This window comes from Panthera tigris, chromosome D4 (assembly GCF_018350195.1).
Source record: "Panthera tigris isolate Pti1 chromosome D4, P.tigris_Pti1_mat1.1, whole genome shotgun sequence".
In the NCBI taxonomy this organism is placed as follows: domain Eukaryota; kingdom Metazoa; phylum Chordata; class Mammalia; order Carnivora; family Felidae; genus Panthera; species Panthera tigris.
Window position 1 is genome coordinate 80683278 of NC_056672.1, and position 142647 is coordinate 80825924.

General features: G+C 46.3%; 3 protein-coding genes across 12 annotated transcripts; 2 read left to right on the top strand and 1 right to left on the bottom strand.

Annotated features, from left to right (window-relative positions):
* Positions 1 to 5572: 5572 nt before the first annotated feature.
* Positions 5573 to 28456, bottom strand: RBM18 (RNA binding motif protein 18). Of its 2 annotated transcripts, none has more exons than XM_042963575.1 (6): positions 28355 to 28456; positions 25355 to 25473; positions 17718 to 17844; positions 14414 to 14500; positions 12638 to 12723; positions 5573 to 9094 (listed from the first exon to the last, which is right to left on the bottom strand). In XM_042963575.1, the coding sequence occupies exons 2-6, from the start codon at positions 25465 to 25467 to the stop codon at positions 8935 to 8937; spliced, it is 573 nt and encodes a 190-aa protein (XP_042819509.1). In that variant the 5' UTR covers positions 25468 to 25473; positions 28355 to 28456; the 3' UTR covers positions 5573 to 8934. The 2 variants fall into 2 exon arrangements, with proteins under 2 accessions (XP_042819509.1, XP_007094430.1); XM_007094368.3 differs by having other exon boundaries at positions 5574 to 9094; positions 25355 to 25483.
* Positions 28357 to 82306, top strand: MRRF (mitochondrial ribosome recycling factor). 8 transcript variants are annotated; one of them, XM_042963571.1, is made up of 8 exons: positions 28594 to 28891; positions 29280 to 29359; positions 33495 to 33715; positions 41911 to 42066; positions 45376 to 45494; positions 51295 to 51386; positions 71600 to 71759; positions 79507 to 82306. In XM_042963571.1, exons 3-8 carry the CDS (start codon positions 33532 to 33534, stop codon positions 79582 to 79584), a joined length of 789 nt encoding a protein of 262 aa, XP_042819505.1. In that variant the 5' UTR covers positions 28594 to 28891; positions 29280 to 29359; positions 33495 to 33531; the 3' UTR covers positions 79585 to 82306. The 8 variants fall into 8 exon arrangements, with proteins under 8 accessions (XP_007094425.2, XP_042819503.1, XP_042819504.1 ...); XM_007094363.3 differs by lacking the exons at positions 28594 to 28891; positions 29280 to 29359 and adding an exon at positions 28357 to 28578; XM_042963574.1 differs by lacking the exons at positions 28594 to 28891; positions 29280 to 29359 and adding an exon at positions 28550 to 28578 and having other exon boundaries at positions 33593 to 33715.
* A 38576-nt stretch (positions 82307 to 120882) lies between these two features.
* On the top strand, positions 120883 to 141836 carry PTGS1 (prostaglandin-endoperoxide synthase 1). Of its 2 annotated transcripts, XM_042964388.1 has the most exons (11): positions 120883 to 120980; positions 121072 to 121173; positions 127681 to 127797; positions 128180 to 128320; positions 128523 to 128666; positions 130729 to 130910; positions 131023 to 131106; positions 132849 to 133095; positions 135253 to 135539; positions 139130 to 139277; positions 140704 to 141836. In XM_042964388.1, the coding sequence occupies exons 1-11, from the start codon at positions 120974 to 120976 to the stop codon at positions 141057 to 141059; spliced, it is 1815 nt and encodes a 604-aa protein (XP_042820322.1). In that variant the 5' UTR covers positions 120883 to 120973; the 3' UTR covers positions 141060 to 141836. The 2 variants fall into 2 exon arrangements, with proteins under 2 accessions (XP_042820322.1, XP_042820323.1); XM_042964389.1 differs by lacking the exon at positions 128523 to 128666.
* Positions 141837 to 142647: the final 811 nt, after the last annotated feature.

A 142647-nucleotide genomic window follows, 5' to 3' on the forward strand; every position in this document is an offset into this window, starting at 1 on the left:
AGGCATTCAGTCCCTGGTTCAGCCTCAACTTCCTCATCTGCAAAGCGGGGATGACAACAGAGTCCACTTCTCATGCTTGTGAAAATTGAGCAAATGATCCATGTGAAAGGGTTCCTGTCGTTACCGGACGGGCTACCTCTTCCACTCGTCATTCTACCAGATGCCATATCAGTTTTTCTTTTTTATGGAGGATGGCAGGGCATACATCAACCAAATAATCGAATATTCTTCTGAATAACTTACCTAAGGGAGCTTCAGAGCCAATATTCCAACCCAAGTCAAGGCTTGCCTGACTTCAAAAAGGAACACAAGTGAACTTACTTTGGAAAAGAAATCTCTCTTCTAACAACTCCCGACTCCAGCAGGGAAAAGAGTCCATATAGGAGTGACTTCGGCAAAATTAGGATTAGCAAATTCAGTGCATTCCATCGGGATACTGGATTTCTTCCTACAGGAGACTGTGGGCAAGTCACTTGGCTTCTCTGAGCCTCAGTTTCCTTCCTTGCAAAATAGAGATACCAACACTCATCTCTCAGGATCGTAGTGACAATTAACCATCTATTAAAAACTAATATTTTAAAAGTGTTGCCTTGGTTTCTGGCACTGTATAAAATGCCTTACGTGTATAAGGTCATGGGGAGTCTGTATATACGATGTCATCGGCATCGTGCATGCACGTCGTCAGAAGTATCCTGCAGGTACAATGTCATCTAGTCTTCACTTCATTCTTTCTCCTGCTCACTAAACAGGATCTAATCCTCTCATCCTCCGAGGCGAATTTTTCCATCCTTCTCCACCTGATCCAAGGTTTGTGTTTAAAAAGAGGCTTCAATAGCAACTGGGGAATTCATGGGAGGGCCCCCCCGCCACCCCCAGCAGCGGCTCCGCCCCACTGGGGTGTAATTTTAGGAAGGTAATGTGAGCCGGGGCGGGGGGGGGGGGGGGAGCTACAGACCCAGCTTCACATTTATTTACTCTGACAGCTAAATTGGTGAGCAAGGGGGGGGGAGTTAGATGAAAGCCATTGCAGAGTAAATACTAAATACGAGATTTAAACATTCGGGTTTGACACATGGGAAATGAGCAATGGGAAGAGACACAGGCAGTACACCCTTCCCCAGCTCAGGACCCTGTCCTCACCTTGTCACCTTCCTGGGCATTTCCTGCTTGAGTAGAGGAAAGACCACAGAATGGGCTATGGACTGCTTGACCTGGGCAAGCGATTTGCCGCCCCCGGCCTCAGTGTCCTCATTAGCAAATATGTGTGTCATTTGAATCAGCTCATTGGGGAAGTGATGGAACGAGCACTAGCCCTGGAGTCGGATAGACCCAAGGTCAGTCTCAGTCTGGCCACTTCCTGGCTGGGCGAACTTGGAAAAGTCATTTAACTGAACCTCAGTTTTCTCACCTACGGGGATAATATCAATCTCAGAGAAGTAAAGGAAATAATCGCATTTTAGACGTCAAACCAAAGTCACCTGAAGTCCCCTCCCGGTTCTGACATTCATGGCGTGAATTCAGGTCAGCAGGTAATAATAACGCACCTACTCCTTGCCAGGCCAGGCACTGGAGACACAGAGTGAACCATTCTGGTCCCTGCCCACAAGGAACCCAGTCTATCGGGAGAGAAAACAGCTGGCATCTGCAGTGTAACAGGGCAGGCAATACACAGTGGGTGGCACAGAAGGAGGGGCATTTCACCCGGCTTACAGGGTAGGCATGCCAGGAAAGGTGTCCCGGAGGAGGTGACCTTTGAGCGAAGTCCTAAAAGGTGAGGGGTTGTGACGCAGGCACGATCCCCAGCTCTGAGGGGAGCTGGGTCAGGATGGAGAAGGGGTGCCCAGTGAACGGTTTGCTAGATGAGGCTTTGGGGGTACAAGGACCCAGACCATGGAGGGCTCGGTGCTGGGTGAGGACTTTGGGTTCATCTGGAAAGCGAAGCAGCCGCCAGCCAAACCGTGCAGAAAAAAGCATCCTGTCTCTGCAGATGTGGTGAGGCACGGTGGTTAGGGACGCTGGGTTTGGAGTCAGGTAGCCTGACTTGATACCTGACTCTAATATACACTGGTTGCGGGACCCAAGGCAAGTGACAAACTCTATGAGCCTCAGTTGCCTCGCCCATAAACTAGGCATTGACGGAGAACCCAGATGAGCTGTGATGAGCCCACAAGACCAAGATACATCTACAAGTTAAAAGCTTGGCGCTGGCCTGGCATCCAGCAAGCACCCGGTCACCCAGTGCCATCATCATCGCTAAGAAGAGTGTCACGAGGGCACAGAAAGTGCTAGTTAGGTGGGGAGTCCTCAAGGGGCTAGATGTTCCCTCCTCCCGGAATTTTGCCCTGGCCACACTATTTGGAAGTAAATCTCTCCTGTTAAACTTTTTCCAGCAGAGGGTGAATAGGGCTTAAGAACAAGCTAGACGGGGATAAGCCTTGTGCAGCATTTAAAGGACCTCAACTTTAAGATGTAAACCGTGAGGGGCCATCAAAGGCTTTCAAGCGTGGGGGCGCCTGGGTGGCTCAGTCGATCAAGTGCCCGACTTCAGCTCAGGTCATGATCACACGGTTCATGGGTTTGAGCCCCGCATCATCGGGCTCCGTGCCAATGGTGTGGAGCCTGCTTGGGATGCTCTGTTTTCCTCTCTCTCTGCCTCTTCCGTGTGCTCTCTCTCAAGATAAATAAACTTAAAAAAAGAAAAGGCTTTTAAGTATGAAGATGACATGGCCAAATTGGGGGTTTGGAGAGATGACTGAAGCAGGGGCTTGAGGATAGATTTGAAGGGACCGAGTCCTCCACAGAGTCCTTAAGATACTACAGTAACCTAAGGGAGGGCTGAGGAGGGAGCTGCAAAGACAAGAAAGAAAAAAAAAAAATATATATATATATATATAATGAAAAGATAATTGTTTCATATCACTTTAGTATGTTATATATGATCATATGTTATATACATTTATAATTATATATAACACATCCAGTCTCCTAAATATTTATATAGCAAAGCTATATATGATGCTATATAGAAGCATGTTATATATAATACATAATGATACACATACCATTGTATATATGATACATATATATGTACATATGCTACACATATGCAATATGAGTCTATATAATGCCATCTATAACTAATATGTAAAGTTGATCATCTAGGAGATAGGATGGGGTGGGTGGGGAAGTGGAAAATGTCAAAGACAACTCACCATTTCCTAATTTTTTATTTATTATGTTGTTCCCAAAGGCATGGGACACAGGAGTGACTGGAGAGGGGCAAGGGGGAATAACGAACTCAGTCTGGGTTCAATGGTCCCCTGGACCGTGCAGGTTGAAGTGCCCAGGGGTGACCTGGATGTTAGGTCTGTGCTTTAGAAGATGGGCTGGAGCTGCAGAAAGGAACTTCGGAGACGTCAGTGCAGGGATGTCTCTGAAGCCAGGGGAGCTGAGATTTCTACAGCATCGAGGATTAACTCCACCTACAGAAGAGAGTCGATTTGTTTCCTTTTCATGTTCAGGGGAAAGCAACTTGTCCCTGAGGCTAACTTATCTTCAGTGAGAATGATTTTTGAATTATGAAAAAATTAAAAAAAAATTAAAATTATAGAATTATATACATTTTATTATTATTTATGTTTCTGTAAAACATATGGGTGACACAAGCTAAAACAGAATCAGGCATTGAGAAACAGAAAGACAGTTAACGGGCTAGAGGACAGCAAGGATGGGTAGGGGTAGGTAGGCTTGACAAATGGGGTGGAGGTGTGCAGATGGGACTTCCCAAGTAGAAAGTGCATCTCGAACAAGGACATGGAGGTCTGACAGATTGCATGACATTTGGGGTGTCCAAGCAGTTGGGTCTGGTTAGGGGGAGAACGTGTTTGGGAACAGACTGTGGACGGCCTCATACACCTGGCTCATCCTGTGGGTATAGGTGTTCGGAAGTGTCTTAACTCCCCTCATGATTAGCTCTCACTTCAATGGGCTTTGTTCCTCTTCCTCCAACATTTTGCTTAGACCTTCTGCCTGGCTTGCGTTTAAACATCCTGCAGAACTCAGGTCAGGTGTCGCTTCCTCCGGGAAATCGCCTGTGCCCTCACCTCCGTTTCCAGCTTGGTCAGGTGCTCGTTTTCTGCACTCTCCCAGCTCCCAGATCTTGCCTCTATCATGCACGTAATAGTGCCCAGGGGCCGTGCCTGACCATCATTATACCCGCCACGCCTGGAGCATGGCAGAGGTCAGTGCATGTCTGAAGAATGAATAACTTGCCTTTTGATGAGTTCACCCACCAGAAAGCTTCTCAATAGGGAGAGATGTTTTCAGAAGAGGAAAACTTAATTTGTTTCATCTTCTACAACTAAATTTTATATTCTATTTCTAGCTTACAAAGGTCGCAGGACATATTAAAAATAAAATGCCATTGTACGTAATTTGTAATCCTAGCCAAGTACGACCAAACACAGAAGAAAGGTACAGTCCCACATCCTGGGATAAATTCGGACAGATCTGTTTTTCATACCTGGGATTCAAGTCTCTCTCTAGAGACCACTACGGAGAGCCTGCCTGAGAATAAACCAACCCAGATGAAAACACAATCAAGAGATAGATTCCTGACATTATCATTTGAACACCTGGACTTTTCAGTTACGTGAGCCAATAAATTTCTTACCGTAAGGTAGTCTGAGTAGTGTCTGTCACTTGAAAGGTCCGGACTAACCTGCTCACACGGCAGGAGCTACAAGTCTAACTCAGGGCATACCTGATGCCAAAGCTCTTTGGGCCTTGGAATCCTCACGTGTACAATGAAGGGATTCAGGGGTGCCTGATTGGCGCAGTTGGTTAAGCGTCTGACTCTTGATCTCGGCTCGGGTCATGATCTCACAGTTCGTGAGTTTGAGCCCCACATCCGGCTCTGCGCTGATGGTGCAGCGCCTGTTTGGGATCCTGTCTCTCCTCTCTGCCCCTCCCTCACTGTGCTTCCTCTAAGTAAATAAACTTAAAAAAAAAAAAGATACAATTAAAGAAAACAAAAACAATGAAAGGATTTAGCCTGCACCCACACAATTTTTTTCAGCAGTGATGGTACTAGGCATGGATGGCTAGTTCTCTATCCCAAAAGATGTGATGAGTAACTGACAATATTCATGGCACAGCAACTGATCGCTGTAGTGGGAAAACAGCCAGACAATACGTACATGGGAGGACATGGCTATGTTCCAATAAAACTTTTATTTTTGCAGGCACTGAAATTCAAAATTCATATAATATTTATGTGTCACAAACAGTCTTCTTCTTCTTCCTCAATATTTTAATGTAGAAGCCATTCTTAGCTTTGTGGGCTGTACAAAAAAGAAGGGATATGTCAGTTTGCCAGCATAACAAACACCACAGTAGGTGTTTGCAGGCCTGGGTTCTACTTAATGCTTTCCCGATAACCTTGTGATCCTAGCCAAGTCCCTTTGTGCCTCTGGGGTTACTCTTTTTTCCATCTGGACAAGGAAGGGGCCATATGGATGAGCCTCTCAAGCCCCTTGGCTCTCAAGTACCACACATTTGATTTTTCATCAACAGATATTTATTGAGCATGTATTATATATACCAGGCATTGTTTTAAATGTTGGGCAAATAGCAGTAAATAAAAGTTCCTGCTCACATGGAACTTACATTCTAATGAAAAAAAAAAAAAAGCTAAAATAAACATATATTAAACTGGGTAGTGATAAGTACTGTTAAGAAAATGAAGGGGAAGGATTGGGAAATGATGGGGCTGTGATTTTACAAAGAAGTCAGGTGGCCTTTTGATCATTGACGTTTGAACAGACACAGGGCACAAATGAAGGAGTGGGCTCTATGGAACAGCCAATGTAAAGGCCTTGGGGTAGGAACTGCCTTGTATTCAAGAAATAGCAAGGAGACCAGTGTGGCTGGAACACAGTGAACAAAAAAGATAACAGGTCATAAAGACAGACGGGCAGTCAGGGATTTTATTCTAGGTGTGATGCAAAGCTCAGATTTTAAAAAGGATTGCTTTGGCTGTGTGGAGAGTGGACTCTAAGGAGGCACTAGCAGAGGCGGGGAGATCATCAGGAAGGCACTGCGAGAGTCCAGGCAAGAATGACAATGGTTTGAACAAAAATGGTAGTGTTGGGGGTGGGAGGGAAGTGGCTGGATTCAAGATGGGAGTTTGAAGGTAGAGTTGACAGGATTTGTTGAAGGACTGGACGGGAAGAGGAGAAAAAAAGAGAAATCAAGGATAAATGTGATGGGACCAAATCGTACTTTAGGAACACAGTGATTACATATAAGAAATATTTAACATTCAATTTATAAGGCAATAATAAACCCTGTTCCTTTTACACATAGTATTATAAAATTACCAGTCTATTTGCTGATTCAGAAATTAACTGTATCTACCTTAATACACAAGGGACAGGGCTCTAGAATATTTGGTTTTAAAAAACTTTTGCTGTTGATTTTTGACATGCTTTGAAAAACTTGCCGCTGTGTAATCCTCTTTCCCAACACTGAGATACCAATTACAGAAAATCAACTGGCTAGAGTTATGTTTTGCATTTGACAAAACAGGAGCTGAGATTAAGGATATAGCTCACACCTCTTTCCTGAATATTTCCCTCAATTCTTCACTCTTGTAATTTCAAACGCGTCAACCAAGTTAACACCTGTATTTTACAAACCCTTCACCAGACTGCTTTCGGCATATTTAGGACACAGTTCTTCTCTGAAACCTCTACTCTGAAGGAAGGACCAAACACAGTGTGATACTTTCAGGGACTTCCACTTGTGGCTTCTTTTCACATGGGTATGTTTGCTGTGAGAACCACTCTCCTCATCTCTAACAACAGAAGGGAGGCATACGGGTGGAGAGAATGGTCTCTGAGGTTCACCTCTAGCCAGAACCTTCTGCTGGAGAGAAGGCACTTAGAAAACACACCCTACCTGGACACCCTGGCCCAAGGCTCGCAGGGAAACGAGCCTACCAGAAAACTGTAGTCTTTATGCTAGAAAATAAACAAGAGACACAGCCACGCAGACACTGTCTTGCATTTATTCACACAGAGGAATTAAGAATCCGTACAAATAATGAACATTGCTTTAAATACAAATAAATAGCTCTGGTTTCTAAAGGAAACAACTCTAGATAATTCAAAGTTATGTATTTTCTAAGTTCCTATTAAAAATAGACTATTTTGCATTAAGTAAGTCCTTCTCCACCATAACCCTTTGAGGACGTTAAGGATAAAATGGTGAATTCTGTAATCTAAGAAGTCACCAGAAAAATGGGAGATGATGGTCCCACCTCTCTGAACTATCCCCCAAATGGAAGGAGAGTTACTTGCATCGCGGACAGAGCTAATAAATGCAGAAAGTATTTAATATCTAAAGATATCTAAAAAGATTGACCTTGGGGAAGGGGATGAGAGTTTTCTCTGAACCAGTTCTATGAACTTTGAAACCTCACTATGCTCAAGATTTGGTTCAAGTGTCATAAACTCACCTATGCTCACAGGAAGACTTGAATTCCTAGAATGAAAGCTTCCTCTTGCTAGGGCCGAGGATGGTAATGCATCTGTCATCACTAGGGATTAAGACGATTTACCTGGTAAAGATGCAAAGGTGCCGCCCAATGCAACAGTCCCATCAACCCGGCCCCAAGAGGACCAAAACCGCTGACAGAAACACACTCCCAGATCCATTCGTTTATTTTTCTCTCTCCGTTGTTGCATTTAAAATACTCAAACTGGGAAAACCTACCCGAGCCAGAGAGTATGTTTTACAAAGGAAGAATCATTTTAAAGTCATGCGGTCTTTCCAGCCTTTAAGAACGACACAAATCATGAGCTCATTGCAATCTTGGTGCCAGAGCAGGGCCTGCTCTGCGGACTTCCTGCGTCCACCGCGTGTCCCCTCCTCACCCGGCACAAGACAGTTCAATTTCTCCTACTCAGACCCCTACATAATTACTAATAAATAGTATCCTTGACAGAGATCGATATAGCAATGTTTAGGTTTTCAGAGAAAGTTTGCTTTCCTATTTAGATTGACCATGATACAATTCCAAATAGAACATACTCATGCTATAAAAAACAATCTCATGCAATATGCGCAATTGTAAAAGTCCCACGTTAATAACATTTGGCATGTAGAAGGCAGAATTATTTAGATTTTTAAAAAATGATCACTCAAGAGTCAAAGTTGGGTTTCCGAACAGAACTTCGTTGTGGTATCAAATGCTGGATCTGATTCTACGGTTTTGCTGACACGGACAACTTAAAGATGTACACCGTGTTTTCCTAACAAGATTTTGAAACAAGAACCATAATTCTTAAGCAGATTACCACAACTTTTGTTCAAAGAATCGGCTCCCTTTTGCCAAGAACTTTTTCTTTTTTAGTCTACTTGGAGGGATGGATTTCCATAATAAATTCTGGAACAACGGTTCTCAACATGATTCAAAGTTTCTCACTTCCCTCCCTCTCTCTTACTTTTTCTTTATCTTGTAAGGACATTTGAGCATAGAAAAATGCTCCACTTTTTTTTTTTTTCTTCAAAAAGATGGATGTTAATAGATTTAGTTTCCAGATTTAAATGGTATTTTTTATGTCTGCCTTTCTCTCTGGCATACTATATAATGTTTCTGGAGTTACAAATGCAAACACACCAGCCAACTAGAGCATCCCAATGTTCCAATCACAATTTTGGATACAATCCTATTTATTCTGGATGACGCTCAATTCCACACATACTTCAGGGAAGAAACATCCATGAGAACATCCAAAAATGTTACGCTACCAAACATTAACAGTGATTGTGCTCTGTTGGGTAGTACCATTCACATCTACAAAGTACAAAGGCAGAGGATTTCAGGTGTGAAGACCAATTGGCTTTTGCTGCTACAATAATTCATAACCATCATCTTCGAGATTTCCAAGCTGTTCTAGAATAAGGAGTAGTCCTTTTTTTATCTGGAGGCTTAAAGTAGGAATAAACAGGTGCTGCTGGATACTCTGCGTCAGGATTTTCTGCCATCATTTTCAGCTTGGCTTCAATGGCTTTTATCTTAGCAGTGACACTGGAAAAAGGACAGCAGAGGATCAGAGCGGGCCTGAGTGCATTCTGAAAATACTCGCGTACTTCATCTTCCTTGTGTCTTTTTTGGCGGATCAGAGAAGCAACAAGATACTCAAATATGAATATGTGAATATTTCACATAAAACACACACAATAACATTTTAAGAAAAAAATCAGGGCTGCCTCGGTGGCCTAGTCAGTTGAATGTCCAACGATTTTGGCTCAAGTCACGCGTGATCTCGTGGTTTGTGAGTTCAAGCTGTGCGATGGGCTCTACGCTGACAGTGTGGAGCCTGCTTGGGATTCTCTCCCCAATCCCCGCCCCTCCTTCCCTCGCACGCACTCTCTCTCTCAAAATAAAGAAACGTTAAAAAACAAAAACAGAAACAGAAACGATCAAACCTGAACCATCTATTAAATTTTTACCAAAAACCCAGACACTGTTAGGAGTACATCACATAGGCTACATTTAATCTTCAGACACACACACTGTTTGACACTGTAGGGCCTGGCAGATAGTAGGCACTCAAATAATTCATAGAGAAATTGAAAGCAGGGTCTTGTATGAATGAATAAACAAAATGTGGTATTAGATCACATTTTGGAATATTATTCAGCTTTTAAAAGGAAGGGAATTCTGACATAATGCCACAACGTGGATGAACCACGAGGACATTAAGCTAAGTGAAATAAGCTTGTCACAAAAAGACAAATATGGGATGATTACACTTGTATAAGGTACTTAGACTAATCAAAATCAGAGGTAGAAAGTGGCACGGTGGTTTCCAGGAGCTTGGGGGAGGTGGGAATGGGAAGTTATTACTTGATGGATATAGGGTTTCAGTTCTACAAGATGAAAAGAATTATGGGGAATGATGGTGGTAATGGTTGTACAACATTACAAATGTATTTAGAATCACTGAATTGTACACTTCAAATGGTTTAGATGGTGGGGTGCCTGGGTGGTGCAGTCGGTTAAGTGTCTGACTCTTGGTTTTGGCTCAGATTATGATCTCATGGTTTGTGAGTTCGAGCCTTGCAGCTCCGGCCTGGGATTCTCTTTCTCCCTTTCTCCCTCTCTCTCTGTCCCTCCTCTGCTGTCTCTCAAAATAAATAAACTTAAAAAAAAAAAAAAAAAGTAGACCAAGACTAGGTCAAATAGAGTTTAAAAAAAAAAATGGTTAAGATGGTAAGTGCTATTTTATATGCCTTTCACCATGGTTAAAAAAAAAAAAAAATTGGAAAAAAAATTCGTGTAAGATCGAAAACATTATAAGGTGGGTTATACTCATTTTGCAGATGAAAAAACTGAGGCACAGAAAGGTTAACTTGCCCAATATTATTTAGCTAGTAAGCAGTAGAGATCTGAACACAATTGGATCCAAGAGCCCATGCTATTAACTACTACATTGTACCATTTTTTGAATCACTGAGTAATAATGGAAGAAACACCTTGGAAATCCTACAAAATCTCTTTTTACTAATAAATGTGTGTTTATAAATGCAATCATTTATGGAGTTACAATGAGCCAGGCACTGTGCCCAGAGTTTTACTGATATTGTTTCTAATCCTTGTGATAACATCCATGTTTTATAGATAAAGAAATGCAGGGAGGTAGTAACTTGCCCAGGGGTCACACAGCTAACAGACTGCACGGCCAGGATTCAAACCCAGTTTGTTATCACCCAAACCCCTGCTCCTTCCTCTCCATCAGGTTGGGAGCTGCACAGCCCTGTATCAGAGAGAAGGGGTGAGGAGACACTGCCCACGTTGGGAGGAATTCTCTTTGATGGAGGTCATTGCCATCCCTGGACCAGAATGCAAAGCACTCAGGCAGTGGATATTCTATGACCCCTGGTTTCCTTTCCATTTGCAAAGCGGTCAGTGATCTATAGTCAGGGAGACAGAAACCTGGAAGGGGATGTATACAATGGTCTTTCAGAAATCCTCAAAAAGTGTACATCTGCTCCTATATACTCATAACTTTACATGGTCAATGTAAAATTAAAACCCTAGGTTACAATAAAAAAGAACACCAAGGTATTACCAAGATGCATTCCAGCACCTTCTCCTCTCCATTAGTGGGATAGCCAGCTGTTTGTTCAGGAGTCACCAAAAAGCAACCTTCTCTAATTAGGTATAGATGTTAACAGAAAGATGTAAGCTGAGGTTCTCTGGATAACAAAATAAATGGAAAACACTAGGCTATTTAGTATAGACGCAAACACTGAAAGTAAAATTAAAGACATGTTCATTGCAACAGAGAGCAGCAGACATTAATGCAGTGGTCTCCTCCCAACAGGAGTTAGATTTATAAAAACCTCCGTGAAAACTGAGTTGTGATCATGGAGATTCAAACTTTATGGGGAAAATGGCATAGTGGATAGGGTTCCCAGTGAACCTACAATAGTCATCATACTTTTTCTTTTTTTTTTTTTTTTTAATTTCTGGGAGCACAAAATAGTAAAAGAGGACAAAATTAAGAAATATCAATTATATTAACTATTATATTTAATATTTGTCATCGACATATTAAATGTATTATATTAAATGTTATAATATAAAAAATATAACTTACCAAATATTAAGTATTAAATATTTTAAGTGTAGTAATATTGTAAATATATAAAGCAATGACATTAAATTAGTAACTATAAAATTAATTTACTGAATTTTGAAGTCCAGTAGTCCTAGCTTTGACTCTGGAATCTGTTATTTGCTACCTGTGCCATCTTGACCAAGATATTTTACCTTGCTGAGTGTCAGTTTCCTCCGAAATAAAATGAGTGTTACAGTACTTTTACCGGCATTTTTATAATTAAGTGACATATGGCATGTGAAGTGTTCAGCACAGTGCCTGCTTTATAGTAAACTCAATAAATCCTGGCTATTGTTATTGTTAAAATTTCTCCCCAGGCTATAATGCAGGGAAAAAAAAAAAAAACAAAAAAAACCCAAACAACAAAAACCCTCTACTTCTGCTCAACCATCCACTTAACTTCCCCTTTCTCCACCCAACTCTTCATTCCTTCTGTTTTGAATTAACTCCAAAGAAGTAACTGACAGTTTGTGCACACTAGAACCAACACAGCTACAGTCGCTGAAGTGGCCCAGAGAATGAACGAGCTGCACACTAACACTCTGCAGAAAGGAATTCACGGCTGGGGAGGAATTAGCATACGTATAATGACAAAGCCAGCAAGACTCAAGCCCTCATTAAAATGCTTGTTTTCAGCTTAAGGACCGTCTGACCGTGCCTGCGTATTCCTGTGCCAAGCACAATGGCTGGTACACGGCAGGTATATGCAGCTGTTTTTGAGTGAATGAATTCTGTAAGTCCGTGATCTTGGGGGTACGGGAGGAGAGACTATTACACGTTCTAGAGATTAACTGAACACATCTCTCAAAATGTCAGAAGTTGACAGGTTCTGTTACAAACTAAGAGTCTAAAGATCCATTGAAGTACGAATGAAGGCTTGGAACGGAGCAGTGGCTCACGCTCTCGAATTCTCGTTTGTGTCCTTCTATAGCACCCCATCTTACCTCAGGTTAGACTGAGTGGGCTCAGTGCTGGAGGACGGCTCAAGACTGATAGGAAGGATCTTATCATTCTTGTTATGATCATATCTCTGAAAGAAAAAGGGAAATCACTTCACTTGAACAAAAACCAGCCCTTTACTATAGTGCATAAGTTCAAAAACTCCAACCCCATCAGTGTACCGTTGGCATATTTCTAGGCAATCTTCGGACTGCTTTACATTTAGAACCTATGCAAAACTCCACACAGGTTTGGCCTAAAAGCTACAAATTTAGAAAAAGAAGTTTAAAAGAAGCTTCCTATCTAGCCACTAGTCTGCCTTATTTGGTAGGGAAAGAACGTCAACTTTCAAATTCACAGATGGTACAAATACACAATAGGAGTCCCCTCTTACATCCTCTTACAGTATTTATTTTGTTTTATTCAAAACACTTTAAAATTTTGCTAGATTTCTGCCAAGCACCAAGCATAACATTCAACTCTCAACAGGTCTGAGTGGAGAAGAAAAGTAGCAATAAAAGCTCCCAGCCACTGATACAGAGAACATCCTATAGCAAAAGAACAGTTTAATGTGAAGTCAGATAATTATACACCCCTTGTAAAAAGTAAATTAAATATTAAAGAGCAATCAGGCCCTCTGGTCAAAGACTTATAGGAGAAGAGAACTGCAAGGCACAGAGATTCTTAAACGAAAGATGGGAACAGAGGATGATTTCTCTTGCGTGTCTTTTCAATGAGACACAGAATGAGAAAATGACAGCCAGTCTGGCAAATGAGACTTGATTTTCTTTTGAGTAAAAAAGCATTTGGTAATTCTCCCCGTTGTTTCTATGTTTAAGGCAATGTGTCCTAGAAATTGAGAAGGCTCTGTGATTACCTGAGATACTCAGAAGGATACAAAGTGTTGGAGCTCTGTTTTTCAGTCTGGACACCGAGCTCCAAAGTTTAATTTCTGTGACTCTTTACTGGGAAGCTTGATGGGTAGGGGCCTCTGATCAAAAGCCGTGCTCCTATAGCTAAAGACTGAAGCTCTAATTTTAACCGCTACGGATCTTGTTGCAGGCAGGTCTGTCAACACCCCACCACGAAGGAAGCGACTCAACTCTTGGGATTGCTCTGGTCCACATCCTTCTCTACCTTTGTGCCAGGTAACACAGAATGCCATTCTTTTTTTTTTTTTTTTTTTAATGGTAATTATCTTTTCCAGTGCATTTTTCCAAGAGACCAACTATAAAGATGAACAAGGCCATTTGCCACTTCTAGGGCCTTGGAGACAATTCAGACCCTGCAAAGTCCCACAAATAACTCTCAAACTCTCTGGAGTGATGAGATGCCAGGAATTTAAGCACTCATACAAACTACCCATTTCTCAAGCGTTTAGAATAAACATATTCAAACTCTCCACAGAATGGAGAGGCTGGGAACAGTCTAATAATGCCTAAAGCAACTAATTTTAAAAATAAATGCATTTTTTCCTCCAAAGAACAACCCCCACCAAAAACATGATAGAGGTCTGAGTATACACATCAGCCACATGGAAAAATCAATCAAAAACAGAATCTGTGGGTATGTGGAGAGAAACAATGAAGGAACTTAATCCCTCCTGAGATGTTTCTCAAAAGAAAAATCTGGCAACACACATGGTAAATACAAGTAGGAGACCAAAGTATGCCTGCTCCAGATGTGAAGAGGCTGGGATGCAAACGGGTAAGTGGACAACGGTCTTTTGGAAAACTCCTTAGGGTGAGCTTGGTGTGGTCTTTCTAGCCCAGCAGGCTTACCTTGACTTGAGCGTGTGCCCATCGCACCACCAGCTTCTTAGACAGAGCCAGCTTGCCATTGAGACACTGGATGGCTTGTTCTGCCTCCTGTGCAGGAAAGGGACAGATGTTCGTCAAAAATTCATGTGCCTCATAGGGCCTCACCAGCTTTGAAGGCTGTGATTCCAACCGGACTGCTTCTGATAAACAACTGGCAAAGGATTTACAATTTAAATAAATTAAAAAAAAAAAAAAGGCATGATAGCAGAAAGGGTGTGAGTTTTATAAAGTTGGTCAAACAGAAACGCCAATCCTGGCTCTGCCAATTACTGGCAGTGGGATAGCTGGCAGGTCCCTCCCTTAAGCTCTGTGAATATTAGCTTCTTCATCTCTACAACATGGACACTACTCCTTGTCCCTCACTGGTTGGAGGGAGGAGGAAGAGTGCATGTAAAGAAAGCATGGAGCACGTGGTAAGCACTCAACCACTGTTAGCGCATTGTTCTTATCAGGGGATACCTTTCTATACACTTCTGTCTGCGAGGACCCACTGTGCTAGGAAATTTACCGGAACTATACCCCAGACGAGGGCTTACACTCCCTGGATCCAAAGTGAGAAACAGTAATGGCTTCAAAGGATACGGGAGTGAAGGAAACTAGGCCGGAAAAAGCAGGAGTGAGTCAAAGAGCCTGTGAGCAAGGTATTTGTGTGAGCCAATCTATGCACCTGGTTTTGGGAGCCAAAAGTTCCCTGACCCTTTCCCCATCAGATACAGGAGGAACAAGGTTAAAAGGAATTCCTGAAGCTGGATTAAGAGTCACTCTAGGACATTCCCAGGAAGCCTGGTCGTACTTTTCCATCCTGCCAAACCTTCTCTGCTCCATTTGTATCCCTGAGGCACTCAGCCAAGTGTAACCCACATCTACCAGGGGGTGAAGAAGCCCTTAAGGAACCGGAGCAGGAACAAGAGTGGATCTGACACTGCAGTGTAATACCACCAGACATTCCAGTCTGGTTTTACTGGTGATTCTCTTGTTCCTCCAGAGCTCGCCAGCATGACAGTCAACAAACACCTGAGTGTTCACTATGTGTCAGCCATTGGACAGTCAATGACATCCTCGCTTACCAGTTAGAGAGACAGATAAGAGACATTTTATTCTCCTTTTTAGTTTCATCTAGGGAATTAGAATTCACATGGCATTCTCTATTAATTCTGCAGCATCGGCAGTAGTAAGGAGATAAATGTTTTAAAAATGCCAGCAAGGAGATAAATGTTTTAAAAAATTTTTCCTATCTTTGTACGTCATTTCAAAGTTTGTGTATTCAACAATATTAAATGCCAACTGTATTTTCCTATGTACCCTCATCTATTCTCTCAACTTCCTGTAAGCAAAGGAGGGTATTTTTAATCCCCATTTTTATTTTATTATTATTATTATTTTTTTTAACATTAATTATTTTTGAGACAGAGAGAGACAGAGCATGAACGGGGGAGGGTCAGAGAGAGGGAGACACAGAATCTGAAACAGGCTCCAGGTTCTGAGCTGTCAGCACAGAGCCCGACTCGGGGCTCGAACTCACGGACCGCGAAATCATGACCTGAGCCGAAGTCGGCCGCTTAACCGACTGAGCCACCCAGGCACCCCTTAATCCCCATTTTTAAATGAAAACTGAGCCAGAAGAGGTCAAGAGACTTGCCCAAAGTTCATAAATAAAAGAGCCAGCAATAGAAGCTAGGCTTTGTAATTTGTAGTCCAGTGTTTTAAAACCACCATCTATCCCCACCATGACCACTGATTTTAATTGTAAGAATGCTCATCACACTCTATCATTAAGGAAGAATAAAGTATTTAAAAATGCTAACCATACGCAGCATTTTTTTCACTTCCCTCATTTAGAATAGCAATGTATCTCCTAGTGCCTGTCTCATTTGCAAAAGTTAGAGGAGATGGAAAGCACCCCCAGCACCGATAAGGACAAATGACACTCTCATACAGTCTCAGAGCGTACGGATACATCATTGCTTGAAGGCAACTTGCAGTCGTATCAAGAAAAAATATGCGTGGCCTTTGTTGATAGCATTCAGTTTCCATGTATACAGTAAACGTGAAAATAACTAGAGGTATGAAGATATTCACTAGCATACTGTTTACACTTGTGAATCACTGGGGACAACCTAAACAGCTAATAACTGGGGATTAATCAAATAACTTACCATACACTCCTACGATGAGATACTGTGTGGTCATCAAAAATGATGTTGAGTTACATACAACAAAATATATAAACATTAAAGATCTACATCAGTGAATTTTTACATATAAACAGCCACACTGGTGAAACCACAGTATCATGATACAGAATGTTTTCTGGATGTGTAGTAGAGGACAGAAAATTTTTAATAGACTTTGAGCGGTAAATAGGACGATATGACCTTATTTGAGTGCTCTAAGCTCTATACGTGTGTATGCATGTGTGAATGTAACGAAAGAAGAGACTAGAAAGATCTAAATAGTAACAAGAAAACTAAATATTAACAAGACTAAATATTAACAAGAATTATTTCTGGGTACTGGGCTGATAAGGAAGTCACGTCATCTATATTTTCATCTGTAATTAATATGTACTACTTTTATAACAAAAAAAACATCCAAATACAGTATTATTGAAACAATAACCAGGCAATGTCCTTCCATATGACTACTAAAGTTATAGAGAATACTAACCAGTATCTCTATATTTAATAACGTTCAAATTCAATTTCTTTATCAAGCCATGTCCACTTAAAGGATACAATTTTACTGCAAGAAGATACATGCGTATATCATGGTTGAAGCTGAATGCTCTCTTCCTCCATATATATTCAAATCTGTACGCATTTGTTCTGAGACACTGAGAAGAAGGGTACATTTTTAAGAAATCAAAATAAAAGAGTTTGTGGGTGGCTCACCACACAGAGGGAGGGCTTCTGCACCACGGGGCAAAACTATTGAAAGAAAAGGAGGCTTTGTTGGCCTGCCACTAAAGGAACAAACAAACCAGAACAGGGAGGAGGATGTCCATGTGCTTAATGTGGGCACCCCAAAGCATCTGGTCAGAAAAGTAGGTCAGCCGCCTCAGACCGCGAGCCTGGGGAGGGTCGATTTTGAAAGCCGTTCACCCGTTCCTTTACCGAGGGTCTCCTTTAGGACTCAGGGCGAGGCACAGAGGGGTGAGTCCAACACGGCTCTTGCCCACAAGGCACCATGACTTGTGCTCGGGGAGAGAGGACTAAGTAAGGAGGAGAGTACGGGAAGCACCGTGAAAGGGGAGAGGCTTCATTACCTGCTTAGTTTCGAAGTTGACAAAACAGTACCCTCGAGGCTGTCCCTCCAAAGCACCAGACTTGTGAAAGAGGAAGTCAAACTGCTTCACTGTGCCAAACTTCTGGAGGAGCTTGAGGAGGTGGTATCTGTAGAGAAAGGACAGCCCATGAGTACACTAGGAACTTGGATGGCCACTCTGGCCGAAGTGGGAGATAAAAGCAGGAGATGATTTACCCCAGGATAAAATCTTGCCACCCCCCCCCCCCCCGCCCCCCTGCCTTCTCCCAAACTGCTGCGTTAGTTTATTTGGCAAACAGACTTGTTTGCCTCTATTTGGAATGGGAACTAGAATTGTCATGGCTAAGCGTCTGTCCAGCACAAAAATACCGAACAAAAAACCACACCTAACAAACAGCTGTCTGGCCCAGAAGCACCATTTGTTTTTCTTTTGGAGAAAAGCTCAAAAATAGTGTCGATCTATTTATTTTTAATCTCTTGGCAATGAACTAGCATTTGTGAATAACTACAACTCCATCAGGAACACATACCCACACTCCAAAAGCCAAAGCCTACCTTATCTCAAAAATAAATAAAGTAACACACATTCACACAAACAAAAAAACAACTTTGGAAGACTTCTGTAATAGATTCCATAATTAATCATTAGCCCTGAATTGCACTCGTGAGAAACTCTGCCAAAAACCAAACCACAGCTAGCGGCACTCCATACGTGCCTGTGAGTTTCAATCCCTGACGTGACTGAACGTTAGGGACAATGTGGAACCACAGTGTGACCGAGGCTGGTCTCATACAGGGCAGGAGAACCTGGCCAGTTCTATAAATCACCCAGCTGTGGATAACTAATCAACCTCAGTTGTTTTCACACAGTTTATACCTTGGAGCATGGCCGATTAAAGAGTATTGATGGCCCAGGAAGACATTTTTTCCTGGTAGGAGGTTCACCCCAAGCTCTTGCTTGCCATTGTGCCCCTCATCCTCTTCTTAGATTCCTTTCTCTAACACTTATTTGGTTTCTATAGAGCTTTTAAGTTATTCAAACAGATGTGGCCTTAACAGGTTGCTGTGGCCAATCTCAATTCCGACTTCCTGTCATCTGATGTAAGGGTGAGACAAACCAACAGCTCTCCCGTTTCCTTTTCCTTTGGCCTTCCTCCTGGCATCCTCCACACTATTCAAATCGAGTCAAGGCTTTCTCTAAACAATGCTGTCCCTGTGATACTAAAAAGGTATCAGCCCACATGCTAAATCTGTTATTACTGGGAATTCTACCCCACAGGGAGTCAGTAGAGCTGTCGTTACAGCCACATTTATATTCACATTGTTTTCTAGGAGAAACTCATCAAGATTTTACTCTTGAGTAACAATCTCCTTTGGGAGGCAGAAAGATATGAAGGGGATCATAAGCTCTACATACTAAATTTGATACTAACATACATCAACAAGCAAGCCCATTATCCTGGATCAGGTGCCTGACACAATGGAGCAAGAAAGACATAATACAGGTCTTGCACTGGGGCAGGATGCAAGGATCCCAAGGCATACTGTGAACATTAATCCGGTCTTTAGACCTGTTTTGAAAGGGAAAGCAATTGTAACTCCCTAGTTTCCAAATTCTCAGCTCCCATCAGGAGACCTCAACTGCTAGGAAGGATGTAGGTGTGGATTCTCCAGAGGAAAGGGAGACACCTCAAGTACAGATTTCTGGTTTTACTTGATTTTTGAGTAGGGGTACAACAAGGGTGAGCCTCTCAAATGTGCAGACGGATATGGGCTGGAAGAGTCTCCCCTGGGTCTTTTTTTTTTTTTTTTTAACTTAAGTTTTTATTTTTTTAAGTCATCTCTATGCCCAGTGTAGGGCTCAGACTCGCAACCCCAAGATCAAGAGTCTCACGCTCCACCGACTGAGCCAGCCAAGCACCCTTCCCCTGAGTCTTTAACTCACAGCTGCATCTTCCACTTAATATACTCATTCAAACCTCAACACTGTGCCAGTTGCCATGAATGGTGGGTCAAACCCGTTTTTCTAAAAAACAATCTAAGGGCTGCTGTGGGCCGGTCATCTTTTCATCAGCTCCATTCTGCTTAAAAGCAGGAAGGTAAGGCGATCGGCATTTCCTAGGAAATGAATTTTAATTTACTCAGAAAAAAAAAAAAAAGCCAACAGATTACTCTTTGAAAAGCTAACAAATACATTCTGCCCGAGAAGTGCGACCTTAAGATTCCAGGAACATCTGCTTAGGTCTGTGTCTTTCAACTTCTCCAGGATTTCTTTCCTTGTTTGATAATTTCTTGAAATTATCGGAACACCGAAACAAAAGGAATGAAATGTTTACTATTTTGCTTCCTGGAGATGGGGACTGTGAGCTCTGATAGTGAAAAAAAGCCTGAAGAGTCTTGCTTTCACATCTGCAAGCACTTTCACGTGCTGCTGAAGTATGGGAGGGCTCACGACTCATCAGAGCCTTGCTTCACTTCATGAAATGTGGGGCCCTGCAACTTTCAGGAGCTAGTACACCAGTCCCAACATATTTCTGCAACTTAGTGTTTTCCGTAATGGTCTTGAAAATGGCCTTCCTGCCTAGTGGCACAGAAGTAATTAGTCTACACAAATGTTAAAATAGACACCTAGACACCTACTACTTGTCAAAGACCGTAGTAGGCACTTGAACCATCCAGATGAATACAACCAGGTCCTGGCCTTCAAGGACCTCACATTCTGGTTAGAAGATAGAGATATGCAATCAAAAAATTGCAAAATGCTATGATACTTGCACACAGACGTATGTACATGAGCACACAAAGAGGCCCAATTGTGCAGGAACATGGTGGTTACTGAATATTATGTACAAAGAAATAAAGGCGAAAGGGAATCTACTTCATTGGAAGACAGTAAGAGTAGGGCAGTTAAGAGATGAGCTGAAAGGCAGGCAGGGGACAGACTGTGAAGGATGTTGGTGTTCTTAGTGAGGGAATTTTAATTTGATGCTGTAGGCAGTGGGAAGCCAATGAAATGATATTTAAGACTGTTTTAAATGCATAATTTGTTTTAGAGAAAATTTTCTTTAAAACTTATAGAAATTACTATTTGCTGGGTCTTTATGTTCTATGCTATTAAATAGTATCACTGTGTTTCAAATTTAAGTAGCAAACAGTAAAGGCTGATTCGTGCAAACCAAGGCATTAAAAGAAAAGCATGAATCATGAAGGAATAACAAGAATTAGCTGAGAAACACAGGTTTCTTTAGGGTTAAACACACATTCATGCGTTTACTCCCCTCTCACATTCCAGTTCACCTCTGAAAGTCGGCCTCAGAAGGACACTTCCACCTGGATGGCTCTCCGCTGCTTTTAAGTTTACTTAGTATAACCCAGAATGACCCCCCCCTCCAAACCTGATACCCTTTCCAGCTATTCCACCAGTCAGTGTGGACATGATTCTCCATTTCTTAGGCAAGAAACATCAGGGTCATCTTCAACTCCTGTTCCCCTTTCATCCATCACGTTCTTCATCTCTCAGACTCACCTAGTGGCTTCCAAGTTCACGGTCTCTACCTGGGTGATAGATTGGCCTAGTTTCTGGCAGTCTTTCCTAGCTAATCTTCGGCATCAGTCTTTGCTCCTCCAACCCACTCTGCATACTGACGTCTCATTTCTCCACTAAAACATCACTTCCATGTTGACGTCTCATTTCTCCACTAAAACATCACTTTCATGTTGTCAGCATCCTGCTTAACACCCCCAATAAGTCTCTTCTACAACAAATTCATACTTCTTGTCTGAGTCAATTTTAAAGACCCTGTATGCATCTGATAGAACTCCATCTATCCCACTGCTGCTTTCACCCTCATTTAGTATTCAACCTTCCTTTAGTCAAAAAGGTCCTCCTGATAGTGTGCTCACACATTCTTTCTTATTTCCACTTACACCTTCCATTTAGAATGCTCCTTCTTGTACAATTTTTGCTGGCTTTGTTTCTTCTCATATTTCTCCTCATGAATTACGTAGTGGCTATTGATTTGACTTTCTATGCAAAACATTTAATATTTGAAAAAGAAAGCCTGGATTAATCCTTTCAGAGGAAACCACAGTGTGGAAAATAGATAATGTCTAAGGACATTAACTTTTTTGGCTTCTCTGTTGCAGGCACTAGCAACGATATTTGGAAGTACTGTTTTTACTCTATGGTTAGACTCAGTCCCACGACAATTTAAAAGAAGTCCTTATATTTTAAAATTTAGAATAGGACACTTTAGGTTATGCTTGTTCAGTTAAATGGACTATTAGAATATCTGAGCAAGGAGCACTAAATTAGGTGATGGGAAATTAGTCCACGGCTAACTATTTCAGTATACTGAGTCACCTCACTTAACTCTTCCTGTCCTATAAAACAGGGAAAATATTATCTTTCTCCTTGCCTCACAAGGTTGTCATGAGCTTAAATAAGAGGAACTAATACAATATTAGAGCCAGAAAAAATGTTCACCCCATTAGTTGAACATTCTCACTTTGTAGGTGAGAAATATGAGGTGTAATGAAGTCGGGAGGAATCAGAATAATGGAACCTGCTACCTCCACAAATCATAGGTCATCATTCCCTTAAATCTAAATTCTACGACCTATTTAGTCATACAGATATTCTTGGCAGCTAGCATAGCCAAGAATGCTATGGGGAGTACTGCAACCACAAAGTACTGAACACAAACCAATGTGAAGCAGGATATCAGAGTGCTAGACAGTCAGTTAGCAGTACACATTCCTCTGAGAGGAGACTGATGGGCGTCCCATGTAACTTGATCAGGACTCAGATTAGTAATAAGCACATACACATAAGATGACTCGAATTAATTATCAAAAAAACTGAAAAATTGAGTGGAAAAGTCTTTTTTTTTTTAAACTGTCTCTGTTACCATTCATCATAGTAAATATACACTATAAATTGTCTTCTAACAAGAGGTGAGAGGCCATTTGTATAAGAGGGGCATTCAAATCAGTTTATAAGAGATCAGGAAGAGGGATGGTAAAGAGCAGGGGTATGTACAGGAAAGAGATAAGAGTGTGTTGAAAGGGGAAACAGCAGGAACTAGCAGCAATTTGTGGGTGGGGTTTAATTATGAACACTGGAGGATGCTCTGCAAACTTCTCTAAAGAATCATTAGTTTATTTTTTTCCCTTGTTTAATTTTTTATTAAAGTTTAGTTATTTTGAGAGAGGAGAGAGCGAGCGAGCACATGTGCAAGTTGCGGGGTTTGGGGGGGCAGGGAGAGAGAGAATCCTAAGCAGGCTCCTACTGTCAGCGCAGAGCCTGGCGTGGGGCTAAATCCCACTAACTGTGAGATCGTGATCTGAGCCAAGATGGAGTTGGGACGCTCAGCTGACTGAGCCACCCAGTTGCCCCACGAGTCATTAGAAGTTTAAAGATCTAGATTCAAATCCCTTCTGAGATTGAACTATAAGCCAGGCACCCATATTCACGTAACATACAACATGCAATCCTACAATGCCTGGAAATGACTGTATTTTAATAATTCATGTAGGCCCATCATTACCCACCTTGAGAGGAACAGGATCTAGAAGTTTATGTAACTCAAAAACTTGGAAGGAAATCACACATTTCCATAAGACCTACTTTACTAACATGCTAGGTTTCTTTGCTATAATTAAGTAAATTAAATGAGATAATGCTCAGCGTTTCATGCTAACCACAGCTACGACTGTCATATCTTCAAAAAGAAATTTATTATTATTTAGTCAGTGTGTTTGGCAGAGAAAATGTTTTGAGATAAGGAATCCATAGAAGAAAAACAATAGCAGGTGACACAGAAGTGGGGAAGCCACAGGTAGGCCCCGCAAAGCCCTGATCTGCAGCTCAGTCCATGATGTCCACCTTTGGCCTGACATAAAAGGGGCAGAGATACCAGTGGGAAAGTTTTGATTCAATGTTTCTGTTAATGCTCTAACAGAAGAAAACATGGATATACTCTTAACTTCTGACATAAACTGAGGTGGTAGATGCCCATCTGAACTTTCCTATCAAGCAGCAGGACACAATCAGAACAAGAGTCTCATTACGGTGAGTTGCAGCCAAAACAACGAACAGTGTTTCCATGTTCCGATTTCCATTCAGAGAAGCAGAGGTGGGAATGGAAACCACTCTGGGGAGCAACCCCCCATAGCCTGGCTTTTAGATGATGGAAACAGCTTCTCTGATCAACACTCATAATTGAGAGGCTGGGCTGATTCACACATTCATTCATCCTCAAAGCCATAAGCCATAAAGGGAACCAAAATAAATGCACAGTCCACAGTCCAGGGCCCCAGTGACCAAAGTAACATAACATGGGGACAACATATGTTAAATGGCATAATTCCTAGAGGAACCTAAAGTTAATTTCATTCAGCTGACCTGAACTTCAGCAGAATTAAGAACTAAACTTTCTGTTACCATCCTGACCCATTAGTTCACATCCTTTTCCTCTCTCCCAGTCCCAATCCTATATACACCTCCTCTTATCCTAGACTCAAGTAAGCAGGTTCTCTTGTCTCCTCTCACCTTGCCTTTAACACTATTCCACAGGGACTGCCTTTTAGGACTGATGACATATTCCACGCCTGCTTTAAGCACTGATCCCACACAGCTGGATCTATTCACTCCTTACCATCCTGCCACCAACTACAGCCCTGTACCTACTGAACAACTGGGGGAAGGAAACACCTCTTAACTCTCTCCTGCTAAGAAAGTACTTTCCACTATAATGGCCACCATGGAAAGAGTGGGGAGTCAGGACAATTTAATTAGTTTTGTTACCCCGGGCAAGGCACTTCTGTGTTTGGGATCTCAGTTTCCTCTACTGTAGGATAAGAGAACTGGATCCTATCAGAGGTTTTCAAGTGTGCTCCATGGAGTCCCGTAACATGGAGTCCTCTAACTGACTGCCAAAGAAAGGGTGGCAGTTGCCAAAAGGCTTTGGGTGGACCTCTTCCCCACTTTAATCAGCACAGCTCTGAGCTTGTATTTTATAAACAGGTTCTGATTACTTTAAGACAAGGTTCCTCAGATTTACAAAGTTTGAAAACTGCTTAGTGTGGTACTTGGCACAAATAGGCACTTGGCACACATTAGGCACCATACCATTTAGTGAATGAATGAAAACCAAAGGGGCTGACGTGATTTCTAAGATGCCTTCCAGCTCTGACCTTCTATGGTTCCATGGCTGCTTAACATGAATTACAGTCAAGCGGTACCCTCTGCCTGTTGGTGAAGGTACTGAGACGTCTGCTGGTTCCCTCATTTTGAGGAATAAAAGTATGCTGTGGCTTGATTCTAGAAAATAATGTCCTGTAGTCACTGGGTACAAGGATTCAAATTGGTGAAAAAAAAAGAACATCTTCGGCAAGTAAGAAAAATGAAGTATATGTTTTAAAGAATACCCACGTCTGTGTTCTTGCAGAACAGTCCAAATATAAGAAAAATGTCAACATAACAGGTTAATAACAAAAGAATGTACCCTTCAAAGGTAATTAAAACATAAATAAAAGGGCGAAAATATATCCTACATCTCTTGAAAATTCTTCTGAACACCACTACTACAAACATCCCAGTTTTGTAGGCAACAAATTAAGATGACTTAGACTCACTCTGTGATCTTGGGGTCCAGGTTGCCAATCCATAACCGGTGCCCTTCCTGTAGGGAACCCTCTGAAAGGATGGATGCGTTCTCCAGGGGAAGAGTTTTGGTTTCTGCTTCCATCAATCTCTATGAAATACTAAAGAAAACGTGAACATTCAGGCAGGAGAGGAGCAGCACTGTGTGAACAGGAGACTTCAAATTCAATTCAACAAACATTTATTCAAGGAGGGCAAGCCCTGGGCAGTTCTTCAAAGGCCTCAGTTATTCCACAACCAGGGCCCCAGCACCAGTTCCCTTGGGACAGCTCCTCTGGCAGCCAGAGTGCAAGAGCTTCCATTTAAGGTGAAAGGGGTGTGGTTCTGCGTGCAGACACTAAAGTTTTCCTCTTTTGAAGCCAGAGGCCGACTGGGCGGGAGGCCAAAGTCTTTATTACTACATGATACTCCAGTTCAAAAACTGTCACCCAAAATAAGTCTTGGAAACCACCAGAAAGAGAGTCTTAATGGCACTGAGGGAGATGGGTGGGAAAGTGCAGTTATACGTCTCTTCCTCATGGATGAGGCAATACACGAAATTTAAAGCTATAGATTTAGGAATCAGAACTGGGTTTGAAAGCAGGCTGTGTGACTTGGTGAATTGCCAGAACATTCTAGGCCTCTGTTCCCTCATATACACTATGAATGGAAATAACAGTTTTTATCTTACAGGGCTGTCGGGAAGACTAAAGATAATGCATGAAAAATCATTAAACACTGCATCTAACAACAGTAAGCAATCAATCAATGTTTGCTAGTATCGTGTTTAATAGTTTGGAAGAGACTCAGAGAAGAGACTAACTTCCTCCTAAGTCATTCCAGTTGCACCGTTTACTAGCTGCGTAACCTTGTGCAAGTTACTTAGCCACTTGTGCCTCAGTTTCCTCATCTGAAAAGAGAATGACCCCTCACAAAAGTTGTGCAGATTCACTGAGTTAACACACTCAAAGCATTAAGAACAATGTATGGCACCTGAGGAGTTTTCAATGAATGTTAGCTTAAATTATCACTAGTCTTCGATCTGGAAAGGACTCATCTCACAACCAAAAAAGGAGGCTGACGGTTATGATGGAGACAGTAGTGGCAAGAGAAAAAACGCTGGTGTCAGAAGACCTGGTTTCAAATTTTGGCATTTCCATTGGAAGCCACTTCTTTCTAAGCTTGTTTCCTCATCTCTACATATGAAACCTTGCCCTGCTTGTAACTTAAGGGTGCTGAGAAGGCCAAAAATGAGATGACAGATGTAAAGCAAAGCTTTAACAAATATATCATGTGGTAGAGAAAGAAAAAAAGGGCTGGGAAGATGGCAGGCTGTGCCAGACTTTATAACTCCTTGCTCTAGGAAACAGATACTATGTAACCCGAAGTACCTCAGAGGGTAGTGCTTGCAGGAACGGTCTTAAAAACAGCAGGTGACATACACTGATCACTGCCATTACCTCTTATTCATCTCAGCATAGCCCATGAAGTCTGGTACACAGTGGGTGCTAAGTTATTGTTAATAACATGTTTATCCAGCCCCTCACGTGAGGGTATTATTCTACCTTTCCCACTCACGTCTTCAATCTGTTCAACAAAGTGTGACAAGCAACTGCTAACTGCTAAGCCCATGGCTATGTGCTGAAAAAAGAGAAATGAATAAGCTTGTAGTTCTTGCTCTTACCTCCTGAGAGAAAGGTGAAACACACAGAAACAGAATCCCAGGAGTGGAAACAGACCAGGAGAAGCATTCTGTATTCTCTGTGCTTTCCTATCCTCCTATTTTCCTACAGATCATTCATTCATTCATTCCAAAAAGAAAAACTGAGCTTCTATTTCTAGGCATTGTCTAGGACAAAGCAGTAAACAAATAAGCTCTCTGTGCTTGGAATGCTCATGGTTTGGAGGAGGGGCGGGACAACACAAACACAAGATAAATAAACAAGGTATAATTAGCGACAGAGCTGCAAACTCAATTTAGCAAGGTGATCTGACACGGAGACTGGGGTTGGACTACTTCAGCATCAGTGGAGAGGGAAGGCCTCTCTAAAAGAGACAACATTTGCGATGACACTTCAATCACAGGACCTTCTCGGATTTTCTCATGTCTGAAAACAGGAATACCCACTACTACTTAATATGACAAAAGGGTAGCATGTTTTAGTGGCAAGAGTGCGGGATATGGGGCCGAAAGATCTGTATTCAAATCCTGACTTTGGCACCCAGTTATTGTGTGACTTTAGCTAAGTGTCTTTCCAGAAAAGCTTTTCCTAAGAGTAGAGCCATAGCCACCTTTTCTTTCTGTATACTGCTCATTCAACGTTATTTACTATTCTATTTTGTTTCCCTCACCAGAATGTAAGCTCCTGGAGGACCTTCCTATCCTGGACATAGTTCCATTCACAGCATTTAGTACACTGCCTGGTGCTCAATATTAACTGAATGAATGAACGGGGCTCCACTTGGAACCTCATTTCCTTCTTCCTTTCTAGAATGGGCACGATTATCCCTAACTCATGGGTCGTTGAGGGGTTTAAATAAGAGTATCTGTGACAGTTTAGCACTGGGCCTTTTGTAAAAGCGTAATAAGATCGAGACGGCATGCGACCATTAAAATCTTTTAGGTTTGCAATGGCGACAATCCCCTAGATTAACAGAGATCACAAAAAACGCTTGTTACATCTATCCTCGCAGTCAAACTGCAACCGCCTGGAAGGCAAGAATAATCCTACAGGGAATAAAGTCCAGAGAAGCAAAGCCACTTGTTCCTAAAGCTAAGGGTAATGGCAGGGTCAAGCCTGGAACCCCGGCTTCCCGATTCCTGGCCGCGAATTCCCAGATGCAATGGGTCATTTCTCGGATTGTTATTTCCGGGCTAGCGGCGGGACAATCCGGGGCGGGGCCTGAGAAGCCGTCTTGCTAGGGCAGCCTCCTCTACGAGCCCCTCGCGGGGCCGGCGCTCAGGTGCAGGGGCGCCTCGCGGCGGGACTCACCTCGTGGCCTCGGCGTCGTCCCCTCGGCTCATGCCCCAGAAACAGGTCCCGACCCCGCAGCCCGACGGCCCTCCAGGCGCGTCCACCTCAACGTCGCCCGCTGCCAGGCCGTCGGTGACGCGCTACGCCTGCGCCGCCGCGCCGCCCCGTGACGTCATGGCGCCCGCGCCGCCGCCGTCTCCGCGGTCGCGTGGGTCTTTTCCTAGTAGCCTGGGCGATAGCTGGTGAGTGGCCTCTGCAAGGCCTCGAGGCGCGCGCTGGATCCGGGTGCCAGAGACCTCTACTCAAGCATCTCTGGAGAACTGAGGGAGTCTGATCACCGTACCCTGACCGGTTCCATTCGAATCCGGCTTGACCTTTAAGACTGGGGGCGGGACCTGTCGCTTCCGCGAGATTTTCGTGGGGTGGGGGCGGGGCTTGTCCCCTCAGCTACGAACTTCGAGGATGCGGAGGGGAGGGTGCTTATTCAATAGCATCCCCTCCTTTGTAGCCCACTATCTGGCAGGAACATTTAGTGTTCAGAACTATCCCACGGGGGTAGGTATTATTACCCCCCCCATGATGAAGAAATGGAAGCTCAGAGAAATAACTTTATCAGGGTCATGCGGCTAGTGAGGGATGGAGCTTAAATTACAAAGCCTTAACTTTTAACCATTACTCTGTGCCTTCCCTCAGCAAACAGTTGTCATTTCAGTAGCCGTTGTCTAGTTACAAAGTGTTTCTGCAGCCCTTACCTCATTCGATCGTCCTGGTAACCCTGACAAATAGTATTGTCATTTACATTTTACCTAGGAGATTGAGGTCCAGGGAGTGTGATCTATCTGAGTTCACATATCTAGGAAGTGCTAGAACCAGGACTCTTTCCCAGGTCTTCTCTAAGTTTGGTGCCTTTTTTCCTTTCACCGCACTCTACTGCATTTTCCAGAATCTTGGAGAGCTTTTTAGTTCGAAAGAATGAAAACCTGAACTGACCCTTCATTTTGCAGTTGGCGAAACACAATCTAGGTAGGAGAAGTGGTTTGGTACAAGTCACATGTCACTGGAGAGCTGCCACAAATGCTTTTTGTAATACAGGTGGTTATGAATCTAAAGAGGATTGTTGGCAGGGAGTGATGAGAGGAATATTGGGATCTGTACCTTCTAGCTCTTAGGCAAAAGTTGTTTCTCTACCTGTTAAAGTGTGTCATCCTCCTTTGGTTACATCAGGGACATGATTCTATACTATAGTCATGATGCTGTGAATAGTCAGATACTATGTAGTCAGTTGCGGGGCGCCTGGGTGGCGCAGTCGGTTAAGCGTCCGACTTCACCCAGGTCACGATCTCGCGGTCCGTGAGTTCGAGCCCCGCGTCAGGCTCTGGGCTGATGGCTCGGAGCCTGGAGCCTGTTTCCGATTCTGTGTCTCCCTCTCTCTCTGCCCCTCCCCCGTTCATGCTCTGTCTCTCTCTGTCCCAAAAATAAATAAAAAACGTTGAAAAAAAAAAAAACAAAAAACTATGTAGTCAGTTGCTGCAAATACCTGTATGTGGCACTGAATTTAGAGAGCATACCCTACTATCTCTATGTGAAAAATCTGGGAGACTAAGAGATGATTGAAGCACTGTTGGGAAGTAGAGCCCAGGACCTTCAATCTAAGGCTTAGAGTCCAGATCTTGCACTGTAATTGTGATCTTGGGCAAGGACTTAATCTTTCTGGACTTTCATTCATGTATGTATTCATCACTCATATTCAGTGTCTTCTGTATTCAGGGACTGTGCTATGCTGGAGGTACAGCAGTGAACAAGAGAACCAGAGATCAGTCTTTGTGGTGGTTATAGTCTCAGGGAGGGATGTAGGCAGTGATCAAATAACTACACAGCTAGTAACTATTAGCTGATACTGTTTAAGTGCTATGAAAAAAGTATAGGGTGTTGATGAAAGTGGGCTACAGGACATTTGACCGAGTTGGACTGGAGGAGACAGCCAAGAAAGGCATCCTCTGAGAAAGTGATGCTTAAGCTGAAATCTGAAAGAAAAATGAGAGATGGTTCATTAAAGAGGTGGGGGAAGATCATTCCAAGCAGATTCAACTTCAGCATTATGTTTGAAGACCCAGGAGCAGGAGGAATATTCAAGGAAATGAAAAATCATTTTGCTTATTTGTAAAATGTGGGTGGTAATTATGAATTTGGTTATGAGATAATACATGTGAAAGTACTTTATATACAATGAGGACCCACATCCGTGTTTATAAAAATGTACATATTATAAGCTAATATACAGCTGGATTGTGAGAAGTTGCTGGGACAATGGATAAGCTAGGGCTTTGTGTCCCTCATCTAGTTCTTTACAAAATTAAAATGCACCTTCTATAGAAAACACAAAGTCAAGTTTTGAGAACCTTAACTTTGGAAAAACAGTATGTGCCTCAAATAGATTTAAAATATACTCCCAACAGTTTTAATAATAACGTCAATAATTGCTGAGTGTTTCATATATGTAATAGTATACAGTACACTGGATAAGAGCACAGACTCTGGAGCTAGATTGCCTGAAATCTAATCTTGGGCAAGTTATCTGTGCCTTTGTTTCTTCATCCATAGAATGGGTATACTAATAGTCCTTTTTTCATAGTGATATCATGAGGCTCAAATGAGTTAATGTATGCAATACAGCGTTTAGAATAGTTTCTGGCACATAGTTGTAACTCTGTAAATGTTAGCAATTGTTTCATTATTATTGTTACAATTATCTTTTTGAAGGCTCAGTAATATCACGGCAGTAAAAATGGGGTGGAAACTGTAGCTCAGAGAGGCTAAATGATCTATGCAAGGTCACACAGCTCCTAAGTGTGGGATTCCATTTCAAGGCTGTGTCCAAAGCCCAAATACTTTCTCACATTTTTTTCTGAGTTTAGGTTAATTTTGTCGGATAATACCTGGGCTCCTGTGACAGTTCCTTTCCTTGACTAACTCTTCTGTGCTGAACTGTTAATATGCATGTCCTTAAGGTAAAGGGCCCAAGGGACTGCCTTTATTGAACCTCTACTTTGAAATTTCCTGACTTCTGTGCAATTAAAATCTACGCCTAAAACATTTCAGCAATGTGGTTTATTTATAGAGTTGTCTTCCGGTTCACATGTACTGGGTCTGCTTTTGGGTGCTGCGCTTTCTGTCAAAGGTTGTTTATTTCTAACCCATTTTGATTTCCTGTTGCTTTGTGGATTGGTATTATGACCTGCAACAGGAACACCAGGAAACCTGTTTTAAATGGAGCAGCCAGATTGAAACCCTGTAGATTAAAAAAACAACAACAACAAAACGCATTATTATACAGCCATATTTGGATATAAGTGTGGGTAAGGCATTGGCTATATTAGAAAAACCTAGATATAGAAACCTCACTTAGAGCCAAATTTTGTGAACAGTTTTGGCAAAATAGGGCAGAGCCAATAGTTCCGTGCCCTTGGACAGCGATGGTCTCTTTGAGCATCAGTTTCTACATCTGTAAAATGGAGATTATTATACTTTCTCTGTGGCATTATTGGGAGGATTAGACATGGTAAAGCAAGCAGCCCAGGCCTGACTTCAATTAATAGTAGCTATTGAAAATAATTAAAGAAGAGGAAAGATACTTTTTAAAATCTAGATTTGCTTTTACTGATTTCATGTAGTCAATCACAGACATCTAGCATCCCTTGCTATTAAAAATTCCAGCAGGAGAGAAAAAAAAAAAAAAACCTCCATCAGGAGAAATTATTTGCCTTTGATTTACTCGCTTTTCTTTTAAGAAATAATAATAATGGTAGCTAGCATTTATTAAGTAGGTACTATATCCCGGGCACTGTGCTAGGTGTTTTACATGCATTTACTATCTCATTTTAAGATCAGGATTATTTTTCTCATTTTGCAGATGAAGAAAGTGATGCCCAGATAGGTGCAGTGAATTGCCCGAAGTTGGAATTTACATCCAGATCTGACTGGCTAGACTATCTTATACTATCTTAGACTATCATTGGTAAAGACACGCGGGATTCTTTATTGTGTCTGACTGTTGTGTAGAAGTCTTTTTGAAAGGAAAGGTGATAGCTGTCAACAGATACTCTTTGGGGGGCGGGGGGGCTCCTGCTATTAGCTGGGCACTGTGCCAATTATCTTACCTGCATAAACTCATTTATTCTTCCCGAGCCTAAGAAATAACTATAATTATCCCCATTTCACAGTTGAGGAAATGAAGGTGCAGAGGTGTTCAGGGGCATTTAGTCAGTGGTGGAGCTGGGATTAGATTCCAGGTCTTCCTGGCTGCAAAGTGCATGCTTTTATTCAGTTCTGCTGCATTAACATTTAAGGATGGGATTTTTTTTTTTTTTTCTAATGAGGTATAGGACTGATTTTCAAAGATAGTAACTTCCAGGTATTTGATGCTAATTGCTCTTGGTTTTAACTGAGTGATAGCCAGATTCCTGGCAGAAGCTGGCTGTAGACTCCCACATCTTTTCATGGTCAGAGACCTTAGAAGTATAATGTATAACTTGTGTTAACACAGAGGAGGGTGGCATTTTCCAGAGCTTTAGTTCTGTAACATGGAAGACCTCAAACCTCAACCGTGCTTCAGACTCACATTAAAGTAAAGTGCATTCTAATTGGTAATCAGCGCATAAGGAACCAAAGAAAATTTTAATTAAATGCTGTCGTGTGAATTTTCCAGTCATTTTATGCCTGTTGAAATGAGTTTTTTAAATTTAGTTTAAAGTCCTCTTCCAGTGCTCTGCCCTCCCTTTTTAGAGTATAACTTTATCAAGATTTTTTTGCCTTTTCTCATGTAAGGGTTTAATTAGCATCATTAAAGATTTCAGCTGCTGCACATTTACTTAACTCTGTGTTTCCTGTGTACTATAAGGGGCATTTGGTACAGTGGAAAGAGCCTGGCGATTTGGAGTCCTACAGACTGTGGGCAAGTTACTTAAATCTCTGTGAGCTTCAGTATCTTTCTGTAATATGGGGCTAATCATATTTCCTTGTATGGCTGTTGGGAGGAGGTAATATATTTAAATTGCTTAGCATATAGCTTAGTTTGCAGTTGTTGCTTGATAATTGGTACAAATTATTTTCTGAAGTTGTAATACTATCTGTTTTCCTTTTTTTTTTTTTTTGGTTTTAGTCTTTATAGTGAATGTTCACAAGGATTGTCTTCCGGCATGGCCTTGGGATTAAGATGCTTCCGCTTGGTCCACCCTGTCTTTTGTAACTCCTTTGCAGCCTTGACCAGACCTGTTTCAGAAGTGACGCTGAAGACAGTGAGTGGCAGACAAAATGACCATGGACAATACATGGCCTCACCAGCTGTACCAATCCGTTATTTCGCTACCAAGAAAGCCAAAGGTAGAGATATATGACCTCTTCGCCCTTTTCTTGCATTTAGCCCTTGAACTATTGTAGCTGGAAGGGATCTCAGAGATGTACTGAATTTCTCCCCTTGAGGAAGAACGTGGAGATGGTGTCTCAGATAGTTCAGTTCATCAGCTTAAATACCACAGTGACAGAGACAGTGTTAGAACCAAGGGTCTCTTTGCTCATTACCGTGTGGCCTCCCGTGTTACCATTGCTCAGAATATACCTCATTTCCTTCTTTTAGTTTTAGTTTTGGAATTAGAGATGTAAGTGCCAAGCCAACCAGAATATTTGTGGCAGAGATCAACATATTTTCTCCTTATAACAAGCAAGACCTCTGTTGGAAGTGAAATTAAAACCAGAAGTTTGTTGGGTGAGGAGGTATTAGAGCCATGGATTTAGATGGATGATCTTAATGGTTTGTGTCATCCAAGAATGAGACTTTGATATGCCGCAGGTCTCAGCTTAAATGTCGCTTCCTCAGGGAAGTCCTCTCTGACCCCTTAGACTGGGTCAGGTCCCTTGTTACGTGCACTCTTGTGCACTGTTATTTTACCTTTGACGTCCTTAGCACAGCACCCGTTAATTAATCAATTAATTGTGAGATTAATTATTGTTTGTTCTGTGTCTTCTATGCTGGACCCTATGAGAATAGGGTCCGTGCCTTATTTAGTACCTAACAGGTCCTGACACATAGTATGTATCAAAAAATGTTGTTGAATGAATAAGGAGTGCAGAAAGCACTCCTTAGCACACCTCAAAGCACACGTGCTATTTGCAGTGGTGGGTCAGGGAGTCCATTCCCAAGGATGGTGTTGGAAACATGCTGCTGAATATTTTTTCCGCTGACTTTCCTTTTATGGTTTCATATGAACCCTCCCTTTGCTATTAATAGGAAAATTAACAAATTGCTGTAAGAGCATTAATAGTTAGAAGATTTATATTGTTACTAGTGACAATGGTAACAACTTTTCATCTGTATGTTGCACTGATTTTTTTTAAATTTCACAAATTCACGTATTTAATAATTTGACCTTTATAATTATCTATTGAAAGAATTATTATCTAGTGAAGACATTTTTATAATTATCTGGTGAAGCCCAAATCTCACCATTTGCAAACGAGGAAACCGAGGTACCTATGTACGATGTTTGTCCATGGTCACATCTAGATAGTGGCAGAACTGGGAATGGGGGGGGGCCTCCTGATGCACACATTAGCTATAGCGTGTAAGCAGCTTTTCATATTTACTTGACTGCTCAGTTTTTAGCTCGTCTGCCTCTTTAAAAAGTCGGTTGTTTCACTTTTTCTTTGAAATTTGTTGGATTCCTTCTGTATTAGGAATGAGAGTCGTTTGTTGATTGTGCTATAGCTGTCTGCTTTGCCTTTTACTTAATGGTGTCTTTTGTTGACCATAAGTTTTAATGTGGTCCTATTTTTTTCGTCCTTTCCTTTATCATTTGTACTTTTTGTGTCTTCTGTAACAAATCCTTACCTACCCAGAGTCATATTCTTCTATATTTTCTTCTAAATATTTTAAAGTTTTTTACTTTTCGTGGGTTTTGAGTCCATATGGAATTTATTTTTGAAGGTGTTGTGAGGCTGGGAATCTAGTTTTAAGTTTCTTTTTTGAAATGGGTCATATGTTGTGTCAACATCACTTATTGATTAGCCCCTTCTTTTCTCCCAGATTTGTAATGCCTCCTCTGTCGCATGTCAAGTTTTTTGTTGATTTTAGTTGATTTTGTTGAATCACTTATCTCTTCCTCTTCTAAATTTCTTGCTACCTGAATCACTGTCAGAAAGCCTTGAACCTAGTGGTAAAAATCTTTCCCCTTACTATACATACACACTTTTCTGGCCTTTCACTCCTGTATGTGAAATTTATAATCATATTGTTAGTTTTTCTCCATAAAGATTTTATACATTTCTTTGATCAGGTTTATTTCTGGGTATTGTCGTTTTGGTCACATACATATTTTTTATTAAATAAATTTTGGGGTTATAACATATATGCAGAATAGTACATACATTCATTGTAAGTGGTTACAGTTCAGAGAATTCTCACAAAGTGAACACAGCCTTGTACCCATCACCCACATCAAGATATAGAACATCACTCGTACTCTGGAAGCTTCCTGCCCGTCCCTTTCGGTTGTCACCCTTTGAAAGATAACCCATTTTGGGACTTTAGCACTATGGATTAGGTTTTCTCTTTTTGAGCTCACTGTAGCTTCTTTTGTGCCTGGCTTCCTCCGGTAACAATCTGTTTGTGAGATTTGTCTATGTTGTTGCATGTAGTAGTTGTCTCTGCGTTTTTATTTATGGTATCCTAGTGAATGCTTATACCACAACTTGTGTATGCTTGTCCAGTTGATGGGCATTTGGGCTGCTTCCAGTTTTGAACTGGAAGTAAATAGTGCTACTGTGAATGTGCATGTACATGGATTTTGGTGCCCATATATATATACCTTCCTGTTGGTGTACATATACCAAGAGGTGGGATGGTCGAGTCTTTCGAGGATGTGTATATTCCCTTTCAGTACATACAGTTTTCCAGAATGGTTGTGCCAGTTTACACTCCTACCAAAGAGGTTTTAGCTTTCTCTTTGTTCCACGTACTCACGAGTCCTCAGTACACTTTTTATTTCCAGCCATTCTGACGGGTGTGTGGTTTTATCTCATTGTGGTTTTAATTTGTCATTTCTTGATGGGTGATGATGGCGAGCACCTTTACATCTGTTTTTTGGCTCTTTGTATATCCTCTTTCCAGTCTTTTGCCCATTAAAAAAAAGTCAATTGGTAGGAGTTTCAGTATATTCTAAAGATAAGACTTATGTCATATGTACGTATTGCTGATGTGCTTGCCACTTCAGTCTGTTAGTGGTGTTTTGTTTCAAGTTTTTATTTAAATTCGAGTTACTTAACATATAGTGTAATGTTGGTGTCAGGAGTAGAATTCAGTGATTCATCACTTACATTTAATTGTGTCTTTTGATGAATAGAAGTTCTTAATTTTAAGGTAGTCAATTTATTAATCTTTTCCTTTGTGGATAATGCTTTTTTTATTTTTCAGTTTAAGAAAAATGACCCTACCTTAAGGTCATGAGTGGATCTATTGTGTTATTTTATGGAAGATCTGTTTTTTTAAATTCATATCTTTTTTAAAGATCATTCGTGCTGTTTGGTTGCTGGTGAATAGGAACACTTTTGGTTATTATACACTGATGTGATATCTTGCAACTTAGAACTCTTTTATTAGATCTATTATTTGTATATTCTTTTGAATTTTCCAGGTAATTGTGATACCCGTAAATGATGGTAGCTCTGTTTTTCCCTTTCTAATCCATATACCTTTTCTTCCTCCCCTCTCTTCCTTTCTTCCTCCCTCCCTTCTCTCTTTCTAACTGCATTGGCTAGGAACTCTAATATAGTTTGAATAAACGTGACTGATGATAGTAGGCATCCTTGTTATATTTCTAACTTGTTAAGGAACACTTCTCATATGTTAACATCAAGAATTATGTTTGCTTTATTTTTCAGTAGTCTCTCTTTTAAGCAAATATCTTCTGTCCCTATTTTGTTAAGAATTTTTGTTTTGAATGGGTGTTAAGTTTTTATCAAATGCTCTTAGTGCATTTATTGAGACGATCGTCTTTTTTTTTTTTTTTTTTTTACTTTTTTAATCTATTAATGGGGTGACTCAACATCAGTAGCTTTTTCTGATGTTAAACCACTTTTGCATTTTTGGTATGAGCCCTGCTTGCTCCTTTTGATATATAATTTGTGTGTACACTGCTTGATACATAATTTGTATGTATGTTGTTGGATTTGGTTTGCTAATATTAATTTAGGATTTTTGAGTCTCTACCTTTATGTGAGGTTAGCCTTAATGTAAGTCTCTGATATTGATGGGTATAACTTTCTAGCATTTGCTTGTCCGGTTTTGGTATCAAGACTATATTAGTCTCATGATGTGAGCTGGGAGTACATCTTTGTCTTTCTGTCTCTCTCTCAGTGGGATGGTCTGTGTAAGACCAGGATTAATCAGTTTCTTACATGATTGTTAGAACATGCCTATGAAATCACCTGAACCTGGTATTGTGTGTGGGCAGGCTTTAAATCATAGATTCAGTTTCTTTAATGATTATGATGCTATTTAGATGTTCTCTTTTTTCTTCAGTTAATTTTAGTAAATTATGTATTTTTAGGAAATTTTTTATTATTTCTACTTTTTCAAAGTTGTTGGCATAAAGTTGTCCATAATAGTCTGTCAAAATTATTAAAATCTCTAATGTTTTGGTAACTGTCTTCTCCTTTTCTTTCTTAATATTAATTGACTTGTCTACTTCCTTTTTTTCCTCAGTTATTCTTGAAAGAAGTGTTTTCGTTTCATAAGCCTTTTAAGAAAGAGATTTTAATTTTGTTGATTTGTCATTTTTGGTTTTATTGATTTCTGCCCTTTATTGTTTATTTTCTCCCCTGTCTTTCTTTTTCTATCCTTTGAACTGGAGAGTTCATTAATTTTCAACCTTTGTTCTTTTTCCTATAAGTGTATAAAGCTATAAACTTCTATGTAAATATGTCAGGTGGCTCAAAGAAGTTTTAGATATACAGTATTATTATTATTTTAAAACACTTAAAATTTTCATTATGTGTTTTCCATTAGTTCATGACTTATTTTGAAGTGTTTAAAAATTTTCAAACATGTTTTTTGGAGAGTTAGCTTGATCCCACTGTGATCAGAGACTATGTCCTATATGATGAAGATTCTTTGATATTTATTGAGATTTGTTTTGAGGGATAGAACAAGGTCATTTTGTATACAAGTCCAAATATGCTTGAGAAGAATGTGTATTCTCTTACTGCTGGATGCAAGATTGTGTATATGACCATTAGATTGAGTTGGCTAATTGTATTGATCAAATTTTCTATTTTTTTTTATTTGCTCAATTTATCAGTTATGAAGGAAGGTATTTTGAATGTCTTTGTATGATTGTAGATTCATCAGTTTCTCCTTTTAATTCCATTGATCTTGACGCTACATTATGTGGTGTATTTAAGCTCAGAAGGGGAGTATCTTTCTGGTGAATTGTTTCTATTGTCATTATGAAGTGGCCTTCATTTTTTCTAAAAATGCATTTTGTCTTAAAATCTATTTTTAGATGTTGATATAGCTATCAGCCTTCTTTTGTTTAATATTTTCCAGGGTTATTTTTCCATTCATGTACATTAAACTTTCTGTAATCTTATGTTTTTGTAAAACCTCTTACGTGTTGTATATGACTAGATTTAAAAATATCTTACTGAGAATCTGTAACTTTTGTTTTTGAAATAGATGGAGTTTTTTAATGTTTATTTATTTTCGATAGAGAGAGAGAAAGCACGTACAAGGTGGGGAGGAGCAGAGAGAGAAGAGGGAGAGAGAGAATCCCAAGCAGTCTCCACACTCAGTGAGAAGCCTGACATGGGAGCTCGATCTCATGACTGTGAGATCGTGACTTGAGCTGAAATCAGGAGTTGGATGCTTAACTGACTGAGCCACTCAGGCATCCTGAGAGTCTCCAACTTTTAAGTCAAATTCTTGGTCTGTGTATATTTATTGTGATTACTGAGTATTTGTATATCTACCATTTTATTTTTTACTTTATCATAGTTTTCTTTGTTTTTTTCCTCCTTTCTATTGAATTAGCCAAATTTTTTTTTATTTCTGTTTTCTCATCTCTGCTAATTTGGAAGTTATACATTTTATTTCTTATTGTTTTGGTAGTTACCCTTAATTTCTTTTTTTTTAACTTTTTATAGAAATTAAAAGGCACCTATAGAAAAGTGCAGTTATCATAAGAAACAGCTTGGTCATTTTCACAAACTGAAAACACTTGTGTAATCAGCACATAGATCAAAAACCAGAAATTCCCAGCATGTCAGAAGTCCCCTTTATGCTCCCTTCTAGTAATTTACCTCCTCCTACTCCTTGTAGGTAACTGTATCCTGACTTCTTTTTTTTTTTTTTTTATTTTTTTAATGTTTATTTTTGAGATAGAGACAGAGTGTGAGTGGGGGAGGAGCAGAGAGAGAAGGAGACACAGAATCCAAAGCAGGCTCCAGGCTCCGAGCTGTCAGTACAGAGCCCGACGTGGGGCTCGAACACACAGACTGCCAGATCATGACCTGAGCCGAAATTGGACGCTTACCGACTGAGCGCCCCTGTATTCTGACTTCTAATGGCAGGATTATGTTTGTCTCTATATTCTTATATCTGGCTTCTGTGCTGCACACTCTGTATTCTAGTGTCTAGCCTCTTTGCTCAACGTTATGATTGTGAGATTTATTCTGTGTAGTTGTAGATCTTTCTTTCTCATGACTGTATACTATTTTATTCATATTATCTATCCTCATATTGATGGGCATAACTTAATTTTTTTCTTTTTGTTTTGAGAGAGAGAGAGAGTGTGAGCAGGGGAAGGGCAGAGAGAGAGAGAGGAAGACACAGAATCCGAAGTAGGCTCCAGGCTCTGAGCTGTCAGCACAGAGCCTGACTCGGGGCTCAAACTTAGGAACTATGAGATCATGCCCTGAGCCAAAATCAGACGCTTAACAGACTGAGCCACCCAGGCTCCCACTTAAAAATTTTAACATACATTCTTAGTTTAGAAAATCTAAAATTGAAGATACTGTTTCCATCATTTATAGCTCCTGTTGTGGCTCTTGGAAAGTATACTGTTACTGTAAATTTTGATCCTTTTTAGATAATTTTTCTTTTATCTTGGGCTCTTTTCAAGATCTCTTTGTCCTTAATTTTCTGCATTCACAGGATGTCTAGGTATGAATTTACTTTTAGTATCCTGTTTGGAACTTGTGTTTCTGAATCTGAAGATTGTCATCTTTCATTAGTTCCAAAAATACTAAGCCATTATTCTGTTAACTTAAGGGCAATAAGGTTTCAAGAACGGTGGTGACACAAGCCAATAAATATTTTTTTAAAAATCACTCTGCTGCTTACTGGTTGGTACTTTGGGGAACACATTTAAATGACTTGTGCTATAGATTTCTCATCTCATCTCATCTCCCTCTACAATGGGAACAGTAATAATATCTGTTCTTCCTACTTCCAAGAGCTGCTTTGATTATCTAATAGAAGAATGTACTTTAAATTGCATTGCAAATTATAATATGCTATACAAATACCACAGGAGTTAGCTCTCTGTAGATGTTTAATAAAATTTGTTGTGAATGAATCTCAATAAATACTTGAATTGTTAGCAAATAAGTGTAGGATAGTAGTAGTACTTAATATTTTTATTCTTTTTTTCCCTTGACCCACCTCCCACGAAGAAATGCAGGAATATTTGTATACTTGTGGGAGTGATCTATATACATAGAATGTAAATGAAAAATCACCATGGTGGCTTAGGCATAAAATAGAATTTTATTCAGCTCCCATTGCTGTTGATTTTTCTGAAATATGAGTCATTATTATCACCACTGGTGGTATTTAATGTCTGTAACTACTGTTGTTCCTTTTGTCTCTACCAGCTATCAGATACTTTGCATATCCTTGTCTTAGCATTCGTTTTAAAATGAATTAATGTATTTCCTGTGTCTCCAATTAGATTGTATAGAGACAATCTAATGGAAAGTTTGTAGGTTAAAATTAGGCAGATCTGAGACCAAATCTTGGCTATACTATTTCATGATCTGGTGACATTAGGCAAGTCACTTTACCTTTCTCATCTTCTGTTTATTTTTCTAAAAAATAAGGAATTAATTTATTTATGGAGTGCATGCCATGTGGATAGTGCTCTTATAGGTGTTTGAATTACTTAATTTGTATCATAGCAACCTGGCAGTATAGATATTATCCCTGTTTTATAGGGAAGGAACCTGATACTCAGAAGAGCAGAGTAATTGCTCAAAGTCATAAAACTCGTATGCGTGATAGCCAGGATTTTCACCTGGGGTGTTTCATTATAAAGCCTGTACCTTCACTAGTACCTCAGAAAATGATTAGCATTTTCTGGGAATCCAGTGGGTAATAAACGTAGGCTATTTTGTAGGACACTGATGATGTACAGTTTTTTAGCACTTGGCATTTTTCCCTGCATTTCGTAGGCACTCCTTCCCTAATTGTTTATTGTCTCTGTTTCTGCTGCTGTTCTTGTATTCACTGATTGTTGACTTTCTAGCCAAAGGGAAAGGACAGTTCCAAACCAGAGTGAATCTTAATGCTGCCTTGGTTGAGGATATAATCAGCTTGGAAGAGGTGGATGAAGAAATGAAGTCTGTGATAGAAGCGCTCAAAGATAATTTCAATAAGACTGTCAATATAAGGACCTCACCAGGTTAGTGACTGAACCAATGTTTTGGAGAAGGGCATAGTGGAAAGATCATGGCTTTGGCAGGGCTGGGTTTCAGTCCTAGCTTTGTTACTTACTAACTGGTGACCATGGGCAGTTAACTTTACTTTTCTGGTCCTCAGTTTCCTTGTCTGATTCCCACCTTATAGCTTTGGGGTGAGTATTAAAGTCAGTGAGGTGACACATGTAATGGTTCGAGCACAGTGCCTGGCTCGTAGTTAATACTATGTTTATTTGTCCGTTCAACGATGAACTAAGTATTGTGCTGGTCCACAAGTGGTGAACAAAAGTAGGCATGGTCTTTGCTCCCATGGAATTGCACTCTCAAAAAATGGGATTTTTATTATGATTATACTATATAAGCACTTCTAGGTATTTGGTCTTACAGTAACTGACATTTTTGGTCTGATTTTGCCAATTTGTCCTATTTGGCCATTCTTATCCCTTACTGGGAACCAAGTGGCTGCAGACCTATCCATCTGAGGCATTTCTGTACCTCTGAGCTTGACCAGGAAGATTCCGTTTGGGTTAATAACTTCCTGAAAGTGGCTTTTCTAAGTGGGAAATGTCAGAACTGTCTAAGAGAACTGTTTGCAGATGTGATGGAAGAAGTGAGTTGTCAGCTAATGGTGCAGGCAGGCAGGAAAAATCCAATTGCTGTTAAATTGGCCTTTTGGAAATTGTCATCATCCTAGAGTCAAGCCTGGGACCCCCTCTGAAGGTATCTATAGGAGCTTGGGCTGCTCCCACTCACATCTTGGCTGGGATAGTTCCTAAGGAAACTAGGAAATACTTCATGAACTTGTTCTTAAGAAAACCAAATGGAAAATATACAGCTCCATTTATAAACACCAGCAGAAACATACTGAGTTTAGAGACGAGATCCTGTGTGAAATCAGAAGACCATTCCGTCATTTGTCAACCTTTGGACTGGGGCATTTCTGCCTTTGCTGACAGTAGAGCGTGCCATTCAATCTCTCCCAACTGTTTATTTTAAACTTGCTTATTATTTTAGGTATGAAACTGATAAAGTGCTTTGTCTCCCCTGTGCTTTCTGGCCTGTTAACATTCTGCAGCCGAAACCAGAGAGCAGTTTGAGAGGAGCTCAGGGAGAAATGTGATACTTAAAATTAGCCAGCAAGCTCCACTCTTGTTGAACTTAAAAAGATGATGGGCCTGGAAAGGGGTTGGGAGTGTAATTTGTTAAATGTTAACCTCTGTGAAAATGAGGGGCAGGAATGAGGCTGAGGGAGATTCTCGCTGGGGACAGATTGAGGGAAAAGGATTTGATGCATTATGTCGATATGGATTTAGGGAATGGGAACCACCACAATTGCATACTGAAAAGCCCATGTTGCGACTTCTGTGGCAAAGGATCTTATGGCAAATCAGGAAGGCTGAGTTAAGATCCATTTTCAAAAGGCCTCCCGTTGGTATTTCCTTTTTGCCTCCTTCTCTTCAGGGTTATGTTTGTGTAACGTTCTCTCTAGAACTTGGGGCCATGAAGAGACTGGGTGAAACTGAACTTAGCCAGTCTTTTCTGTGCCATATTCTTCCATATCCTCTTTCACTACTATCTGAGCCAGCAGGCACTTTTCCTTTCACACCTCTGTCTGTCTACCAGTAATTTCTATCTCCAAGGTAGTTGATTGCTTTTTTAAAAAATTATTTTTGTAATATGAAATTTATTGTCAGATTGGTTTCCATACAACACCCAGTGCTCATCCCAACAGGTGCCCTCCTCAATGCCCATCACCCCCCCCCTCCCTCCCACTCCCCACCAACCCTCAGTTTGTTCTCAGTTTTTAAGAGTTTCTTATGGTTTGGCTCCCTCCCTCTCTTAACTTTTTTTTTTTTCCTTCCCCTCCCCCATGGTCTTCTGTTGATTGCTTTTAATAGTTGTCTAAGATACAAATTTATCCATGTATTTGTTCTTGCCCTCTTCCATTCATCCATCCATCTGTACACTGATGTATTCACCAAAACATTATTGAGCACTTATTCCGTGCTGATTGAGTAGGTGCTGTAGATACAGAGAGAAAGGACGTTGTTCCCAGCTTCCAAGAGCCTGGAGCCTAATGTGAAGAGATCAACAAGTAAACCAACATGGATAAAACCAGATAGCAAAGCAGAGTGGTGAAGAACTTGGCTGTAGAGTTGTCCAGACCTTGGTTTGGATTTAGGCTCCATTATTAAGAACTGTTGTGACCTTGGGCAAGTTACTGTCTGGTCCTCCGTTTCCTCATCTGTAAAATAGTGGAACTATCTCATAGAGTTGTGATAACGAAAGCAAAAGAAATTATAGAGAGCATTTAGCATGGTGTCTTGTGCATAGGAAGTGTTCAGCAAATCTGGTTATCATCATTATAGAAGGGTGCATGGGGTCCTAGGGAGCTCATAAGGGGGTTTGTTATCCAGCCTAGAAGGTCAGATAAGATTTCTGAGATTGGAGGCTATTATAGCTGAGTGTTAAAGAATGAGCTGGAGTTATCTGAGCAGAGAAGGACATTCTCAATGGAAAGAACAATATATGCTCAGAATCCTGAGGCAAGAAAGAGCAGACTGTATTAGAGAAATTGTAAGTAGTTTAGCTTGGTTAAAATACAGGATAAAGTCAAGAAGTAGTAACGGTTAACATTTACTGGGCACTCGTATATGCCAGTTACAAGTGCCTTCCAGAGACTTTCATAACAACCCGATGAGGTAGGTACAATTTGTATGCCCCATTTACAGAGATCAGGAAACAGGTGTCTAAAGGTTTAGGGGATTTGCCTAGGGTCACATAATCAGGAGGGGGCAGAGCTGGTATTTGAACCCAGGTCATTGGTCTTCAGAATTGTGGAGATTTTTACCATTATACCTCCTGGACTTTTCCAGATTGAAGCCAGTGTTGTCAACAACCTCCTCTCCTGTGATGACATTGAATCTGGTTGAATACTTCACATCAGATCTTGGGGTCTTAATAAAGTACTGCACTGCATTATTCTTACAATGGTATGCTGGGACAATTCCCAGTTTGCCTAAGAGGACCCCTCCCCCACTTTTTCTTTGTGTCTCAGAATGAGCCATTTATGATTGGCTACCCTGGTTGACGGTAGGGAAGTCCTAGTTCTGACAACACTTCAGAGCCCTTTCCGGCATGTGACACTGCTGCTCCTGTGACAGCCCCTTGAACAGTCTTGCCACATTGATAAGGGATCACTGAATATTAGTTGAATCTGAATTAGGTAGGGACTTAGATGTGGGGCTGTTAAGGTCTTTCTGAGTTCTAAGACTCTGTGACTTTTCTTTTAGGATCCCTTGATCATATCACTGTGGTAACTGCTGATGGGAAGCTTGCTTTAAACCAGATTGGCCAGATCTCCATGAAGTCTCCACAGCTGATTTTGGTGAATATGGCCAGCTTCCCAGAGGTAAGGTGGCTTTTGCCAAAGGGACCTCTTCGTGATCTCTTTTGGAATGGAGGAGGCTAGGTCAAGTCAGGAAGAAGTAGTCCCTCCAGCTTGGGATGGAACAAGAGAGAAGGCACAATAAAGGGAACTTAATGATAAGGAAAAACTCTCTTCTTGTTTCAAAATTCCTTTTTTGTTAAACTCAAGCACTAAAAGGCCAGGCAAGTAACTTGAATACTGAAACTGGCTCCATCTAAGGAACATAATAGTGGCGATACAGTGATTGGCGCTTAGCCAAATGGAAGGGGCTGGGGTAAGCGGGAGAGCCTGCACCCGGTCTGAAGGGAGCAGCCTCTGCCCAGCTCCTGCTGATCATTGCCAGGCAGAAGTTAAACCTGGTAATCAGTGTTATCAGACGCTAAGGTTTTTATTTCTAGAATAAGCCAGTAACTCACATTTTTATATAAGATCTTTCCTAAATGTTGGTAACAAATTCACTTTTTTTTTTTTTTTAAAGACTGTGAGACAAAGTGTATTAATGGGCCAGATTTGGGCTATGGGCCCCCAGTTTGTGACCTTTGCATTAGTATTGGGAGCAGACCTTCAGGAATTCATATTCCTTTCAAACTGGTCCATTGCAGAATTGGACAGAGCACAGAGCCTCCAGGGCTGGAAGGTGGATTGCATTAGATCATCACAGCCTTGAGGCTATGATTTTAAGTCTAGTTGAGGAAGACAAATGGGCTTTTCCTTATTGTTCCAGTGGATTGGGAATTGACCTGGACTGGGAGTCCTGGGGAACCTGGGACCCGGTCCCATCTCTACTGTTTGACCTCCATTTTATCATCTGTTAACATGGGGTAGAGGAATCTGAAGTCTCTTCCTGTTCCGATGGTCTCTATCAATACTTCTCTCCCAAAGACCAAAGTGGAACCTGTTGGATTTGACAAACTGGGTTAGAGACATGAGGAGGGAAATCCCTTGCTGTGAACAAACTGTTTCAAATCAGAAGGCTGCTGTAGCTAATGTGCCAGGCACACTTGTGTGGGGCTGTTCTGTTTTCCATACTGCAGCCAGAGTGGAGTTTTAAAAATATGTATTGGATTATATCATTCCCATGCTTTAAATTTATCAGTGGCTCCGTAGTCTTTTGGAAAAAAGTTATTTTGGCCTAGAAGGCTTTGCCTTATGGGGGCACCTGGGTGGCTCGGTCGGTTAAGTGTCCAACTTCAGCTCAGGTCATGATCTCACAGTCCGTGAGTTCAAGCCCCACGTCGGGCTCTGGGCTGACAGCTCAGAGCCTGGAACGTGCTTCGGATTCTGTGTCTTCCTCTCTCTCTGCCCCTACCCCGCTCGTGCTCTGTCTCTCTTTCTCTCTCTCAAAAATAAATAACATTAAAAAAAAAAAAAAAAGGCTTTGCCTTCTGATATGGCCCTAGTCTGCCTCTAATCTCTACAGTCTAATGCCACTGTCATCCCTGTACACCGGTCTAGGCACACTGGCCTTTCAGTTCCTCAAATGCGCCATACCTTTGCATCCCCAGGAGTTACGCATATGCTGTTGCCTTTGCTTGGAACACTCTTGCATGTCTAATTGTTACTCCTACTTTGGATCATAGCCTAAATGTCACTTTTTCAGGGACACCTTCCCTAATCTGCTCAATCTCAATTATTCATCCACACTGGCCTCTCTTACATAGCACGTTCTTTTTCTTCATCACACTTCTCATTAACAGTTACACATTTATTTCCATCTTTATTTTCCATCTCCTTTCCATTAGATTGTAAGCTTGGAAGGTAGAAATTGTATCTAACTTGTTCCTTGCGTCCAGCACCCCTCACGCTGCCTGGCACACGGAAGCACTCAGTAGATTTTCCTCAAGTGGATGAATACTTGTCGTTAGATTGATGGAAGGAAGGCACTCTTTCCTGGTGTCACTGAGAAGCAGAGAAATGGATGAAAAGAGAATTGTCAACTCTTTCCCATGCTGGCTCCCTCTAAATGGCTGAGGCCTTCTGCCTTGTTCATCTGATCCCATAGGCACCGTGGGCCAATTTAGGGAATAGCCTCCTAATTACACAGCTTGAAGACCTCATCAGGCAGATTGCTTTTCAGAGCCAGCCACTTCTGTTATTAAATAGCAAATGGCATTCACAGAAGAAGCACCTGATTGGCCACCAGAGCATCTTATGAGGCAGGAGGAGGTATTAACAGCTTAATTTTTTCTTAGGAAGTTGGAGTATATCTTCATTTTTTTACCAAAGTATCTCTGCCATCTTCCTAAGTTGAAATTCTGTGAGTTTTGAAAAGAAAAATCTTCATAATCATCTCAGTAGAGAGGTTCTTTGCAAGGACAGAGTGAGGAAGTGTGACTTACATTGTCTTTTGAATTCCTTTATCTCATCTGGTGCATATATTAAACAAATAGCTCTAACTAAACATTTCCTTCCTCTAGTTTAGAAACTGTCCATAGACTACCCAGGTTCATAGCTTCAAAATGCTGAGCTAATCCCCTCTGTGTTTATGTAATTCCTTTATGTCTCACATGCGGTTGGCTTTCTTTCCAAACCTGAGCATTTCTGTGTCGTGGCGTAGTGACACGATGCAGATTTACATGCATAATCTTTTCAAACGCACTGCAGACAGAACACTGTGTTGCATTTGTTTAACACGTGTCCTGCTTGATGAATGATACACACAGTTGCTGCCTTCCATAAACTTGCCTGCAGCTAGAGTTAATGATGGGAAAGAAAAGAAGGGAGTAAAAAACCACAGCTTGATTTGAACAAGGCAAATGAAAAAAAAAAAAAATTCCACAGCCTCCACGATTGCTCTTGTGGAAGGAAGAAAGCTAATGTGTACTGAGTGTCTGCTGTGTTGCCAGGCTTTGCTTTTTCATATTTTGTTTAGTGATCAACACAGGTACTTTCTAAAATGAAGCAGTATTTATTCCATTTTATAGATGAGGCTCAGAGAAGTAAAATATCTTCCCCAGGTTCACACTGTTAGGATAGAGTCAAGATTTGAGCACAGGTCTGACACTAAAGCCTGTGCTTTTGCCATTCCTGCATTAATTCAACAAACTAGGAAACAAAAATAAAACCCCCCACAAATATTTACTGAGTTTCTGTGAGTTATTAGGTTCTCTTTGAGGTGTTGGGAATTTGTCGATGATTAAGACAGACAGGGTTCCTGCCTTCATAGACCTTACATTCTAGGGACTCATTGGGATATAAAGAAAATGGAGGGCCACTAATTAAAATGGCCCCAGCAAAGTTGACTTGAACCCAGATTGTCAAAGTGCTTGTTTGCCTGTCCAAGAAAATTTTGTCATTTTTATCCTTTAACATAGATTAGCTTAAGAATCACAATAGCAGACATTGCTAATTGGTTATGGCACTCTTTCTTGCCTGACCCTAGATGGAGTCTATGAGCTTTCTTGACACAGTACTCCAAGCAGCTCCAACTAGTTGGTCAGTGTTGCTGTTTGAGAATAGCCTATTTGTCCTGAGGTGCTGATTAGCATCCCTTCAGTAAGGGGATACAGCCTGAGATGGAAATGCAATAGAAATACGTGCCTTTTTGTCTGAACAATGAGTTTCAGAAGTCGTTTTGGGAAAATAACTGTAATTCCCTGAGTTTCTGTATCCTACCATATCAAATGAAAATATACATGTTGAGAATATTTTAGAAGAACTGACCTAGAAGCCAGTTCATTAATCCACTGATTCAACATGCATTTACTGAGCACTTTCCATGTACCCAGCACTGTAATTCTACTGGAAGGATATACATATTGAGGGATAGTTCTGCCCAGCTTGGAAGCCGCAGTGGGTGTTCCCATGCCTCTGGGGGAAAGTTGTCTGGAAAGACTGGGGCAGACGGTGAAGGGAGTTGGTGGCGGTGAGATGCTACAGTTGAGTTCTCTGTCATTCAGAAGCTTCAGGAGAGGAGGATTTAGAGACTTGAGATCAGGCCACTTCTTCAAAGTGGAGGTTCTCCCTTTATTGCTAACTTTAGAAATGATTCATTTTATTAAGGAAAATGGCAGCCCTCTTGGCGGAGGAAAATTTCATTTCTTTATCCATCTCTTTTACTTACCTTCACCATTCCCTTTATATACCAGACCAATTCCACATTATTTTTGTCTATTTAAAAAAAGTTAAACTCCACATGCTATGATTACTGAATACATTGGAAGGAAATACAAGGTAACGTCATTGGATGGAGGGTTGAGGCACCTGAGGTCTCCTCCCGACTCTGCCGGTAACCAGAAGTATGGTGGGCAAGATCCTCATTCCACCGCCCTTGGCTCTCAGGGAAGACCGGATATGTGTGTAGGGTCACTGTGTACATAGGAAGGGACTGAACTACATTACGTCAGAGATCCCCGCTAGCTCCAACAGTCTGTGGTGGTCCGGAGTACCGTTTGAAGAATTTACTGTTGGAAGCAATGGTCACACTGTGTTCCATTCTGTGGCAGCCTCCCAAAGGGATGATTCTTCTGCATGTGGACTTGCAGTTTGTCTTTTTTGACCTTATGGCAGTACCTTAGGTCCTTGTAGAATTAAGGTCATGTCAAGATGAAATGGATAAGCTTTTTAGGCACTCCCTCAAAAACCAAAACAAAACAGGAGTGCAACAAACCCCATTCATTAAACCACAAAGTCTAGGGAGGAACTCAGGGCCAACAATTGTCCCTGTGAATCCAAGTGAAGTACACCAGCTGTGGCCAAACCTAAAAGTCTTTGAAAATGTCGGAGGCCTTCTTTTCTTGAATTCCACATTGCCGTGCCAATGAAAGTGTCTTCCATCCACACTGCTTTATCTTGTCCTTTAGAATTTCGTAGCAGGTATAGTTACATTGCTTGAGGTGAAGTGAAGCACGTTGGGAAATCCATATACCTTGTGCCGCCTGGCACAGTAGAGAGCAAGGCTGTATCAGAGAAGACCCTGAAGGATGTCACACGGGACAACAGTGCGTCAGCTGACTGATGACATCAGCTCAGCCTTGTTTGCAGGATTTGCGCATTCTTACCTTTATAGAATAAGTTTAGATGATAACGCCCCTTGCCTGGGTGTTACTGTGTGCCAGGCACAGAACAAGATGCATCGTTCGTGTTACCTCATTTACTCCTCCGGGAGATACAGGTACCGTGTGCTCTCAGATTACAACGTGGAGACCTCAGGTCGAGATTGTTGCCCAGGGTCACATGGTTGGCAGAGCAAGGATTTGGGCTGAGATCTTTCTGGCTCCAAAGCCCAGGCTTTTGACTGGTGTACCATACTGCCTTTCCTGGAGCACAGACCAGCAGAGACTCACTGCTCAAGCCAAAACACGAGTGAGGTCGGTGTGAGTGTAGATGCGAAGGAGTTAAATTTATTTACTCATTCCAAATCGGCACTGGTATATTTTGAGTGTAAAATGTCAACTGGAATTTTTAATGTATAAAATCTTTCATCTGTCCTTACACCAATCTTTGTACAGACCAGCCCCCCTCCCTTGAGGATTTATTGTGGTTTTGATCTGTGTTGCCTCAAACCGTTGAAATCTTTTCAAAGAAGCAGAGCTGTTTTCTTTTTATTTTTTCCTCCTCTTTGCTTTTCTTCCCTCCCGCAGTACACTGGTACCAGGAGTGGACGTAGTTTGCTATTCAGCTTGATCAAAGCACTCTACACCAATGTAACTTCCTGATCTTACTGGTAACAGAACTAAATGTTTCCATGTTCTGCCAAGATGGGTTGCCAGTTATCGACAGAGGGCTTGCATCTGGTAATAATTATTTACTAATTCTGTTTACCTTTTGATCTGGTTTTCAGTGTACAGCTGCAGCTATCAAGGCTATAAGAGAAAGTGGAATGAATCTGAACCCAGAAGTGGAAGGGACGCTAATTCGGGTGCCCATTCCTAAGTAAGTTTGGTTCAAATTCACATCTTCTGATGCAGTGGGGCAGTTGTCCTCGGAAGGAAACCAACAGGCCAAGATACTGTTAGGCCCGTAGCATTTTTTTTTTTTTTTAATTTTTTTTTTTAACGTTTATTTATTTTTGAGACAGAGAGAGACAGAGCATGAATGGGGGAGGGTCAGAGAGAGAGGGAGACACAGAATCCGAAACAGGCTCCAGGCTCTGAGCAGTCAGCACAGAGCCTGACGTGGGGCTTGAACTCACGGACCACGAGATCACGACCTGAGCCGAAGTCGGACGCTTAACCGACTGAGCCACCCAGGCGCCCCAGGCCCGTAGCATATTTTACCTGTACTCTTACCCTGGCAAACTCCAGCATCCTTTGGGATCCAGTTTACCGATTCAGAAATATTTACTGCATGCCTACTACATGCTAGGGGCTGAAGATGCAGCAGTGAACCTGGCAAAGTCCTTGTCTCCGTTCCAGGCTGGGAACATTCCAGGCTGGGAAGGTGGGACACATAAATAGTAAAGTCATCCCAGATAGTGAAATGCTGTGGGGAAAGTAATGGCGGTGGGACCCCATAGAGCGACTTGATGAAGGTGATGGTAGAGGGACAACTTAGCCTGGGAGAGCTCCTTAAGGAGGTAACGTTTTTGCTGAACCGAATGGGGAGGAAGAGCCAGGCCGGGGGAGGGGCTTTCCAGGCAGACTGAGCAGCCAGCACAAAAGACCTCGACACTCGTGTCCATTGAAGAGTTATTTTTTACATTAGTCCTTGCTTGCTGAAAAATTTAGGCATTAGAACAGAATATTGTTGATTATATAAATAGAACTTAGGGTTTTGAATGAACAAAAATGTATGTTTATTTTTAAATTAAAAAAGAAATAACAAGACTTTGGCATGTTTGAGAGGCAGAAAGCCAGTGTGCCTGAAAGTCAAGGAGGGAGGGAGAGGGAATGGAAGGTAGGCTTCTCAGGCCATGGTAAGGAGTTTGGGCTTTACTCTAATCGGAATGGGAAGCCACTAGAGGGTCTTAAGCAGAGAAATCTGATCCAATGTTGACTTTTTGGGGGTCTTTTTGGCTGCTGATTAACAAATGGAACATAGGGGGGCAGAGTAGACACAAAGAATAGTCAGGAGGCAACTGTGAGGGTCCAGGTGAGTTCGAAATCTTTGCAGATTCCAGAGCAGGCACGGTAGTTTCTCCTATAATCTCATTTCTTACTTATCTGTAAGTCCTTCTTCCTACGTGATGCCTCTTGGACAGCAGGTCCCAAGTGAGTGTTGAATTAATTCATTTAGTCATTCAACAAATATTTATTAAACACTAACTGCATGTCAGGCACTTTCCTGGTGGTTGAGATACAGCAGTAAACAAAATAAACAAGAAGAAGCTGCTGTCCTCCTGGGCTTACCTTATAGTCCAGTAGGTACAGTAAACAGAAAGGCTGACAAACCCATGATGTAATATCAAGTGAGGATGAGGACTATGAAAAAGAATAGCAGGGTAAGGGGATAGAGGATTGAGGTTTTTATTGTAGATTGGAAGGTTCAGAAGGAAGTGACGTTTGAGCAGAGACCTAGGTGAAGTGAATGAATGAAGCCTCCAAGTAACTAGAAGGGAAATAGCGTCTTTTTGTGCCACACATCACGTTGTATTTCTTCACATATATTGCCTCACTTCTCACACAGTCCTGTGAAGTACGTTTATTCTGGGTATGGAAATTTAGGCTCAGAGAGGTAAAGTAATATGTCTGAGATCACTCAGCTTATGCTAAAGCTGGGACCCAAGCCTAGCCTTAATTGATTCTAAAGCCTCATGATGTGCTTTAAGAACCAATAAGCACAATAAGCTTATTGTAGCAATAAGAACCAATCCCAACACTGAGAGTCCAGGAACTTTCCCCACTGAACTTTTTTTCTGCTTTAGGACCAGAAAATGGCTGTTTTATTTCATTGTGTTCTCATATTCTGTAAGTCAGAATTAACACTGTGCTTTGAAATCATGTGAATTGGGAGCAATATGACCTAGTGTTTAAGAACCAAGTAGACCTGGGTTCAAGTCCAGAACCTGTTTGCTTGGTTAGTTCATTAATTTTGCTCAGCCAGTTTTTACAAACGTAAAGGCTCTGTGCTGGAGGCTAGGGATGTACAAACCTGGTGTTTGTCTTCATGGAGCTCACAGGCTGTGGCCAGGCCCCTTCTTTATATCATCTGCAGCTTATCCATGGAATATACTACTACCCACAGTTTATGGATGAAAAATTGAAATTCAAAGAAATTAAGGGACTTGCCAAGATCATATGGTCAGTAAGTGGCAGTCAGGATTCGAATCCTATTTCTCTGTTACTAGAGTACGTGCTCTTTATCCTGCACTGTCTTTATAGGTGGGTTATTCTGGAAAGTGCTATGTGTACTCATGGACAGCAGATGTAAGTAAGACTTGCAAGTGGAATAGATAACAGTCAGCAGGTTTATTTTTTAGTTCTTTTAAAAAATTTTTTTTAATGTTTATTTTTGAGACCGAAAAAGAGACAGAGTGCAAGCAGGGGAGGGGCAGAGAGAGAGGGAGACACAGAATCTAAGGCTCCAGGGTCTGAGCCACCCAGGTGCCCCTATTTTTTAGTTCTTGTTCTTTTGTCTGCAAAATCTTGGAAAAGCCACGTAACCTCCATAAGCCTCAGTTTCCTCATATACCAGATGAAGAGATTGTTCTCAGTGGCCTGCCAGGTCCCTCTGAACTTTAAAATTCTGTGATACTGTGAATTTCTGCTGCTGAATGCTCATTGCTCACTTAGATTCTCCTTGGACTGGCCTGGTTGTGTATCATATTCTTCTTTCAAAGACCTAGTTTACATAATGTGTACTTCTGCAGCCCCTCAGGAGTTAACGGTTGCCCTTGTGCATTGTATGTAAGTTTGAAGGATCAGTGAGTTTTACTTAAATTTCCAAAGACTTGGGGATCTGTTACATTATATTTTACATTATTTTATGTTGGTTAATGGGAGTAATCTAAGAGAAAGTTGACGGACCAAAACCGTCTGCTCCTGCAAACCTCATTTTTTATACACTTACTTCCCTTTGACAAGGTGGTAAGGTCATGAGGCCCCTTACTGAATTATACGTTTGGTAGTTTTCCAGATAAAAAATGAATGATCTGTTCTTCATTATGGAGCCTGTGTCACATGAGAGGATAAAGGTTGATTTAGACGTGAAGAGGACCAAGGTTTTTATTTGGTTTTGGCAGTGACTTCCACATGACTGTGGGCACGTCACCCTAGCAGCTTGCTGCCTGCTAGTTCCTTACTTGGAAAATAAGTGAAATAATACATAATGATAGGTAGAGATTTGGTGGGATTAGTAGAGAAAATAGATTAGGTCGTATGATCTCCTTAGAGGAAAGAAACTATGTAAATATAAGATACTGATATTATTTCAGTAAACTTAATTTTCTAGATATATATAATTCTAGTTGAGAAGGGAAGAAATGAGGAAGGGAACTAATATATTGAGTACCTACTATGTCCCAGGGCCTGTTAGGTGCTTGACATAGATGGAGAAAGTGGGAGAGTCTGCTTTTTAAGTGGGAGAGACACTTTTTAAAGTCTGCCTTGGTATCACAGAAGCATGCAGTTGAGTTCATCCACTTTTGTAGCTGTGTGACAATGGCACCTGTCCCCACCTCTCTGAATCTCTGGGAGATTACTTGTAGAGTATTTACAGGGCTGGCGTGTGGTTATTGGGAGATTTCAGTGAGTTAACATACACAAAGATTTTGCTGTTTGGCCGGCACCCAGTGAATGAATGCTAGCAAATGTTCCTCTCCTCCCTTTCATAGGTAGGTCAGAACATAATTCCCTTTTAAGGACGAGGAAACAGATTCAGAGAAGTGAGGCATCGGTTCCGGGTCAGATAGCTGGTAATTGGCAAAGCTGTGAGGAGGAAAATAATACACTAAGCTTACATGAGGTGATTGGGAGGTGAGATTGAACCAGAGGCATACATCCCTAGGATCAGTTTCTGATTACAAGATTTCAAGTTTAGTTCTAGGAAAACGTGCCCTTCCTGATGATCTTGACTCTTCCTCTGCCTAATGATCCGTCTGCAAGTTTTCTGGTCTTAACTCTGGCTGCCCACCGCTAAGTTTTATTTGCAGTTGCAGCAGATCTCAGCTAGTACCTCGCCTTCATTATATTTCTCTGATTCTTTTATTCTTATTTAAATGAGTCTACTGAGTATGTTGACTCTTACTAGAATCTGCCTCTGATCCTTTTGGGAATTAGGGGGAAGATAAATCCTAAATCGACAACATGTCAGACCTGGAGCCGTCTTTCACAGCCTCTGGGAACCCAGCCCCGTGTGGTTGCGTGTGGTTCTTCTCAGTTCGGTACCGCGGAACCTGAGGCTGGGCTGTGTCTGCCCCCACTGGCAGTGCGTATAGTTTTTGTTTTCTTCTCTGGCCAGCATTCTTTGATTTAGAGAAGCCAGCCTACTGGATAGATTCTTTGGCCATTCCTGTTAATCAGGTGTACTGAAATCATTTCTTCTACTTTCCTTTCCTATCTATGTAGTCAAACTTTGGGTGCTGTTTATCAACCACCTGCTCTGCAGGTGCAGCACCTGAGGGTGCCGTGCTGAATGCTCTGTAGTTTCGTCTTGTTCTCATTACACTCCCATGAGGCCAGGAGACTATTCTTAACACCCATTTGACTGGGAAGACAACGGAAGCTCATGGAAGGTGAACGCCTGCCGTCATAAAGCTAAGTGGCAGAAGCATGGTTAGAACTCAGGCCTCACTATTGTAACTGCCGTTGCCTGTTCTCGTCTCCTGGTGGCACATCTCTCTGGAATATCACTCTTTCACTTCTTAATCAGGGACTCTGAAAAGTTTTGAGCAGCAGATCTTTTTGCACCAGGCCAGATTTCTGCCCCTACCCCATTCATATCTTTACTATGCCCCCACACAAACAAGCAAACACACACACACTCCCTTGCTCATTGTTCTATCAAATCTCAGGGAGAAAACCACACACAGTAGAACGAAGCTGCTTGGTGGAGAGCACTGACTGCATGTCTGCCTTGAAAGAAACCTGTAAGGAATCATGAACTCACTGAAGAGATAAAAGCACGTGTGATTGACTCACTCCCTGCTGAGGCTGCGTTCTTCCTTGATTGTCCTCCTCTTTTGTTATTTTTCATCAATGTCCGCATCGATTTAATTTTAAGTGGAATTAAAGAAAAAATTAAAATACCTCCATCCTGTTCTCCATGGGGAACCACTCTTAGCACCTTGATTTTCTAGATTTTTTTTTCCCGTGCAGATTCAAACACATGTCTATATCTCCTCCTTTTTCTTGTAATGATAAGGTATTAAATTATACATAATGTTCTGCCCTTGTTTTTTTAACTTAACGATGTGTCATTACTCTCTGATGAGTAAGAGTGAGAATTCTTCCTCACTCTTTAAAGGATGCATAGTGGTTACATTTTACATACAGCATTAACTAGTTCCCAGTTGTTGAATGTCTTTGTTGTTGAAAGTTTTTCTCTTTGACTAACAGTGTCCTAATGATCTTCAAGGTGTACTTCCTGTTCTACTGGGAGTGGGAAGGGAGGGGCGCTGGAATTGGGAAACAAGTGAACAGAACGTGGGGAGCCTTAGTGTTGCTACTGCTGCTTGATTGCCTGAGTGCTTGTTTGCAACAGTGTGCTGCATATTGCTGAGCTTCTTAGAGACGGGGACATTTCAGGGCCAGACAGCAGTCTGCAGCTCCCCCAAGTGACCCCTCCAGGGGTCCTCAGACCCAAACTGCTTTCCTCAGTCTATTGATTTAAATGTTAAACTCATCCCAAAACACCCTTGTAGAAACATCCAGAATAATGTGTGACCAAATATCTGGGCAGCCTGTGGCCTAGTTAAATTGACACATAAAATTAACCATTGTAGTTTTATAGATCATTTCAAGGATTTTAGCTTTTGCTTGGAAGGGAACGGGAAGTCAGTCAATGGAGGGTTTTGAGCTAGGAGTGACATGATCTGAATTAGGTTTTCAAAGGATCGTAATGGTGGCTATTTTGAGAATTCTGCTGTAGGAAGGCAAGGGTGAAGGCAGGGTTCATTTAGGGGCTATTGCAGTAATCCAGGCATGATGATGGCCTGGACTAGCTTAGTAATGTGGACTTGGTAAGAAGTGGTCTGCCTTTGGATACATTTTAAAGAAAAAGCTGCCAGGATTTGCTAACAGATTAGTTGTAGATTTAGAAAGAAAGGACTAAATATAAATATGCCTCCAAGAGTTTTGGCCTGAGTACCTGGAAGGATGGGATTACTCCTCACTGACAGGGCAGACTGTGGGAGGGCAAATTGGGTGCGAGGGAAGAGCAGGTTTTGTCTGTGTTTATCTTGGGATACTATTAGATACCTACGTGGGGAGGTCAAGTAGGCTGTTTGATCTGTGAGTTTAGAGCTCAGAGGACAGGTATGTGGACCAGGGAGAGAAATCTGGGAAGTATGACCCTGTAGAGGAGGCCGTGAAATTAGGTGACTTTTTTTTTTTAGGTTTATTTATTTATTTTGAGAAAGACAGAGAGTGCACCCAAGCACGGGAGGGGCACAGAGAGAGAGAGAGAGAGAGAGAGAGAGAGAGAATCCCAAGCAGGCTCTGTGCTATCAGAGCCTGATGCGGAGCTCGATCCACGAACCGTGACATTATGACCTGAGCTGAAATCAAGATTTGGACACTTAACTGACTGAGCTACCCAGGTGCCCTGAGGTGGGATTATTTTAGACAGGAATGTAGATCATGAAGAGAAGGGGTTTGGTGGCTATGGCCTTGATGCTTGACTTTCAAGATTTATGGGTCAAGGCAGTGAGGAGAAACCAGCAAAGGAGACTGAGACTAAGTGGCCAGAAAACCAGGAGGGCGTGGAGTCCAGGAAACCGAGCAAAGTGTTTAAAAAAAAATTTTTTTAATGCTTACTTATTTTTGAGACAGAGAGAGAGACAGAGTGTGAACTGGGGAGGGGCAGAGAGAAAGGGAGACGCAGAATCTGAAGCAGGCTCCAGGCTCTGAGCTGTTAGCACAGAGCCCGACGTGGGACTAGAACTCACGAACCAAGAGATCATGACCTGAGCTGAAGTCAGATGCTTAACCAACTGAGCCACCCAGGTGCCCCAACAGAGCGAAGTATTTTAAAGAGGAGGGAGTCATCGGCTATGCTGAACATGGCTGGTAAGTCCAGGGAGAGAAGGTCTGAGAATATTCACTGCATTTAAGGACCTGATTTATCCATCACTTAATGTCTTCGTAGAAAGGAAAGCACAAAGGCTTTGGGGTTCAAATCCCTGTTGCGTCACTCTAGCTTTGTCAGCTTGGGTCCTCTGAGAAGCAGACGCCAGGACAGAATCAGATGTGCAAGAGGTTTATGGGAGGAAATGCCTGCGAGAGAGACCGAGCACAGGTCTACCGCCAGTGAAGAAAGGAAGAGAGGGGGATTGGGTGGGAGAAGACTCACACAGCATCCCTGAGAAAGTCACCTAGGCTGAAGGGGCATTCCTGAGCAGGTTGCCTATTAAAGGAGTCCCTCTGTCACGTGGTCATTGCCTAGCTGCAGTCTGGTGAATGTGCCCATTGCTCAATTGTTGGAAGCTTCAGCCTCCTTATCTGTAAAATGGGAATGATTTTTATGGTTGTGAGGAGTAATGGCATATTATGTGGGTTGCTCTTAGTGTGGGGCTTGGCATGTCATAGGTACTTAATCAGTTTAAATTGCTGTATCTTACACTATTTGACTTTATCAAATTCTCTTGGTTAAGAGTTCTTGGAAGCCGTCTTTTTCTGATTATTTGGAAGTAAAACCAGTGATACTTGACTTCTGTTTACTGACTGCTCTTTTAGTCCTTAACTCTCACCCTCTTCCTCACCAACTTCTACCCCCAATGCCATGTTCATTTTTTTCTATCCTCCATTTTTAGGGATGGGAGGAGTGGAGTCATTATGTTGTAATTATCTTGGAATTTCAGTTACTCGGGAACACTGTAGTTTGATTGTTAACGAGCATTCAGTTTGTTCTTTGAATGTGAATTGTGGCGAATACAACCTCCTAGGACGTCTATTCCAAATAAGAAAGTCTGATGACCAGTCCTGCCTATGGTGTGGGATATGCTTTGTGTTTCTGGTGAGCAGAGGGACCTTGGCTCTTGTCACCCTCAGCCCACTGAGCTGCTCCACAGGGCCTCCCAACAGCCAGACAGTTGCCATTGTTGGCTTCTGCTTTCCCTTCGGGCATTGTCAGGGGTGATAGACCTTATGCCCAGGCTAGGCCCCTTCCCCCAGATTTGTTCTGAGGTGACAGCACGGAGGAGAAGTCTACTCAGGATCAGACCTGGCTATTTTACCAGATACCAGTAAAAAGCCCTGAGTTACAGTTCTCCTAGCCCGAATTCCCTTTCCCAAGTAGTTTTCCCCCACCATATCCTGACATATGGTTTCTCATGAACGATGGCCAGGTTTTTCCAGGGAAAGCAAGCCAGGTAAGGCAGGGTGGTCCCCAGGCTGAGTTAACCATGGGCGGTGAGCTGTAGTGCAGCCTGGGAGAGCCAGCATTGAAAGCTGGGGGAACCAAGCTTATAGTCAGAAGAACTGTGAAAAGAAAACCAATAAAAAGAGTTCTGTGAGCTTATGCTAGTTATTTCAGTTCCCTGAGTCTCAGTGTCCTCATCTGTAGAATAGGATAATAGCCGTATTTACTTTTATGAACATTTATTGGGAGAAACTGCTGAGATGGATAAAGGGGAGGGGGAGCAGCACTAGAGGGGAGAGCCTTTGGACCATGGATGCAGGCCTGACACCCGTGAAGAGAGGAAAGAAAGTCAGCGAGGGTGAATGTTAGTTTTTAAGTTGTCGCTGTCAAGGTAGCTGCTGTTAAGGAACCTTCCGTGTTACCTGTTACAGGGAGCCCTATCATCACTGCCATTCCCCAGGTGAAGAAACATGTGCCACCGTCATTACGTTTTCCATCCAGGAGACAAGCCCTGTTCAGTGACAAAAACCAAGTAGGCACGTGACCTTGCTTAACTGCTTTATTGAGATATAATTCACCCATTGAAAGTGTACAATTCAGTGGTTTTTGGTATATTCAGAGAGTTGTACAACATTCACCACAATCAATTTTAGGACATTTTACATCAAAAAGAGACTTTGTACCCGCTAGCAGTCACTCCCAGCTTTACCCAATCCCCTCGCCCCACTTGGGATTGCTGTAGGCAACCATTAATCTGCTTTCTGTCTATAGATTTCCCTGTTCTGAGCATTTCATAAAAATGGAATTACACATTATGTGGTGTTTGGTGACTGGCTCTTTTCACTTAGCATAATGTTTTCAGGGTTCATCCATGTTCTAGCATGTATAAGTACTTCATTCTTTTTAGTGCCAAATAATATTCCATTGTATGGACATTTTATTTATCCATTCGTAAGTTGATGAACTTTTGAGCTGTTATGAATAATGTGCTGCGTGAGCATCATTGCACAAACTTTTGTATAAACATACTTTCAGTTCTCGTGAGTGTATACGTAAGAGTGGAGTTGCTGGGTCATATGACAGCTCTGTTTAACTTTTTGAGGATCTGCCAAACTTCTCCACAGGGGCTGCACATGTTACATTCCCACCAGTAATGTGTGAGGGCTCCGGTTTCTCCATCTCCTTGCCAACACTTGTTGTTTTAGTTCATTTTTATTATTATTACCACCACCCCGATGGGTATGAAGTGGTATCTCATTGTAGTTTTGATTTGTATTTCCGTAATGACTGCTGGTGTTGAGTGTCTTTTCATGTGTTTGTTTGACATTTCTGTATCTTTAGAAAAATGTCTGCTGAAGTTCTCTACCTGTCTTTAAGTTGAGTGGTTTGTCCTTTTATTGGGTTGTAAGAGTTCTTCATATATTCTGGATACTAGACTTTTAGGTGTATGATTTTCATCTCCCTTTGTTTCTTTTTTTTTAGAAAGAGAGTGAGCATGAGTGGGGGAAAGGGTGAGAGGGAGAGAGAGAGAGAGAGAGAGAGAGAGTCATAAGCAGGCTCTACACTCAGCGTGGAGCCCAATGCGGGGCTTGATCCCACGATCCTGGCATCATGGCTTGAGCTGATATCAAGAGTTGGATGTTCAACTGACTGAGCCACCCAGGCACCCCTCATCTCTCTTAATCGCAAAAATGGTACCCATTTATTATAAAAACTCAAATCCTACAGAAAAATAAAACGTTCTCTTGTGGTCCCCCAAATGTTCTTCCATAAAGTAACTATTGGTAAGTTTAATGTATATCCTTCCAAATTATAAAAGAGGTGTGTACCCACCTACGCACATACACACATACACACACACGTATTTAAGTTAACATAAATGAAATTGAGTATTTGCTTTTTTCACGGTGATCTCACTGTTGCAGAGAAATACCCTTTTGAGATGGGTGTGATACAGATGTAATCCTGGGGCATCAGAAAGTTTAATTCATTTGGGGTCACAGATTAGTAAGTGGAGGAGTCATTATTCAGATCGAATCTGTCTGCTTCCAAAGCCCATGTTCTCGCCACACTGTCGTCTTGCTTGTCAGGCTGCCAGCGTGGAACCTGTCTTCCTGCTCTGTGGCCTCCTTGTCTAGCTGCCGTATCGCCTAGTGGCTCTTGTACCGGAGAAGTGTGTATGATGTATACATTCCAGGAAATACCCTTTTCTTACACAACCCACACACGTACGGACCTTTAGCAGTCTTGAAAGGGAAAAAAAGGTGAGCGAAGAATGCCTAATGACCTCATTTGGGCTGGGGCGGCCACAGACTGCGTTTGAGCAACTACAGCTGCTTTTCCTTCCCCTTTCTTCCCACCGCCTGCTTGCCATCGCTGCTTTCTCAGGGCCACTCATTGTGCTGGATGAGTTCCATCCGGCACATTGTTTCTCTGTGCCTTCCAGTCCTGCAGGGCCCTCCGTGCGGTGTTAGGGTGCCCGCCTTCTCCTCTATGGCGTTGCTTCCTACCCGGCCTGCAGCTTGTTAGGCTCGCCTCCTGCTATTTCGGGATCCACGTGTGTGAAACGGGCCTCGCTCCCAGCACATAAGTTCTGGTTGAAACACATAAGAAAGTGCAATCCGGAATTGAGTGGAGCATGGACTGAGGAGAAAGTGCCACCGACACCTGTGTAAAAGCTGCACCCCAAAGGACGGGCTCCTCTTCTCCCTGCCCCTCCTCTGGCCTCTCCCCTTCATGTCCTGCCCCTGTTACAGAACATGGCAATTGACTGCTGAGGTCCGATCACTTTTCCATCGCGGTCCTCTCTGGATTCCCTTTCTCCTTTCTTCCCGCTGCACTTGGACTTATAGGGGAGCTGGAGCAATAGTAATGAACTGTATATCTAAGCAGGCCTTAACGTGAGAGCAGTGCTGTTCCCATCACTTCCACCAGTAAGAATAGCTGCTTCGATTTGTCTGGCACCAGCAAAGAATGCAAGGGCCATCTGCACTGGGCTCGGATCCCGGGTCTACCAGGAACTTGCTGAGTGGCCTTGGGCAGGTTACTTGATCTGGCTGAGCCTCCCTTTTCTTATCTGTGAAATGCAGGTAGTAGTGCCAGTGTGTCATAAGAGCGTTGTGAGGATTTATGGAGCTAATGCGTGGAGAGTGTATCAGCTCAGAGGCTGGCACAGGGAAAGAGCTCTGCAAATGTTAGTTATCATTATTTTTACTGAAGGGGAGCAGGTACCATCCGAGTCATGTGTAGGCGAACGCAAGTGTGATAATAATAAGGTTCTTCCTTATCTCACTATCGTGCTTTATTTTCGTTATAGCTCTTCTGTTTCATTTTATGGATTTATTATTTCTCTCTCTCCTTCACTAGAATGTGGACAGGAAGAGCTCTGTCAGCTGTATCCCTAGCCCCGAAACAGGGCTTAGTGTGTAGTAAGTATGCAAAAATGCCATCAGTGTTTATGGAATAAGGGGATTAAATGAATATGAGCACTTGCTGTATGCCCGCTGCTATTCCAGATGCTACTCGTATCAGCTAATATATTCCTAACAGTCTTTTGAGGTAGGTATATTATTATCCCTCTTGTACAGATGAAGAACCTGAGTCATAGGGGAATGGAGCTCTTTGGGGCCAGTGTCACACAGTAAGTGGAAAAGCAGGCAGTCTTTCTCTGAGCCAGGGCTTGACCCCCTGTGCTGTGCACTCGCTCAGTAGGAGCCATCACCATTATTTTTATCACTGATATTATCAATAGCTTTTAAGTAGTTAATACCTACACAGTCAGCATTCTTTAACCATCCTCTCTCATTTGCTCCTAACACTCACTGTGGAAGAAAGGTAACATTTTTATTACTCCCCCTTCATTTGACAGTTGAGGAAATATGAACAGATAGTGTTTATTGAGCACGTCGCCGTGTACCAGCATGTTTATGAGCTCTTCTAATCCTCACAACAATCTCATTAAGTTAATGGTATTACACGCATTTGACAGATGGGAAAACTGAGGCAAAGAGGTAGAATGACTTGCCCAGGGCCGTGCAGCTAAGATGTGATGGATCTGAGCCTCCAACCCCAGCAGTCGGGCTTTAGGGACTGCTCTCCTGTGTGCCCACTGGGCATCTTCTCAGTTCAGAGAGGACAAGTTACGTGTACACAGTTACCCAGCTTGTAAGTGGCGGGGCTGGGATTGGAAATCAAGTCTGCCTTTACCACCAGACCCGTGTTCTTTCTCTACCTGCATGTAACTTGGGTTTCCATCCTGCTGGGGTGACAGGAAGAAGTCAGCGGACTTAATCACGGTCACTCTGCTGAGAATGTGGAGACGTGGCCCCCGACCTCACCTCCTTTCTCTTTCCATCCTGCTGGGCTGTATCTCAGCACAGTATGTCTGGGTCAGCCAGGCCTTTAAGAGGCACGGGACGGTCGTCTGAAAGCAGGTGGCCAGTTGTGTCCCCAGAGAGAACTGAAGTTACCGCTGGTGGTAGAAGTCCCTCCAAAGTGCGCGTACGATTTCCTTTGGGCTGAAAGGACACCTGATGTCCTTAGGAGACATCAGTGTATGTGAAACAGGCTGGCGAGCTGGCAGTGGTGGGGGTGAGGCAAGAGGGGATGGGGAAGTTGTATACCTAGAAGCATAGGAAGTCTGGCTGGGCTACACAAACAAAAACATTTCCTTCAGGGCCGGTGGCCCCAAGGCATCGGGCAGCGCCCACCGGCAAACAATAAAGTCGGGCGTGTGTCCGCAGCTGATTGCGGGCTGATGCCCCTACTGGGGGGGAGGGGGCTCCCAGAAGCCGGTGAGGCGGTGGTGAGGTTTCTCTCGGTGGAGCTGTCAGAGATGTGTTTTGATGGGCTGTTCCTTGGATGTGCAGCTTCCTTCCCCCTCAGCCCGACCCCCACAGCTGCTGGAGCCCAACTCCCACCTCCCACCGCCTGCTCTCCTCTGTTCCCATTCTTTCCCTCTCCGCTTAAGCTGCTAAATCCTTTTGACGGTTTTCTCCCTCACGATTCATGTCCTGTTAGTATCCCCAAGCCCTGGAGAGCCTGTGGTAAGAGTAAGAATGCAGCCACCCCGCAGTGAGTGCCTATGGTGCACCCGCTGGCCGTGCGCCAGGCCCTTGCCACCACCATTTCATTTAATCCTTGCTTCTGCCCCCGTAGTAACATTCTTCCTCCCGCTTCACACGCGGAGAGCGTTTGGAGATGTTGAACAGCATGCTGACAGTTCTGAGGCTGACAAGCAGCAGAGTGAGGATTCCAATTCGAGGTCTTCTTGGCTTTAAAGCATGTTTTCCCCACCTTTTAAAGACCCCTGTAAGTAACCAGTGAGCCTTGCGAAGTCTAGTGTCTGACATATCATAACTGGGTTTTACTGTAACTGCCCACGCTGAGCACAGCTTCCTCTAATACACACCTGGTGGATAGCTTTGTACATGTGTCCAGTTCTCGCTGAAACAATAGGAAGTATCATTTCAATCCGGGTGATTCTCTGCTGTGTGAGTTACCATCAGGGCATGCCCTGTGCTTATTGTTCATGCTCAAGGAATTTTGCAGGAAGGCCCCCATCCAGGATGTTACTGGAAGACCTGCCTGGTGGAGTATGTACAAACAAAGTGTGACCCTGCCAGCTCGGCCAAAACCCCTGCCTTATGTGGGGAGGCTCTCTGACCCTAGCGGAAAAGGCTGCTGTCTTCATCATCCAGCCAAGAAGCTGTTCCAGGGTGGGTCCACCGCTTTCCATCTGCCTGCCTACAGACTCCTGGGTAGACTTCTGCCGTGTGCTTAGATCTTGTTTGTACATCACTATCTACACAAAATACAAATCTGGTCACGTTTCCTGGGCCTCACTCAGGCTCCTGGAACTCCACATTGTTCTTAGAATAATCTGCTAGGACTCTTTTAAACTTTTTTATTGTAGTAAGATATACATCCAAATTTACCATTACTGGGGTGCCTGGGTAGCTCAGTAGTCAAGTGTCCGACTTCGGCTCAGGCTGTGATCTCACCGTTCATGAGTTTGAGCCCCGCGTCAGGCTCTGTGCTGACAGCTCGGAGCCTGGAGCCTGCTTCAGATTCTGTGTCTCCCTCCCTCTGCCCCTCCCCCTCTCACACTCTGTCTCTCTGTCTCTGTCTCTCTCTCTCAAAAATAAACATTAAAAAAATTATTTTTAATTTACCATTATTTAAAAATGTATAGTTCAGTGGTATTAAGTACATTTACATTGTTGTCCAGTCTCCAGAACTCTTTATCATTTGGCAAAACTAAAAGTCTATACCCATTAAACAGTAACTTCCCATTTCCCGATCTCCCGGTTAGCCCCCGGTAACGGCTCTTCTCCTTTGTGTTTCTATAAATTTGACAATCTCGGTACCTCGTATTAAGTGGAATCATGCAGTATTTGTCCTTCTGAGTCTGGGTTATCTCACTCAGGGTAATGTTTTCAGGGTTTATGCACGCTATCCCATGTGTCACAATTTCCTTTTTGAGGCTGAATGCAATTGCACCGTGTGCATGTACCATTTGTGTGTCTCTTTACTTGTTGGTGGACCTACCGGGCTTCCATGTGACATTGAAGGGCCTGTATGCATACTCTTGGGCTTGCCAGGCTCGCCAGCCTCCTTTGGAACAGTCTTCTCTTCTTTCTGTTCTCAGCCTCACGGCCGTTTTCAGCCCCTCAGAGAGCAGTACCCACCTTCCTACCTGGAAAGCTGCCTTAACTTTACACCGACCATTCCCTCTGGTGGGAATGATCTCCCCCAGCCCCTCCACTCTTGCACCTCTTAATTTAAATGTCACTCCTCTTGAATGTCCCCACATTTTGCTCCTGGAATCCCACAAGAGACCTCGGTCAGACTCCCCCCACTAATTATTTTCATAGAACTCTACATGTCTTTATTGTGCTTATTACAACTGTAACGTATTGATTAATTGTGCGTGTATGTGTGTGTAATGACTGCCTTCCTTGCCAGACAGTAAACTCGTGTGTTTAATGCTGTATCCCTCGGGGCTGGCATTGGGGCTGGCACACAATACGTGCCCAGTAAATAGCTGTAGAATGAAACCATAAACTAAATGAATTAGTACTGAAAAGAGAAAAGTTCAGGGCTACATGCTGGGAGCATGTGGATTTTAAAATGTATGTGAGATGTTAAATTACTAATAGAATCTCAAAAAGCCATCTTGCTGAAGCATAGATTGTTTGCCCTGTCATTTCTCCGTTGATAAAAACTCCCAAAAACAAACGCATCATTATTCGAAGATGCCTCAGTGAATGCCAACACATAAACCACAGCAGCAAAGGCAGCTGACATTCTCTGAGTGTTTATTCTCTACCAGGCTTTGTACTGTGTGCTTTCCACGTATTCTCTCATAGAATCCTCACAAAGGTAGATGCTTGGGTTTTTTGTTTGCTTGATTTTAATTTCTGTTTCCAGATGAGAAGACCAAGGTCCAGAGAGTTTAAATAACTTGCATGAGGTCCCTCAGCCAGTTAGTGGCAGGCCCAAAGTGGAGGGGAGGCAGGGCAGACTCAGTCCTGGGCCTGGCACAGAGCGCCACCCCTCCCCGACGGCCCTTCCCCTCATTAACTGGAATAGCTCTCTTGTTATCTGTTTTATAAATTTATAAGTGGAGCCTCTGCCTTGGTTTTTTCTGAAGCCAGAGTTTTGTGGCTAAAGAGGAATGTGAAAACTCTAGGCCTGCAGGACAGATTTGACCTTTGCAGCCTCCTGCCTTCCTGCCATTAGACTCCCACCATGCTTCTGCCTGAAATGCAGTGGACCGAAATGCTTCTAAGGCATTTTCCAAGTCTCGAGGCAGAGTTGTACTTTTTTGCCTGGTGCTCCTGCGGAAGGTCCACCCCTGTGTCCTAGCGCCACTCACTCCCTTTCTAAGTAGTGGCTGACGAGTTTGTCTCCGCCACTGGACTGAGCCTCTGGGGAAGTTGGACCAGGCCTGCCTTCTCTCTGGAGCTCCTCGGCCTGGCCCGGGATCTGGCACAGGACTCAGGGGCCTCAGCCAGTGCTTGATGAATGAATGCATGCCAAGTGCAGAGCGGGTGCTCAGAACCAACCGGCTGAGTGCAGAAGCCTGGAGGACAAACCAGCGTGTGCCGGGAGAACCCCCTGAATGCGAGATGGAGATGATCAGATGTATTAATCACTGGTTTGGAAAGGAGTTAAAATATTTCCATAATATGGTATGTTTCTTTTCTAAAACAGATGTGCCCTCGTTGTTTCATGAGGAAGTAATTAAGTGTATTTGATTAAAACATTCATAAACGCTATCATTTATTCAAAGCTACTATGTGCTGCTGTCTTTATTGGTACTTTATATATGTATTATGTCTGGTTCTTCCCATCACCCTGTAAGGTGTTTTTATTATCTTCATTTTAGAGGTGAGGAATCTGAGGCTCTGAGAGATTAAGTAGCTTGCCCAAGGATACTTAGCTTCTGAGTGATAGGCATGGGAATGAAACACGTCTGGCTGACTTCAAAACCAGTGGGTTTCCATCACCCCAGCTGCTTCTGAACTTGTATTTGAGGTACCTTTCGAGCCAACACCCCGAACCAGCATGCATATTCCCTTCTTCCTCTCCACCCTCCCTGTGCCCGCCACCACCCCCACTTCTTAACCCTCTCACAGCACCCCCTCTCCATTTCTTTAGATTATTGCCTCTGTGCTTGCATCCTGAAACTGAAACATTTTTGTCATTGTCAGTAATTGGGCACTATTATGTATGGAAACTGCTGTTAACAGTCTACTGTGGTCACATTTACATTAATACAAAATAGTATGTTTGTATTAAGGCCAAATTACACTTACTACAATTGTGTTTTCTTTATATAGCCTTTTACTCCTAAGACATCTTTGAGTCCCAATTTATATTTTCTAAAAATACATATGGTTTTTTTCTTCACATAAAATGTAAATGTAACAATGTGGTGAAAAGAAGTTGGTTAGATAAATTTTTTATTAAAGATTGTCTAAGCAGTGGGATACTTATTTCAAATTATATATGAAATAGAAGATTGAAATACCTCTGCTCAGAGCTCTAAGTTTAAGAGGTTTCTTACAGACTCAGATTCATTTATTTTCTGCCCCTCCTAGTATTTCAGCGGGATTAAGTTTTTTGAATCACTGGATCAAGTTTTAATTTTCCTTTTCCTTCCTTATACTGACATATGCTTTGGCAGAACAAAAAAGAGACCTAAACATGTCAGCATGATTTTTGTTCAATGAATTAAAAACCATAAAAGTAACAAGATCTGATCCAAATCCCTAAACTCCTGACATGGTGGTTTTGTCCTTTTCAGTCCCAAGATTCGTATTACTGACTTTGAAAAGCTTTCTGCCTGGAAGCAGAAGTGATGGCAGCAATGCATAATTTATCTGAAATAGATTACAAGGGGTAGGCAGCACGGAGTAGTGGAAAGCATACAGGGCAGAGAGATCTGGATTTGAATCCCAGTCCCGTCACTCAGGCTCGTGGGTAAGTCACTCCACACCTGTGCGCCTCAATTTCCTCATTGGAAGATGGGGGGAGTCTAGCTGGAAGAGTTGTTGCGAGGGTCTTTGAGGTAATGTACTTAAAGTACTCACCTGGCATAGATGGGCTTAATAATGGCAGTAATCAGGATCATTTCTACTTTGAGAATACCTTCAAATAGCTGAATCCAGAAGAATTGATTTATAATGCATCTGTCCGCTTTGTCTTCAGAGCTCATCTTTTCTCAAAATTCTTTAATTTTTTTTTTTTTCCCTCATCCTGTCAGGGAAAAAAAAATAGCAGGTAGATGCCACCAAATCTTTAACACCTGCTTGTCAGTGTTTCACATGGAACATAGACCCAGAACTTGGGATCGTCCTCACCAAGCAAGAACCACACTGATGGGAGGGTCAGGAACCGTATGCCAGTGATGTCCGTTTCAGAACCCAGGGGGGCAGAGGAACTTTGTCATATTGAGACTATTGGCTTTTGAGACAGGTCAGCCTGGGTTTGGCCCAAACTTCTTGGGCCTCATTCTCTTCATCTGTAAAGTGGCGCTCATGACCTTGCAAGACCCTCCATGGTATGGGTTTCCAGCCTCTTGTCACTCTTTTGTTGTCTGTCCAGTAATTCCTCAAATGACACCTGGTCTCTGCAGCTGAAAGCCTTTGTATGTGCTCTTTTCTTCCTCCTGGAAATCCATCCCTTGCCACGCCAGCATGGACAACCGGCACTCATTCTTCAGAACCTAGTTGTGTATTAGGACAGGACGGGCTATGCTGTAGTAACAGACAATCTCCAAATCTCCGTGGCTTATCACAGAAATCTGTTTCTTGCTCATGCTGCCTGGTGGGTGCTGGTTATCATAGTCACTCTGGGACCCAAGCTGATGGAAGCTCCGTCTCCACTTGTATTGCAGCCAACAGACACAAATATGGTGGAGCACACACCGGCTCTTAAAGCTTCTGCCCTGAGGTGCGTCATTTCTGCTCATGTTTCATTGACCAGAGCAGTTGTGGAGCCACACCAGACTTTAGAGATACGGGAAAAATGCTTTCCTACTGGAAGGAATAAGAAGCAGAACACTAGTGAGCAGACCCAAAGACTGCCGCATTTAGGTATTATTTCTTCAGGAGAGTCTTCCCTCGCTTGCTGCCTGCCCCAACTTGGACAGTTCCTGGCGAGTTAGCTGAGCTGCTTTTGTGCTCCTGTGGCACCTTGTACTTCTCCGCTTCCCTTACCACAGCACTTCCCACACTCCCATGGTAAATGTCTGGCTGAGGTCCCTACTAACAGAACAAAGGTCTGTTAGTGTTGACCACAAGTCTGTTACTGTTCACATGCCCGGAACTGCTTTTGTAGGTAAGTAGGCACTCAACTGTATGCGTGACCAAGAAACAAAGGCAGAGCAAACGTGTTGGGTTACTTTGCTGGGTTGTTGTGATGAGTCCATGTAACATAAGAATAATAATAAGTGCCTCATATAGTTGTAAGGTTCAGCCTTTCCCAGGGGTTTGTGGTAGGCCTTCAATGTGCTCACTGGCGTTGTTAGGAGGAGGAAGGGAATAGTGAAAATAAGTGGCATTGAGCACTTACATGTGTCAGACACTCTCATGACGTCTTTGTGGAAGTTTCCTGGTGTGGTGGTTGGGACTCATGTTCTGTCTTGGTCAGTTTTGAAGTGACACACAAGTAATTTGCTAAAATAATAAGATTCTGAAGATTGCTACTTGTTTCAGGTGATTTAGAGATTTGACGATGGCACGTTTCTATAGCATCATCACTCATTTGTGTTGCATCTTTAGTGGGTGAGAAAGGGGCAGAGGTAGAGCTAATAGTGACGTCCTTTTATTGAGTACTTAAAATGGGCCAGGGCCAGTGCTAAACAGTTTATGTGCACGATCTCATATAATCTTCACAGCATCCCCATTATACAGGTGGGAACTCTGAGGAGAGGAAGTCAGTTATGCATGGTCAGGTGGCATGGTTAGGACACCCTGGCTTGAGCTTTTAAGCAGTATTCTTCGTAGCTCTCCTCACCTGACTCACCAGGAATGCACGTTTCAGGAACGTAAAGGTCATCACCAAAGGAGAGCAAAGCTACAAACCGTGGACCTAGTGGACAGAGTAATGTTAAATTCTTGGCTAACAGATACTGTAGAGGATGATCTTGCTGAAATGTTCTTCTTTTTTTTTTTAATCAGAGTGACCAGGGAGCACAGGGAAATGCTGGTGAAACTGGCGAAACAGAACACCAACAAGGCCAAGGATTCTTTACGGAAAGTTCGTAGCAACGCAATGAATAAGCTAAAGAAATCAAAAGACAAGGTCTCCGAGGACACCATTAGGCTCATAGAGAAACAGGTAACTACTGCCAACAGATGTAGTAGTTACGTCTCTGACGCAGGGAACCACTTGTTTGTGTCTGAAGAGAGAAAAACTAAAACAGTACCCCTGGTTCTTTCATTGACGTGATCAGGACTGATGGAGTCTCTGTTCTGGGCTTAGCCCTGGGGATATGGAGGAAGGGAGGGTGCTGTTGATGCTTTGCTAGGTCCCAGGCTCCACGCCGAACCCTTCATTTCTCCCTGTTGCTACAGAGCTGTGAAGTGGGTCGTGGGGAAACTGAGGTTCGGAGAAGCTAAATAACTCGCTCAAAGCCACAGTGCTGGTAAGTGGTCCCAGTGGATCCCAACACAGGCAGTTTGCTAATACTCTCATGTGGTTGGTTGGGTGCTGACACAGAAGGACTTAACGGTGTTCATAACAACGCAAAGGTATGCTGTGTAAAAGAACATTGTGCGGGTGGGTGACTGGTGTGAACAGTGGCTGGGGCTTCGGAATGGGTAGAAAGGACACAGTGGCCAGTTCATGGAAGGGCTTGGAGGCCACGCTGAGCAGGTTGAACTTTAGCATGTCCAGAGACTCCCACATGGGCTGTGCCACTTTATCAGTTGTCTGATAAATGCTGCCTAACACGCCACCTCAAAACTCGGCGATTTACAATATCGGGCATTATTTCTTAGTCTCGTATCTGCTCAGCTGGGGGGTCGTGGTTCTAGGCTGGGCTTAGTGGGCTTGGTTCCAGATGTTGGATTGGGTTCAACTCTGCTTTATGTGTCTCTCAGTCTTCTGGAGTCAACAATCTTCTCAGGGCATCTCTGCAACAGCAGATGCCAAGAGCGTAAGCCCAACCACTCAAGTACATTTTAAGCACCTGTTCTTGGTACATCCCATTGGCCAAGTGAATCACATGGGCCAAGCCCAGTATCACTGAGACAGGAAAACATACATATTCATGGAACTCCAGGGGAGGGAGTGAATATTTATAGAATAGTAGTCTAATCCACCACAGCATCATAACCACTTGAGGAGCTTATAAAAATACAGGTTTCTGGGACCCTGCTCTCAGAGATTGAGTCAGTGAATCTGGGGTGGGGCCTAGGGATCTGCATTAAAAAAAATTTTTTTAATGTTTATTTTTGAGACAGAGTGAGTGGGGGAGGGGCAGAGAGAGAGGGAGACACAGAATCCGAAGCAGCCTCCAGGCTCTGACCTGTCAGCACAGAGCCCGACGCAGGGCTCAAACTCACAGACTGTGAGATCATGACTTGAGCCGGAGTCAGATGCTTAACTGACTGAGCCACCCAGACGCCCCATGGGATCTGCATTTTTAAATGCTCCTCCCGTGATTCTGATATAGTAACTCCCTGGCAAGATTTTTTCTTTTTTGTAGACCGTGGGGAGGTCATATCTGTGCTTATGAAAGATGACTATGGTGGCTGTGTAGAAGACAGATTGTAGGGGGCACGACTGGAGGCAGGGAGGCCAGGGGGGCTGTTACAGAAATCCAGCCAGGAAATGGTGGTCTGAACCTGAACCTGAACCGGTGGAATTAAGATAGGAAGATGAATTTACTAGTATTTAGGAGATAGAATAATGTTTAGCATAGTATAATGGGCTTGCTTAAAGCCTCTGCATCCACCATAGAATCATTATTTTAGGAAGATTGAATGTGAGTGTGGGCAGGATGGGGAGTAAGGAGAGAAGAGGTTGGAAGCAAGGAACGCTGTTAAGGGGCATCTGGAGGAGGCCATAAATTAACCAATTGCTCTCCTCCTGGACCAGCAGTTAGAATGCCAGTTGTAGGCCGGCCTTAACCACCACCAAAGAAAAAGCTGGGCCTGGGCTCTGCTCCTGCATTTTCTGATATTCAGTATGTTTACCTAGGAATGTATATTTTTAAAAAGCTGCCCAGATAATTCTGCAAAAGCAGACACAGAAGGTAATTAATGACCTAGAAGCCTTACGGTGTACCCCTGTGATGATACCAGAGTTAGATCAAGGGAGTTCTGCACTTGATGTCCTGTGACCCTGGGGACATTTCTTGACTCCTTGTAGTCCGTTTGTTCTGTAAAAAGGGATTTGTAATTCCTGCCTTAAAGGGTCGCCCTGGAGATGTTAGAAGCACCTTTAGAATATCCAACTCCTGGACTCTCAGAGCTCCCTTCTCACCTTCTTTGTGCCCTCTTCTTCTCTTTTTTCCCTGTACCAGCTAAAAGAGGCTCCTGGGTTAGGCTGGCCTTTCTGAGCACCCATCCTGCCTTGCAGGAGTCTGTCCCTGGCCCCACCTGGGCCAGCTCCTTGTCCATCCCCAGGAGTCTGTCTCTACAGTCAACACTAGACCTTTTCACTGCTTCTTAGTGGTAGGCCCGTGGACCTCAGGAACCTGCCAGGCACTCCTCACTCAACAAGACTGGCCCTGTGCCTCGGAGACCAGAGCCTGTGTTCCCTGCAATGGGAAGAATGATCAGATAAGCAATACTCTTGATAAAACCCACTTGACAAAGTGGCTAGAAGCCTTCACACTAGCACCTGGCTTTTCACCTTCCTATTTAGACTAGATTTTTTTCTTCAATACTTACAACTGTTTACTATTCTTATTTTTCAAAATGAAGATAACTTTATTAGTTTTCTGATGCTAAGCTTATACATGCTTAATGTAATTTTTTTTTAGAAAATAAGAAGATAGTAGTTGGAATCTCATCCCCCAGAGATGACCATTGTTAACATTCTAGTGCAGACCTTCAAGTTATCTCTGGAAAGGTGTAACGTCATATTACAAGAGAAAGGATCACCGTGTATATACATAATATATCCAGTGCAAGAACCTTTATTATTTAAGATATTATCATTTAAATGTGAGTTCTTATCATTAGATTAATAGTTTATTGTCATATGGTTAAAAGTTTGAGTAAGAAAATCTTCAGGAGACAGCCTGGTGCACACTTTGTTTTATTCTTTTTCTCTGACAGAAGGCACTAATCTGGAGTTTTGGGTGTGTGTTTTTTGTTTTGGTTTTTTGAATAAGTGAGACAAGCTGATTGTTGTTTTATCAAAGTTTGTAAAAATGTATTTGTTTACTTTGTTCTTGATTATTAAAGTGTAATGTATGCTCACTGTAGAAAATGTAGAGTTCAGAAGACTGTTTTAAAACATGGGGGAAAAATCCACACCATAAACCCACATTGCAGAGACAACTGCTCTTAACATTTTGGAGTATTTCTGCTTTCCCTCTTTTTTGTTTTTTTTTTTTTTTTTAACTACACAGTTTTTAACACGTTTGAGAATGTAGTATTCATACAGTTTTGTACTCAGCTTTTTATATTTTCTGTTTAGCATTAAAACCATTAGCATTTTCTCGTGTCTTAAGCAGCCATTTCTGATGGTTACAAAACAGTCTGTCTTGTGGTTTATACCATAATTCACTTTCATAAGCCTCTTGTTGGACATTTAGTTTGTTTAAACTTTTTTGTTATAAATAAGGTTGCAGTGAATATTTTTATACATAAATCTTTGTAGAGATGATTTCCCTAGGATAGAGTCCCAAGTGTGGAATTATTGCACAACGGGAATGCATATTTTTAAGATTCTTACTGCCTAAATCACTCGCAAGGTTTTTAGAATATGTATATTTTTAAAAATTGGTTGCCTTTTCTAATGCCTAACATCTGAACCCAGAATTTTTAGTGTGAGCTTGAAATGCTGCTTATCTTGGAAGTATTGCTTTTGTTTCTACACTCCGCAGAAAAGATTAAGTTATTCTTTGTATAAATCTATACAACCTTTCTAAAATAATATAGCAATATATACCAAAATCCATACATTTCTGATTCAGTGGCTTAGGAATTTACCCAAAATAAAATTGTTGAGAATCTTACCTACAGAGGTATCTGTTGGAAATTGGAAACTGTCTAAATTTCTGACAGTGGGAAAATAAATTGTGTTACATCCACTTACTGGAATCTCTGTATAGAGACAGTTATAAAAAATATTTTGCAGATATGGTAAGTTTCTTTTGGAATTTATTTATTTAATGTTTATTTTTGAGAGAGAGAAAGAGGGAGAGTGTGTCAGAGTGCGAGCCGGGAGGGGCAGAGAGAGAGGGAGACACAGAATCCGAAGCAGGCTTCAGGCTCTGAGCTGTCAGCCCAGAACCCGACACGGGGCTCGAACTCACAAACTGCGAGATCATGACCTGAGCCAAAGTCGGGCGCTTAACCAATTGAGTCACCCAGGAGCCCTGGAATTTATTCTTTTAAGGTAGGTTACATAACAATATTATAATATGACTCCATTTTTATAACAGAACCTTTCATGTACATAAAAGGATTGGCAGCTTAGGGGTGCCTGGCTGGTTCAGTCAGTAGGGCATGTGGCTCTTGATCTTGGGCTTGTGAGTTTGAGCCCCACATTGGGTGTAGAGATCACTTAAAAATAAAATCTTAAAAAAAAAGGGTGGCATCTTATCCACTAGAGAATGTTGTGCATCATTTCAGGCAATGGGATTATGAGCAATTTCAATATTATTCTTTGTGGGACATTTTTTTGTATGTTCCAAAATTCTTTTGAGGTCAGATTTTTAAAAACTATGTCATAAAACTCTTCCTTCTTTGGTGTATAAAAATGGAAGGATTTGGTTGTGGGTTCTATCCCTAGAGTCACTTCTGACCCCCACCCCCACCCCCACCCCCACCCTCCCAGTCCTCAGCCCAGGCCAGCTCTGCTGAAGAAGGACAGGGGCCTGCCCTCCCGGGACTCTGACATCCGCCAGCCTGTTCTTTCACCTTTGCGTCAGTAAATGGGCCTGCCGAGCATGAAAGCACTTGGCAGAAACCACCAGTACATCTGGCCAAGATCTTTCACTGCCGTCTTTTTCTGAGGAGCTTGCTGCTCTGAGTGAGGCTGGGTGCTGGTGGCTGAAGGAGGGCAGGGCTCCTAGCGGACAGGACAGGCACGCAGGCAGGGGGCTGGACCAGGTGAGGCCCTGGGTGTTCTGACAAGCCTCGGGAAGGCTGACTTTACCCAGCCCGCCCCGGTGCGCCTTGTGCTCCCGCCATCCCCTTTCCTGTCTCTGCCTTCCCCTCTCCTGCACTAGAAGGGAGCAGATGTGGTGGCGGTAGGGTGATGGTGATGTGATCTCTATGAGGCAGTGTATTAAAACGGAAAGGACTCTTGCTCTGCCGGCAGACAGGCCTGACTGACCCCCATCCCAGCTCTTTTACTTCCCAGCTGCTCAGGTTAGCGAACGGCTTACCTTTCTGAGCTTCTATAAAGTGGGAGTAGTGGGTCTTATCTCCCAGGACTGGCGAGGAGACCAAAGGACATATATTAAAAGCGGCTGGTGGGGTTGCTGGTCCTCGCTAAGTGTCCGCTATATTTGCCCGTCCCTTTCCTTTCCCTACCCTTTGAATGTAGAACTGGGATCGGCTGTTGGAGTGACCCTCACCCAGTTCCACTGGTGCCGGAGGGGTGGGGGGACTCCCCAGGGGAGTCGCGGCACCAAACTGGCAGTTGGGGTGGGTGAGTTCCTCACTCAGTCTCACCACTGACTTTCTGATGTGACCTTGGGCAGGAGAGTTAACATTTTGTGCCTTGGTTTACTCCTCTGTACAGTGGGGATAATACCTGACCCACTTGCCTTACAGAGGTTATGTGTGGTTGTTGGATTTGAATGAAATAACAGAGGACAAAACCCCTTTGCATACTAATGAACTGCTGTGCAACTGGCAGGTGAACTAATGAAATATTCACAATGTTTTAAAGGGAGATAATAACAGCATTTCATATGTTTTGAGGATCATGTGAAATAGTGCACAGGAAGTTTTTAGCCCAGTGTCTGGCATGTAGTGATACTCAGTAAGAGGGAGCTGCTGGTGGCAGTGGGGTCGTTGTTGGTGATCATTATCTTAAGAAGTCTGACGAAGACAGACAAGATGAACTTGCAGCCTGACTGTCCCCAGGGGCACTTTGTGCCTACAATTTGGTAGAAAGTTAGTAAATATTTCCATGAATCGATTAACTTGAAGTCAGGAAATGATAAACTCAGAGTAACACAAGCCGATTTGCATAGCAAATAAGCCGTTTACGCTGTGCCTGCATATCGATGAACGCACTTAGCCCTTCACAACCACTCTGAGGAAGGGCCCAGCGTCCCCATTTGAGAGATGAGGGAAGCGAGGCTCAGTGACTTGCACATCGTTATCCCACCGAGAATGTAATCCAGCACCCACATTATCGCACTGTTACCCTATATATTCTTCCTCCCCCCGGTCCCCACTCTTGAACCCAGACTGCCCTCCACGCCATTTTCCCAGAGGAGCGTTGCGGTGCTGGCTCCTGCCGTCCCAGGCTGCCGGCCTCCAGGCGCTGGAGTGAGTGCTGCGGGCACCATGCCACACGCCGTGCAAGGTGGCCGCCCCAGGGGCGGGGGGGCGGGCAGAGCATCTAAAGAGTACGTGGCTGAGTGAGGAGGGCCCAAGCGGCCGTTTGGAGCCCAGCCGTGTGCCCAGCAGCCCCTGAAGCGGTGCTTTCCCAGCTACAAACAAGCAGCTGTTGCTATGGTGAGAGCCTGGTTGTCTCCCTGCCCGGGGCCAGTTGCTCCAAATCCTTTTTAGTTTCTTCCCTTTCCACAGTGCATTTAGTTCCCAGTTCCTGGCCAAGGCCTGTGGTCTGCAAATAAAGATGTCAAACAGCTGCTGTGCCACTGAGCACACAGATCCTGGGCCCCATGCTGCCCCCTTCAAGGCTTCCTGCCTCGGGTCCCTTTTAGACGTGGGAGGGAAGCTGCCGCACTTACTAAGTTGTTTTGTGTTTCTCGTACTTATACCCTCACCGCGAGAAATAGACAGTCTTTGCCATTTTTAATGGCTGTATGTACTCACATGCTTCCCTGTTCTATCACTTTAGATTTTCTGACTTTTCGTTATTAAAAATAAAGCCTATATATATACATATATATATATATGTATGTGTGTGTGTATATATATATATATATATATATATATATATATATATAATATGTATTTGCATACAGAACGTTAGAAATTTTTTTCAGATTCCATTCATGTGGTAATTTCCCAGTGGAGAGATTTGGGGGGTGAAAAAATGTTATGGACATTTGCATCCACTCGAATTCTTTTCACTGATGTACGAGCTTATCCATTTTACCATAGCTTTCTGGAGTCAAATATTGTAAATTAAAAACGACAACATCAGATTTTGTTAACTACGATAACTGAATTATATCTTGTTTCCATTTGCATTTCTTCAGTGTCTGATGGATTTCCCAGGTTTGTTAACCAGATTTACTTCATCTTTTCTCAGGACTTCTTTTTTCTGCTTAAACTATTGGGATCTTAATTTTCTTATCAATTAATATGGGATTTAGATAGCAGAGTGTCTGAGGTGTAGGAAATTCTAGAGGGTCCTTAAGTGGCAGAGAAAGCTGGCTTCTCTGTATTCTATAATAATATTTAAGAATTTTGGGCTGTGAAATCAGACTACCCAGGATTGAATTTTGTCATTGCTACCTTCAGCTGTGTATCCTGAACAAGTGATTCACTGCCCCAGTTTCCTCATCTGTGAAATGGGGATAATGATTGTATCTATTTCATGCGCTGCTGTTAGGAATCAGCATGGTGCCTGAATAGTGTGAGGCTTTTGTCACCATTACCGTTTCCCAGATCACTTCCTCATAGCTTTGGAATGTCTGTCCCCCTCTCCTTCGCCAGCCTCAGTTATCGGGCCGTCTCATTTTGTGTCCCTGCAGATCAGCCAAATGGCCGATGATACGGTAGCAGAGCTGGACAGGCATCTGGCAGCGAAGACCAAAGAACTCCTCGGATGAAAGCCCACCAGGGGCAGCGGTACTCCAGAGCCTGGTTTCTGGTGGAGCCCATGGGTGGCACATTGGCACCCCTCTTCCCCGTCTACACCGAAGGCTGCCGTCTTGCAGTTGTCAGTGTTTGTGAGGCTCAGCCTTCCAGGCCTTCTGGTGGGGCACCCAGACTTGTTCCTTCTCTTCTTCCTGCTCCCTGTCCACCCCATTCTGCCCTGGCCCTCTGCCATGGGTGGCCCTCAGAGAGTATCTGTTGCTGACAGATGGCCTCTACTTCAGGCATTTGCCCTGATCGTGACATTGCCAAGCAACTAGGACTATTGGCAGGCTTAGCCCGTCTGTTTCTCATCTTGGGAGCCTCCTTTTCAATTAGTCAGGCCCTGTCCCCAACTTTGAACTCTGGGCTGGTGTGGGCCTTCACCTGTGACTGGATCCCTTCGCCAGAGGCCCGTTCTTACATAACAATAAAATCAAAATAAATTGTAAAGAATAACAACCACAAAGGAACGGGTAGAGTCAATCCGGATTAATGTTCCCTAAGGACCTTTACGGAAAGCCACCAGAACAATACTTTTGCCTCTGAGTCATCTTCACACATGCTTTTTTCTCTGCCTCAACCGTTCCTCCGCTGCTGACCTACCTGGCCAGTCCTGTTCATCCTTCACGTCCCTGCTTGGGTACCACTTGCTCCGGGAAGTCCTCCTCATTCCCCCAACCTAGGGCTCCTATTATTGGCTCTCAGGACTGTCTACTGCTTTGAATTGAACCTTTTTGGTACTTAGTCTCTAGATCTTCATTTTCCTCAGATCTTGGCGTAATGTCTGGAACATAGTAGGCATCGAGATGTGTTGTGAATGAATTGCACAGAGTAGCCGCTCAACAAGTACTGGCTTCTTTTCCCGTCCTTCCAATCATAACACCATCATTCTGTCATTTTCCACTCTTGCCTCGCCTTTGTCCTCAGCATTTACTTGGTGATGAGATACCTTTCCCCCAGGGCCCGCCTGTTGTTGACAGACAAGTGGTTTGTTGTGGCTCATCTTTGGGTGCTGGGTTGTTAGGTTTTCTCTCCAGTAAACAATCGATTGATTCTCCAATAATAATTAATCTTCCTTCCTTCCTTCTTTTTCCCTTTCCCTTCCCTTCCTTTCCTTTCTTGCTTTCCTTTCTCTCATTCATAATATAGCCGTCATGAGCTACATGCAGTTCTAGGCAATATGTTTAATCTTCATGGTACAATTGCAAGATGTGTATTCTCTCCACTTTACAAATAGAAAAACTGAGAATGGGGACTTGAGAGTATTGGGTAACTTGCCCAAAGTAACAAGCCTAGCAAGTGATAGAAGGTTCCATTCTTCACTGTCAGTCTCATTTTACCAAGAGGGAGGAGCTCAAAAGAGGTCAAGTTTCTTGCCGGGGGTCACACAGCTAGCAAGTGGCAGAGCTGGGATTCAAACTGAGGCCTGATGTAAAGCTTGTGCTCTGCCCACGCATCCTGCAGGCTTCATAAACATTGATTGAACACACCGTGTGTCAGGTGCTGTGCTACATGCTGGGAATGCAAAAATGGGTAAGGTGTGACCTCTGTCTTTGAGGGGTGCACGGCACACTGGACTGTCTCAGGTGGAAGGTAGGAAGTCCATTCCAGTTTTGTCTGCCTTTCGAGTGGCCCCCCTTGGGCAGCAGCCAGGCCTGGCCGCACTCTTTCGAAGCAGCACCCAGCTTCCCTTGCTGTCTGACTCCTCTCATATTCTATCCCTTGCGGGAAGTCTGCTCTTCTCCCGCTGCTTGTACTAGTGGCGCACACTGTGCACAGCCAGTGGGGGTTCAAGGTCAGAATCAGGTCAAAAATGAAAGAAGCTAACAGTCTCCTGCCCCGCTTACCTGTCCTCGGTCCAACCCCTCTCGCCAGCCCTGAGTGGCCATCACACGATCGGAAGTCAGCTGAGGGAAGAACAGGGATGGAAATAGCAATCGAGGAGCCTTTTTTGGGGTAAGCCACATGGCGGGGGCATTGCAGCAGCCTTTCGTGAGTGGCCGAAAGCCCCCACTCCTAGCAAATGTGCTTCTCAAAGATGCAGGATTTTTTAATAAACAGAGGAAATGATAAATTATGTTGTAACTCCACTCCAAAGGCATTTGGTTCTTAACAGCCAAATCCTCTGTAGTCTTTAAATAAACAAAAACTTATTTGGTGAACAGACAGGGTTGGGGGGGGGGGAGGTTGGAAAATGAAAGATTTTCTGTACTTGGGTCCCACATGTCAACAATTTCTCTCCTGTGTGTATGTTGGCCAAAGCTGTATATCATGATAAATGAATAAAGGAAAACCTCCAGCCCAGGGCAGTCAGACGGCTCAGCAAATGGCTTTCAGCTGATTGCTCTATTTTAGCTGACATTTATCAAAGAGTTTCTCTGTTCCTCTGTGTCAGGGCTGTAATGGTGGCAGGGACGAGAACGGGACTACCTGTTTGGATCCGCTGAGTAATGAGGAATGCTGGAGCAGTGCTTTCTCCCTCTCCCCTTCCTTGAGCCTCTTTCTCTCAAAAGGAAAAGCTGGGTATGGAAATCCCTTCCCTTGCCAGAAGAATTAACCACCTCCTCTGTTCAGTTAAACTGCTTCCCAAGCCCATGAAAATGACAGGCCAAAGAGAAATTGAGAACTTTTGTCCTATTTATTTATTTTTTTCTTTTTTCCGTGTGCGTGTGTGTGTGCGTGCGTGCATGTGTGTGTGTGTGTGTGTGTGTGTGTGTGTGTGTGTTGGAAATTACAAAAGAAACTGGGATGTAAAAAGTTAAAAAAGAAACTTCTTGTAAGTTCCTAATCTCACTCCCCTTTGACAATTAGATGTATATCCTTCCGGATCTTTCTCTATACGTACATTATTTTTTAACTTATTTTGAGAGAGAGAGAGCGCATGCACAAGCTGGGGAGGGGCAGAGAGGGAGAGAGAGAGCATCCTAAGCAGGCTCTGTGCTGTCAGCACAGCATCCAACACAGGGCTCAATCCCCTGAACCATGAGACCATGACCTGAGCTGAAATGAAGAGTTGGACGCTTAAACAACTGAGCCACCCAGGCACCCCCATACATAATTTTTAAAAAGCAGGAAAGGGAACTATTCTGTTCAGACTCTGAAGCTTGCCTTTTTTTTTTTTTAGACCCAGCAACACATCATGGCCATCTTTTCATAGGTGAACATAGAGATAGAGTTCACTCCTTTTTCATTGCAATGCAGTATTCCATAATACAGGTATACCTGAACTGACTTCACTGTTACCCCCATGATATTAAAAAAAAAACATTTCAAATGCATTGGAGGGTGTTTCTATTTAAAGGTGATTTGGGGGGGTGGTGCCTGGGTGGCTCAGTCGGTAAAGCATCCAACTTCAGCTCAGCTCATGATCTCGCAGTCTGTGAGTTCGAGCCCCACGTCGGGCTCTGTGCTGACAGCTCAGAGCCTGGAGCCTGTTTCAGATTCTGTGTCTCCCTCTCTCTCTGACCCTCCCCCGTTCATGCTCTGTCTCTCTCTGTCTCAAAAATAAATAAACGTTAAAAAAAAATTAAGATGATTTTTATTTGTTTTTTGAGGAAAAACAACCCCCATTCTAAGTTTATCTGTTTTGGTGAGTTTTACCTACCCTTCCTCAACCTCAGACTAACATTTATTGAATGCCTATTGTAGATGAGGTACCATGCTGGACACTTTACGTGTGTTACTACATTTAAACTTCTGAACAATGCTAGCTGGTGTATTATCTCTGTTTACATAGGAGAAAACTAAGGTTCAGAATGGGCATTTAATTTGTCCAGGGTCACACAGCTAGCAAGTGCCAGAGTGAAGTCTGAAACTCAGATCTGACTTTGAAGTAGGTCCTTAATCCGTGCACTTCAGTCCATAAGTCTTCACCAAACACTTAATTCGAAATTCACTCAGCACTGCTCTAGGCCCCAGAGGTGATAGAAGAGAAGCAGAAAACTCACTTTCATGAAAACAATTAGCTATTTCTAAGAAAGGCCCACGTTGAAAGCTGCACAGGACGTGGCACGTGGTAAACACTGAAGGGGTGGTAGCGCTAAGGGCGACAGTAAAGATTTATATTTACATTAATTCTACCTCACCTGTTTGGCAGAGTCCTCTAGAACTTGGAAGAGAAGCAGTGAATGAGCGGAAAGACCACCAGCAGTGAATAATGGTAATAATGACGGTCATAGTGTTGGTGGCACCAGTAACTGATACTGGCTGATACTTTTAGTTTTCTTTTTTTTTTTTATTAAAAAATTTTTTTTACATTTATTTATTTTTAAGAAACAGAGTGAGACAAAGCATGAGCGGGGGAGGGGCAGAGAGAGAAGGAGACACAGAATCCAAAGCAGACTCCAGGCTCTGAGCAAGCGGTCAGCACAGAGCCTGATGCAGGGCTCAAACCCACGAACCGTGAGACTGTGACCTGAGCCAAAGTCAGACGCTCAACCGACTGAGCCACCCAGGCGCCCCGATACTTTTAGTTTTCAAAGTGCTTCTATATCCTTTAATCCCACTGAAACCACTGAGTGAAGCTTTGCAGTTTCTTTTGCTCTAATACGTGGTCAGTTTCCGCGATGTGCATTAAAAGGAAGTGTCTCTGGGGGGTACAAAGTTTGATACGGACACAAGAAATGCAGTTCATAGATTATACTGTTTAGGTTTTCTGTATTAGTTTTTTGGCCTTTTGATGCATCTGGGACTGAAAGTCGTGTGTTTCAGTCTCCCGTTATTAGCATTTGTATTTCTTCTTGCAGTTCCCATAATTTCTGTGCTGTCTGAATGCCCAGATGGCCTGGCTCTTCTGTCATCTTCATATATCATTCATTCAGTGCTTGGGAGTCTGAGTTCTGTCTTGTCCTCTATCAAGATCACAGCCCCTGCTTGCTTTTCGTTTATGTTTGCTTGCTGTGTCTTTCCTATTCCTTTATTTGTAGTCTTTCCAAATCACTGTTTTAGATTTAGATTTCTTAGAGTTGGGTTTTGTTCTATGAAGCATTCTGAAACTGCTTTTAAAAATTATCCTCATTTTTAATTGATAAGATACCCATAACGTAAAATTTGCCCCCTTAACCATTTTCGAGTATACAGTTCAGTAGTAGCATGTACATTCACATCGTTGTGCGGTATGGAGATCTCCAGAACCCTCTTCAACTTGCAGGACTGAAGCTCTCTACCCATTAAACAACTCGCTCTCCAGCCCCTGACAACCACTGTTCTACTTTCTGTCTCTATGAATTTTACTACTCTGAGTACCTGATAAAGTGAAATCCTACAGTATTTGACCTTTTGTGTCTGGCTTATTTCACTCAGCACAATGTCCTCAAGGTTCATCCACATTGTAGCAGCTGTCAGAATTTCCTTTCTTTTTCAGGCTGAATAGCGTTCCATTGTATATATAGTAAAAACCTGGGATTGTGAGCAACCTGTTCTGTGAGTGTTCCACAAGACGAGCAAACATTTCTAATAAATTTTAACTTGATAAACGAGCGATGTCTTGTAATACGAGTAGTACGCGATGCTGAATGTCACATGAGCACAACTGAGCCAAGGGTTCTTGAAATTCGCTTTTCTCTACAAGTGCTTTGGAATATAAGCATGTTTCTGGAACAAATTATGCTTGCAGACCAAGGCTTTATATACAGTAAACCCTTGATCTACAAGCATAAAAGAAACTCCTTTTCTTTCAGTAGGGGACCTTAACTCATTCACACTTACTGATAATACTGAAATGTTCAGTAGAACCCTACGCTTACCCTTTGTTTGCATGCAGTATTAACACTGGGTGATTTGGTGTCTAAACCCTTGGCAGATTAGGGTCTGGGTGTTAGGTTGGGGAGAAGGGTTGCTTCTGCAGAGAGGAGGCTCACTGCTTGTCGAATGAACAAATAAATGACGATCCCTGTCTCCTATATTCTTTGTTCTGGTCTTTGTTTTAATTCATCACGTGCTGTTGGGTTAACTCACCCTGAGACGTAGCCTTCATTACACCACACCTCTGCTCCACACCCGTCAACGGCGCCCTGTTGCCTGCTGAATTGTGTACAGACTTCACCCGGGCAAGCAGTAACTTCTGCCGTCTAAACCTCTGTATCTCTGCAGTTGTGATGCACCTCTCACAGCCACCCTAAGGCAACTCGTGCTTAAGCTCAGTGGAATTATTACCTTTTCTTAATTTTTGTGCCTCTTTCTTCCTCCGCCATGTCTTGTCTTAGGCTGTTTGCCTGCTATGCGCACCCTTAGGTCACTGCCCCACCCAACAGGCACATTTTGTCCAGCCTTCACAGCTCTTGGTCCCACATCCTTGCACCAACTCATTCATTTCTCTATCTTGACGTTTCTCCTGATCCCTAAATGTGTGTATGCCTGTTGACCTGCGTATGCCTCAAGCACCACACACTCAACCGGCCCCATCTGGAATACGTGTCCCCGCCAGACCCACTCACTGTCCTGTGTTGTCTCTCGGAAATGCCTTCGCTATCCCCTCACGTGCCAAGCCAAGACATTGGGAGCCACCTGTGCCTCCCTCTCCCTCACACTCTCATCCAAGAAGTCACCAAGTCCCATCAGTTCTGTCTTCAAAGTGCACATCGCCGAGTGGTGCATACCGGGAACAGAAGTGTCAAATGTTTCAGGCTGGCCTCGCCTGTGTCTCTGGCCTTCCTCAGAGGCAGAACACCACCAGCCCTAGATAAGCCTTGTGTGAATCCCTGGGAAGAAAGTTCCTTTTCTTTTAACTCTTTGCATTCCCTGACTAGCACAGAGCTTGGCTCAGAGCAGCTGTTAAGGAAATGTTTGTCCAATTGTAATGGGCCTGCCTGGCCTTGAATACAAATGAAGTCAATTTCCATCAATAACCCAAAGTTTCTCTAATTACTCTCACCTGCTTGCTCAGACCTCCAACCTCATCTGCTGAGTCAGCCTCCAGAGTTTCTGGGCATCTAGAGGCTGCCTCCCATGGTGTCCACGGTCACTGGGGTCCACCCTGTGCCTCTCCTGCCCAGGCTCCCCCTCGCCAGCCTCTGCAGCCATCAAAGCCACTTGGAGCTTCACCTTTGCTCCTGTTGGCAGTGTGGGTGTCCGGGACCAGAGTGCCGGTTCCTGGGCTTGGGGTGCCTGAGCCAGCTAGGTGGGGTCCTCTTCAGAGGCAGGGGAAGGTCTTCCCAGTCCCAGCCCCACCCCCCCCCCCCCACCATGGCCCCTGCAAAGCAGCCTTGCTGGGGTTTAAAGCCCTCAGGCCTCCCACCACTGTGGCTCCTTCTCAGGCTGGTAGAACCCCTGACGTGTGGCTCACAGCTGGTGGCTGGGTGCACGTGCCTTCTCTCCCTAACAGGTTCTAGCCTCAGCCCATGTTGCCCCCTCATTGCAATAACAATAATAGTGGCTAACAAGTCCTGAGCCTCTGCTATGTGTGAGGCGACCCTAGAAGGCTAGTTATTTTTTTGCTCATTTTACAAATGAGGAAAGCGAAGCACAGAGGAGGTGAAATTGTTCAGAGGCCCCCAAGACCAAAGGAAGGCATGAAGTGCAGGGGGCCTGGTGTCTGACCCCCAGCCGGGCAGCTTCAGTAACTTATTTCAGGGAAGAGACCAGAGGGGCTAGAGTGGCCAACGAGTCCTGTCCCAGCTTTCCCCTTTGTGCCCGTGGTAAGGGTGTCTCCACTTCCCCAGGGGGCGCAGGGAGGGGCTTGCTCAAGCAAGATCCGTGGTTTCCAACGGGGCTGGGCCCCCAAAATATCTTCACCCATTTGAGGCAGAATAAGTAAAATAAAGGCAATGTTGCAAATGTTTACGTAAAATTAATTGCATATTGTTAGATCTTGCTCTTCCTACTGCTGCTTTCGGTGTTAAAATGTTCTATTATGGAAGGATAAGAAGTTGGTGAGTCTTTAAAAAAAAATTCCCATTTAGAAAGAATAACAGTCACCTTCTGCTGATACCCTCCATTTTTTTTTATTATTATTTTTAACTTTACAGATGCATGAATCCCAAAGTCTGGTAGCTGTGGGACCTCACGCCTACTGCCAGCACTGACCTCCTGAGGCTGTCATCCAAGGGAAGCTGGAGCTGTAACCAGGGAGTGAGGCAACAGAGGGAAGCGGTTTGACCTGTGTGGGTGTCAGGGACCCAGTGGGTGAGCAAGCGATGGGGCAGGGGTTAGAAACAGGACAATAGTCAATCAGGAGGGTTCAGAGACCCACAAGGAGGAGGGACGGATAGGGAGAGGTGAGTCAGAGAGAGGAGAGGGAGACAGAGACAGAGGCAATGAAGAGACAGAGACACGACATGAAGGCCAGAGGGAGGGAGAAAGAGGCAGAATCAGAGAGACAAAGACACACACACACACACACACACACACACACACGCATGTGCGCACACACGTGCACATACACGTACAGGCAGAGTCCGCAGGTAGTGACAGAGAGATGGAGATAGTCAGAAAGAAACAGAGAGTGAGAGTGAGACTGTCATCCCAAAGAGATATTCTGAGACACCTAGAAGGAGAGACACTGAGATAGAGACAGAGACACAGAGGGAGATAAATACACGCGAAGAGAGAATACGACAGAAATCCAGGGGGAGAAACACAGAGGCAGTTAAGACAGGAAGAAAGGAAGGAAAGAGAGAAAAGAAAGAGAAAGAACAGAACAGAAAACCAGGAGGAGACACATGTAGCCAGAGCTGGAGACTGAGTGAGGCAGAGGGAGGCGTGGGGGGAGAGCGAGCTATTGAGCTGGTGGCCGCACAGCCCCCGACGGCCGGCCAGCCCCGTGTGTGCAGGGTGTGGGTGGAGGAAGAGACTGCACCAGCCCGGGCCAGGGCTGCAGGGACCAGATAAGGACGCCTGCCAAAGGAAAGCGGGGAAGGAAAGACGTTTACAAATCCCCCCCGGGGGGAGAAAGCCAGGGAGGCTGCCCCAGGCCTAGAGAACAATGGGTACTTGACTTCAGTGGGTCATTAATGAGACAATTAATGGAAAGAGTAACAGAGGCCTCCCCAGGGAGGACTCAGAGGGTGGATGAGTGGAATTATTGTGGAGGGCGGTCCTAAGGTCGGGGTGGGGGGGGGGGTGGGGGGTCTGTCCCCACACTCCCAGATGTCCAGCATGCCAGCGGCAGATTCCTGGTCTGGGGCTTGGGGCCTCCCTCAGCTCTCCACGCATGCCCTGTGCTCCCTCCACCCTGGACCCTTGCCAGCCCCCCCTTTCCTATTCCCGTGCCTTTGCTGCTGCCGCTTCCTCTACCTGGAATGTCATCCCTTGATTATCTCCATCTATGGAAACCCTGCCCACTCCAGAGGTAAATAAGCGTGGCACATCCATAGATGCCCTGCTGAGGCAGAGCCACATGTTTGAATAAGAAGAGAGCCCCAGAAACATAATGGGCCGTGGAAAAAGCAGGCAGAGTCAGAGATACGGTGTGACGCCCCTTACGTAAACTAGGAGGACACAAAATAATTTTTAAAAATTATTCCTGATTCCATTTTGCATTATACATTCACTTTTTAAAGGGAGGGTTGTGAAGAGATTCTTAACCAAATTCATAATGGTGATTGCCACTGGGGATTGGGGGAAAAGCTTAAAGGTACCCGAAAGACATCTCATATATGTGGATAGAAATGAAAACTTGACCAAGTGTTAAAGTTTGGGGTTGTGAAAATAGGAGTGGTTGTTCCTTTGTTCTCTGGTTTTGTTTTAAAATTTTTTTCCAGAGAGAGACATCTTAGCTCTCCCCTAGACCCAGCTGAAGGCCATTCCTGCAGGAAGCCTTCCAGGAATCCATCCACCAATCAGATGTGGTCTCCCTTTTCCCCCCTGGCATCAGTCTCTGAAGGCTCAAAGCGCTTTCCTTCTTGTGTTTCCCTTTGTGATGTTCATAGACTGTCTTCCCCACTGGACAGGAGCCCCTGGAGGACAGGGGCTTCCAGCACCAGGCCGGCACAGAGCCAGTGCCCAGGGGTGTCTGTGAGACTGAACCTAGCTCTCCCATCCACCACCGTGGGAGGCAAACCACCAAGGCTCTGATGACATCTTAGATCCAATACCCACAAATCAATTTTGGGGAGAGAGGGGTGGGCTCCTGAAATTCAAAGCATTCCTTCTAGAATGGGGATCTGGGGAGGGGGCAGCTGCTACCCAGAAATGTTTAGGAGGTCTTGTTTGCTGTGACCAGAAAATAACCTGGTCCTAGTTAACTAGTGTCTGTAGCACCATGGCTAAGAAAACCCAACGTAGTCCCAGCTAGTTCCCCCTCCCTAGTGAGGTAGAGAGGCATTTAGCTCCTCCCACTCAAATCTACCTGTTAAAAGAATCCCTATTCCACTGGCCCCCAGTGAATGCCAGTTGCTGGTAAAATGGAGCCGTTGTAGAGGCGGAAGGAGGGAGAAGGACCAAGTGCTTGCCCACCCATCCAGGCAGGCGTGGCTCGACCCTAACAGCAGAGCCCATCTCCTGAGCACTTCAGACTCCAGGCTCTGCCCTGAGATACAGTATCTAATTTGATTCTCACAGAGCGCCTGCTCTACCAAGTTGGACTCAGAAAGTCTAAAGGACTTTCTCGATGGCCCTTAAATGGTGAAACTGGGACTCTAGTCTGACCTGGTTGGTAGGTGGAGGGGATGTCTCTGGTGTGGGCGGTGGGGCTGCATAGCTCTCCTTACTTCTAGGCCACTCCCCCCGCCCCGCCCTTTCTGTTTGTTTTTGAAGGTAGTTTCCTGGAATCCGTTGTACAGGGGTCTAGGGTGGCCAGAAGCCCTGGAGGACACTAGTGTGCCAGTGCCCTTACCCCCACAGGAAGGAGTCAATAGCTGGGAGGAGACTGAGGCACAGAGAAGGAAGAATGCATCTCTTAACCGCAGAACACATGAGTGGTAGCGCTGGGACTTGAACTCAGATTTCCTGACTGCCTCTGGCTCCCCTGGCTGTCCGTATAGCAGGGCAGACCTCTCCACAGGATTTTCAGTCTGCTGGGCTTTGTGGTATCATAATGTCGTCGTGGGACATAAGACTACAGAGTTTGGGGAACAGGGAGAGAACTTAGAGATTGTCTCCTTCGGCTCCCTGTTTGCAGTGATGGGGAATTTAAGCCCCAAAGAAGGCAAATGACTCACAAGGCCTTTTTGATGTCAGGAAGTCCAGGCCAAAAAAAGCAGCCTCATGATCCACAGAATCCCTTGGATTCTCAGAAGCTATTGACTCCAACTTTAGAACGCATTTTAATAATAGGTGACTTGGGGGACGCCTGGGTGACTCAGTCAGTTAAGCGTCCGACTTCAGCTCAGGTCGTGATCTCACGGTTCATGTGTTCAAGCCCTGCATCAGGCTCTGTACTGACAGCTCGAAGCTTGGAGCCTGCTTTGGATTCTGTGTCTCCCTCTCTCTCTGCCTCTCCCCTGCTCACGTGCTGTCTCTCTCTCTCAAAAATAAATAAACGTTAAAAAAAATATAAAAGCAAATAGTAGGTAACTTGGTAGGAAAACCCAGAGCAGATTGGAAATTATAAATTAGAATGTGGGGAAAGGCAGCTTACACTCAGATGTCTGCTGAGTGAAAGCCTGCCTGCATGGATGAATGAAGGAATGAATGAATGAATGGCTGCCCCTCACCTGGTTTCCCTTCCTCTGCTCCATCTCTTGCTGTCAGATGAATCATCTTAAAATAGCCTTTGTCATGACTTGGCCTTGCTCAAAAGCCCCTAAGATCTCTTCATTCCCTCCCTGAAGAGCATCCCAACCGGTCTCTATTCCTCCATAACGGCCCCTCTGACCTGCCCTCCATATGGTGACAAAATGCAAATCAGGCTGCTCCTCTTCAGAGGCTCCAGGTCACCTCCAGGAAAAAGCCCCACATTCTTACCACAACGTCTTAACTGCAAGGTTTGACTTGGACCGTCCTTTCAACCGCATCTCACGCAAGGCTGTCCCTTGCTCTGGCTCCAGGAGGCTCTGGCTCTGACTTCTCTCAGGTCCCCATAGATGCGGTCATTTCAGGGACTGTACGTGCCATTCCCTCCTCCTGGGGCACTCCAGACCACCCCCACCCCCACCCCCCCCCACCCCCCCCCCCACCCCCCGCCTGGCTGGCTTCTATCCACCCTTTAGCTCTCGACCTAATCTCACTGCTTTTTGGCAGCATTCCCTGACCTCCCCAGTTTGGGTCCATACCCTCCGCCTGCTGTTCCTGCAGTCACTGGACTGAATGGGATACCACAGTATCCCATTTGGTTATATGTAAATGTCTTCAGTGTCTGCCTCCTGCCCAGACTGTGAGCCCCGAGGGGGCAGGGACTGTGTTGTTCATCAAGGTACTATGCACCCAACAAGTATTTGCTGAATGATTGAGTCAATATGTTTGGCTGCCCACTGAAATTGATTTATTCATGCCACATTTATTGAGCATCTACTAAGTGTCAAGCCTGGTTCTCCACACTCCACAGTGGTAAACAAACTACCGTAGAGTCCCTGCCCTCATGGAGCTCACAGTCTGCTTGGAAGAGGCAGACATTAAAACGATGAAGAAATAACACAATGCCAGGCATAGCTAACTGCTATGAAGGAAAACAAAGCAGGGGTAAGGGTGGAGCACTGTGTGTGTGTGTGTGTGTGTGTGTGTGTGTGTGTGTGTGTGTGTGTTTGGTGGGAGTTGCCAGTGTAGACGGAGCAGTCAGGGAATGCCTCTTGGAGGAGGTGGCATTTCAGAGATGAACCAGGGCTCCTGAGAAATACAGCCTCTCTCCCCTACTTGGGCTGGCTGGACCCCAGGTGTGTCCAGGTGTGACAGTCCCAGATATGCAAACCCTCCGTGCCTCCCAGGGCAGGAGCCAGGAACCCAGATGGGGCCTTTGGTGAGGCTTCTGAAGCGGGTGTGAAAGCCCAAAGCCGCTCTCCACAACAGCCGTGATTGGGCTCTTTCTGCGTGGCGATTGCTTTGTGCACGGAGGACTCGGCTGATTGTGGCCGGTCGATTGGCACCCACAGACCACGGCCGCCAGGGTTTACCTCGCACCCCCAGCGCCGCGGCGGGCCGTGTGCAGCGCGCCAGCCCAATCTCGCCTCCTATATTCAGAGTTGATTAGACGCTATTTCTGCCTGGATTTTCAGAAGGCTCAAGAGCTTTTTTAATCACTACAGTGGCTCATTACGGTTTTGCAGTGACACTCATGTCCTTCAGTTCTCTTCTCAGATTAGATTCTATAGTCAGATGAATATTGGATGATTTCATTACATACAAATGCAATCAACAGTTTTGCATAAATTTCTTCTCTTTTCTTGAGTTTCAATTGACCCCAGCACCCGTGGTGGCAGGCACGATCCACATGCAAATGAGCTGGGTTTGCAGCCGGAGAGGGGCCGGGAGGAGGCGGGCACTTGCACCAGCCCGGGGAGGGAGCAGGCCTTGATTGCTCAGGCTTTGGGAGAGGGGCCCTGGCAGAGGGGGGTGCCGCCCAGGGGGCAGCTTCTATGGCTGAGGCAGGGCATCTCCGTTCAGGATGGTGTTCCTGCAGGTGAACTAGACGCAGGGATGCTCAGGGTCAGGCAGGCAGGGAATGGAATGTGGAGTGACAACCCCCACAGCTAGGCCCAGAGCAGTGTCTTGGGACCGTGGCTCCTTAACAACTGGTGTGGATGTATTTCAAGATTTTAACAACTGGAAGGGCCTTAGCGGAGCATTTGTGCTGAATGTTAGCTCTGACCCAGCAAATGCTATTGTTTTATTGTTATTATTATTATTATTGCCCTCATAGTCATCATCGTGGGCTTGAACTATGTATGGCCAGCAGGACTCAAAAGCCAGCCAAGGCAGGTAGGAAAGTTGGGAGGCTGGGCAGCTGCCCTTCACCATTTTCTCTATTTCTTGCCTTCTTTTTTGGGTGGAGAGGCAGTATGTTCTCAGAATTGGGCCTCAGAAAGCTCCTGATCCTTCCTTTATATGGTGACAGAATCCTTTCTACCACATTCCTGTGAACAGGTATAGAAGCTCTTGCTTGTTCTCCCCTGGGGATGAGGAGCTCCCTCCCTGAAGAGAGCCTCTTCCTGCTTTCTCAGCTCCTTGCTGACCAGGTGCTGTCCATGAGCATGAGCCTTCCCATCCCTGACCCTGTGCTCTGGGCCCAGAGCCCACCTCTGCTCCCTTGTGTCACTCCCTGAGGCCAGCATTTGGGACTGTGTTATGCTGAGTCACCTTTCCTAGGGCTGGTCTTCTCAATTCCTGCAGCTTTTCCCAGGAGGTAGCCTCCAGCCTCACATCTGGGTCTGTCTTCAATACCAGGCACGAGGCTGGAGGGTATGGGGGAAGTAAGCTGTGTGTGGTCAGGGGACCCAGGGCTGACAGCTATGCACCTCACGGTGGGGGGCGGTGTGGGGGGGTGGAAAGGATCCCGATGGAGACATTAGACCTGAGGGGCTGTAAGACAGGGGTCTGTGCAGCCCACCTCATTTCCTTCAAGCGGTTCTTTACTAAAGCTCCCCATGTAAACAGAGAGTGGAGATCAGGGACCCAGAGAGAGACACATGGATGCACAAGTAGTCAGGGACCCATCGGGGATGTGACCCAAGCTCCAGTCATCATCATGGACACAGCCGAAGCCCGAGGTGAACAGAGCCACAGCCATGGGTTTGAAGAGACACAGCTGTGCTGCCGCCACCCCAGGCTCAGGCCCCTGCCCATCACTGACCTCAGCTCCCTAGACTGGGCTCATAGACGTCTGGGAATCTGAACTGAAGCAGGGGTACCTGGTATTGCTCCCATGCTGCTGGTGGGACCACTGAGGTCCAGAGAGGGAAAGGTGGGACTGAGAGCCACGCAGCATGGATGCTGGGGCCTCCTGGTGCAGGCCCTGAGGACCATTCTGCTTTCTGCCTCCTCGCAGCCTCCCCAGGGTCCTCTCCCTGCTTGCATCTCTGTGCTTTTCTGTCCCCGGTCTCTCCCGCCTCTATCCCTGAGTCTGTCTGTCTCTGTCCCTTCCTCTCCTTTCTCTCTCTCTCTCTCTCTCTGCACCTTGCTCTCCCCCTTCCCTCTCCCCATCTCTCCGTGACTGACTGCCAGTTCTCTCTGCCAGCTCACTTTTACCCCCAGCTGCCTGAGGTACCAGAGCTGGCCTCTGTCTGGGACTGGTAGATCTGAGACCACAGGGCTGCCTCACTTAGAGCTGTGGCCCCTGGAAGGAGGAGCTGGGGCTGGGGGTGGGCTTCTGAGCTTTCTGGAGCCTTCCTGCCGTGGCCATTCCTCTTCCTGTTCTGCTCAAGGAGAGCAGGAAAGCAGCCACCACAGACCTATTCTCACTCTGGCCTGGAAAAGCGGGGCTGGGAGGTGGGCGGGGTGGAAGAGGATTCCCACTGACTCCTCATTCGGACTGGGATGATCCCCACAAGGTCTGCTCGTGGAGCTGGGTCCAGACCTGCTGCCGTGTGTGGCAGGCTCCCCACACGGAAGCTCCCCTCCTGCTCATCTCCCTGTAGAAGCTGTTCCCTGAAACCCAATCAAAATCTGGCCCCCACCCCCTTCCCACCTCCTCTCCTTTCCCTACTCAGCTCTCACTCACCCCAGCACATGCAGGCCAGAGAGGAAAGAGCTGGGCTTCAGAGGCTGGCAGGTCTTTGCCACGTGCTAGCTGGGTCATCTCAGGAAAGTGACAGAACCTCTCTGAGCCCAGTTCCCTCCTCTGCAAAATGCAGTTAACACTCCTTCCCTTGCAAGGCTGGCATGGGCACCGAGTAAGTTACATGAAAGTACCCGGTGCAGACTGGGCATGAAGTAGACATCCAGTAAAGCATTTGTTGTGAATGAATGAATGCGTGAATAGCAAATGAACAGTAGAATTTAGACATGCACAAGTGGGGCACGGAGAAGGATCGCCCGGTGTCAGGAATGGCACAAGCAAGGGCGTGGAGAGGAAAGAGGGAGCCATGAGTGCTTAGTACAAAGACGAGATCCAGAATCCCAAAGGGAAGTCTTAGCAAATGAGGTGAGAGAGCCTGGCAGGCTCAGGGCTGGGTATTTTGTTGTTGTTGTTGTTTTGTTTTAATTGAATATCCCTTGTAGCAGGGAAAGTAGTGATCAAAGGACAGGAACTTACTGAGTGTCAACCATGCACAGGCAGCTAAGGAGTAGTTGTAGCAGCAGGTCCCAGGAGGAGAGGCCCCCGACTGAAGCATTTACAAGCATGATCTCATTTCACCTTACAACGACCCTGTAAGAGAGGTGCCATTATTATTATTATTCCCACATTGCAGATGAGAAAATGGAGATCTGGAGAAGTGAAATGAGTGTCCGAAGTCAGATTCAGCCAAGACTTGAGCCCTGGTCTAGTCTGGCTCCAAAGCTGATTGTCAGTCCTCTTCCAAAGGGAGGACCCGTCCCCGCTCCCCCCATCTCTGGGCAGGTGAGTCCCTGTGAATAAATAACTTAAATTACTTGGTTAGTGAAGGAGAGTAGAGAGGGCATGGTCGGAAGGCCCAAATATCAAGAATATAGAGGCTTTGCTCAGATGGATCAGGGAAGGCTTCCTGGAGGGGGCTGGACACAGAGGCAGAGAGCAGGCAGAGGAGGCAGAAGTGAGCCCTGTGGGGGATGGTGGTGGGGTGGGGGCTGCCACCCAGAATGACACTGGGGCACCGTGGCTTTGCTGCCAGACAGCCTGGGCTAGGGCTCTTGACCTGGATCAGCTTTTTATTGGGGTCCCTCTCCTCGGTCCTACCTGGCCCACCTGTGCTTCCTTCTTGCCTTCTAAGAGTGGGAAGGGCAGGTTTCTGGTGACTGCAGACCTGAGCCCCATTCCCACCTGTTATTCTTTTGCTGTGGGACTTTGGCCAAGATGATTTCCTCTTCCCATCCTTACCTTCCCCACCTGCAAAATGGGACTGATAATGCTTACAAGCTGGCTGAGCGGAAAGTCAGAGGCCAGCAGAACTAGCACAGGGTGACGGTCAGAGCAAGTGGTGAGCAGTGTTGGCTCCCTCTCCCTTCCTGGGACCCCTTTATCTCTCAAGACAGGCTCAGACCCCTGTTTCAGAGCACAAACAACCGACAAACAGGATGTTTGCTGCTGCGGTCAGACTGCAAAACCAGGCTGCCTGACTCCATCTTGCTGTGTGATCTCGAGCAAATCATTTAGCCTAACTCTACGGTTTTCTCACCTGCGAAATGAGGATTCAGAGTCCCTTATCTAAAAGCTGTGAAGTCAGATGGTTTCAGAGCTTGTCTGAGTTTAAAGTCTAATAGAGAACGTGGGGTCTGGGGCATGTCTTATAATCAGACTCATTCATTTTTTTTTTTTTCCAACAAAACATGAATGTTCACACCAGGCAGTGAAATGAAGAACAAAAATAGCTTCTGCTTGGTTCAAGTCACTTTTGGCACAAACCTACATGACAGCTTCTGGCCATTGAAGCTTTGAGGATTCCAGTATTGTGGAGACGGGATGGTAGGCCTGGGGCGTCTACCTCATCATGGGACTGCCATGTGGATAAAATGGGTTCCTACACACAGGTCACTCAGAACCACACAGCGAGTACTTAAAGCGTTCGCACGTGCTATTCGAGAGGTCCCTCTGAAGCCCTCCCACGGCTCCCACGGCTCCAGGGTGAAGCACCAGCAATTCCAAGCAAGACCCTTTATGACTGGAGCCCCGGTGACCTGCATCCTCGGTCTTACCTCTGCCCTGCACACCTGAAACTTAAACTTCATTGTCTTTTTCCAGTTTCTGAGACACGCCAGGTGCTTTCTCTGCAGGCTCTTGCACTCGCTGTCTTTCTGCTTGAAATGCCTCCATCCCTAACTACCTCCCTCCTTTTTTTTAAAGTTTATTTGTTTAAGTAATCTCTACACCCAACGTGGGGCATGAACCTGTGACCCTCAGATCGAGAGTCTCGTGCTCTTTTGACTGAGCCAGCCAGCTCCCCCTAAACTTTTATTTAAGTTTTATTTATTTATCTTTTAGTAAATCTCTACACCCAACATGGGGCTCGAACTCATGACCCCAAGGTCAAGAGTCTCATGCTCCTCGCCCCAGTCCAACCCCCTTTCTTAACTCCCGTTTCCTCCTGTAGGTCTCCAGCCCTCTTCTGAGCATAAACCAAGCACTAGGAAAACTGCTGGGCTTCCCCTCTAGACTGTGATGTCTGAGAAAGCCGTGGCCACATGCACATTCTTTTCTGGCGTACTGTCATTATTGGAATGAATGAACATCCTCACCTGTCAATGGCTTTGCCATTAGCGCAGGGATTGAACACGTTTGTTGAATGAATAAATGAAACAAGGAAGATCACTCTCCCATTTGCACCCCAGGAAAAGATCCTTAGACTGCCCTCCCCTCCCTCTTTCTTCAAATTCCTTAAGTGAGTTTTTGAAAAGGGACCTAGTCCAGGCAGGGAGCCAGTAGGGGGACTTCTGGGATTGGGATAGCAGGGCCTGGGGGAGGTGGCTTCAGTCTATTAGGCAGAAACTACTTGTCCTGAGTTGGTAGAAGCCTCTGGAGTCTGGGGAACAGAGGGTGGAGGGAAGGAGGCCTCCAGCACTCCGGAGCAATTGCTATAAAATAAACTCCATAATCAGGTAAATGCATTCGTGCGGGGGGATGGTTCCCGTGCAGCTGCGGACGTCCAGGCCGGAGGGGACCTGTCTAATCTCAAAGTAATGAAAACGTGGGTCCAATTACGATGGAGGGCCGAGGCTTGGGCCATGGCCGGAGTTTGGGAGCTGGGCCTCTGGCAGCGGAATTAGAACATTTAAGCTGTCAGGCTGAATCCGGGAGAGGCCTGATTACCTGGTCCGCGAAGGGGCCGCTTTGGTTTGGTGTCGACTATAATTTCCTGGCCGCCAGCCGTGAAGCCACGGGCCACCTTCTCTCCCCTGCTATGGGGGTCCAGGCCTTGTCTTTCTGACCTCCACCCACCCCCAGACTGGCCCAGAGGGGTTGACCTGGGCCTCCCAAGCTGCACACGTGGGGCAGAAAGGGAAACAGGTACCTGAGTGACACAGTCTGGTTATGTGTAACACGGGTTAAGGAAAGTGTGTACAGCGGCCGTATGTGAATGACACATACAAAGGTACACGTGGTACGGATACACTGAGTGTCTGTAGATGATGTAAGACATGTCTGCGTGGATTGTATGCAGCTGGTTTAGCGATGAGGTGTGCGAGTAAGTCATGTACTTGGGCTGTATGTACAGGATATGGGCATGTGAGCGTGTACACAGGTTGTATGCGGTGTGTGTTCACACCGGTGCATGCCGGTCTGTAAGTGCCATGAGAGCAGGGAGCAAGTCTGTCATGCTAACTGCTATACCCCCAGCACCTAGATGGGTGCCTGGCTTGGTGGGTAGATATTGATTATATGAATGTTGAATCAAGTCATATCTACACAGTGGATGCATGTATTAAAGGAAGGAGCATGTGGAGTCTGCATGGATATGGTGTGCGTGTGTGCGTGCGTGTGTGTGTGTGTGTTACCTGTCTGTCTTGTATAACATGGAAGCATGAGCAGTGGAATTGCGTCAAAGGCCTGAACTGTGTGGTCACACAGACCTGTGCTCGAGTCTTGCCTCCTCCACTTGTAGATTGTGTGACCTCGGGCAAGTCATTTAACTTCTCTCAGCCTGACTGTACTCATCTATAAGATGGATAATAGTAGTCACAGGTAACATTTGTTGAGCACTTACTATGTGCCTGGTATTGTGCTCTATATGCTTCTCAACAATTATTATCTTACTGACTTTTCACAGTAACCCTTGAAGTAAGGACGACTGTTGCCTGCCCCCCATTTTCAGATGGGGAAACTGAAGCTCACAGAGGTTAGTGGGGAAGCCAGGACTCAACCCAGGCATTCTGATCGCAGTGTGAGCTTTTAACTGCTAGGCTAAACGGATAGTACCTGTTGCAGAGAGTTGCCTTAAGGATTGAATAAGATAATCTGAGCGCCTATGCCTATGTCTGGCACATAGTAAGTACTCTGTAAATGTTATTGTTATTATTTGCACATGGTACATGTAGATGGGATGTATCAAGTAGGTACAAGGGAATATGCAGGAGGTGTGCACGTAGTATAGCTGTACGAGAGAGGCATGTGTAGGTGTGTTTGTGGGTGTGTAGAGTGTAGGAACACATTTACTCAAGATTTATGGTACATATACTTGGGTATATGCACATAATGAACACAAGACATGTAAATAAATGTATTATGATGCACGATATTGACAAGTGTTTTATGAAATTAGAAAAAACATATACTCGAGATATGTGATCGGTATGACCCTACATAGGGTATGACCCTATGTATGACCCTCTGTATGTGATATGTATGACCCTACATATGTACGACCCTATGTATGACCCTACATAGGGCTCTTCACATTGGGACGCTCTGTGAATTGAAAAATATATGTAAATGAGGGTGATGACAGGTATCCGAGGTGCAGGCCTGGCCATACATGGGCACATGTGCACACAGCATAGCACATTCGTGTCTGTATAGATGTGGTACATATACTAGATATAGATATACATGCAGTGGATATATATACGGTACATGCACAACACATTGCATGTGGTCTGGCAGGTGCACATGTATGTGAAGGGCTTATGCATGGGGTGTATACAGGCACATTGATGTAAACAGTGTATATGTTTGTGTAATGCATATATTTGTGTAATGCATACACATCCTTTTGAGATATATATGTTTATGATTTATGTCCTGTGTGTCTTTGCTCAAATGTCACTTCAGTTAAAATATCCATAACCACTTTATTTGAATTTTTATTTAAATACTAGTGAACATACAGCGCAATATTGGTTTCAAGAGTAGAATTCAGTGGTTCATCACTTACATACAAACCCCCAGTGCTTATCATCACTAGGGCCCTCCTTAATACCTGTCACCTTTCTAGCCCATCCCCACCCACCTCCCTCCATCAACCCTCAGTTTGTTCTCTACTGTTAAGAGTCTCTTAAGGCTTGTTTCCCTCCCTCTCTTCTCCCCCTCCTGTATGTTCATCTGTTTTGTTTCTTAAATTCCACAGGTGAGTGGAATCATATGGTGTTTGTCTTTCTCTGACTTTTCTCGCTTAGCATAATACATTCTAGCTCCATCCACATCATTGCAAATGGCCAGATTTCATTCTTTTTGATGGCTGAGTAATATTCCATTCCATATTCCATTCCATCTTTATTCATAATTTATTATTCATTTATTGTTTGATGGACATTTGGGCTCTTTCCACAGTTTGGCTGTTGTTGATAATGCTGCTGTAAACATTGGGGCACATATACCCCTTTGAATCTGTATTTTTGTATCCTTTGGGTAAATACCTAGTAGTGCAATTGCTAGATCTAGGGTAGTTCTTCTATTTTTAACTTTCTGAGGAATCTCCATACTGTTTTCCAGAGTGGCTGCACCAGTTTGCATTCCCACCAACAGTGCAGGACGGTTGCCCTTTCTCAGCATCCTCCCCAACGCAGTTGTTTCCTGTGTTGTTAATTTTAGCCATTCTGGCAGGTGTGAGGTGGTAGCTCATCGTCATAACCGCCTTATTTAAAATAGACCTAATTTCCCATACCAGTCAGTACCTTCTTTATTTTGTCTAAAAAAGTATCACTTTTAAATATAGTGTGTGATTCGGGAATTTATGGTGTTTTCTCCCTCACTAGACCATAAGCGTCAGGAGACCAAGGGCTTTTTTTTCAGTTCTGTTGACTGCTGAATCCCCAGTGCCTCGCGCAGGGCGCGGCAGGTTGGAGATGGCCAACCACGAATGAATCAACAACTGGACGTCTGCGCGCCTGCAGTGCGGCCCGGGTGGGAGCCGGTGGGGCCGTGCGCGGGGCGGAGCTGAGACCCAGGCGCAGAGCACAGCCTGGCGATCGCGACCTAGGGGAGGGCCACCAACCTCAGGCCTGCGTGCGCACGCACACGCCGGCTTGTAGCTGTGCGCTCGCGCTCGGTGCACGTGGTGCACGTGTAATTGACGGACGCACACCAGCTGCCGCTGGGCCAGCGCCCGCTCACCTCCGGCCCTGCCCGTGGCTCTGCCCGTCCCCTGCCGTCTCCTGGGGCGCGACCCCGTGTACCGGCGCGGTGGGCCCAGGCTCCGGCCCATTTCCCGGCGGCCGCAGGGCGGGGAGCGGGAGCTGGGCTGCGGCGGGGCCGGGCGGCAGGAAGCGGCGCATTGTTCGCGGGCCGCAGCCCCGGGCAGGGAGTTCCCGGCCCCGCACGGACATAAAAGGAGAGAGCAGCGCCCGCGGAACGGCCGGCCGGCCAGCGGCCCCGCGCTCCGCTGACCCCGGCATCCGCTCCGGGCCCTCAGCCCGAGAGAGAGGAACGCGCCCCGCCCTTGCGGCTGGCCAGCCCGGGTTCGAATCCCGGCTCGCCGCCTCCCGAGCCTGCCTTTCCTCCGGGTACATTAAACGGAGCCGCTGGAAGCCCACCTCCGTCCCCGCCTCATTCAGTTTGCTTGCCCCGCTAAAAACCCAACCTTGTGCCGCAGTCCCTCGAGAAGAAAAGGTACATTAGTGAAACCCAGGTTGCAGGGGGGAATGCTTTACCTAATAAAGGAAACTTGCCGGTGTAGCTTGGGCCGACACCCCTTTGTGCACATGGGGCTGCCCAGGCTTGGAGCCCCAAGGAGACCCTCTTCCGGGTGGAACTTTGCAGGCACCAGTGTGGATGGGGGAAACTGAGGGAAGAGGAAAGGCGTGCTCAGGGTCATCAACCACCAAAACCGTATCAAGCAGACTACAAATCCAGAGTCTTTCTCTCTGTGCTTAGAAGTATGGCCATTTTTGTGGTTGTTCCCTATAAAAGTGATCCAGTGAACACCGCTCCTGGGTGTATCTTTTTGAACCAGCTTTATGCTTGTTATTCATTTGACCCTCACATCCCCTCTGAAGGCGGGGGGGGGGGGGGGGCATGAGTTAACTGAGGCCCAGAGGTACAAGTACCTTGCCCAAGCAAGTTGGGGAAGGTTGGAGATGGGGGTGGGGTGCCCCTGGTCTGTTTTATCTGTTAATCCCAGCAACTCTGGCACCATAATTTTGGGTGGGGATGTATTTGCAGGAGGGTTAAGATCTAATCAGGGCAGGAAAAAGTAAGGGATTAGCAACCCCACCCCATTCCAGCCCACCCCAGCCCAGCCCACAGCCCTGAGCTTTGCCCTCCAGACTTGGACTGTGCTCTTGCCTCATTGGGAAGGAAAAGGTGGAATTGTCACCATTTCCATAGGAGCCCAGAGAGGTTAAGTGACTTGCACCAGGTCACACAGCGAATGGCTAGGAAGCCGAGGCCGTCCACCACAGCCAGACCTCTCCTTCCAGGGAGAACCCCCTCCCTGAATCCTGACATTTTGGGGACCTGTCTTGGGGTGCACCACTGGGCCAGGAGATTCTGATTACCGAGAAACGGCCTTCCCTCCACCCCTGCCCCCGCCCAGCCCTGGAACCCTACACCAGGGGTAATTGACATCAGATGCGGCTGTGACCCAAGGAATGCTCCCTAGGAACCTGGAAGCATTTATTGTCTGGAAGAGAATCCAGGGCCCTCTCTAGGCTGCCCTCCCTCTCTGGCTGTCTCCTCCCCAGGCGGCCAAAGGTGGATAGGGGCTCTGAGGAGCCTCTGGTGCTGCCCCGGGGTGAGTGCAGCCGGCCTTGATGAATACAACTGCTGAAAGCACCTTCCTGGCTTTCTCCTTCCTGGGGATACAGTTACAGGGGGCCAGACTTCCTGCCCAGCCCGCCCAGCTTCACCATGCGCGGATCTGCAGGCTCTCCGGACAGGCAGCTCCGCCCCCCACCCCCAGCTGGGATGCTGGCGGGCCCCCTCTCATTCAGAGTGCAGCTCAAATGTCACCTCCTCAGGGAGGCCCTCCCTGACCACCCTATATGAGCCAGCCCACCTACTGGCAGATTCTCCCTCCCACTCTGTTTAATTTTCTTTGTATCATTTAATCTCTAGCTGGTTGCTTCATCTGTTTTCTTATAATAATGATTATGTCCTGCACACAGACCCCTGCCTCTCAGAATGAACTGTGTGAGGGCAGGGACTTTGTATTGTCCACTGCTGTATCCCAGGGCCTGGAACCATGCTCGGCACATAGTAAATGTTCAGTAAATACCTACTGAATGAACAAAGCAAGAATAAACCCCTGCCTTAAGCCTCTGAATTTATAACTTGACCTTGAATCTCTGCTCTGAGCTGAGATTTATCATCCCTGATCTCCACCCTCTGGTTTGTCTGGGATTCTCCACACTGGTTCCACTCTGGTATAAAACTCCAGTTTCTGGGGCACCTGGGTGGCTCAGTCAGTTAAGCGTCTGACTCTTGACTTCAGCTCAGGTCATGATCTCGCTGTTCAAGACCTGCATTGGGCTCTGCACTGACAGTGTGGAGCCTGCTTGGGATTCTCTCTTTCCCTCTCTCTCTGGCCCTGCCCTGGGCGCTCTCTCTCTCTCTCTCTCTCTCTCTCTCTCTCTCTCTCGATAGATAAACTTAAAACATTTTTTTTTAACTCCAATTTCTGATGCTCACTCTCCTGCCTGGATTTTATTGTTTCAGGCTCTCATCTGGGAGCTCAGGACTGACCTCTGAGCTCACTTCTTTGATCTTCTCCCCTGGCTCTGTGATGTGACTTTGGGCAGGTCCCTTGCCCTTCCTGAGCCAGCAAACGTCATTAAACCGAAGCTTATATGGGAAGCCCAGTATATGAGACCGAGAAAAAGTTCACAAGGCAGGAAGGGGGCTTGAGCCCTGAGTACCTTGTCTTTCCATGTCCCCAACACACCTTTGCAGATCCCTAGAGCTTTGGAGAACATGGTTTGAAAACCCCAGATTCGATGATTTCTCAGTCTCTCTTGGGTCTGTAATTCTACAGTGCAATTACTTACATGTCTAGTCTTAAGCGCTCGCTTGGTCGTTCATGTACTGGTCCATCAAACATTAATGGGCCACAGTTGTGTGCTAACCTGCCCTAATCCCTGTTCTCCAATGTCTTGTGTCCAGTTTCTGGTCTCCTTTCCTCATTCAGTAAGCAGTCCGGGAGCACAGCTCACGTGCCAGGGTCGTGAAATCTCAGAGAACTTGGGCAGGGCTGCCGCTGACTGGTATTACACCGTTGTGTGACTGAAGGAAAAGGCACCCCCTTTTGGGCAGATGCGGCCTTACTGGACGCAAGTTGACCAGCAGACAGCGCCCTTGAATGAAGAAAAAGGTGACTATGTTTCTGGCAGACGGAACCCCACATTTGGGTGCAGGCTGATTAGGTCCCAGGCCGCTTGCGTAGTGCATAAACTTCACGGGTGGCTCCACGGGTGTGCGATCTGTGTTTGGTTTAATGATCTAGTAACATCGTCTTTAAATTTTAAGTAATTTTTGAACGGGGTGGGGGCTGCACATTCTCATTTTGCAGTGGACCCCGCAAATTACGTAGCTAGTCCCGACTCGATACAAAGTCCTGGTTAGATAATAGCAGCCCCCATTACACCGGGGGAAAGCAAAGCCCCAGTAAAGAGGAACTGCCTGCCAGTGTGGCCTGGTGCAGCTTGGCAGGGCTTGGGTGCCCAGAGGCTAGTCCGCCCGCTCCCAGCTGGGTGAGGCTGGACATACTCTGCGGTGGGGAAACCGGGCATGGTCCCCACCCAGAGGTGGTCAGGAGCAGGGGGAGAGATGTGCATGAGCGTACTTAGAGCACGAGATCTTCAGAGCAAGAGGAAGCTCTCGGCTTGTTGGAAGTGCCTCGCCATAGCAAGGGCTTGGCGACTGAGGTGTGGGCAGTGTAGAGGACGGAGTGACTTTTTCCAGGGGGGGCTTTGGAGAAGCCTTCTCAGAGGAGGTGACAAGGGACCTGACAGTGAGGGATAAGAGGGCTTGAATTAGGAGGCGAGGGGAGGGGCATTCCCAAGGGCAAGTCCAGCCTGGGCTGAAAGAGTGGAAGGGTGTGGTCTGGGTAGGAGAAGACACAGGAGAGGTAGGGGGTGAAAGGCCTTGAACGTCAGGGTGAGGGTCTGGACTGCATCCTCTGTGTGGGCTTGGGAGGGTCCTGCACCCCAACTAGAGCAGATCAGTATGAATCTGTTCTCTATGTCATACATGGGCACTTGGGATTTTGTAAAAAAAAAATAAACAAAGATGCCGCCTGTAAGAATATGTTTGAAAGTCATAGTAATGGGGGGTGGAAAGCCAGAGAAGCAGTTCAAAGTCCCTCTGCCAGCTTCTGGCTCCCATGCAGGGCTGTACTCTTTACAGGAGAGAAGCTGAGAGGGGCAGTGCTGGCTCTGGATCACAGGCAGTATGTAGAACCCAGGACTCCTTCCTCCTAGATTGGGGGTCTTTGGATGCTGCGCCTGCAGGAACTCATATTTACAGGCCCCTGGGTGAAGCCGTTGGTCCACTTTCCCAGGTCTCCCCTCTGTCTGCAGCTCCAGCGCAGAGATGCTCCTTTTTCTTCCTCCTTCGGGGACTTTTCTCGGAAAAGGAGGCCTATGCTGCCACCTGGTGGCAACTGTGAGGTAGGTGAGGCGCAGCTTCCCTGCTCTGAAGCTTGCGGACCGTCCTGGTCTAGACAAAGGGCCCTGTGCCCTGGGGTGGGGCAGCCCCGACTTTCAGGACTCTGGGACCATTAATGGTGGTATAGCCCACCCCGTATCTGTTCTTTGTCTGTCTCACCCCATCTCAACGACTTGGCACCCTAACTGATCTTGAAGCCTGGGTGTTACCCTTGGCTCCGCCCACTCGCTTATTCCCTAAATCCAGTCTGTCTCCAAGTCCTGTCAAATCTGCCTTTGAGGGCACCTGGGTGGCTCAGTTGGGTTAAGCATCTGATTTCGACTTAGGTCATGATCTCGCTGTTTGTGAGTTTGAGCCCTGGCTCGGGCTCTCTGCTGTCAGCATGGAGCCTGCTTCAGATCCTCTGTTCCCCTCTTTCTCTGTCCCTCCCCTGCTCATGTGTGCACACTTTCTCTCTCTCTCTCTCAAAAATAAATAAACATTACCAAAAGTCTGCCTTTTAGGTAGACCTGGAACGTGTCCATTGCTCTCTATCCCTAAGACCAAGGCTCGGGTCCAGCCACCATTGTCCCTCTGCCCCACCCCACCCGGTCTGCTGCAGTAACCACATTTGGTCTCCCCACCTGTTCTCTGTGCTGCATCCAGAGGGACCTTCCCGAAACCCGCAGCCACTCATGTCACTCCCTGCTCAAAACCACCAATCGCTTCCCATTCGTCCCAGTACAAAACTCAGCTTCTCCACCGGGAAACCCATCTGGGAACCCTCCCCTGCAAACACCCCAGCCCCACCTCTCACGGACACCCTTCGGCCTCTCCTAGTCGGACAGTATGGGACAGTGGTTGCAGGCTTAGACTCCGGTGCCTGACTGCCTGCTTTTGTCATTTGCCCACCGTGCAGGCTCAATCAGGTTACTTGCCTCAGTTTCCCAATCTGTAAACCAGGACTGATGGTAACAGTACCTACTTCGGGGTACTGAATGATCATGGGATCACGTGGGGCCAATGACAAGGTTGGAGAGTACAGTCTGTGCATGAGACTGCCCTCACTTCTGACACTACCTGCGAGTTTGGGGGGCCCCCTAACCCACCCTCAGGTCCAGCCACTTGCTAAAAGGCTCACAGAACCCCCTGAAACTCTTATACCTGTTGTGAAACGATACAGATGAGGATCTGCCCAAGGGGGAGATGCGGTAGGGCAGAGTCACGTAGGTCACATGGTCAGTGGTGGTGGCTGAGGCAAGATGACCCCGGAGAGACTCGCACTTGCAGCCATGTTGTCAGGGAATGTGTGCAGCCTGCCCAGCCCTGAGGGGACACCGGGCAGAGGAGGGTCCTGGAGGCAGCAGCAGAGATGCCAGGGAGGCAGATTTCAGTGCCACGTGTCCAAGGACCTTCCAAGAATGAAGGCTGCCTGGAGGGGGCAGTGATCTGCTGCGGGGACGGGGACCCAGCCTGTTGGGAGGCCCAGGCGGGGCTGAGGGGGGGCGGGAAGCAGGGGCAGGTCCCCCTCCCTGCCTACCCCAGCTCTGCAGGGCCCAGATGGCAGCGGGGAGAGAGGGGCCGGGGAAGGAAAGCGGAAGGAAAAGCCAGCCTAGGCGGAGTTCAAGCCTAGGAGGAGTGAAGGAGGGCCCTGCCTTCTAGAAGCCTCTGCAGGGAGCTTGGATTCAAGCCTAGCTGTGTGTTCTGAGGAACAGGGCAGTCCCAGGTTTCACATGGGGAGCCAGGGTTCACATGGAGAGCAAACTACTTGAATTTTCTCTCTTGGGCAGATGGGGCACACTCCAGGCCCAAAAAGAACCCCACCCTGAGAGCCTGCTGGGGAAGGTCTAAGGGCCAGGAGCCCTGGATTCTGGCTCCTTCTCCTGCTATCTGTCCTTGGGCAGATCTCCTTCCCTCTCTGGGCCACAGTCTCCTGATCTGTTCAGTGGAGGTTTGGGCCCAAGGATCGGAGTCCCCTTCTACAGAGAGACAGGCATCGGGGGCTTGGAGAGAGTGTGGGAGGGCACTGGAGGTCGGGCCAGGACTGGTCATAGCAGTATCTGTCCACAGCCTGGGAACCAGTCCTGCCCACCCCCTCCCCAAGTTCTACTCTGCCCACCACACCGACCACAGTGTCCTCTTCTCCTTTTCTATTTTCAGACCTCCTAGGGTTCTGAGGAAGCCCGGCCGGCGCCAGTCCAAGAACTCTGAGCTGCTGAGGGAGGCAGCCCCAGAGTGGTTAGATGTGCAGGGAGTCACGGGCTTAGGAGGAGGTAGTGGGAGGTAGTGGAGGCCCCTTCTGGGCTGGACAAGGGGCCTTTCTCAGGCTTGGCTCTGGCCTGGACCCCCAGGATGCTCTGGTTCCTGCTGGAGCCTGGACTGGTCAGGAGGCTGATGCACGGTGGGGCTGGGCAGAATGCATTCTTTCGGGCCCAGCCCAAAGGCTCACCTTGATCGAGACCCCGACAGTCTTGGGCTGTGCCTGGCTGGGCAGAGAGCCTGCAGCCAAGGGCTCGTGGCTGGAATCTGGCTTCAGTCTGGCCAAAACTCCAGCCCTGTCCCTCACTGCAGCAGGCTATGTTGTAGGAGGGCCAAACCCCAGCTTCCTTCTTTCCCCAGGACCTTTGAGGGCCTCCCACTAATGCTCTCAGAATTGTCAGGAAGGCTTGGGGTCAGTGATGAATGACCCTCATCAAAAGGGCACCCAGAATGCTTCTTGTATCTTTTCTTCCCCACCCTCCTTCCCCCCAGAGAATACATGTCACTATGAGACAGACAGACAGACAGGAAGGCGCTGCTCTGAGATGGTGTGGCAAGGCAGATAGTTCCCTTGTTTGTGGAGATGGCTTCTGGTCTTATTGTCATTCCATCTACCGGCCAGATGGTCTGGTACCCAGACCTTCCTACTCTGGGTGCAGAGTCTGGAGTCTCTGGCTGATAGGGTCTCTTTCTTGCCCCACTAACTCTACATGAGCTTTGGCAAGACCCTTGCAGTCTCTGGGGCTCAGTTTCCCCATCCATGAAACAAGAAGATTGACTGGAACTTCCTCCTAGTTCTATGTGTATGATTGCGATTTTCTGACCAGGGAAGCAGTTTTAGCTCCGGGTTCAGCAGCCTCTGCCTGGGATGGCCTGCTGTTGCCTTGGTAGGGAGCAGGTGGAGAGAACAAAGGCATCTGTGCTCAGGAGAAATAGCTTCCCAGCCAAAGCGTGGAACATGAAGCAGATTGTGCCAGAAATAGAGACAGAGATGAAGAGGGACAGAGTCAGCAAGAGGGAGTTAGCAGCAAGAGAGATACTGAAAGAGGAAGAGAGTGTTGGAGACGGAGATGAAGAGATAGGGCCACCCACAGAGGCAGAGAGATCACAGGGGGACAGAGAGAGTGAGAAACAAAGATACACAGATGCAGAGACCAAGACTGAGAGGTACAGGCAGGAACAGGGCAGCCATAAAGGATTGGATGGGCAGGAAAGCCAGTGACAGAGTTTTCTGCTCCTTGAGGGGGGTGCCTAGCCAGATCCTGTTGTTGCCTACACTGTGGCCAGGTCTGGTGGTCACTCTTCTGCCTGTGATATTTCCTCTGGGACTGGAACCCTGTGGCCTCCCAGTTTAAATGTCCTCTAGACATCATGCCCCTGGAGGTAGTGTGTGTAAAGATGAGAGCCCACATGGGCTTAGGATGTCTGATGCTACATGGTCTCAGGGCTTCATTAAAGGGTAGAGACAAATGGCAGGGTATCAGAGATGAATGAAGGTTATTACCTGTAGGAGGATGTGGTTAGGGTTGGGAGAAGAGAGCAGGAAGATGGAAAATCCAAAGAAAAATCTCCCCGTCTTTCTTTAAATGAGGCATTAACTTTGTGTCTGACTAGTTAGGGACTGATAGGAAATCTGGTAGGTGGGGGGGGGGGGAGGGTGGTGGTGAGGGTTGGAATGTAGGTATTAAGGGTTGGAAAGAAGGAGGAGATACAAAAGGAGAAAAACTGAGCTGGGCGGGATGGGTTTAGCTGAGTGGAATCATGTTTAGTTGGGTCAAGCATGGTTGGTTTGGCCTGGGTGGAGCGGAGTTGTGTTATGTCATGTAGGGGTAGGTGAGGTCAATAGAATTCAGTTTGGTTGGATTGAATGGAAGTTGGGTTTGGGTCTGAGTGGAGCAGAGTTGAGATGGTTTGCTTTGAACTGAACTTAGTAGGTAGAGTTAAGCTGAGTTGGGTTGTGCTGAGTGGAGTTGAGTTTGACCGAATCAGGATAGGATGGATTTGGTGGGGTAAGTGGAAGTAAGTTGAGTTGGGTTGACTTGAGTTGAATTTAGGAGAATTGTAGTGGGTTGCGTTGAGTTGAATTAGGTTGGGTTGGTCTGAATAAAAAAGTTAAAAGACTCCAAGTAGTTTGGAGTAAGGAGGATGCAGTGTAATCCAAATCATGTTGCCAGGCAAGGAGGATGAAGTGAAATGCCAAGGAGAGGCCTGGTGAGGGGAGATAAACAAGGCTGAGATCTAAGCAGATCTGTGAGTTAGAGGCGGTTTGGCATATAAATGATCTCAGTGTGTCTCCATCCTTTACCTCTCTCTACTTCTACTGTGTAGAGAAAGGCTCACTAAGGCTGTGATTTGCATCCTGCCATCAGAAGAAGGGAATATCAAAATCTCATTGAATGTGTGCAGGTGTGTGTGCATGTGTGTGTGTGTGTGTGTGTGTGTGTGTGTGTGTGTGTGTGTTGAGAACATTTAAGATCTACTCTGTTAGCAACTTTCAAGTATACAGTACAGTGTGATTAGCCATAGTTACCACAATGTACATTAGATCTTCAGAACTTATTCATCTTATGACTGGAAGTTTGTACACTTTGACCATCACCATTTCCTCCACTTGCCAGCCTCTGGCAACCGCCAATCTACTTTCTGTTTCTGTGAGTTTGGTTTTTTTAGATTCTACATGTAAGTGAGATCAGACAGTATTTGTCTTTCTCTGCCTGACTTTACTTCACGTAGCATAATGTCTTCAAGTTTGTTGTTGCAAATGGTGAGAGTTCCTTCCTTTTTTATGGCTGAATAATATTCCATTGTGTGTACATACCCCAAAGAATATTAACTCCTGCAGAGAAGGAGTTCTTTTTGTGTGAAACCCTGGCAAGATTTCTTTAAAGGAGAATGAAGGGGGAGAGCAAAGGCCAGAAGGTTATCCCTGTTAGTCTCTCTTTTTTTAAATGTTTTTGTTTATTTTTGAGAGGGAGAGAGAGGCAGAGAGAGAGGAAGGCAGAGGATTCAAAGTGGGCTCTGTGCTGATAGCAGGGAGCCCGATGTGGGGCTTGAACTCACGAAATGTGAGATCATGACCTGAGCCGAAACCAAGAGTCGGACGCTTAACCGACTGAGCCACCCAGGCATCCCCTTCCCTGTTAGTCTCTTAACCCAGCTCTTGGGTGGCAGCCTTTCAGGAAAAGGAAATGTAGCATTTATTGAACACCTACTATATACTAAATATGTTTGCATCCATCAGCCTTTTAAATCATCACAAAATCCCTCTTTTTCTAGTGGAGAAATTGTGACCCAAGGAATTTAAGCAACATGGTCAATGTTGACCAAGGTCAAGAGCCAGTGTGATGCAGACCCAGGTGGGTGTGTGTCTAAAGTCCACATCTTTTCCTTTATGCCAAGAGAGCAGGAGGACATCTAAAACGCCTCAACAGGCAAAGGAGGTGAGAGGATGTGAGGAGCTAGAGTGGGTGGGGGTATTGGGAGGGTGAGGAGGAGGGAAGCTGAGGGACAGGGCACCCAGAGATGCCATGTTAATCAGGGCCTGGTCATGGGACCTCAGCTAGGCAGCAGGGCCAGGTGCTGGTTTATGGACCCTAGCATTTGGGAATTGAGATCCTCCTAAGGATCTAGGCACGTGGGCCTTGCAAGGAGATTCTCACGGCTCCTTCCTTACCCTCTGTCTTCTGTTCCTCTGAGGCTCACCCCACCCCCTCCCCGTCTGAGAGCTCCATGAGACCAGGAGGCTCCAGCAGCCCACCCAGAGGTTGGCCCAGATGTCATCTCGTGATTTTTTGTAGGATGGGTGGTGTGGAACTGAAAGAAATCACAGAGCAGTGAGGCCACTCCTGTGCTCTGGCTGCGAGATGCCCTGAGAAAAGAGCCCATTCCTGTCCCCAAGGTGGCGGGGGAGGGGAGCAGGCCTGGGGACTCTGGGGCGCTCCTCTCTGGCTGTGGGCAGGCAGCTGACCAGTCCTCACTCACCACCCAGTTCTTTCATGTGGTCCTGTGGTCCTGGCCGCGTGGCTGGGCCTCTTCCCTCCCAAACCCTTGAGTCACACACACACACACACACACGTACACACACACACACACACACACACACACCACAGAGCACTGGACAGCCCAGTGAGAGCCTAGGTTGGATGGAAGGGAGATAGGTCCTTCATGGCTGTGGGGTCAGGACAACATCTCCCTTTCCAGGTGTTCTGAGAGGTTGGAATCCCTGCAGCTCCTTCATTCACTCATTCATTTATTCCTGGCTTAAAAATGGGTATTTGCATGGGATGAAAAATGCAGAGAAGCCAGAGTCTGATATTTCAGAGTTGCAACTGAACAACCAGTAGACCTTAGCCAGGTCATCTCAACTCCATGAGCCTGGGCTTCCTCATCTGTAAAATGTGCATAATGTTCCCTCCAGGGTACTGGAGGCGGTCCAAGGAGGTGACAAACTCATAGTGTTTGTTAACTGTAAACTCCTGAACGCATGTGTGTGTGTGTGTGTGTGTGTGTGTGTGTGCGCGCGCGCGTAAATGATAGTCATTCACTTATTAATTTTTTGGCTCATTTATTTAAGAAACATGGGGTGCCTGGGTGGCTCCGTCGGTTAGGCATCCAACTTCGGTTCAGGTCATGATCTTGCGGTTGGTGAGTTCGAGCCCCACATCGGGCTCTGCGCTGACAGGTCAGAGCCTGGAGCCTGCTTCTAATTCTGTGTCTCCCTCTCTCTCTGCCCCTCCCCTGCTCGTTCTCTCTCTCTCAAAAATAAACACTAAAAAAAGAGAGAAAGAAACACTGATATACTGCTTAGCAAGCATCAAACAATGTGCCAAGCACTTTATAAGCGTTAACTCATTCAATCCTCAACAACCGTATGAGGATGGTAGTAATATTTTCCCCATTTTGCAGAGGAGGGAATTGAGGCACAGAGGAGTTAAGTAATTTGCTCAATGCCATATAGCTAATAAGTGGTAGAGCTGGGATTCACACATAGTCCTGCTTGACTCCAGACTATTTGACTATCTCATTCATTCCTTCATTCATTCATTCATCAAACATTTATTAAGTGCTTTCTCTGTGTCAGAGAAAGTCTGAGTCCACAGAAAGGAGCCAGACTTGGTCATGGTGGTATTGTGGTTCCCTTCCAGAGCCAGTGATAGCCTCCTGGAGGGGAGAGAGTTGGAAATGCATGGGCAATGTTTGGTTGTTGCCATTACTGGGCTTAATATTAGCCAGCTGAACTTCCTGCCCTGTGTGGGGCAATCCTACACACAATGTCAATAGTGCCCCACTAGAAAGCATTCAAGAAAACAGCACAGGTTTTGGATTCATTCCAGACCTGGATTGACTCCCAGCCCCGCCATTCCAATACTTGTGATTTGGACAAGGTTGCCTCACCTCTCTGAGCCTCAGCTTCTGCCTCTGAAAAGCATGATTGCAGAGATGATGTCTGTCAAGTGCCCAGCAATGTCTGGCATGCCTTGAAATTGTTCAGCAAACATGAGCATTCTTTCCTGCTCAAGCAAATACCAGGAAGTACAGAGAAGCAGCAGCTTTGGACACCAGCATCCCTCCATACCCTTCTCCCTCTCTCTTGGGGAGGCCCTGAATCGCACAGGTAGGAGTACGCTCACCCATCCATGTAGCTCTTTCCTTTTCTCTCCATCCAGGCTCAAGCCAAAGGCAGGAAAGCCTCCCTTCCCACCAGCCCTGAGGCTTCAGGCAAAAGCCACTCACCTCTCTGAGCGCTGGTTTCCTTGTCGGTCAAACGGAGAAATAGAGCGCATCTCCTTTTGCCCCCTTGCCCTGCACTCCTTCTCTCTTCTTTTGATAACAGCATCCAGTTTTCTTTGGGGGAACATCTCTCTCCCATTCTTCGTTCACATGGGTACATGGTCTGGGACTCTAGGACTGAGAATCGGGATGTTCCATCTTCCTGGTCAAAACATTTGGTTTAGGGATGGGTGCATGAGCTAAGCTAGAGCAATCAGAAGTGTCCAAAAAAGAAGCATTCTCCTTTCATGTGGGATTGGGGCACTAGGGCAGCGTGAGTCTGGCTGGAGGAGCCTGAGTGCTTGGGGAGCACCTGCCAGACAGTGATGCCAACAAGAGGGGAAAAAAGGATGAGCGAGACAGAGAGACAGAGACAGAGCGAACCTGACACCTGTATGCAGCCATACCTGGCCCCAAATTTTCAGCTTGGGAGCCAACACTTCCCTTCCTTTTGCCAAAAGCAGTTGGAATTGGGTATCTGGCATTTGTAATGAAACTAATCCTGACTTATTCAGGGCTAAAAACGTTTTTTTGTCAAGAGACTGCTGTGTGGCTCAAAAGAGATGATGATGTCAGTGAAAATGTTTTCTTACACTGTGTGCGGCTCCATGACGGTAAGTTATTAACGAGGTGCTAAAGCAGGAGCCCGCGTTCCCTGCCAGTGATGAGTCAGCCCACTTCTCGCTGAAAGGCTCAGGAAAATGCACTTTTAAGGCTCTTGCCTGAGAACTGAAGGCTTGTTTAGAAGTGCGCCTTCTTGCCCACTAAATGCTCAGTCTCATCAAAGGATGAGATGTCCTTGTGTTGGGGGCACAACTGTTACGAATGTGACTCGTTCCAAGGCTGGTCATTTTACAAGAGGCTATAGGGCACAGAGGAGAGATACCTGGCCTGTTTGGGGCAAGTCCCTGCTTTGCTCTGGGTCTCTGAGACTGTCACCTGAGGGGGGTGAGTGGTTTGGACCTTGTCTTAGGCAGCTCCTGGCTCTGACCTTCTGCAGACCTGCAATTCTCAGACCCTAGCCTGGGACAAAAAAGGCCTGTTCATTGCTGAATTCTGCAGCATGTACTTGTTCGACTCTCCAGAGAAGCACACGTCAGAAAACATAGCCCACACCGGAAAGAGACCCTTCAGAGTCTGGCAGACATTGGAGGTTGACAGGACCGATCTCCATTTCCAACACCCAGTCCTTCCTGCCTAATCAAAAACTCAATTTCCCATTCTCCTTCTCAGCCAAGCGAGGTCTTGTGACACAGTTCTGGGGAAAGATTAGTGGAACTCGGCTGGGGCTGCCTTTCCCTTTCTACCCTCTTCCTGCCTGGAAGGAGGCCTGAGGACACAACCCATTCTGGGATGACACAGCAGAGCTGAAAGATGGGGAGAGCCTGGAGCCTGCTGGTGTTACAGAGCGGCCACCGAGGCCTGGCGTCTCACCTCTGGACTGCTGGTTGTTGAGAAGAATCCCCTCCTTTTCCCCTCCAGCTTCCATGTTTGTCATATTGTGGCCAGACGCCCTCCAGGGGCACGAGGCTGGCACTTGACTGCCGCCATTCTCTCTTAAATTCTTTTTGGCGTCTAGAGCAAGTGCTTTCACCTCTGGGGCCACGCCGACAGACCTGGATTGGTTACATAATTATTAATTACAATAACTCCACCAATAATGATCATTTTCTGAGTGCCTCCTGAGTGCCAGGAATTTTGCTAAGTCGTCCCATCCTCACAGGGGTCCCAGGAAATACATATTATTATTGTTCTTATTTTCAGATGAGGAAGCAGTCTCAGAGCCGAGATACGACAGGCCCCCAGGCATACGGCAAGAGTATCATAGCTGGGCTCCGAATCCAGGTCTGACTGACTTCAAAAGCTCTGCCCCCTCCGCGCCCTCCCTCCCCCGCTCTTCAGCACATGTAATTCAGTAGGCTTATTTAACAAGTCGGGAAACTGAGGTCCAAGAAGGTGAGCGAGTCCAAGGTCACATAGTGAGTCCAGGAGGTTGTGTCACTAGAAACCAGATCTTCTGGGTTTCCCTATCAGGGAAACTGAGTTTTTGATTAGGCAGGAAGGACTGGGTGTTGGAAATGGAGATCTTTCTAGGGCAGCTGCTGCCTGGTGAATGATAAATCTGAAGGCCAGGCTAAGGTCTGGGGCCGTGGGAGCTATTGAGTTTTTTAGGCAGAGTTAGGAGGGTGTTTCACATACCAAAGGAGGACTATGAAAACAGCTCCTTTTCCTTCAACCGGTGGAGGGGGAGAGGTATGCAGAAACCGACACTTTACAGCCCCAGCAACCTCCAGAGTAGCTGCTGTCTCTTTGCAAGACGATGGTTCTTTCCCCAGCTTGGTTCCTCCTGCTCTTCCTCCCCAGGCGGCTGGGCCCCCAGATGTCAGGAGCTGATGTCTGATGCTGTGCAGATTACGTTGTTGGTGGGGCGGGCTGGGGAGGATGCCCGTGGTGTGACCACTGGGCCATCCTGTGCTGATCCGATGGCGTCAGCTGCCTAATGCTGAGGTCTGTAGGACAGGGGACCCTGCAGTGGAAACTCCCCAGATGAGCTTGGAGACTCTCCACTCACCGCCAATCTCCTGCTTGTTTATCTGTCTTCTTGGCCTGCCTCCGCCAGGATCTGCGTGTTTGTTTTAAAGATTCAGGGTTCAGGATCCAAGAGAGCCAGGGATGGAGCAGACAGTTAGGCTTGCAGACGTCAACATCAAAGAGGCCAGAGCTCCAAGCCCAGCTCTACCACCTACTAGCCTGTGGCCTTTAGCAAGTCATTTTTACTGTCTACAAAAATGGAGAAAACCTGTCTCATGGAGCTGTTCTGAGTTATAGAATCGGTGGTGCACCTGAACCCTCGGCATAATGTCTGCTACACAGCAGGTGTTCCTGCGGGGGTTGTAACCCCTCCCCCCCCCTTTACTGCAAGATCTAGGGAATTCTTTTTTTAAAAAATTTTAATGTTTATTTTATTATTTTTGAGAGAGAGAGAGAGCGCATGAGCAGGGGAGGGGCAGAGAGTGAGAAGGAGACACAGAATCCCAAGCAGGCTCCAGGCTCTGAGCTGTCACCACAGAGCCCGACGCGGGGCTCGAACTCGGGAACGGTGAGATCATGACCTGAGCCGAAGTCCGACACCCAAGCGACTGAGCCACCCAGGTGCCCCAAGATCTAGGGAATTCTTTGAGTCTCAGTTTCCTCTTTTCATAATGGAGCTGTTGTGAGGATTGCAGTGGGCAAGGGGTGTAAACAGCCCACCACCACCCATCGTGCATTTGCACTTTCTCTTCATGAACTCCAAACACCGGCTGGCTGTGCTGGGCCTTAGGTGGGCAGTACCTGGTATCCAGAACAAAGGCACTGGACCTTGAAATCTAACCTTTACTAGTTGTACAACCTTGTGTAAGTCATTTCAGCTCTCCAGGCCCCACTTTCTTTTCTCTGTAAAACGGAGGTGATAAGACTGCTGAGAAAATCACATGTGATAGTGCCTGCAAAACACATAGCACTCTGCCTGCCACGTAGTAGGTACTCAAGAAATAGCAGCGATTTTTATTATTATCGCCAACGCCCAACGCTGGCCTGGCACTGGTAACGTGGGTTCCAAGGAGGAAGAGAAGTTTGCAGGAAACCCTCCCGCTCAGGTAAGGAACAGCAGGGAAAGCAAGCAAAGGATTTACATTGAGCTCCTCCTGGAGGCTGGACAAGCTCACACAGACCATCTTCTTTTGTCTCACGGTAACTCTTGCAAGAGTAGAATTATTAACCCCATTTTACAGATGGGGAAGCTGAGGCCCAAGAGGGGCAGTTGGTTGCCCAAGGTTGAGTTTAGAGCTGATGAGGAGTTTGGGTGAGGGTGGGGGAGATGGGATTTAAGGAGATGCTGGGTTGATTCCAGAGCTTTCCTGCCTGTCTGCAAAGCTGCCTCCAGAGGTGGGGCTGGGTGCGGCCCGGTCCCTGTGTGATTCAGGTAAGAGTCAACTCTGGATTTCCAAATAGTGGGTGGAACCTAACAGGGATGAGACCTCTCCAGGGGCATTAAAATCTAGGCCCTGGTGTGGGTCTCTGGTAGGGTTGCCAGGAGCCAGAGGTAGGGGTGTGTGTGCAGAGAGGGAGAAACCCTGCCGCGGGTTGCCGGTGGGGTACAGGGTAGAGTGGAGTCCTTGCTGCTGCAGCCAGGAGGGGCTCAGGGCCCGGGGTGGACTTGTAAGTGTTGCAGTTGCTGGCCAATGGGCCCAGCTGGGGAAGACAGGGAAACTGAGGTAGGGCACTTACTCTTCTGGTGGTCGTCACAGCAGATAGATGGGTTGGCAGCCACCTGATGAAGCCGGCCTTGGACCCGCACTCACTTGTAGAAGGTCCATATTTTCTCATTCATTCAATCACTCCTACTTTATGCAATGAAACAACATTTGCAGGCATCTTTTATACGCCAGATCTCGTGCTCGGCCCTGGGGATATGACAGTGACCACAGTCTTCTGACACAACACGGTCCAGTGTGCTGGGAAGTCCGCAGTAAGCAGACAAGGCACAGGAATGTCCTCAAAGGACAGAAAGAGGAGGAGGTATGCCAGGGGACATTGGAGTTGGGCTTTGCCCAAGGAGTGGAAACTCACTCTCCCGAGGATTAGGAAAACTCCCTAGAAGGGGAGGTCACAGGCTTTGGAGTAGAGGCACAGAGAAAGGTGACACTGTGCGGTGGCCTTTCTCAGGGCTGGCGCCAGGGCTAGCCCGGACCTCTCCCCTGTATATCCAGCTGTGGGCTGGAACTTGCTGCCGAAATGGACTAAACACGACGAGTCCAAATTCAAGTGCCATCTCCCCCAGCTTGCCCCCCTCCCTGATTCCTTCCCTGGGTATTCTTGCCAGCATCAAGCCAGAAACCTAGGTGCCCTCCTCGGCACCTGTCTTTCCTTCAAGCCCCAGTGCCAACCGGTCAACACACCCTGGCACTTCTGACACCATTGCTCTCACCTGCCCCTCCTCCAACTGGCCATCTCAGTGTGATCCTGTCCCCAGAAGACTGTCTACAATCTCACCTCTGTCATCTCCTTCATTGCATCCATCTTGTACCTCCAGCCCCGGTCACAGAGTCTGGCCACAGCGAGGGCCCAGTCACTCCATGCCAGACCTGTTCTCAGAGACCATCTGATTTGACCTTTATATTGTTCAGATGGGGAACCGGCTGCCCAGAGAGGTGCAGAGATTTGTCTCAGTCAGTCCCCGGGAGAACTGAGACTTGAACTCAGTTCTCCTGACTCCTAGCCTGAGGCTCTTTCTCCCAAGGCCAAGGCCACCCAAGTGTTCATCCCTTTGAGCACGGTGGGTGGTGTCAGAGTAAGGAGTCAGCAGAAGGTCCAGGCAGCAACTTTCTGGGCCCACAGCCTCAAGGGAGGGTGGACCCTGCTAGTAGAAATGGGCCTCATTCAAGCTCTTCTCTGCTTTCTTCATCGCCAGAAAGTCCCCTTTTCTTTGGGTACCTGGACCCCCGGATCTCTATGCTGAGCCCATTCCTTTTACTGATTATCCATGACTTATGGCTCCTCGCCCCTGTCTGGGTAGTCACCAGGGGGCCCTGGATCTGGGGTCGAGGATGGAGATGCATGTGGGGGAGGGGGGAGCTGCAGCCTGTCCCAGCACCCCAGGGCCCTCTATCTGCCCCACTCCCTCCTCGAGTCTGCCCTGGCTTGCTCTGTCTCCCTGGAGCAGCTGGCTTTTGTCCCAGTGGAGCATGGGAACAGCTCGGGTGGGGACATAGGAGGGGCTTCCCAGCAGGTCTCCCCTCCCCCACCTGGCATGGTTCCCACCCTGCACCTTGAGGATGCCTGGGCACCTCCTTCAGCTTCCCTGCTGTGGAGCCCACGGGATGGCTCAGCGTGCTGGGGAAACCAAGGGAGAAAATCTTTGGGTGCGGGGACCAGGAGACTCTGTGTGACCTAGTGCCCGTCCCTTCCCCCTGCTAGGATCTGTCGCCCCAGCTATAAAATCGAGGAGCTGGATCTTGGTGTTCCGGAAAGTCGGCAGGTAGATGTGAGTCTGGCTAGAGTGCCAGCTCTGGCCAGCCACGAAATTGGAGCTGGGAGATCTCTGAAAACCATGCCTCCTGATACCCGAGGCTTGCATCAACAGATTTGTGTGCCTCTCAAGGCATCTTACATCAGTCCTCCTGGAGGGTTCTTATGATTATCCCCATTTCATAGATGGGAATACTGACGACCAGAAAAGGTAAATACCGGGTCCAAAGTGACACAGCTAGTAAGCTGTAGAGTCTGGATTTGAGCTCAGGTCTCCTGGACTTGGAGCCTGTGGTTTTCATTTCTGGCAGCAGAGGTTCAGGCCGACCCGGGGCCTCAGAGGGCAGAGCCTTCCTGTGCTCCTTGTTGGGTCTGAGGGTAGTGGGTTGCCCATCCAGGAAACCATGTGCAGCCCAGCCTGGACTGCTCCTTGGAGCCCCCTTTCCTCTCTGGGGGTCAAGGTGTGTGGTTCAGGCCAGCGCCTCTGGCCTGGCATTCTCCCAGCTCTGCCCTGAAGCCTCGGGTGACCTCAGCATTGCACATAATCTCTGGGCCTCAGTTTCCTATCTGCCAAACGGATACCGTTCTGGTGCCACCGGGCTTCAAAGGCTCACACGCCTCACGGGTCTCAGGTGAAAAACTGTTTTGGTTGCAATCAGAATAATTAATAAAATGTTTTGGCTAGGGCGGGAGCAGAGGAAGTAAGTGGGCGGCGGCGCTGCCGAGGTGACAGCTGGCTGGAGAGGTGGAGCCAGGGAATGGGTGGGGAGGGGGCGGGTCGGGCTGGCCAGAGCTCGGGGCAGAGACGCACCCCAGGAGCTGGCCGTCTACAGTCTACATCCCGCAAGCACCAGCCGCGCTGCCGAACTATGAGCCGTGAGTCCGACCCCAGTGTCCCCAGGAATCCGCCTTTGCCTTGGCGGAGCCTTGAATGCCAGACTCAGCCGTAATGTCTCTCACTCTGCAGGGAGGAGTCGTTTGCTCCGGTTCCCGCTGCTCCTGCTGCTGCTGCTGCAGGTCCTGCAGCCGCCCCAGGTCCTGCCCGCGGATTCCCGGGCCCCCGCGCCGGGTAGGCGGCCCCCTCCCTGACCCCGGGGAGCCTCCAGTCCTGAGCCCCGGCCTGGCCCCTCCCCCTGCTCTCCCTTCGGGCAAGCCCAGCTTCCCCTTTCTGCTCTCGGTGCCTGGAATGGGGGAGGGCCCTGAGTCGGCGGGAGAGGGGTTCTCTGGAGACCCCCGGGGGTGTGTGGCCTTGGATAGGGCTCTACAGGGGTTTTCTTTGCGGGGGAGGGGGGTAGAGAGGACAGACTGGGATCTCATGGCGGCTTTGGGAGAACGGACAGCCCCTCTCCAGCCCCCTCACCTGTTCTGGGCCCCCAGCTGTCCAGGCTGCCTTTTTCTCCAACAACCCCGTTGTTTCCTGCGGGGGGTGAGGCTGGGGGTCTCTTTCTGAGGAAGCAGCAGGCACCTGTCCAGCCTCTAACTTTCTGGGAACCCATGGGGATTCTCAGCCCAGGGATAGAAGGTCTCCCTTGGTGAGGGTCCGGGTACAGCAGCTGTTCTGGGAAGACCGGGGTGGGGGGCGGTGGAAACACATTTATGTACAGAGCTGGGTTGCCTCCCCGAGGTTTACTTCCTCACCCAATGGGTAGGTGAGTTAGGCGCAGGTAGGTGCCGTAATTCTCTCTAGCTCGCTCAGCACATGGTGGTCTAAGGGTTTGAACTTGAATCTGTCTTGCCCTAGGCACTTTGCAAACTCTCCACAGACAGTCCCCCTCCTCCCCCAACCCCCCACCACTGCCCTCCTTGGTTTCATCACCCAGAAGATGATGGGGGAAGTCAGATTCTGTAAAATTCCACCACTCCTGCACCCCCCTCCCCATGAGTGTATCAGGTTCCAAGTGGAGGAATTCAGCTCCACCCTTAGCCAGCCTCTCTCCCCCAGCTTACTGCTCGTGTGTGTGTGTGTGTGTGTGTGTGTGTGCGCGCGCGCATGTGCGTGTGTGCAAGGCCTGGATGTAGCTTCCTTCACCATCTAGCTGTATAATCCATCCCTCTCTGGGTCTCCATTTCCCATCTGTAAAATGGGGGCAAGAGAGGATGCGGGTGGGGAAAGGGGCTGAGCTCTCTGTTGCGATGCTCTGGCGATTTGGTGCTCAGAGGAGAGAAGAAAGATGTCTATGTGGACTGCGAATCAGACCAGGTTTCCTAGAGAGAGAGAGGGTTTGAGTGGGTGGCATTTGGGGAACCTAGGAAGAGGATGGGGGGTGCTCCAGAGACTGGGTATGAGCAAAGGCCCAGTTAGTGGGAAGAAGAAGACTCATGTGGCCAGCACTTTACAGTTTCCAAGGCCCAGCTATGGGCTTCCATTTCTTGGTGCTCACAACAGCCCTGCCAGGGAGATGTGTCAGACCCATTTTACAGAAGGGAGCTCTGTGGCCCAGAGGGGAGAGCCCATCTGTCTGAGACCCCAGCAGCAGAGCCAGGGCCGACCAGGCTGCCCCAGTGACCCGACTCCTCAGCCCGTGGATCAGCACAGCACTTCCTCTGAGGCCCCATCCAAGGGGACGGGGATACGAAGGGCTGGTCTGCCCGTCTTCCTGTGTGTTCACTAACACCCAGTGAACCATGGTCTGTGGCGTTTTGTTTTTGTCTTTTCTACTTATCTTTATATCAGAAGTGTTTAAATGGAATTATTCTTTTCACTCCACAAACATTCCCAAGGGCTCGCCTTAAGCTAGTTTTTGGCTGGAGCTGGAGGCACGGGGCCGGGAGGGGCCCACCATCTCATACGGGACAGAAACGCCAACAGAGTCATCCAAAGGGGTCAGGGCCATGGGTGAGGGCCGCACAGGGGTGTGTGAGGCTCAGGGTGGGGAGAAGTTCCCTCTCAAGTGTGAGGAACCGAGGGAGACATCCTGGAGGTGGTGACGTTTGACCTGGACCCTGAAGGGGGTGGTGAGTGCTGGTAAGTGCTCTGAGGCTTTACTGTGAGACCCTGTAAGGTCTTTCTGATAGAAGCAATGGCAGAGATGGAGTCTAAAGGTCTGGACCTCGGGAGGCAGGCAGGAGCATAGGGAGCCGTAGGACAAGAGGCAGGTGCTGGCTGGCAATGTGGGTGAGGTGCCAGGACTCGGGCCTGAGGGTAATTGGGTTGGATAGGTGACTTGTGGTTGAGACTGGAGGCAAGGAAACCTTTAAGAGGCTGCTGCAAGGGTCAAGGACAGAGGGATGACAAGCTGGGTGCAGCAGTATTTTTTACTTCCAGTCTGTGAGTGAACTGAGGTCCACGATGTCTGGGCATCTGCTCCTGGAAGCCAGAGCCTATGCTTTGCCCTCAGAGGTACAGCAAAGGCCGACCCCCCAGCAGAGGAGGGCTGCAGACTCAGCTGAGGGCAGGTGACAGGGGACATTGTTGCTTTGGCTTCTCCGTGTGGGGGAGGAGATAGGCTTGGAGGGCAAGGCCGTGCCACGGGAGTCTTAATGCTCAAACTTATCCCCTCTAGCCCCTGGACTTGACTCGGTGCCTTCTCCTTGGCTAGGGACACGGCATGACCTGGCAATCTGTGCTAGGCAGAGGGGCCTGAGGCCAGTTAGCCCTGGCCCATGGGGAGGGGAACCCAGCCTGTGCCAAGGCCTCCCTGCTGCCTGCCGTCTCCTATCTGCAGCGCCAGCCGAGTCTGTGGGCCATGAGGGGGCTTCCTCTCCAGTTGGCTCTTCCAGCTGTGGGCCCAGCTGTTGGGGCCTGGTGTGGGGGTGCCTGGCCCCTGACTGTTGGCCTGGCTGAGTGTAGGGGCTGGGGCCCAGGTCTGGCTAGTCAGGGCCTTTTTTTTCCTCTTTGGTTGCCAAGCTCCTGGAGCTTCTCTAAATATTATTCTTAAGAGATTTCAGTTCAGTCCCATTAAGGGTCCCTCTTGCTGCCTGGTGTCTGTGCATCCTAGAGGACTTGGTGTTTCTTCATTGTGCCCGGGGCTCTGACTCCTGGGCTGGGGGACATTTCCTTGCCTTAATCCTCAGAAAGTTCTGGAGCCGAGCAGTTCTGGATACTTCTCATTTGTGGGAATGTGTGCGGTACGAGCATACTGATCGACCCCACCTCCGGGGTGACTTGAAGATTCAGTGAGAGCAAGTTGCAAGGTTCTCTGCTCTGGGCCAGGGGATTCATACTGATGCAAATAATGAAGAAGGGGAGGCTGCAAAGGAGGCCTCCTCAGAGCCCGCCTGCCCCGTCCCCCTTCTGGGAGACACAGGAAAAATGAGGCCCAGAGAGTGGAAGGGACTTGCCCAAAGACACACGACCAGTAAAGAGCAGCCGCTGTCCCGCTCTCTTGATACATTTCCCCCAGCACCTACCTGGCACTTGGCCCTGTGCTGGGAACTTGGTAGATTCGGTGCCTGCACCTCTCCAGTTCTCTTTCTGGATGGCTTATTATGCAGGGTGTCCTCCACTGAGCACAGAACTGGGCCGGCAGGAAAGCATGCCAGACTTCAGTTAGACTGAAGGGAGGCCTTTCTTTGTGAGTAGTTCCCAGAGTTCTTGTGGCAGGGGATGGTGATCCCTCTGAGGTCATTCCCAACTTGTGGATCTAAGTGCCTCTCCTACCCCATCCTTTTCCCAGATCCAGGCCTGGAAACCTCCAGGGACAGAAAGGGAGGGAAAGAGAGGGAATCCAAGTCTTAGCTCTGGAACTTCAAAGCAGTGGGGCTTGGGCCAGTCTCCTGATGCTGAGCCTGGAATTCTTCCACTGTGCCCTGCAGGGCGTCTCCCCACCCTCCTGGGAGTGCCAGGCAGATAGAAAGAATGGGGGCACGCAAGGCTGTGGAGTGGTCGGTCGCTAGAGCCCCGGATTTCCCGGCGACTGTGACAGTCCAGCGTGGTCAGGCGCATCCCGGGGAGGAGACACTCAGACTCCGCTCTGCTCACCCGGACACCCTGGGGCCCCAGAGGCAGCTGTTTTCCTCACTGGGGAGAACTTTTCCTTCCAGGGGCAGCTGGTGTTTATGGAAAGATCGTGGAGGAGGAGGGAGGGAAGGTTGGATGGTGGGTCTGGGAGGGAGGAGCCTCTGCGTGGACATAGCCTCTCTTGGCAGGAGAGGGGTGCGGGCAGGAGCTGGGGCAGAACTCTAGGGCAGGAAGCAGGAAGCCTCCAGGCTAGCCTTCTGAGCCAGCAGCCAGGGCTGGGAAGATGAGGGATATCTTTGGCCAAGCTCGGGGTAGCCATTCTCCCGGCTTCATTTTATTGACTCCTCAAACATCTGTTGAGTTCTGGCCACCACATCTGGATCCCTTGGGTGGCTGGATCTCTCCAGGACTTGGGTTGAGCCCCAGTGTGTACATGGCCTGTGTTAGGGAGGAGAAAGTGGGGAAAGTATTGCCCCTTCCCCTGGGGGCTCATGGTGGAGAAGAGCAGGTTGAGTGGGAACAGAGTGGAGTGAAGGACGTTCATGGGAGGTTTCCTGAGGAGGCAAGGCATGAGCTCTTTGGGAGGGTCAGATGGCCCTGGAGGGGATTGTTAGGGAAGGACAGTGGTCTGGGCAAAAGGAAGGAGAGGTTTTGACTTTGGGGCTAAGGGATGGGGCTGCCACAGAATGAGCTAGAAGGCCCTCTTGAGGTTCTTTTGAAAGCCCTACAGTGGTTAGGGTGGGGAAACTGAGCCAAGTGAAGGGCTGGGCCTTAGCTCCTATGCCTGCTTAGCAGTAGGACTGATGTCCATCTGGGTTAAAGGGCCCTGTGTGCCCAGGGTTGGGGGCTGGGCAGTGGGGAGCTACAGGGGGTCCTGGGCAGGTGTATTAAGCAAGTAGGTAGAGTGTCCTGAGCAGGAGGGATCAGTGAGGAGAGTTCCAGAGCCCTGAGCCCGCTGGGGTGATTACCCACTCCCCCCACCCTCTTGGCATTTCTGGGCACATGGCTGTGGGAAGGGAGGCTGCGTCCTGCCTGCTGGGTCTGCCTGTATCAGCTTGATAAGGCCATTTCATCCAGCCCTCTTCCTGTAGGCCCCTCCCTTCTGCACTCCCTACGGGGGCCACAGAGATGCCATTGTGGAGCTGTGGGGAGTTGCCAGGGCTTAAGCAAAACTATTTGCATGATTCCTGTGATTCTCTTTTTGCTTGCCTGAGTGTATGTGTGTAGGGGGGTGTGGGGGGCACTGCTGCTGGGGCCCTCTTCTGGGTCAGGGCCATGAGGACCCTATTCTCTAGGCCCCATGCTGCCAAGTGAAAAGGCTAAGAGTGGAGGGGTTGGTCCTTGCCCAGGGCCATGCCCTCTAACCACAACACCCTTCTGCCACCTCTTGCTGCCCTCTTGGCCCCCAATAATCCGTTGTACAAAGAATAGGAGTTCCCTATAACGTTGGCTCTGAGCCTAGATAAGGAAGTGTGTTTGCAGAAGGGAGTCTGGTGTTTTCTGTGTGAGGCTGGCGAAGCAGCCCCTGCCAGGATCCAGGAGACCTGGGTCTGCAGGAGGTCCTGCTCCGTTCTGTGTCCTTGGCCAAGCCTCCACCTCCCCCTGGGCCTCAGTTTCCTTTGCTGAGCTGTGATGAACACTGAATGAGCTCTGAGAAGTCTACCTCTGCTGTTGAAGAATCACTAAAGCAGTGCAGATTCAAGCAAAGGGGCTGTGGTCAGCAAGACCTGGGTTAGACATAAGGAGAGATTCCTGGTGGGGACTTCTCCAAGAGGCAGGAGGGCTGATGCCAGAGCTCCACTCACCCCCTCAGGAGGGTTTTCCAACTATATCTCCCCTGTCCCTTGGTGCCTGACCATCCTCAAGATCCTTGAGCCCAGAGTATGCTCTGACATAGGCCAAGGCTGGGCCTATCAGGAATGGGGGCTGAGATCCCCTCAAACCCACACTTTGTCCACAGGGTTCTGGGAAACTTCTTTCCTTGGACTTGAATGTCAAGTCTTGGGTGGGGTGGTATGGTGTAAATGAAGGTTGGTTTTGTCTGGTGTGACTTGCTGGGTGACCTGTGTGGGGTTTGCCTTGTCTGGCCTCAGTTTCCCCATCTGCAAGTAGGCATTATGATTCCTGCTCTTCCCCCACTTCTACAAAAATAGAGGGATGGTGGACAATCTCATCTTCCCAGTGTCCAGGTACCTAGAGTTTGTGGGCTGGTCTGAGAGGACCCCCCCATCCTTATCCCTTTCCTGAACTTCACAAACCCAGCCCTTGGTGCTGGGCTCTGACTGGGCAAGAAGTGAATGCTCTAGAAGCCCGTGGTTGTTGTGTCTTATCAGTTGTTTCCTAACCTTTGGTCACAATTTGGTGTTTGAACTCTCCCCCTGCCCTATTTTGATGGCATCAGGGAAGAGGCGGGGACTTCCCTTTGGGGCCCATGTGGACTAGGCTAGAGACCAAAGCAGGGTCTGAACAGGGCAGGGCCTGGGGCTTCCAGCCATAACTTTGGGAGCAGAGAGGACCCTTAGGTGAACACTGAAGTCCAGAAAGGGCCACCAAGTGAGTTAGGACAGACTTGTGACTTGAGTCCATATGTCTGGCCCCATACTTCCCCATCGGGGACAGGACAGGGGTTGAGAGGTCATCCTCGAGTCACCTCTGATCTCTGCTTCTCCCCTGCAGTGAATCCATGCTGTTACTACCCATGCCAACACCAGGGGATCTGTGTCCGCTTCGGCCTTGACCGCTACCAGTGTGACTGCACCCGCACGGGATATTCTGGCCCCAACTGCACCATCCGTGAGCCGGGCCTCCTGACTCCACTCCTGTCCTGGGCTCCCTTGCTCCCCTGGGCTTGTCCTGAGACCCCCAGTTCCTGCCTTTGTCTCTGGCCTTAGCCCAGTTCTCCTTCCTTGCCTGGCTTTGACCTTTGACACTCTCCCTGACCCGGCTGAAGCAGAGCTCTCCCTCCTGGCATACCTCATGCCCTCGCCCTGTCCCCTGCCCTCTCACATCTGCTTCTGGCTCTGTCATGTGTCATCTCTTCCAAGGTTCCATCCTTACTCTGCCCCATACGTTCTGACCGGTTCTGTCCTGGCTTCATTCCGGTTCCTGTCTTCCACTTGGGCGACTTCTGGTCCTACCAGGAGTCCCGACTGAGTGGCTCCCATTGTCCCTGCAGCTGAGCTATGGACCTGGCTCCGGAATTCACTGCGACCCAGCCCCGCTTTCCTCCACTTCCTGCTGACACACGGGCGCTGGTTCTGGGAGTTTGTCAATGCCACTTTCATCCGAGACATGCTCATGCGCCTGGTACTCACAGGTGGGTGGAGGGTAGCATCCCCCCCCACCCCCGTTCTGGGGAGCAGGAAGTCCTTCCAGCTCTTGGAATTCTTGGCATCTGATAAGGGCAGTGGGTTGGGAGACTATGATGCCGGGTTAAACAAGTCCAACCCAAGAGGAGGCAGGGAGGGGAGTGTAACTGGGGATGGGAACCCCCTTATCACCATATTCTCCCTCTGCAGTGCGTTCCAACCTTATCCCCAGCCCTCCCACCTACAACATAGCGCATGACTACATCAGCTGGGAGTCCTTCTCCAACATGAGCTATTATACTCTTATTCTGCCCTCCGTGCCCCAAGACTGCCCCATGCCCATGGGAACCAAAGGTAATGGAGATGGGGTTGGGAGTCACAGGAGATGCCCTGTTCTCTTTGGGGAAAAGCAGGTGAAAAAGCAATTATTGACCCATTTCCCAGATGGGTGGTCAAAGGCAAGACATACAACATATCAGAACCATGGATAAGGACAGGGCTGGGGAATGAGGATAGGAAGGGGTGGTGGAGACTCTTGCCTGTGGTCACCTAAGAAGTCAGTGGCAGAGTCAGACTAGTGCTTCCATATTTCCAGGGTGCCTCTTTGCTTGAACCTTGTCTACTGAATTGGTTGAAATGTAGGAAGGAAGGAATACTGTGTTATTTGTTGGGTGCTGACTCCATGTTTGGTTCTTAACTGATGTAAATAGTTTACCATGCTTCATCAGTGTAGGTTACACGTAAAGTCAGAGTTTTTTCTTTAGTTTCCCAAGACCCCACTTGTTCGCATTGGCAGGGATCTTCCTCCTAAGTCCTTCTTTCCACTCCACTCCTGACTGCCTGAAAACCCAGGGGTTTACTCAGTTCAGAGCCATGAATTCTGCTTCAAATACAGAGGGGACATGAGAGGCATTGGTCCACTGCTGCCATCACTTCCATCCCTGTCCACATGGTGACACTGTTGAACGCTGGGCCCTGTGCAGCCCTGTGGTGGTGGGCTTTTGTGGGCTCAGCACCTTGCATAGGTATTGATGTCCTAATTTGGGTCTCAGGGCACTACTCTGATGGTTTGCACTCACATGTTTAGCTCCTATGTCTAAAGCATGACTATTCTGCCAGATAGCTGGGTCTTACAGAGTCTCTGGATTCTGCCAACGCTTTGCTGGAACCAGCCCCTTTTCAATGTTAATCCAAGGGGTGAGTCCAGGTTATAGGGTGCAGACCACTCCTTCCAACTTCCCTTTTGGTGAGTTTCCTTTGGGGTGCTTGATCTCCTTGCCTGCCAGAGGAAACCAATCGACCATCTCAATCCAGAGAGGTTCTCTTGATCTGGAACCTTCAACACTGAGCCTTGCTTGAGGTACTATGAAAGGGTGCCTTTACCAAAACACAAAAATTCAGTTACTCCTTTCTGTATGGGCATTGGGTACCAACGCATCTGACATTGACATAATTAAGGAAGGCTCTTAATACTTATTCTCATGATGACAGACACCTGCTTTGAGATGACCTGTTGTCTTTACCCCAGACAGAAAGACTGGCATATTTAAAATAGGTTGGCAAACTCCAGCCCACAGCCTAAATCCAGTCCACTTCCTGTTTTGGGAATAAAGTTTTGTTAGAACCTAGTCACACTGATTTGCTTAGGTACCATCTGTGACTGTTTTCCCCACTACAACAGCAAAGCAGAGTGGATGGCGACAGAGCTTTTTCAGGCAAAACCTGAAAGAAAGATCGACTATCTGGCTTCCTACAGAAAAAGTTTGAAGTTCACTGATCCTTGATTTACAAGATCCCATCTTACCAGTTCTCAGTCATGCTTACATTATCTCATGTACTCCTCAAACTACTGCATAAAATAGGTATTTTACAGATGCCCTATTTTACAGATGAAGGCATCGAGGCTCAGAGAGGTAAAATGACTTATCTATGTTCACACAGTCAGCAAATGGCGTACCCAGATTCAGACATAGGCTACCTTGCTCCAGGGCCAGGGAGTCCAAGATCTTTTTTGTTTTTTTTTTCTTTATTTATGTTTTATTTATGTTTCTTTCTTCTTTCTTTTTGGTTAACTTTTTTCAGAGTTACAAACACACACAAAAGTTGGGAAGAAAGTATAATAAACTCTTATGTAGTCATTTCTCCGTTTCAATACATATCCATAATTTGCCAATCTTATATCATCTATCCCCCTTACCTTATTTTTAATGGAGTATTTTAGAGCAAATTCCAAATATCATGCCATTTCACCCATAAATACTTCTAGAGTAGAAAAGGTGCAAGGGGCCATCTGGTAGGAGGAAGGCTGATCTGGGCTTCCTGTGTGGACCAGTTTGGTCCAGTGAGCCCAGAAGGCTGTGGGGCAGGGAGATTGAGACATCAGACAGCTGCTGCCCTTCCCTACCTCCCCAACCAGGGAAGAAGCAGTTGCCAGATGCCCAGATTCTGGGCCATCGCTTCCTGCTCAGGAGGAAGTTCATACCTGACCCTCAAGGAACCAACCTCATGTTCGCCTTCTTTGCACAACACTTCACCCACCAGTTCTTCAAAACTTCTGGCAAGATGGGTCCTGGCTTCACCAAGGCCTTGGGACACGGGGTGAGTACCTAGGAGGGGCTCAGGACTTCTCTGGGCCTAACTTAGCACATGTAGGTCACCATCGCTGAGGCGGCACCCCAGTCTGCTGACCGGACCCTCTTTCTGTCCTCAGGTAGATCTCGGCCACATTTATGGGGACAACCTGGAACGTCAGTATCAGCTGCGGCTCTTTAAGGATGGGAAACTCAAATACCAGGTAGCACTGTGGTTGCAGATGGGGCAGTGGGAAAGGCCTCCCGTGGCCTTCCCTGGCAGAGGCCACTGGGGGACCTGAGTGGCGTCTTACAAGGACCAGCTGCAGGAGCTGGAGATGTGTGTGAGGAGGAGAGACAATGAACCCTGGGGGAAGGTGCCGGGCAAGGGAAGCACCCTAGGAGCAGACACAGCCTCTCATGTTCTGGGGGGTGGACTTTGGGGTGTCCATCTCCTAGAAGATGAACATTTCCAGTCTGCATATGTACTTGTAATTTTTCCACCATATCATTTGGACACTATGGTGTGCCTGGCACAGACAGTGGAGCAGTGACCAGGATAGTTAATGGGCCCTGACCTTCAGGAACCCACAGCCCATCAGGGCTGCACCCACACACTACGATGCCAGATCCACGACTTTCTGTTTGCACTAACACTGTCCACCAGAAATACAATGTGACCAACACATGTCATTACAGTTTCTCTGGTGGCCACATTAAAAAAGGTAAAAAGAAACAGGTGAAATTGACTTTAATAATATATTTTATTTAACCCTCTATGTATAGCCAGAATATTATCATTTCAATGTGTAATTGATACAGAAATTATTTTTGATACAGAAATTATGAATAAAATAGCTCACATTCTTTTTTTTTTCAGGTTAAATCTTTGAAATGTGATCTGTATTTTATATTCATCGCACATTTCACTTGGGATGCCAAATTTTCATTGGGGATAATCTGATCTGTACTTAGATTTCATAAAGTTACAGCTGAAAAGCAGGTTCACATGCCCACGTTGTTCTGAGCATACTTAAAGGTTTTCCAATTGCTGAAGTGTCAGTAAATCTGAATTAAAGTTAAAGATTCAGTTCTTCATTCACACCAGCCACATGCCTAGTGCTCAACAGCTACACGTGACTCCTGGCTACCGTATTGGACCACACAAATCTAGACAAACCCAAACCCAAACCCAAAGTTCACTGCTGAATCTTTAAGGCTAAGAACAATATTTGGCATGTAGTAGGCCCTCGGTGTATATTTATTGAATGATTGAAAAGGCTGCCATATAATCAATTACACTTGTGATCACCCGCTAGGAAAAAGCTCTTTGAGTGTTCAGAGGGCGGGGCAGGCTTCCCTGGGAAGTTCAGATACACCAAGAGCTGCAGGGATGATGAGTTCAGGAAGCCAAGACGGGAAAAGGGCTTTCCAGCTAGCAGTGCCTGGACTTAGGAGAAGCAGCTGGTGCGGCTTGGAGGAGTGAGGGAAGGGAAGTGTGGCTGCCTGGACACCCAAAAGATGGCAGGCGAGGGTGGAGTTGCCTGTGGGGCCACGTTTAGGATTTCTGATTTCTGCCAAGAACAGAGAGAGAACTTGGAAGGGTGTGAAGCCAGGGCATGATACTAGATTTGGGTTTTGTTTGTTTTTTAAAGGATTACTCTGGCTGTGGTACTGGGAATGGACTGTCTAGAACAAGTGTCAATGTAGGGAGACATTGATGAGAGGTGTCAGCATGGAGGATGAGGGTGGGTTAGAAGCAGGTGGTGGCAGTGGGGATAGAGAGAAAGGGACCCATTCTAAGAAAGATTTAGGAACTAGAATAGGCTAGAACCATCAGCCTGGGTTACAGAAGATGGGCAGTTGCCCTGAGTGATATGGGCAGCTGTCAGAAGGGAGGGTGTCAGCTCTGGCAGGTGCAGGCACCTGCCCTGTCCCCAGGTTGCCAGGCGGCCCCATCCCGCAGGTGCTGCACGGAGAGATGTACCCGCCATCGGTGGAGGAGGCGCCGGTGTTGATGCACTACCCACGAAACATTCCACCCCAGAGCCAGATGGCTGTGGGTCAGGAGGTGTTTGGGCTGCTTCCCGGGCTCATGCTCTATGCCACGCTCTGGCTGCGTGAGCACAACCGCGTGTGTGACCTGCTGAAGGCTGAGCACCCCACCTGGGGTGATGAGCAACTCTTCCAGACGGCCCGCCTCATCCTTATCGGTGAGGACTCCAGACCAGCCCTGTCCTGGAAGGTCATGTCCTCCATCCTGAAAAGCAGGGTGTGTGGGGGGGAGGGGGGTTTGGGGAGAGAGAGCTGAGATTAGGACCCCACCTCCTCTGCTTACCAGCTATAAGACCTGAAGCAGTCCTCTTCCCCTATGTGAGCCTCAGTTTCCAAATCTGGACACTGGGGGTAATGATAGCTGTAAGGATTTGTAGAGATGATGAAAAGCACTTAGCACATTGTAGGCCTTTAGAAAATGGATGGCTGTGATGGTCAATTATGGTGACTTACAGCAGATTTGATTAGCTACCCCCATCTGTCTCCCCATTGTACCGCCCCAGAAGCACACAGTGACATCCCCAGCGTGTGCAGGTCAGATTCTAGCCTGCCCTGCCTTCAGGAGTCCTGTTTCTGCTCTGCATGCATCCGCCTTCCTGGAGTTTGGTAGCTTCTGGGTGACTCAGGGACAAGATATTTTTGTGTCCCTTACGGGGGCGAGTCTGCAGCCTAAAATGTCAGATGGTTTCCTGCCTGGGAGCTTGGTCCCTGACACCCCTGTCCAGACAGTTTCACTCTGAGTCACCAGTAACCACTTTCCCTTGCCTCTGGGCATCACTGGGCATGGCTGGTTCCAATTATATTGCCTGATTCACTAGGGCCTGGAAGAGCCAGGCATCAGGGATAGCAACAATCTAAAGAAGGAGAAGGGGCTTGTGCTGAAGTCCCAGCATTTTGGAGACTGACTAGAAAGGGCAAGTCTGTGGCTGGAAGCTGGTGTCGAAGCTGTGATCAAAGGTAATGAAGCTGTATGTCCAGTGCTTCGGTTAACCTTCCCCCAACAACGCTATTAACCAGATATGATTACCCTTGTCGTGAAAATTAAGATTCAGAGAGGTTAAGTGAAATCTCCAAGGCCACTCAGTAGAGGTCTGGCTGCTGCGGGAGCTCCTGCTTCTTGCACAACATCGCAAGCGGAGCTCCTTCCTGGGTAGGGGGAGGGGGTTTCCCTGCACACCCACACATAGCCATCCTCCTTCCCGCCTGCATGTGGTCATACTCCCAATTACACAGGGCCCTGGGCCGGGCTGCTTCTGTCTGCTATTCCCAATGGTCCCATCCATAGTATCACGATGCATATTTTACGGAGAAGGAAGGTGAGGTTCAGACAGATGAGGTGACACAGCTCAAGCTTGGAGAGGGGAGAGGGAGGCTAAGAACGGTGATGCCAGGCTCTGGACCTTACCGATGGCAGATCTCATGGCTCCAGATCAATTTGCTAGAAGCCAGTTTGTCTCATGGCTAATTGGCTAAAGTAATCAGTTCTTTTTCCTATCTCGATGACCAGTTTTCATTCTGTTATGGAATGTTCAGTTTGGTTCTTCCCTGCCTCTTTGACTTGAAGCTGGTTACTGAGGGGGCAGAGGAAAAGCTGTTCATGAGAATTCTGATGTGTAAGAAAATGCAAGACATGTACATGGGACTAGATTCATCTTAAATCCTCAGCCTGTCTCTTTTGCTCCTGTGGCAGCTCTGAGGGGTCTCTCTGAAGCTGTCCTCACTCCTGGAGGCGCACTCTGAGAGCCCCCATGAAGTTAATCTCCACTTTCTCATCATTTGTGACGACTCCCACATCTTATGGGAGGCTGATCACCATAAGGCCACAAAACCAATTCTCGGGCACTTCCTTCCATGTCCTGCTTAGCTGGGCCTATGACATCCCTTTGGAATGTGGGAATAGCATTTGGCTCTTGTCTTGGGACATTGGTCCAACATGAGACAGGAAGCTCCTTTCTTGGGGCTCCTGGGCGGTTCAGTCAGTTAAATGCCTGACGATTGATTTCGGCTCAGGTCATGATCTCATGGTTGTGAGATGGAGCCCCTCATTGGGCTCCACGCCGAGTGTGGGACCTGCTTAAGATTCTCTCTCTCTCCCTCTGCCCCTCCCCCACTCATGCTTTCTCTCTCTTTCAAAAGAAAAAAACTCCATTTTCACACCCTGTTACAAAAAGACTAAGTGAAAGTGGCCCCCCAAATTCACCACCAACAACAATAAAGAAGCGAGAAGCAAGCACCATTCATGAGCTGGCCTGCCTCCCCAGCCAGGTGGCCAAGTCCCTGTGCTCCCCTGACTTTGCCCAACCCCCCACCCCCAGGGGAGACCATCAAGATTGTGGTTGAGGAGTATGTGCAGCAGTTGAGCGGTTACTTCCTGCAGCTGAAGTTTGACCCAGAGCTGCTGTTCGGCGTCCAGTTCCAGTACCAAAACCGCATTGCCATGGAGTTCAACCAGCTGTACCACTGGCACCCGCTCATGCCTGACTCCTTCAAGGTGGGCTCCCGGGAGTACAGCTACGAGCAGTTCCTGTTCAACACCTCCATGCTGGTGGACTATGGGGTCGAGGCCCTGGTGGACGCCTTCTCTCGCCAGAGAGCTGGCCAGGTGAGACTCGGGAGCGTGGGGGAGGGCAGGTGGGCTCTGGGGTGCAACAGACCCAGACCCAAAGCCCAGTGTGCTTTTCTGTTCCATAGGGGTGGTGCCACTCCGACATTCCTTTACCCATTCCTTTATTCCTTCTCTTGTCTTTCGTTCATTCAGCAATAGCAGGCATTACTCTGGGTGCTGGGGGATAGAGTGGTGAGCAAGGTCAGCATGGTTCTTGGTTCCTTGTCCTCTTGGCACTGACACCCTAGTGAGGAACAATAGCCATAGAACAGCTAACATCATGTGAGCACTTACTATGTGCAAAGCACTGTGCCAGGTGCTCTTCTGACATTATCAGAATTATAAGAGCATGTTAAGAGCCACAATACAAAGAGCCCACAGTGCTCTGAGAACTTGGGGAGGAGCTTGTGACCCAGTGTGGAGAGCTGTAGATGAGGAAATGATGTCTGCGCAGAGATCCAAAGGATGGCTAGAGCTCTCCCAGGGAGAGGGGTTGTGTTAATGGCAGGGGACGATCATGCTCCTGGTAGAGGGCACAGCATGGCAAAGGCCTGGAGGTCAGAGGGCATGGCAATTTGAGGACCGTGAGGACATTCAGGGCATGGTAATATATGCGAAGGTGTCTTCACATAGTTGGTCTTTATCAAATTACAGGCCTCCGTTACAGGCATAATTGTCCCCACCCCCCATTCATAGGTTGAAGTCCTAACCTGCTGTGCTCAGAATGTGGCCATATTAGGAGACAGGGCCTTTACAGAGGTCATTAAGGTTAAATGAGCTCAAAGGATGGGCCTCACTGTGACTGGTGCCCTTATGTGGAGAGGAGATTAGGGTATAGACATGCACAGTGGGAAGACTTAGGGGGAAGATGACCATGGATGAACCAAGGACAGAGGCCTCAGAATGAAGCCCACCTTGCTGACACCTTGACCGTGGACTTCTGGCCTGCAGACTGATAAATTTCTGTTGTTTAAGCTCCCCACGCTGTGATACTTTGTTATGGCCACCCTAGCAAAATTAATACAGCACGTTCCCTGGAATTTATAAGCAGCTCCCTCCTGAATCTCTCCTCCCCCATGCTTGGAAGCCCCTATCTCCTCTGTCCTAGCCCTGCTCCCCGCGCTTCTCTCTGATCCTTCTCCCTAAGCCCTATCATGATATTGTGGCACCCTGTGGATTTAGGTCTACCGCTGGTAATTTGATTGGAATAGCATGTGCTACCACCAATGGGCAGCTTCTGGCTGATTTATGGCCTCTCTTCTCTGTGGGGACACAGAGATGAACAGAGATAGTAGCTTTGTGTGGGGCTGTGTCATTTCCAAAGCATTTTCAAAGAGCGGCCATGATGCTGTGGGAAAAGCCCCGGGGTTGTACTTGGCCCAAGGCAAGTCATAAGTGTGTCAACTCTCAGGATGTTCAGGAGAGCATGGGCAGTGATAAAACAAGGCTTCCCCTGATAATCGCCACATGTGGCTGTCGTCTGGGGGTGGGGGGGTTACCATATGACCAACACTGAGATAACTGCTTTGCATACTTTATCTTGCTAATGTCACCACAAGGGATCAGGTGAATGCTCTTGCCTTCCCCATTTTTTGCATATGAAGGAACTGAAATTTAAGTTATTTGCTCGAGGTCCCTGCATGAGTTTCCTAGGGCTGCCGTAACAAAGGACCACAAACTGAGTTTATTTTATTATTTCACATTTCTGGAGGGTAAAAGGTGTGGGCAGGGCTATGTGCTCTCTCTGAAAGCTCCTGGGGAAAATCTGTCCCATGCCTTTGTCTTAGTTTCTGCTGGCTACTGACAATCCTCTTAGACACCTCATGCCAATGCCAACATGGAGTCTCCCTGAGTCCCTGTTTTCTCTGAGGACATCAGTGGTTGTCAGGATCCCCCTAAGGGAGTATGACCTCATCTTCACTTGATTACACCTATTTCCAAATGAGGTCACCTTCACAGGTGGTGGGGATTAAGATTTCAACATATCTCTTTGGGGGACACAAATCAACCCACAATGGTCCCACAGGTTGTAAATGGTGGAACCGACATTTGCACTGGCCTCTGCTAGCTTTGCTCTGCTCCAAGTTGCATGACTTCACCCAATTATGATTTTCCTCCTTCCCATCCAGTTATATTTGTTCTACTTAAACAGAACTCTTTCTTAAGTATTGACATTATCAATTCATCCCAAGCAATAGAGTTTTCTTTAGACCAATACTCCTTAACTGTTATGAATCAGAATTTTTCTCTGGAGCCTTTTGATCCTTTTGATCTCCTTCCTGGGCAGAAGGAAGGAGAAACAACAGACTTAGTCACCTGCATTTCCATGAGCGGCTTTATCTGGTGTGAATGCAGTGACATGATACTTACTCTGTGTTCCTACCTTCTGGCTCTGAGTTTCCCTTTTCTAGTGGTGGTCGGTTAATAGTAGTTCACTTTTGAGGCATTGGGTGGCTCAGTTGGTTCAGCGTCTGACTTTGGCTCAGGTTATGGTCTCAGGGTTCATGAGCTCCTGGGGGGCTTGCAGTTGTCAGTGTAGAGCCCGCTTCTGATTCCTCTGTCCCTCTCTGTCTGCCCCTACCCCACTCATGCGGGTGCACTCGAAAATAAATAAAATATAAAATAAATAAATAAATAAAACATTAAAGTGTTGTTAAAAATAAATAAACATTAAAAAATGGTTCACTTTTTTTAAAGATAATTTTTTAAATATTTATTTTTGAGAGAGAGAGAGAGTGCACGTGAGAGCGTATGCAAGCCGGGGAGAGGCAAAAAGACAGGGACACAATCCCAAGCAGGCTCTGAGCTGCTGACAGCACAAGCCCAACATGGGGCTCAAACTCACAAACTGTGAGATCATGCATGACCTGAGCTGAAATCAAGAGTTGGATGCTTAACTGGCTGAGCCACCCGGGCATCCCAACAGTGCCTCACTTTTTAATCATTAGAATTTTGTTGAATCTCGATGCTATAATACAGGAATGAAAACCAATAGGAAAAAGCTCCTTAGCAGGACCCCCCACCCCCCCCCACCCCACCCCTGCTGAATGATTAAGCATCTCTATTCTTTGATAAAAACAGATTTGAAGAATACCATAAAGTTTCGGTTCCCAAAACTAACATCTGTCCATCCATTTGTTTCTCATGTGCTGTCTCAGAACCCCCTCTGCCCCTCCAGATTTCATTTCCAGAGCCACAATGCCCTTCCTTCTACTTGAGCTCCTGGCTGGTGCCATTCTGCCATTTCTTTTATGGAATCCTAGTTGCTGAACCTAAAACTTGCAGAACCTTTTGTAACAGGATGTTGGGATTCTCACTTAAATGCAAAGCATTGGGGAATAGTGTGGCTGGTAAGCCACTGGAGAGGTCCTGTTGGCCCACTGCCACTTTAACGATGAGGAAGCTGAGACACAGGGGTGTTCCTGAAAGAGCACGACAGTGGCAGACCTGGGGCTGAGTCCCCAGCATGGTGGCTGCTGGACGCAGCCATGCTCTGTTTGTGCTTGGGAAGAGCTCCTAACCTGAAGATCTCCTGTAGAATACTGTGGCTTGGCTCTCAGACCACAGCTGTGTTTATGTCTTGGCAGATTGGTGGGGGTAGGAACATGGACCACCATGTCTTGCATGTGGCTGTCGATGTCATCAAGGAATCCCGTGAGCTGCGGCTGCAGCCCTTCAATGAATACCGCAAGAGGTTCGGCCTGAGACCCTACACGTCCTTTCAGGAGCTCACAGGTGAGCAGCTGTTTCCTGGACACGGGTCCCTCGAGGGACTCACAGTGAAGTGAGGGGAACATTGTGGAAACAGACTGTGGAGGTCATGAGGGGTATGTGAGCACCGTGCTGGAGGGTCAGGGAGGTGAGGGGTGGGAAGGGAACAAATGACCCCTCTTGGGGAAAGAAAGTGGTTTCTCAGCTGGCTTTGAAGGAGATAAATAGGGATATTCTGGATGGAGACCAAGGGGGAAAGCATTCTAGGTAGAAGAACAGAAGGGACAAAGGCACAGAAGCCATTAAGAATGAACCTGCGGGGGGGGGGGGGGGGGAGGGGCACAGTGGTGGGTGTGGCTGGAGCAAGGTGCTTATGTGTGGGGAGGGGTGGGGTTAGGGGCCAAATTGTGTAGAACCTTGGATTCTATGTAAAAGAATTTGGGTTTTACTTTATCTAGTGGTTCCTAAATATCTACTTATGGACCAGTTGCCTCAGAATCACTTAGGAAACTGATTAAAAATATCAAATCCCAGATATCTCTCTCCAAGATTCTGATTCAGTAGGCCTGCATGGTGCCAAGAATCTATATGTATGTGTGTATAATATATACACTTCTTTTTCTTTCTTTCTTTCTTTCTTTCTTTCTTTCTTTCTTTCTTCTTTCTTTCATTCTAGCTGTGGACTGCCAAGAGTTTGGGAACTGTTGTCATAAACAGTGGGAGGATTTTCTTTCTCTTTCTTTCTTTCTTTCTTTCTTTCTTTCTTCTTCCTTTCTTTCCTGCTGTGGACTGCCAAGAGTTTGGGAACTGTTGTCATAAACAGTGGGAGGGCTTGAGCAGGGTGTGACATAACTGTGTGCCTTATAGAGGGAAATGGGTAGGGAAGCTCAATGTCTGTCTTCCTTTCGCCACTATCTGTGAATATGTGGTCTTCATAGACTGGGGAGTGAGCTCCCATAATTCTGGAACCACAATCTCTGTCACTCTTTAATTTCCTGTGACAGTCCAGAGGGGGAAGAGAACACTATAACTAAATCTCTATGTGAGCTTGGACAGGTTATATCACATCTCTGAGCTCCAGAAGAATGAAGGGACTTGAATTAGCATATGTCCTTGAAACCTGCCTGTGAAGGAAGCAAGATGGATAGTGTCTCCCTGTTGTCACCAATAGGCAGTTAGGGCACAGAGAAGAGACATGAGTTGTTCAAGGTCACATGCTGTCCGGTGGCCCATCCAGGCCCTTGATTCCTTCTTTAGTAGCATTCCTTCCCTAGATGCAGCCATGGAGAAGGGTCAGTCAGCCAGGCCAGATGTTAGGGCATGTACTCAATTGTTCAGTTGCTCTTCTGAAGTCCCGTACTCTCTCCAGAAAAAGGTGGGCCTAGAAGTTTCCCTCCCCACATTAACCTTAATAGTGCCATGACTCTGACTCTAGCTTCCCCCCTTGCAGGAGAGAAGGAGATGGCAGCCGAGTTGGAGGAGCTGTATGGAGACATCGATGCCTTGGAGTTCTTCCCGGGGCTGCTTCTGGAGAAGTGCCATCCAAATTCCATCTTTGGGGAGAGTATGATAGAAATTGGGGCCCCTTTTTCTCTCAAGGGCCTCCTAGGGAATCCCATCTGTTCTCCAGAGTATTGGAAGCCAAGCACATTTGGTGGTGAGATGGGCTTCAATATGGTCAAGACAGCCACGCTGAAGAAGTTGGTCTGCCTCAACACCAAGACTTGTCCCTACGTTTCCTTCCATGTGCCCGACCCCCACCAGGATGATGGGCCTGGTGTGGAGCGGCCATCTACAGAGCTCTGAGGGGGGAGAGCAGCACTCTTGGGGGGTGGACTTTGTGCTGGTCATCCCAGAAAGTTGGGGCCAGGGTTGTTGAAAGTCTTAAATGTTGGGTATCTGGTTTGGCATTGAGAGTATGAAGGTCAACATTTAGAACTTTGTGTCTCTCACCCATTATCTGGAATATTGTGGTCTTGTTTGTTATTCTAAATGCTGAATTATTGATTGACCATCCAGAATGTTAGGAGCGATTCTTATTTGGCATCCCAGAACACCGGGTTCCTGGTTGATGACCTAGAATGTCAGATTTCTGGTTGAATTGGAACATAGGCATTCTGAAATGTGGAGCTCCTGATGAAATCATCTAGAAAGTTAGGGATTCTCATTTTGCATTCTAGAATTCTGGGTGGCCCTCCAGAATGTTGAGTTTCCAAATGGCAATTCAGAATGTTGTGCTCCTGGTTGCTGATCCAGAATGGTGACTGGTATGCCAGATCAGTCTTGATCTGAATATCTAGAATGGTGATTTGATTCATTTTCCTGTTCGGTAAGATATCCACAGAGCAGGAGAATATATGGTCTAAGGTCTAACAAGAATGCATTTCCCAACTCTGTGCCTGCACTGAGGGGGCAAGGAAGTAGGGTGTTCTTAGGACCCCAACTTAGACCCTGGTCCAAGGAGGGAGAACAGGTGGGCTCTTTCCAGGCCATTGGTTGGAAGCCACCAGAGTTCTATCGCCACCCATGTCTTGACTCATGGAAGCTGTTTCTCATGAAGCTAATAAAAGTCTTTTTCCAAATTGCCTGCTATGTATCACTTTTCATCCCATTTCCAGAAGCAGAGGTGATACTGGTGTGGCCTTTCTCCTAGTTGCAAGCTTGATGGGCAGGTCTTGAGACCTTCCACTAGGGCTCCTGGAGCCTGTCATCACCTAGCTTTTCCACCACCGATCTCCATTTCCCACTGTGGGTCAGGCGTTGTCCCTTCCAGGCTGCTCTCCTGAAATCCACAACTCCCCAGCCCCAGGAGACAGAGCATTCAGTACCCACCATCTGATTAGAATAATTTCCTTCCTTACAAAGAATACAAGGGCAGAGACGAGGGCATCTGGGGAGGACAGCACTTACTTTGTGCCAATTTCCCACATTAACTTCTCATTTATTCTTACCCAAGAGTATGAAGTACGTGGCATAATCCTCGTTTCAAAAATGAGGAAACCGAGACTCAGGATGGTCAAGTGACATGCCTCACAGGTGCCAGAGCCAGACCAGGACCCAGGTCTGGCTGGATCTGAAGTTGGGCTCTTCCCCCATCCAAATTCCTCTTTCTTCCTGATTTAACTCAGTTCCAGGCCTGATCTTGCCTCTCTGGCTCAGGGTCAGAGGCAGAAGGTGGGGTAACATACTACATGCTATGCTTTTAGTCACATTGATTTTGCTAAGTGCTTACTACACATCAGTCACTGCTACAGGCTTAGGGCTATTAGCAGTGATTGAGACAGACAAGGCTTTTGTCGGTGTGGAGCTCACATTCCACTGGGGCTAGAGCAGATGATAAGAAAATAATGAAATAAGACAAAGGCAAGGTGAGTATGCTTTCCCTTCTAACCCA

Coding starts and splice junctions, on each gene's coding strand:
- RBM18 (XM_042963575.1), bottom strand. CDS start 25,467: ATGGAAGCAGAAACCAAAACTCTTCCCCTGGAGAACGCATCCATCCTT. Junction 14,501..17,717: donor TCAACTTCGAAACTAAGCAG/GTAATGAAGCCT, acceptor TTTCCTGCACAG/GAGGCAGAACAAGCCATCCA. Junction 9,095..12,637: donor CCCACTCAGTCTAACCTGAG/GTAAGATGGGGT, acceptor TCCTTTTTCCAG/TGTCACTGCTAAGATAAAAG.
- MRRF (XM_007094363.3), top strand. CDS start 28,385: ATGCCCCAGAAACAGGTCCCGACCCCGCAGCCCGACGGCCCTCCAGGC. Junction 45,495..51,294: donor ATATGGCCAGCTTCCCAGAG/GTAAGGTGGCTT, acceptor TCTGGTTTTCAG/TGTACAGCTGCAGCTATCAA. Junction 51,387..71,599: donor ATTCGGGTGCCCATTCCTAA/GTAAGTTTGGTT, acceptor TTTTTTAATCAG/AGTGACCAGGGAGCACAGGG.
- PTGS1 (XM_042964388.1), top strand. Junction 128,667..130,728: donor CATGCCCATGGGAACCAAAG/GTAATGGAGATG, acceptor CTCCCCAACCAG/GGAAGAAGCAGTTGCCAGAT. Junction 135,540..139,129: donor CTCGCCAGAGAGCTGGCCAG/GTGAGACTCGGG, acceptor ATGTCTTGGCAG/ATTGGTGGGGGTAGGAACAT.